This window comes from Canis lupus, chromosome 13 (genome assembly GCF_003254725.2).
Source record: "Canis lupus dingo isolate Sandy chromosome 13, ASM325472v2, whole genome shotgun sequence".
Taxonomy (NCBI): Eukaryota; Metazoa; Chordata; class Mammalia; order Carnivora; family Canidae; genus Canis; species Canis lupus.
Window position 1 is genome coordinate 38,515,941 of NC_064255.1, and position 139,260 is coordinate 38,655,200.

The 139,260-nt window shown below is 50.3% G+C and overlaps 6 protein-coding genes, 1 long non-coding RNA gene and 1 pseudogene across 23 annotated transcripts; 5 read left to right on the top strand and 3 right to left on the bottom strand.

Moving 5' to 3' along the window:
* Positions 1–8,465: 8,465 nt before the first annotated feature.
* On the bottom strand, positions 8,466–22,720 carry ZNF16 (zinc finger protein 16). The gene is made up of 3 exons (XM_025450677.3): positions 22,598–22,720; positions 19,823–20,027; positions 8,466–11,835 (listed from the first exon to the last, which is right to left on the bottom strand). The coding sequence occupies exons 2-3, from the start codon at positions 20,016–20,018 to the stop codon at positions 9,989–9,991; spliced, it is 2,043 nt and encodes a 680-aa protein (XP_025306462.1). The 5' UTR covers positions 20,019–20,027; positions 22,598–22,720; the 3' UTR covers positions 8,466–9,988.
* A 19,357-nt stretch (positions 22,721–42,077) lies between these two features.
* Positions 42,078–52,115, bottom strand: LOC112662156 (zinc finger protein 252). 6 transcript variants are annotated; one of them, XM_035713898.2, is made up of 7 exons: positions 51,985–52,112; positions 51,134–51,324; positions 50,208–50,279; positions 49,826–49,988; positions 49,324–49,450; positions 48,529–48,642; positions 42,078–46,136 (listed from the first exon to the last, which is right to left on the bottom strand). In XM_035713898.2, exons 2-7 carry the CDS (start codon positions 51,160–51,162, stop codon positions 43,792–43,794), a joined length of 2,850 nt encoding a protein of 949 aa, XP_035569791.2. In that variant the 5' UTR covers positions 51,163–51,324; positions 51,985–52,112; the 3' UTR covers positions 42,078–43,791. The 6 variants fall into 6 exon arrangements, with proteins under 6 accessions (XP_035569791.2, XP_048948804.1, XP_048948803.1 ...); XM_049092847.1 differs by lacking the exon at positions 50,208–50,279 and having other exon boundaries at positions 49,826–49,918; XM_049092846.1 differs by lacking the exon at positions 50,208–50,279.
* A 33-nt stretch (positions 52,116–52,148) lies between these two features.
* On the top strand, positions 52,149–62,998 carry LOC112662237 (uncharacterized). The gene is made up of 4 exons (XR_003138287.3): positions 52,149–52,258; positions 61,218–61,399; positions 61,674–61,806; positions 61,930–62,998. It is a non-coding gene; the product is annotated as an uncharacterized LOC112662237 (long non-coding RNA).
* A 6,560-nt stretch (positions 62,999–69,558) lies between these two features.
* Positions 69,559–77,299, top strand: C13H8orf33 (chromosome 13 C8orf33 homolog). Of its 2 annotated transcripts, none has more exons than XM_049092849.1 (5): positions 69,559–69,669; positions 69,755–70,063; positions 70,213–70,297; positions 70,381–70,527; positions 77,030–77,299. In XM_049092849.1, the coding sequence occupies exons 1-5, from the start codon at positions 69,664–69,666 to the stop codon at positions 77,065–77,067; spliced, it is 585 nt and encodes a 194-aa protein (XP_048948806.1). In that variant the 5' UTR covers positions 69,559–69,663; the 3' UTR covers positions 77,068–77,299. The 2 variants fall into 2 exon arrangements, with proteins under 2 accessions (XP_048948806.1, XP_048948805.1); XM_049092848.1 differs by lacking the exon at positions 77,030–77,299 and adding an exon at positions 70,994–71,607.
* Positions 77,300–86,268: 8,969 nt separating this feature from the next.
* On the top strand, positions 86,269–93,383 carry LOC112662158 (thyroid hormone receptor-associated protein 3-like; annotated as a pseudogene).
* A 2,100-nt stretch (positions 93,384–95,483) lies between these two features.
* LOC112662224 (USP6 N-terminal-like protein) lies at positions 95,484–107,753 on the bottom strand. Its single transcript, XM_049093073.1, has 14 exons — positions 107,656–107,753; positions 105,614–105,783; positions 105,384–105,430; positions 104,731–104,804; positions 104,348–104,417; positions 102,959–103,026; positions 101,772–101,811; positions 101,441–101,521; positions 100,286–100,395; positions 98,335–98,383; positions 97,461–97,578; positions 96,690–96,784; positions 95,807–96,483; positions 95,484–95,538 (listed from the first exon to the last, which is right to left on the bottom strand). Exons 1-11 carry the CDS (start codon positions 107,751–107,753, stop codon positions 97,492–97,494), a joined length of 894 nt encoding a protein of 297 aa, XP_048949030.1. The 3' UTR covers positions 95,484–95,538; positions 95,807–96,483; positions 96,690–96,784; positions 97,461–97,491.
* LOC112662225 (cuticle collagen 40-like) lies at positions 105,636–117,254 on the top strand. 7 transcript variants are annotated; one of them, XR_007401643.1, is made up of 7 exons: positions 105,804–107,800; positions 108,181–108,256; positions 108,520–108,660; positions 111,577–111,644; positions 112,956–113,036; positions 113,350–114,130; positions 116,048–116,719. XR_007401643.1 is itself a non-coding variant. In XM_049092850.1 (6 exons), the coding sequence occupies exons 4-6, from the start codon at positions 114,060–114,062 to the stop codon at positions 117,232–117,234; spliced, it is 540 nt and encodes a 179-aa protein (XP_048948807.1). In that variant the 5' UTR covers positions 105,636–108,256; positions 108,520–108,660; positions 111,577–111,644; positions 112,956–114,059; the 3' UTR covers positions 117,235–117,254. The 7 variants fall into 7 exon arrangements, 3 of the variants coding, with proteins under 3 accessions (XP_048948807.1, XP_025306608.1, XP_025306609.1); XR_004814083.2 differs by having other exon boundaries at positions 105,815–108,256; positions 113,350–113,447; positions 114,022–114,130; XM_049092850.1 differs by adding an exon at positions 116,815–117,254 and having other exon boundaries at positions 105,636–108,256; positions 112,956–114,130; positions 116,048–116,096.
* A 28-nt stretch (positions 117,255–117,282) lies between these two features.
* LOC112662210 (WAS/WASL-interacting protein family member 1-like) lies at positions 117,283–120,954 on the top strand. 5 transcript variants are annotated; one of them, XR_004814093.2, is made up of 5 exons: positions 117,283–117,480; positions 117,750–117,904; positions 118,197–118,790; positions 119,141–120,553; positions 120,723–120,954. XR_004814093.2 is itself a non-coding variant. In XM_035713918.2 (4 exons), the coding sequence occupies exons 1-4, from the start codon at positions 117,450–117,452 to the stop codon at positions 119,537–119,539; spliced, it is 1,179 nt and encodes a 392-aa protein (XP_035569811.2). In that variant the 5' UTR covers positions 117,283–117,449; the 3' UTR covers positions 119,540–120,945. The 5 variants fall into 5 exon arrangements, 2 of the variants coding, with proteins under 2 accessions (XP_035569811.2, XP_025306581.3); XR_004814092.2 differs by having other exon boundaries at positions 120,684–120,951; XR_004814090.2 differs by having other exon boundaries at positions 120,646–120,948.
* The last annotated feature ends 18,306 nt before the right edge of the window (positions 120,955–139,260 follow it).

Consider the following 139,260-nt stretch of genomic DNA (forward strand, 5'->3'; position numbering starts at 1 on the left):
ACTGACTGCACCACCCAGGTGCTCCAAGCGGCAGATATTTTTAAAACTATTTTTAGATTTTTATTTATTTGTTCATGAGAGACAGAGAGAGAGAGGCAGAGACACAGGCAGAGGGAGAAGCAGGCTCCATGCAGGGAGCCTGACGCAGGACTCTATCCTAGGACCTCAGGGTCATGCCCTGGGCCGAAGGCAGGTGCCAAACTGGTGAGCCACCAAGGGATCCCAGTTGCACATATTTTAATGTACAATTTGAGGAAATTTTTGAGATAAAAATATGCTTGTGAAACTATCATCATAGTCAAGATAGTGAACACATCTATCTACCTTAAATGCATCCCCTGCCTTTGCTGGTGATTGATTGATCTGCTTTCTGTCACCTTAGCTTACTTTGCATTTCCCTGCATTTCTATGAACAAGGAGCCTGATGCGGGGCTCGATTCCAGAACCCTGGGATCACAACCTGAGCTAGAGGCAGACGCTCAGCTGACTGAACTACCCAGGCACCCCTATTTTGAGTTTTAAAAAACTATTTTGATTTTTATCCTTATTGCTGCGTATATCAATAGTTTGGGTTTTTTTTTTTTTTTTTTTTTGACTGTTGGGTAGTATTCCATTGGAAGAATATACCACAACTTGTTTATCCATTTACCTGTTAGTGGACATTGGGTTGCCACTTTTTGGCTTTTGCAACTAAAACTACTACAAATGTTTATGTACAAGTATTATAGACCTAGGATTCTCTACCCTTGGGCTCATATCTAGAGTGGCTTGGTGGTATAGTAGATGTGTGTTTAACTTTTTAAGAAACTGCCAGCCTCTTTTCAAAGTATTTTTTACTACTTTGCATCTCTCAGCCAACCTGACAGCTCCAGTTGCTCCACATAATGCCCACGTTTGGTATAGTTGTTTTAAAAACTAGCCATGGATGTAGAGTGGTGTCTTATTGTGGTTTAATTTGCATTTTTTCTTTTTTTAAAAAATATATTGTGAGTTCTAGTTTGTTTGTTTGTTTGTTTGTTTATTTATTTATTTATTTATTTATTTATTTATTTATTTATTTATTATAGACAGAGAGAGGCAGAGACACAGGAGGAGGGAGAAGCAGGCTCCATGCTGGGAGCCCAACGTGGGACTTGATCCCAGGACTCCAGACTCCAGGATCATGCCCTGGGCCAAAGGCAGGCACTAAACCACTGAGCCCCCAGGGATCCCCATATTTTTTTAAAGATGTATTTATTTGAGAGAGAGTGTGTGCACAAGTGGAAGAGGGGCACAGGGAGAGAATATCCAAGCAGACCTCACTGAGCATGGAGCCCAAGGTGGAACTTGATCTCACGACCCATGAGATCAGGACCTGAGCTGAAACCAAGGGTCAGTCACTCAACCAACTGAGCCACCCACGTGCCCCGTAGTTTTTAATGCATAATGATATTGAGTGTTATTACTTATGCCTATTTACCATATATTCTTTGGTGAAGTGTCCATTCAAATCTTTTGCCCATTTTTTATTGGGTTGTTTTCTAATTGAGTTGTAGGACTTCTTTGTAGGATGGGCTACAGGAGTTTATCCGTTCCTCCATAGTCTTGATAACAGACTATCAGAGATGGCACCTTTTTCTTAGATCAAATTTCCATATAAGAGTCATCTTCTCAGCTGGTATTCTAACATGTGGAAAGGCTCAGAGCGGGATCCCTGGGTGGCGCAGCGGTTTAGCACCTGCCTTTGGCCCGGGGCGCGATCCTGGAGACCCGGGATCGAATCCCACGTCGGGCTTCCGGTGCATGGAGCCTGCTTCTCCCTCTGCCTGTGTCTCTGCCTCTCTCTCTCTCTCTCTGTCACTATCATAAATAAATAAAAAAAAATTAAAAAAAAAAAAGGCTCAGAGCCTAGTCCATGGGCACAAAAGACAGTGAGAATAAGCCACATTGGGTACCTGGGAGCCAGGCTGCCCTCATGCCGTCCTGTTACTTCCGGGGAAGCCTAGTAGCCACGGATGATTGTCGGGCTCTTGCCCGCCAAGCCCCAGGGGAATGGTCCAGCTAAGACTCTGCTGCTTTCACAGCTGTCTTGGCATGGGTTGCATTGTTCTCAGCCATCAGGTCTGTTCTGCCCTCAGACTCAGGAGTTCCCTCTGGAGCCATGGAGACTTTAGGATTGGGCTGGATCCTGGCCCTGCTCTGCACATACCATGCTTCAGAATTTCCCAGCTTCACCTTGTGTAGAGGGGTGCCTGTGGACGTTAGGGGAGACTCTTCCCTCTCATCAGTCTGACCCCAGATGTTTTAGGACCCGCTTGTAGAGCATAAACCGTGTGGGGTTACATGAGGGAGATCTCGCAGGACTCTTACCAAGCACGTGGATCTTCTGCACAGTTTGTACCAGGCCAGCTACCAGCTGTTAGGGCTGCTACTTTGTTGTTCTTAAAGGAATTGAGGTTGTCGGCTGAAGGCAGGAATCGTGTCTGGGAGTGGAAATAGAGCAAGGAGAATGTTCTCCCAGTCTCCAGTTCCAGCGGTATACGGAAGAGGGAGAAAGCTTCAGGGCGGGATCCCTGGGTGTCGCAGCGGTTTGGCACCTACCTGCCTTTGGCCCAGGGCGCGATCCTGGAGACCCAGGATCGGGTTCCACATCGGGCTCCCGGTGCATGGAGCCCGCTTCTCCCTGTGCCTGTGTCTCTGCCTCTCTCTCTCTCTGTGTGTGTGACTATCATAAATTAAAAAAAAAAAAAAAAAAAAAAAAGAAGAAAAAAAGGAAGGAAAGCTTCAGGGCACCTGTGTGATCAGGGGGCGACCAGGTTTTAGAACAGGAAGTTGAAGGGAACTTTCAGAGAAGTCACAACACAGAGGAATTTGTTGATGTCCATAAACCAAAGGACAGAGTGGAAGTGTGGTGCCAGAGTGTTTAGTGCTTCTATTTTTTTTTTTTTTTGAAAGCATGGAAAGGTTTATTACATAATGGAGGAATCTGGGAAGAGTAAGGAAAGCCTCTCAAACTGGTCTGAAATGGCTTGAGAAGAGAGTCATGAAAGGGGTATTGACTTAGGGTCTTTACTGTGATCGGCATGTTTGGTGGGTGGGAGGATTGCCAAGCGTAGGTGAAGTCTTAGGTGGTTTGACTCTTATGTTGGTGTCAAAGGAGAGAGCACCCAGCTTTTTTATCAGCTTGTCCAGATGTGGGCATGGAGAATAAGGGGGATGAGATTCCAGGGCTGTCAGCAAACATCAAAAAATGGAACCAGACCACTCATTATAATTCACCTGTGATATTTGATGACTGAAACACACCATATTTCATTTAATGGAATTAGTGCTTGTTTAAATAAGCTATACAGCCCTCTTGCAACCTGCAGCCTGAGGCTAACGAAGGAGATGAAAATCCCACTGAATCCTTCCAGACCCCAGGATTGTGTATTCTGAGAAGGGACAAGAGTGCCTTAGCTACTTCAGAGGGGATGAGGGTGTCCCGGTGAGAACCTGTACTGTGGTCGGAGTATGCGTAGAGTCATCTGTGACCTTGATATTTTGGGACATCTATCTGTGAGGCAAGAGATTCTGAGAGTTCTTTGCCCTTAAAGGAGGCAACTCTTAGGTGATGGCACGAGAGTTGGTAAAAATGTACAGATGTGGCCATTCATTAGCCAGGCCATCCAGTGCTAAGATAATTGTCTGAAATTTGGGGAGGCTTGGTGGCTCAGTGCCTGAGCATCTGCCTTTGGCTCAGGTCATGATCCCAGGGTCCAGTTCGAGTCCTGCATTGGGCGCCCCACAGTGCACCTGCTTTTCTCTCTCTCTCTCTGTCTCTCATGAACAAATAAATAAAATGTAAAAAAATTGTCTGAAATTTGGCTAACTATGCTGACATTTGGATCTGGTTCTTTAACAGGGGTGTGCTGGTTAAGAAGTGAGGGCCAGGGATCCCTGGGTGGCGCAGCGGTTTGGCGCCTGCCTTTGGCCCAGGGCGCGATCCTGGAGACCCGGGATCGAATCCCACATCGGGCTCCCGGTGCATGGAGCCTGCTTCTCCCTCTGCCTGTGTCTCTGCCTCTCTCTCTCTCTCTCTCTCTCTCTGTGACTATCATAAATAAACAAAAATTAAAAAAAAAAAAAAAAGAAGTGAGGGCCAGCAGCTCCCACTGAGCTCCATCATCTATCGTGGTTGGCAGTGTGCTGTTTGTATACTCTGTAAATTCCCACTGCTTTTCACTTAGCTCATCCCTAGAGGCTCCTCGGGTAGTCAAAGGGTCTGGGGAGGGCTGCCCTCCAACAGCCTGGCCCCTGGCAAAGGATGAGGTCAGGGGAGGCTGCCCCTTCTGAAGGTGGTTAGGGTCAGGGTTTAGGGGCTAGGGGTAGGGCTAGGGCTAGGGCTAGGGCTAGGCCAGGGCCTTTCACAAACTAAAGCATACTAGGCTGCTAGGTAGATGGTTAGAGGCTCAGAGCCTGTGAGAGCCTCCATTTCTCGAAGGGCCCAGTACATGGCCAGCAATTATATCTCTTGTAGCATATAGTAGAGGGCAAAGAAGATCGTTTCTTGGACCAGAAGCCTTTGGACAACTTATGGCCACCATGGATGGTCCAGATACTTTGGGAGGTGCGAGAGGAGTTTGCTGAAGCCCAGTGCTGAAGGAATCTTGTTGGGGGATACTAATGGGAATGTGGTATTGCAATCAGGACGGATTCTTGAGGATTTTCTTGGAGAGGGCCTCAAGCAGAGTGGGCCATTTTCCAAATAACAGCATAAATGAGGTTAGGTAAAATTTGTAAATGAGGAACATGCTGCCTCTAGAACCTCGAAAAGATCTAAAGGCGTTGTGGGTGCTGACAAGCTTACTGGCTGTTTTTCAAGCTTCAAGGATGGAGCAGCCCTTGGCTTAACAACCATTTTCAGCAACTTAATAGCAGAGGCAGGGGCTTGTACATTGGGGGACAATGGCCCAGTCCCTTTCATGAGCTCCTGTGTGTCCTGAATATATGTGACACACAAATTAATATCAAATGAGTCTCCTTGGAGGAGGATGTCATCAATAATGTCACATCTCTGTTCCCAGAGGAAGGTGGATGCAGTTAGATCCCGTCTGCCACTACTGTATGTGACAGTGAGGTTGCTGAGGCACCGTATGGGCATCCAAGAAAAGGAAAATCATGTTCCTTTAGAGGTGAAGGCACACTGTGGCTGAAAGGTTGAAATAGGCGCTGAATAGGACTTGTTACCCAAATCTGTAAGCACAAATGACTTGGCAGTTGCTGATTGGATGGAGCCCGTAATTTCAACAACACTGGGTGTGGGGGCCTCACCAGATGGACCATAGCATCATGACTGCGGTGATCCACCGTGAAGCACCGTTCATTCTTTCCAGGTGTAAGAACAGGCCAAATTGGGCTAATTGGAAAAGCGGTGGTTCTATAAATAGGTCTTATATAATGGGTTTCAACCCTTGAATGCCCTGTTTGAATTTATATAGGGCTATATTGACTATATTAACTGTGTGTGTGCGCGCGCATGGGAACCCATACTGCCAAACCAATTTATAAGTAACAAAGACTTAATTAAATTAAAAAAAATATTTTATTTATTCATGAGACACAGAGAGAGAGAGAGAGAGGCAGAATCACAGAGGGAGAAGCAGCAGGCACCATGCAAGGAGCTTGATGCGGTACTCGATCCCAGGACTCCAGGATCACGCCCTGGGCCGAAGGCAGCTGCCAAACTGCTGAGCCATCCAGGGATCCCCGACTTCATTAAATTTTAATTTATTACTCACTGGGTAAGAGTGTCCACAGAATATTTAAGAGCAGTGTGTATTATGATTATGAGGAATGTAGACAATAATTTTGTTAAGATGAGGTATATCTATCTGTCCTCTATTTTATATTTAGTAACTTTTATGCTTTTTTAGGGGTCCCTGTTTAAATTCAGTGGTGTATCCCCGGGTATAGCCATAAATCAACACCCTTTATTTATTTTTAAAAGATTTTATTTATTCATGAGAGATGGGGGCGGGGGGGAGGGAGAGAGGCAGAGACACAGGCAGAGGGAGAAGCAGGCTCCATGAAGGCCAACACGGGACTCGATCCTGGGACTCCAGAATCGCACCCTGGGCCAAAGGCAGGTGCTAGACCGCTGAGCCACCCAGGGATCCCCTCAGCTGGCCAAATTGTGGGCCTGTTTTAGTTTGTTGCTTCACCTTCTATGCAGGGTTTCTTTCCTTTCTGTGGGGGGAGGGGTCACTGGATGTACTTCGGGGTGGTCCTCTCTGCTGCATTCGCGTTCACGGATTTCTTCCAGGGAACCTCCGGTCAGCATCATCAGGGGCAAGTGCCTGGCAATAGTTGCTTTACAGGCTTAATTTGGGTTTGAATCAATCTCTTGGCTGTGCTGGGGGTGTTCTTCTCTAGAACCCGGAGGCTCTGGATCTTTGTTGTGATGCCAGCAGTATTCAGGGGTCCTAGTGGAGCATCTGCTCTCTGGAGTGTGAGCCTCACTTGGCATGCCACCCAATTCCTCCTTGCAAATGTGCTCCTTCTGAGTGGCCACCCGATGGCCACAGGTCTCTCCCCTGGGCTAGAGTCCGTTGCAGCCTTGTTCTCAAGTACGCATAGGCCTGGGATCAGACACAACTTAGGGCCCCTTTAAGGAGGGCTCCCGTCCCGTACTGCTGTCCCTGAACAACAATTAATTATCGAGTGATTTAGGTCAGCTACTCCCTAACAAAGGCTCTGTCGGACTCAAGAGTGCAGCGCGTGTAGCATGGCTCAGTATGGGCTGGCTTGCGCTGGCCAGGATGGGGCCCTGAGCACCATGGAGCCCTGGGGCACCACAGTCCAGCTGTCCTGCCCACAGTGCAGTGCCAAACACGATTCTTACCATTACCTGCAGGATGGATGGGCACCCCCCACCCACCCAAAATTCGGTTCAGCGGTCAAGACTGACAATGCCACACATACCACAAGGGCATGAGGTCAGCAGGGCAGGGATCCTAGCGCAGGTCCAAAGTGGCTTGAGGGGCAACAGAAGGGCACTGGCCTGGGCGTTTGCTGTGGGTGGGGGTGAGGCTGCAGCACACACCTCACTCCTCCTGTCCTGTAGGGTTTCAATGACTTCAAATCTGCTGGCCCCAAGGAGGGGGCACCCAGGCTTCTTAGTGCTTGTTCCCCAAGAAACACTTCCAAGGACATCATTAAAGTCAAAAGAAACTGTAGTTGACAACCTGCTTTCCACATGTTCTCTTTGGAAACATAATCCAAAATCAAAATTCCTCAGGCTGCAGACAGCAATCCCCTAAGTTTGGTCAGATCTGTCCAGACACTGGGTAGGGACAAAGGCCCGGTGAAGCTTGACACTCCTTTGTCTAGACTGTGGCTTTCCACAGCTATGCCTCAGCCCCAGGGGGTGGGGGTGGGAGTCTCCCAATGATGTGGAGGACAGGGGAAGGGGCAAAAGGAGGGATGAACACAGAGGACATGCTGCAAGCCTCTTCTCCTCATAGCAATGACCTTGTTAAAATGTGAGTCCTCAAAAGCCTCCAGCATCTCCCATTTCACCCAGTGTAAAAGCCAAGCTCCTTATCATGACCATAAGGCCTTTTGTGATATGGCCCATTACCTCCCACCCCATCTGCTTCTCCCTCTGCTCACTCAACTCCTGGCCATACTGACCTGTGATGATTCTTGAACACTTGAGGTCTGCTTCTGCTCGGGGCCTCTGAACCGGTGTGATGAGAAAAGCCTGTTTTTTTTTCTAGTTACTGCCCAGGCATTTTACTATAGGACAACCCTACACACACCCAGAGTGTGGACATTGAGATTAGAATTTTTTAGGGGCAGCCCGGGTGGCTCAGCAGTTTAGTGCCACCTTCAGCCCAGGGTGTGATCCTGGAGTCCTGGGATGGACTCCCGTGTCGGGCTCCCTGAGTGGAGCCTGCTCCTCCCTCTGTGTCTCTGCCTCTCTCTCTCTCTAATAAATAAATAAAATCCTAAAAAACAAAACAAAACTTGAGTTTAGTTAGTGATCTCTACCCTAAGCAACTCCTGAATAATAGGTGCTTGCTACCCTATTCCCTTCTCATTCATGACCTGGGATGGTGGACCACCGTTCCCCTGGGTCATTGGGCCCCTTGCTTCTGGGATCTGTGTGCAGTAATCTTGTGACTTTAATTCCTTTGTGTGAGTGTATTCAAACTGTGCCTTCAATCAAAAAGACCCCAGGGTTTTCACTTTCCCAAAACGGGAGCTTGGATGCTGAGGGAGCTATCTGGTGACCTATGTGGGTAGCTTGTACCTCCTCCTTCCACAGCTCTTAATGTGCACATTCCTAATTTACTACTCAGCTCTGCCTTCCTAACAAAACTGGCTATTCCTGGTGTCATCCCCCACTTCCCATCTTCACTGGTCAGTCTCTCATTTGCTTCAAGTTGTCAACTCAAAGGACATCTTGGGGAGGCCCCTGATAGCCTCATTTAAAAGACCCCTTCAAAACACCTGTACCTTATTTCTTGCTTTCTTTTGCTTAATAACAATCATAACCATTAGGCCATTTTCTCTACCCAATGGAATGTAAAATCCTCAGGACAGGCGTTTTTCTTTCTTGTTTCCTGCTGTGTCCCCAGCAAATGGCATGTAGTATGCATCAAACAAGTATTACTGGAGAAAAGGATGGACTCAGGCTGGACAAAGGGGAAAGTGAAGCCAGAGAGGGTTGCCTGACCATAAGAAAGAAAAGGGAGGTCTACATGGGGCAGAAAGAGGAACAAATGAGCTGGAGGGTTAGCACAGCAATGCTATCAGCAAAACTGCAAATGTGGCAGTTTCTCATCTAGGGTGTTTCCTTGGGAAGGTGGGGCTGAAGTGGGGTGAGCAGTGATGGCTACTCTGATGGCCTCTCAGAGAAGGGGAGGCAGCCCAGTGTAACCCCAGCCTGACCTGTGCACCCTTGAGCCAACTGTCCCATACTTCCCTTCAAACCTCTCCTTCCTCATTTGTAATTGATGGCCTTGCTCCTACTTCCTTGAAAGAACAGAAGCCAAGCCCTTACCATCCTGCACACCCGACTACATCAGCTTAATGCCTTTCCTCCTGGAAAAACACAGGAGGGGCCTCTCCGTCCACTTACCCTAGGACACCCCCCAGATGAGACCTGCTGGCTGGCATCTAGGGGCCTTTCTAGTGGCAGATGTGTTGTTTCTGGGCCAACCCCCACAGCTCATGGAGAAAGGCACACTCTGGGAAACTGAGGGGTCAGTCCCCACCTACTACGGATGCTCACAGGTGCTCTATAAATGGTGATGAACGGGCCTGGGAGGTTGTGAGAACAGGAGGGGTATGCAGAGGGCAGGGCTCTGTGGGGCCAAGAACCAGGACCGTAAGGTGCAAAGCCAGAGGATGGGAAATAGCTGCATGTGTAATTGTGCAGCAGCCCTGAGTGGGACCATAAGGCATGACCTTAGACTCAGGTACAAAGGACAGGGGGCAGGAATCCTGCACCTAGTGGGTACATGGGAGGGACAAGAAAGAGTGAGGAACTGGTGGTAATGAGTACACACCATTTCTGGGGAAGGATGACTGCAATCAGACCTGAAAAACTCTCGACCTGATTTTTATGTAAGCAGAGTATCAATTATAACCATAGACACCAGAATTCACTCTTTATGAATAATTGCCAAAGAAAAGAGTTACTGTGGTTATTTCGAACCAAATGTCAGTTTACTTTTTTGGTTCTGTTTAATTATAGTAATAAACTCTATTCATGAATACGCAGCATCTATCATCTTTCCCCTCCTAACAATTGTGGGAGTCTGGTAACAAAATGTATAAGCAAAACAAACAAGAACCACGGGGTCATAGGAGGCAGGAGTGATGGTAGGGGAAGGAGGGTCTGGGCTTTGTGGACAGTGGGATGTGAGGGGGAGAGGGTAGCAAGAATCTAGCTTCAAGTCTGGAAGGTGAATGAAGCCAGGACATGGCCAGAGGAGTCAGAATGGAGCTGTATTCCATTTCACTCCCTGGTGTGGATCAGCTGGTGCTTGACCAACTTTGACCGCTGGCTGAAGGCTTTCCCACATGCAGAGCAGTCATAGGGCTTCACACCGGTGTGGATCCTCTGGTGCTGGATGAGGACTGAACGCTGACTGAAGGCCTTCCCGCACTCACTGCACTTATACGGCCTTTCACCAGTGTGGATTATCTGATGTTGAATAAGGTGTGAACTCTGGCTGAAGCCCTTACCACATTCTACACACGTGTACGGCTTTTCTCCAGTGTGAACTTTCTGGTGGTGAATGAGGTTTGAGCTTCGGTTGAAGGCTTTACCACACTGGCTACATTCATGGGGTTTCAATCCATTATGGATTCTCTGATGCTGAATGAGAGTTGAACTCTGGCTGAAGGTTTTTCCACATTCAGTACATTCGTAGGGTTTCTCTCCGGTGTGAACTCGCTGGTGAAGGATAAGGTTGGAGCTCCGACCAAATGTTTTTCCACATTCGCGACACTCATATGGCTTGTCACCTGTGTGCACACCCTGATGCTGAATGAGGGCTGAGCTGTGGCTGAAGGCCTTCCCACAGATGCTACATTCATACGGCTTCTCTCCTGTGTGGATTATCTGGTGCTTTCTGAGCACTGAGCTGTAACTAAAGGCTTTTCCACACACATTACATACATGAGGCTTTTCTCCAGTGTGAATTCTCCGATGCTGAATGAGGCTTGAACTCTGACTGAAGGCCTTCCCGCAGTCACTGCACTTATAGGGTTTCTCTCCAGTGTGAACCCTATGATGCTTAATGAGGTTGGAGACCCGGCTGAATGGTTTGCCACACTCATTACACTCATAAGGTCTCTCCCCAGTGTGAACTCTCTGATGCTTCCTCAGATGTGAGCTCTGGCTGAATGCTTTCCCACACTCATTACACTGAAAAGGCTTCTCACCAGTGTGAGTCCTGTGGTGTTTAATGAGATTTGAGCTCCGCCTAAAGGCCTTCCCACATTCGTTGCACACATACGGCTTCTCTCCAGAATGAATTCTTTGATGTTGGATGAGGTTTGAGCTCCGCCTGAAGGCCTTCCCACATTCACTGCACTCATAGGGCTTCTCACTCATGTGAGACTTCTGGTGCTTCTTAAGGCTTGAGTTCTGGCTGAAGGCTTTTCCGCATTCACTGCACACATAAGGCTTCTCTCCGCTGTGATTAATCTGATGCCTAATGAGGTTTGAGTGCACACTGAAGGTTTTCCTGCATTCACTGCACTGATAGGGTTTTTCACTCACATGAGACCTCTGATGATTTTTAAGGAATGAGTTCTGGCTGAAGGATTTTCCACATTCATTGCATACAAAGGACTTCTGTCCAGTATGGATTATCTGATGCTGAATAAGATCAGGGTTTCCTCTGAAGGTTTTCCCACAATCATTACATATGAGTGGGCTTTCAGCTATGTGATGCTCCTCATGGCTACCTAAGTCCATACTGTGCTGGAAGCTGTGGCCACACATGTCATACAGATGTGGCCTCTCTTCTGTAGGAATTCCCTGAGATGCCGTTGGGTTTGGGCTCAGACTGAAGCTTCTTACAAAGTCATCACAGCCCAGCTCTTTCTCTAAGGGGCTCCTAAGGAGCACTGCCATTGGAGTGAAGCCCCCCTTCTGGTAGAGTGACTGCACTCGTCTCTTACTGTCAGGGGCTCCCCAATCCCTCTCTAGTACATCATCACAGAGTTCTCCAAGCTCAGGCACCTGGGAAAAATCACTGGTATAGTTTTCTGATATTTCTTCCTGGGATTCCAAATCCTCAGAAACTTCTTTCTTCTGAAGAAATTCCTTGCTCTTAGTCCTGGTGTCCCAATCTGAAACGACAAACAAAGTCACTTGGAAGGAAACAGGAAAATACAGATGACACATCTGGGAATGAGTGACCCACCAGGGGTGGTAGTCCCTAAACTCAAGAGGACCAGGGAGGGGCTGGGAGGGCTTCGAGGGGACGAGGCAGCAGAGCCCTAAACTACAAGACTGACACTTGGGATCCCTGGGTGGCACAGCGGTTTAGCGCCTGCCTTTGGCCCAGGGCGTGATCCTGGAGACCCAGGATCGAATCCCACGTCAGGCTCCCGGTGCATGGAGCCTGCTTCTCCCTCTGCCTATGTCTCTGCCTCTCTCTCTCACTGTGTGCCTATCATAAATAAATAAAAATTAAAAAACAAAACAAAACAAAAAAAAAAAAAACAAGACTGACGCTTGCTTCCCTGACCCATGTCTCAGGAAATCACCACTCGTCTCCCTACTGGTTCAAACCAAAATCCCAGGTGCTTCTCAGCTGCACCTCCCCTCTCCCACTGCAGGTCATCAGCAAGTCCTGCCAGCTCTCCCTGGAGTGCCTCAAGTCCAAGTGCTCGCCACTCTCCCTGTACAACATTATACGCTTCATGCTGTATTGTTAATCACTGCGCCCTTTGGTCTTTCCCACTGTGTTTCTTGCGCCAGTAGTTTTCTTAGCACCAACTAATGGCATTCAGGCCTTGCCTCAGGAGTCACCAGTATGGAGAGGTGGGCTCTCTGCCGGCAGGTGCAGAGGGGCCTGTTCCCTTCAGAGAAGCAACAGATTCTGTCCTGTTCAACAGAGGAGGCTTCAGAGACTGCCCTGCCCTACCTAGGCAGCCCTTACCCCGCCCCCCCAACCCTGCAATTCTGGCTGCTGCTAGCTGGACAATCTTTGCCCTGGTACAATGATGAAGCCACTGTGTCCATCTTTCTGAAGGCAGAAATGTGCACAAGGTTCGTCATCAGTCAGAAGGGCTGTCACCTCCCCCTCTCTCTTCACACCCGAAGGAACAAGGAAAACATCACTCCCCTGGATCTCACTTGAATGCAGATCTTAAGTCTCTGTCTCATTCAAATGGAGACACCCAGACCACTCTGCTGCAATCTTTCCCTGCCTGGATGCTGAGAAGCTTACCTGACCTTGTACCTACCCCTCCTGTCCAGAGACATCCTAGCGACATCAGAGTATTTCACCTTTCGCCCAGGCCCTTCCTGAGCTCACCTGCACCCCTGCTCTTGTTCCCTGAGCACGATGGATACACTTACCTTAAGATCTACCCCACTTGGAACTCTCCCCAGATGGTCCTCATGCTCCTTCTTCTTTTTTTTTTTTTTTTTTTTTTTTTTAAGATTTACTGATTTTGGGGTAGGGGACAAGGGAGGGGCAGGAGGAGAAAGAAACTTAAAGCGGACTCTGCGCTGAGCACAGAGATGTACACGAAACTTGATCTCAGGACCCTGAGATCATGACCTGAGCTGAAATCAAGAGTCGGACACTTAACCAACTGTGCCACCCAGACGCCCCTCCCTCCTTCACCTCTTCCTGGTTTCTGGCCAAACACACTTCACTGGAGAGACTTTCTCTGATCACCTCCCCTTCTTGCTGTCTCCTGTGCAGCCTGGCTGCTCCCTGACAGGGCTCCATGTCCTGAGAATGGCCACAGTCATTGGTGCAGAGTAAGTGGGTGGACATCCCTCCCCGTGATTCCTTGGACTCGCTGTCCTCTAACCTGTCCCTCAGTCCACGCTAACATTGCCTCTCCCTTCCTGGGAGTTCTAGGACCTAACAAAACAGCACTGCGTCCTTGCCTGTTCTGGATACTTCTGTTCCCTCTGGAGCCACCAGAATGATGTCAGTGCAGACCTGGCATGGCCTCACACTCAGCCTATCTGCCTGCCATGCCCACACATGTGGAAGCCCCTGCACACTTCTTGCCCTTTGAATGGAGTTTGTGTCAGACTCTCCTTGGAACTCAGCCATGTGCCTGGCACAACATATGGGGACTGTGCTTTACCCTCCTGCTGACTCTCAGGTAGGCCCATCATCACATGCTGCACATGGGCTGACCCTGTTCTTCTGTGAGCCTCAGAGCTCCCCAGGTCAGGAGCCCTGGCTCTGGGGTGTCTAGGAAATGTCCACATGATGCTGGGCTGTTAGGAGTAATGAGGGAAGAGTTCACTGAGGACTGCAGGGACAGACAGGAAGGCTGCTATGGGAAACAAGGGTATGGACAGGATGGCCCAAAGCACACTATGCCCCCCACTGCTCCCAGTGACTGACCCAGCGACCCTCTCACCCTCCTTTGGCTGCATATGGAGTAGGGACCAGAAGGCGATGCATGGGAGTTTCTATTTTTCTACACCCTGAAAACACTTGTTACATATTTAAGTATTACAACCACTTTAGTGGGTGTGAAGTGGTATTTTCATTGTGGTTTTGATTTGCTTTTCTCAAAAGACTACTGAAGCTAAGTAGTTTTTCATGTGATTGTTGGTCATTTGCCTATTTTCTTTTGAAAAGTGTTTCCTCAAGTCCTTTGCTATCTTAAAATTGGGTTGCCTTTTATTGTGGAGTTCTTTATATATCCTGGATACTAGACTGTTACCAGAAACACAATTTGCAAAGGTTTCCTTCCATTCAATAGGATGTCTTTTTACTTTCTTGATAAGGTCTCTTGATACTCAAAAGTTTTAATTGTGATAAAGTCCCACTTACCACCCATCTTTTTCTCTTATTGTTCATGCTTTCAGTGTCATATCTAAGAATCCATCGCCAAACCCAAGGTTATAAAAATTTACATCTAAGAGTTTTATGATTTCAGTTCTTTATTTAGGTTGTTGGGCCATTTTGAATTAATTTTTGGTGTGAAGTAGTGGCCCCAGTTTATTCTTTTGCACACGGATATCCACTTGTCCCAGCATCATCTGTTGAAGACTTATCTTTCTCACTGAACGGTCTTGAGATCCATGTTGCCAATCGATTTGTCACAGATGTCTGGGTTTATTTCTAGACTCTCAATTATCATCCAATGATCTGTATGTTTAGCTTTATGTCAGTACAAAACAAAAAATTTTTATTATTGACACTTTGTAGTAACTTTTGAAACTGGTATGAGTCCTCTTTGTTCTTCATTTTCAAGCTTGTTTTGACTGTTTAGTTGTAATTCTTTATGAATTTGAGGGCTAAGTTTTCAATTCCTGCAAAAAAAAGCTGTTGGAATTTTTTAAAAATGATTTTATTTATTTGTTCATGAGAGACACACAGAGCAAGGCAGAGACATAGGCAGAGGGAGAAGCAGGCTACATGCAGGGAGCCCGATGCAGGATTTGATCCCAGAACCTGGGATCACCACCTAAGCGAAAGGCAGATGCTCAACAACTGAGTCACTCAGGTGCCCCTGCTGCTGGAATTTTGATATGATTTGTATTGAATTTTTAGATTGCTCTGGATAGCACAGACATTTCTAACATTATTACGTCCAATCCATGGACTTGACATCTTTCCAATTGTTTAGGTACTTGCTAATTTCTTTTGTCATGGCTTTGTAATTCTCAGCAAACAAGCTTTCACTTCCTTGGTTAAATTTATTCATAGATACTTTTTTTCTTTTTTAAAGATTTTATTTACTTGAGAAAGGGAGGGAGAGAAAGAGATGAGGGAGGGGCAGAAGGAGAAGCAGACTCTTCACTGAGCAGGGAGCTTGATGTAGAGGTAGATCCCAGCACCCTGAGATCATGACCTAAGCTGAAGGCAGTTGCTTAATGGACTGAGCCACCCAGGTGCCACTATTTTTTTTCTTTTGATGCTATTTAAGTGAAGCTTCCTCAATTTCATTTTCAGATTAGTCATTGCCGGTACATAGAAACAACTGATTTTGTGTGTTGATTTGTACCCTGAAACTTGGCTGAAATTTATTAGTTCTTCTACTTTTTAATGGATTCTGATAGTCTACATATGGGATCATGTCCTTTTGAAACAGAGATAGTTTCTATCTTCCTTCTCCATCTGAACGTCTTTTCTTTTTCTTCGCTGATTGGTCTGGTTAGAACTTCCAGTACAATGTTGAATAGTAACGGTAAACAGGTATACCTTCCTGATCACTAGGATTTTCATCTTTCACTATTGTATATAATGCTAGCTGCGGGTTCTTCATGAATGCCCTTCATCATGTTAAGGAGGTTAGCTTATATTGAATTTTCTGAGTGGTTCTTTTTTTTTTTTTGAATTATCACAAAGGGTGTTTGATTTTGTCAAATACTTTTTCTGCATCAATTGAGATGATTATGGATGGTATTAATGAGATGATTATGGGTTTTTTCCTTCATTCTCTTAGTGTGACTGGTTTTGTTACGCTGAACCTTTGTGTTCTGGATTACATCCCACGTGTATTTTATTCTTTAGTCACTTTGGTAATTTTTGTTTTCAGGAATTTCATCTAAATTATTTGTCAATGCACAGCTGTTAACAGTCTTCTATTTATTTATTTGTTTATTTATTTATTTATTTATGACAGAGAGAGAGAGGCAGAGACACAGGCAGAGGGAGAAGCAGGCTCCATGCTGGGAGCCTGACGTGGGACTTGATCCCGGGACTCCAGGATTGTGCCCTGGGCCAAAGGCAGGCGCTAAACCACTAAGCCACCCAGGGATCCCCCAACAGTCTTCTCTTAAACTCCTGTTTACTTTTGTAAGATCAGTAATAATGTCCACTTCTGAGTTTTATTATTTATGTCTTCAAAGGTTTGTCGATTTTATATTTCCTAAAAAACAACTTTTGATTTTGATTCTCTAAAGTTCTACCTTCTATTTCATTTATCTCTCCTTTAATGTTTTTTTTTTAATTTTTTAAAATTTTTATTTATTTATCATAGTTACAGAGAGAGAGAGGCAGAGACACAGGCAGAGGGAGAAGCAGGCTCCATGCACCGGGAGCCCGATGTGGGATTCGATCCCGGGTCTCCGGGATCGCGCCCTGGGCCAAAGGCAGGTGCCAAACCGCTGCGCCACCCAGGGATCCCTCCTTTATTGTTTTTTATTCCCTTCCGTTTGCTTTGGGTTTAGTTTACTCTTTACGTAGTTCCTTAAGATGTAGTTAAGTTACTGATTTAAGATCTTTCTTTCTTTTTAATGTATCCATTTACTGCTATAGATTTCCCTTTCAGCACTGCCCTTACATACTGGAAGTTTTTGTTTGTTTTCATTTGTCTGCAGGTGTTTTCAAATTTCCCTTGTGATTTTTTCTTGACCCACAGGTTAACAGATTTTTATTTTTTTATTTTTAAATTTTTAAAAAGTTTTATTTATTTATTCATGATAGACAGAGAGAGAGATAGAGAGGCAGAGGGAGAAACAGGCTCCATGCCGGGAGCCCAATGTGGGACTCGATCCTGGGACTCCAGGATCGCGCCCCGGGCCAAAGGCAGGCACCAAACCACTGAGCTTTGTAATTTACCCAAAAGCATATTTTTAAATTTCTACACATTTGTGAATGTTTCACTTTTCAGGCTGTGGTTGGCTGAAGATAATATGTTACATGATTCCAACTGTTTTTATATTGAGATTTGTTTTGTGGCCTAACAGGTCTACGTTGGAGAATGTCCAGGTACACTTAAGAAGAATATGTACTCCTTTGGTGAAATTTATGTATATACATGTCTATTAGGTCTAATTGATTTATAGTATTGTTCAACTTCCCTACCTTTTTTTTTTTTTTTTTAAAGATTTTATTTATTCATGAGAGACACACAGAGAGAGGCAGAGACACAGAGACAGGGAGAAGAGGGCTCCCTGCAGACAGCCCGATTCAGTACTCGATCCTCAGATCCTGGGATCACACCCTGAGCTGACAACAGACACCCAACTGCTGAGCCACCCAGGTGTCCCTCCTTACAATGTTTTTGAACCCATGCTTTTCTGCCCTAAGTTTTGAGTTAGGCAAAACAGAAACAAGTGCTTTGCATCAACCCTTTATCCAATCCCCCACAGGTTAGGACAAACAAAATTATTTTTGAGTAAGGTCTTATCTGATCCCTTTGGAATGAGGGACCATGATCCCACACTGGTAACATAAGATGCTCATTTTAAGACTGCTACTGAGCCAGGGAGTGTTTGGGCACAAGCAAGTAAAAACACCACAAAGCTTTCCTACCATTTTTAAGTGGCCTTTTTTTCTTGATTTAGCATTCACCTGATTGCTGTAAACCTGTTTTCTAGATTTAGATTCCTGACAAAATTGGTGCTAGCAGTTTCTACTTTTTTTTTTTTTTTTTAAGATTTTATTTATTTATTCATGAGAGACACACAGAAAGAGAGGCAGAGACACAGGCACAGGGAGAAGCAGGCTCCACGCAGGGAGCCCAACGTGGGATTCGATCCTGGGTCTCCAGGGTCACATCCTGGGCCAAAGGTGGCGTTAAACCACTGTGCCACCCAGGCTGCCCCCTTTTTGTTTGTTTTTAATGTTTATGTGGAGGACTTGGTATTTTGAGCTACGTACTCCAACATTCTGTTCCACAGTGGCTTTTTAAACAGGAGTTACCATCAACCTAGGTGTTGTTTTTGTTTTTCTTTTTAATGGAAGAGGGCCTGGCCTCCCCCACCATTCTCTGCCCAGCATACCCTTAACCCTTTGGTTCACATTCTGCCTCTGTCTGGGGTGGTCATCAGCAGGCCTGCCTCTCAGGGCCACTTCTTGGGACCTCATCATGTCTCTCATCCCCTAATACTCTCCTGCTCCAACATACCCAGGACTGCCTTGTACCATCTCTGCTGTTGAAGGAGGACATCAAGAGGATGTGACCACTGGTTGACTCATGAGCTGGATCCAGGTGACCGGGTTCCTCATCCTTTCCCTGTCCTTGAACATACATTCTGCTTGCCTTCCCTGCTCCTAGAAGCTGCCCCAAGGACACAGCCTTGAGACAATGATGTGGTGCTGACACCATCTAGACAGTATATGTAACTAAATCCAGTTAAGGCCACTCTATCAACTTTTAAGATTTTGTAGGTGGGTGCTAGGGTTCATTCATATTGCAGCCTTCCAAGACAAGCCTCTTAAATAAGTTCCCTTGCTTATTAAACTGTCACCTACAGGGATACCTGGGTAGCTCAGTGGTTAAGTGTCTGCCTTTGGCTCCAGTCATGATCATGGGGTTCTGGGATTGAGTCCTGCAGCAGGCTCCCTGTGGGGAGCCTGCCTCCCCCTCTGCCTGTGTCTCTCATGAATAAATAAATAAAATCTAAAAAAAAAAAAAAAAAAAAAAAAAAAAAAAAAAAAAAAAAAAAAAAAAAAAAAAAAAAAAAAAAACCCTGTCACCTACCAACTTGGGTGTCCTGCCTTGTTCTTCAGACTCTCCTTTCCCTTTGTATACAAAGGCCAGTTTAAGTTATACCTGTAAAGTTCGCAAGGTTTGTGAACCTACACTGCCATTAGCCCAACCTTCCCTGGCCACAGAGTCTGACCAGGGTCTTCTGTCCAGATATCCTGATTATAAACCATAGGTCATGTAGTTAAGAGGGGCCTCCAGTAAAATAGCAGATCCCAGTGAGGGAGGCTTACACTGAGTGACCATCCTAATCACTGCTGATAGGGCCACAAAAAAGGCAAGCTAGTTGGGGGCCTCAGGAAAGGACAGTCTAGTAGAATTCCAAAGTGGAGGGGAGTGGTTAGGTAGTGTGAATATAGCCAGGAGGGAGCAGGATCACAGCCTGAGTTAGGGCAGTACCCTGAGTGCAGGGGACCACCATCAGCCTGGTGGCTGGGCTGGGCAGGCCTCAGCCAGTGACCCATTACATCACAGCTCTCTATGTCCAGTGGGGAAACCCAGTGTCCTGCCCAGGCACCAGGACAGCCTGGAGCCAGGCTCAATTCCTCTCTACTCTCTAGCCTAGGCCCTCAAGTCCATGGGGTAGCCCATCCCTCATAATGATATGGATGTCTCTTGGGGGTAAGCACAGGGTGATGCAGACAAAGTCCCTCCAGAATAAGGGCACCAGTGGGAAACTTGCTCCCAGTACCTGGCTGCTGATGGTGAGGGGGGGTGGTTCCTGGCTCAGTGTAGCCACAGCAGTGGGGATCACGGAGTGTAGATCCAGCATGGGTCACAGCAGGAGCATCACTCACACAGGCCTGGGCTGCAGGGATCCAAGGGGATGGTCCAGGAACTGAGGGCTCCATTTCTGCCTCTTCAGACCGAGCTCTGAGGCTAGGCATGGCTGGGACCTGGAGACCAGCAAGGATGCAGGTGAGTGTACCGAGGGGCTAGCTCCAGGGAGCCATACCTCCACCTGGCAGGGGTCTCTTCTACCCCTATAGTCTGAGACCTGACGTAGACCTGGTGCTGGGTCTCAGGGAAGAGGTAAAATGGTGATCTCAGGGCAAGGTGAGCAGTGTCCCATGGGTATCCTGGAACGGCCCAGGCCTGCCATGATAGGAGAACAGCCCCAGAGCCTACACCCACCACGCTGGGTCTACCTCTCATTCCTGACACAATGCCCTGAAGGTGGACCATCAGATCCATTCACAGTAGAGCCGCAACATGGTCATCAGGTGTCTGAGTCGTGCCCTCCTGGCAGTATCTATAGTAGGTATCCCTGTCTCTATCCCCGACCTGCCTTCCCACTTTAACAGTGGTTTCCTCCCAGGCTCCTCTTTATCTCTTCGTGCTGGTTCACCAGGGCTTACTTTTAAACCTACACCGATTTCCTTAGTTAAGGAAGGAATCAACAACCTTATCCTGTGACGATTCCCAAACTTGGGCTCATCTCCAGCTCTAAATCTTCCTTCTGAGGAGATACAATTCTCCCACTGATACGATGAGTGCCCCTATGGACCAAGAGTATTTCCCCCACCTCTCCCTGCCCTGTGTCTGCAAATGCACCATGCCCTGCTCAATGGCCCACCTGTATTGTGGCAATGTCCCTTGGCCCCTTATCACGCTGCACCACTGACAGGTGACGATCACCTCTTTGTCTTTCAAGGGTGGGGAAGACAAGTAGGAAAGGCTGGAAGAAGCCCACAGTGGACGGTGCCTGCCTCCTGGGTAGTGTGTAGAAGCCCTGACAGTTGGTTTTGGCTTTCTGTAATCCAAGTGCCTGAATTAAGCTCTGATTGCTGAAGCATGCACTGCAAGCAGGCATCCATGTCAAAGATGGAATAAATGCCAGCCACTGGACTCCCTAAAGAGCCAGGCCACCTCCCCTGATTGAGCCTCCTTTGTTGATTCTGATTACTGGCCATTTGGTCCACTTGTTATTTTTCTTTTTCTGTACTTGAAATTCCCACTCTTATTTTATTTTATTAAGTACTTTTATTTGAGAGAGAGAGAGAGAGAGAGGGGCGGAGTGTGAGTGCGCACCAGTGGGGTAAACGGCAGAGGGAGAGAGAAGCAGACTCCCTGTTGAGCAGGGAGCCTGAGTCAGGACTCAATCCCAGGACCCTGAGGTCATGACCCGAGCTGAAGTCAGACACTTAACCAAATAAGCCACCCAGGTGCCACTCTACTCTGTTCTAAATTCACCAATAAAGAGTGAGCCCATGAAACCCTAGGTCTCCACCCTTGACCCCAATAAAAGCAGAAGCCCAGGCCACTGCACCTGTCTTTCTCATTACCGGAAACCTCCCTTGTGGCCCCAGGTGTGCTAATTTGCAGGCCCTCTAAGTAATAAACCTTTCTTTTTTGAAAACTTCCTAACGGTTGTCACTGAAGAGCATTCTGAAATCACAGTAAGAACCACAAGGGATGGTCCACTCAAATCCTTGGTTTTTGACAGGCTGAGACCAGGATAAAACAGGAGGGAGCAAGGAAGCAGTACCCTGCGGCAGGCAGGCATTTAAACAAGGCCCAGGGAAGCGGGTTTAGGCAATGCCTGGTTAGAAATTTGGAGAACATGAGGTAAAGGTGTGGACCGACCTCAAAAGCAGGGTCGTGGGGTACAGACGAGGCCGTAGCTGCTTGACGGTGGCACAGGGGCCACGTTTCTGTATCAGGACAAACAAACCGGTGCTCCCTGGAATGGTGCGGACAATCGTCAAAGCAAGGAGAGCGCGGACTAAAGTGCCTGGCCGGTAGCAGCAGGACAGAGCAGGGGTTGCTTCCGCGGGCCGGGGGTCTTCACCACACAAATGAACATTTGCAATATTCACTCGCTTTATTTTAAAATTCTTGAAATCATCCTCACCGTCACTGAATGAGGGCACAGTCACGTGGCTCAAGATTCAAAGGCAAAGAAGGACTTCTGGAGAAACACTCCCAGCCAGCGGCTCAGCTCCCCTCCCCAGCGGCTGATGTGCCCTTCCCGAACGTTCTACACTCCTCTCACGTCTCGTTTTTCTCATTCAGTAAATGTGGGGCCACGTCCGGGACACAGACCGAACCTGCGGTAACCTGAACGCCTTGGACCTCCGTGTGCAGCTGCGAAGCCCTCCAACCCGGGCATACGGCACAGTCGGCGGCGGGGACCCCGCAGAGGGAGTTCCGGCGTGGCCCGTGTCATTACCGGAACCGTTGCCGACGCGGACGCAAGGTTCCCGCGCAAGCCCTGGGGCCTCGGGGACTGGGGCGGTCGGCCGGAAGGCGCGCGCCCCGCGGCCTCCGGGAGCCGGTTCCCCCGCCTGAGACTCCGCGCGCTGGGCGGGCCGAGGGGCGAGGCCGGCGCCGCTCCGCCCGCACGGGGACCCCGCCGGCCCGACCGCCCCGCGACGAGGGCCCGCTGCGCCCCACCCCGGCCGCCACATGCCGCCCCCGCCCCCTGCCCCCGCCGCCCTGCCCAGGCCCCGGGGCCGGCACCCACCGCGGGGCGTCCGTGTCACGGCTTCCCGTCCGCGGGTCCTACCCGCCCGTGGGTCGCTCCGGTCGCCGCGCGCCGCCGTAGGACTGCCGGCTCGGCCCAGAGGCGGGGCCGGAAATCCCTCCCCCGACTTCCGGGCGGCGGCGGCGCTCTAGGCGGCGGCGGCCCGGAGACTCGGTGGCCCCGCCGGCGGCCGGCGCGAGCGCGGGCTCCCGGGCTTCCCCGAGGTCGGAGTGGCGGCCCGCGCGGTGCTCGCCGCCAGTGTGGAGCCGGGGCGGGGCCCTGAGCCGCCCGGCGGGCGGGACACGCGGAGTCCCTAAGGAGACGCCACGCTCCGTGCGGCTGCCCGGGGCACACTGAGCCCGAGGACTGCAGGCGCCGGCAGGTGCATTCGGCGGGAAGAAGGTCAAAATTAGAAATCTGTAATGAAAAGTTCGCAAAAAATTCTTAAATATTGGAATTTACGAACATTGCCTACATAATCTTTTTTTTTTCTTTTTCCTACGTAATCTTTTAATAAAAAGTGATAGTAGCTGGAAAAGGACAGACTGCTTATCAAGCAATGAAAAGCAAAAGACTTCATTCTCGCGCCTATGGAAGCCAGTGTGAAGTGGAAAATATACGAAATTCAAAATTTACGGAATATTTTTCAGAGAAAAAAATATCCATAAAACAAAGGAAAATTCCGGCTTTTTAATGCTTGTGGGCCCTGTAGGGGCTCTCAGGGAAGCTACACTTTAACATTTATCAGAGTCCAAGCGCGGGCTCAGTCTCTCCTGGGAACACGTTCTACATCCGGGAGTAACGGGCCAGCGGGGAGAGACCAGGAAAGCCGCTGCTTGACCAGCCTTTTCAAATCCCAGAGATACGGGCGCATGAGCAGACCACCCGGTTTGTCTTAAACATCAGCTAGAAGGTATTCAAAGGCGACACCAAGAAGTCTAAGTTCCCTGGTCAGTTTTGTATAAAAGTGCCCAGTGCCAGCTGATTCAGGTCCCTCGCACTCTAGAGAGCTTGATTTCTGTTCTCACCTTCACTTAATAAACTATCACTTCCCCCTTTTGTGTCTTAAAAAAATGCATTCTTCCGCTCCCGGAGACAACTCTACAACCCTGTAACATTCGCTTCATTTATTAATAACCTAAAAGGGAGGAATCCAAACATAAAGAGAAGAGTAAAACAGAAACCTCCCTGGTTCCCTGAAGGTTAAGGTCATACAGTTCTACATCTACTAAAAGCTTAAAATAACCGCTGTAACTCTCTGAAAGGTCTTTTGTCTAATGCTTTGTAACTCATGTTAAAAAGAACGTATATAATCCTGTACCAAATGTTCCTCCTCCTCTCCCAGCACTCTCTGTTGTTGTTAAGTAGGCTCCGCACCCAATGTGGGGCAGAGCATTCTCTTCTTTTTTTTTTTTAATTTTTATTTATTTATGATAGTTACAGAGAGAGAGAGAGGCAGAGACACAGGCAGAGGGAGAAGCAGGCTCCATGCACCGGGAGCCCGACGTGGGACTCGATCCCGGGTCTCCAGGATCGCGCCCTGGGCCAAAGGCAGGCGCCAAACCGCTGCGCCACCCAGGGATCCCTCTTCTTTATAAATATTCTGTATTGGAGCAGCTATCCTAACCAGGGCTCAAAGAAAACTCTCTTTAAGAGATTCTAAAAGTTTGGTTAATATTGCATCAATAATATAAATATATCGCTCTAACTACTTTTTCATTGTTAAAGAAGACAAAAGGGTGTATCTTCAGATGTTAGAAAAAGGAAAATACATTTCTCTGCACCAGCAATAACCAACAAGATAATGTAAGAGAAAATGAAATATACTCCATGATAGCAGCACAAGCTATAAAATGCTGTGTAATTAATAAAGAGCGCTCAAAACCTCTGTGGAGAACACTTTGAAACTCTAGTAAAGGACAAAGAAGATAATCTTAGTAAATAGAAAGATATTTCTTGCTCTTGGATAGGGCAACTTAATATTTCAAAGATATAAATTTCCCTCCAATTTAACCTATAAATCTACTGCAACCTAGTCAAAGTTTTACTTGGTTAGGAGGAAACTCAAACTGTGTGTGGAAAAAGAAAAATCATAGAATAGCCAAATCAACCTAAGAAGGAAAGGGAAGGATGTGCTATTACTATTGACAGGAGAATTGACAGCAGGAGCGGGACAGCAGAGAGATCAGTGTCAGACTTTTGTGGAGGTAGAAAATTAATAGATGATAAATATGGCACGACAATCAATGGCAAAATAGTGGGTTCTTTAATAGAAGGTATTGGGAAAGTGAGCTCACTCAATGGAGAAAACCAGAACTAGATCTCTACTTAACACACAAAATGTAGTCTCTAAATGAGCTTAAGATCCGATACAGATAGAGATGAGGTTAGCAGGAAATAACACAGGAAATAGATTTGAGACGCTCTGCTGACTACCCATGAGAGAAAAGGCAAATTATATGTCAGTGAGACCCGGCTTCATGCTGCTGGCCTGGAGAAGTTAGAAGCCTGGATAACACATGCGTTAGCACTGGAGGTTCAAATATTTTTCTCTCATGTAAAATCCTCAGTTTGTATGACAGGTTCCTTAGGCAGCCATCAGGGGTCCAGGTGCCGCCTGCCCCCAGGGTGTTTTGCCGGCTGGCTCGAGGGAGAAGAGAACGGACACCAGGGATAATGACCTGCTTCTGCCATAGTCTTTGTATATGGTCACCTGCTGCCCCAGGATGCAGTCCCTGATCAGGAGGACAATCCAAAGTCAAAGTCCTGCGCAGTCCTGAATGCAGCTCAGTCGAGTCCCTCTGGACAAGGGGCAGCCTCTCCATCAGGTCCTATCAGTGAAGGACAGGTCGTGTGCCCACACCCCCCAACCTGGAGTGTGGAGAGGTGGAGAATGGGAGACACACAGCAGCATTCAAGCTCTGCTTAGCCGTGTCCATGCGGTTACTTAAATAAAATTGTGCAGCACTGGATGTCAAGTTTTCACACGCTTGTAAGCAAGCTTTGCAGTCATCTCTGTTCACGGTCTGCCGAATCCTCCCACGAGCATCTCAGCATGAATGCTGGAGACTGTCTCCCTGGCAGGGAAGGGAGCTCTGGGCCAGCACTCGGGCACTCGGACTCAGCTCTTGGATTTGCTCCCTGGGTCTCAGGCCTCATCAGGTCTGACTTGGCTCTGTGTGTGTGTGTGTTCGTGTGTGTGTGTGTGTGTGTGCACGTTGTTGTCAGTATCTGCATGGCCACCTGCAAAGGAATGTAAGAGGCTGCCCTAGCTGCAGGGGTCTAGGTTTGCAGAGGCTTCCTGATTGATAGGTGCCTCCCTGGGTCAGCTTCTTACATACACATTCAGCTCCATGTGCAAAGGCCCCATCTAGTCATGGGTTTAATCCTAAGGATTCTTTTCTATTTGTTGGCCTCTTGTTTGCTCACCATCCTTCTCTCTCTCTCTCTCTCTCCAGTTGAAGTTGACTACGTTGAGGCCACTTGCACTATCATATATACCTCAAGTATTTGTAGAATGACCTTCCACAAATGAGACACAGGCCCACTCTCTATGGGCTGGGTTGTCTTCATGTCTATTGGATCTGTACGGTCACTTGGGCTCTGTGCTTAGAAGGACTAGCACTTAGTTTAATGTTGGACTGACCCCTGTTGCATAGTTATGACTCTGAGTGTTTGAGAGGAATGTGGGGCACAGACTTGGCTGCCTCTTCAGAACTTTGCTTTCTCAAAGCTGAACGTGGGGTTCAGAAGAGGTTGGTATTTTCAGCCATGTGGCACCTTCTTACCGGACTCATAGGTCACAGGCCCCAGGCAGAGGGAAACCTCCTTGTCCAGCTGTCATCTCCTCTATCTGCCTTCCTCTAGCCTAAGTCTCTCTAGCTGGGCTTTTCTGAAAGTGGCAAGAAGGTAACCAATACTCGCCAACATTCTGAACTATTTTCATCCATTTCCTCTAGGGCTATAGTTTTAGTCACATTCAATATAGTTCTAATACACCACAAACAAGAATCATATCAAATACTTTTTCATACATAGCAAGCACATTTCTATAGAATATGATAGATCATTGGTCCCATGCTCCACCCAGCCTTCTTCAATGGGCCTCAAGTTCTTGTTGGGAGTTGGAGGTATAGGCTGGTGGTTAGGAAGTTACTATCTCATGGTCATTGGGAGTTTCTCAGTTCAGCAGCTGGCCATCTTGTGTAGTGTCAACACATTTATCTTGGTGGTTTTTTTGTGTGTGTGACAGTTCAGATTGACTGAAAAATTATGTTTTTCATTAACTTTTCCATAAAAATATTCTATTCTAGACTAATTCATAAAATAGTGGCATTTTTACTATAATACATAATAGGCAGACTTCTAATAAGTTTATTGAAATTAAATTATATAATAAATTTAGAAAGAAAAGAAAGGGGGAAAAACTGAAACTAAAAATGGACCAAGGGATCTCTGGGTGGCGCAGCGGTTTGGCGCCTGCCTTTGGCCCAGGGCGCGATCCTGGAGACCCTGGATCGAATCCCACATCGGGCTCCCGGTGCATGGAGCCTGCTTCTCCCTCTGCCTGTGTCTCTGCCTCTCTCTCTCTCTCTCTCTGTGACTATCATAAATAAATAAAAATTTTAAAAAATGGACCAAAATAAACTGTTGTAAATTGCATTTCATATGACAAACTACATACTGAAGCCTGGAAATTTCTGTTAATCATTGATTGCAACAACAAAAACAAAAAGCCATAAAACCAGATAAAAGCAAAAAATGAGGGACTGCTGGGTGGCTCAGCAGTTGAGCTCCTGTCTTCAGCCCAAGGCATGATCCTGGAGTCCCGGGATCGAGTTCCACATCAAGCTCCCTGTGTGGAGCCTGCTTCTCTCTCTGCCTGTGTCTCTGACTCTCTCTCTGTGTGTCTCATGAATAAGTAAATAAAATCGTTAAAAATAAATAAACAAAAAATAAAAGCAAAAATGAGGAAGAAATCAAGGAGAGTCCAGCTAAAACTTTTTATGGATTGAACGTTTGCCTCCTGCCCTCTAGATCCATTGTTGAAGCCTTAAATTCCAATGTCATAGTATTTGGAGGTGGGACCTTTGGGAGATGATTAGGGTTAGATGAGGTCATGAGGATGGGGCCTCTATAATGGGACTAGTGCCTTTATAAGAAGAGGAAGAAAGACTAGAGTGCACTCTCTTCCTTTCTCTCTCTCCCCCTCCTTCTCTCTCTCTCTTTCCCACTACCTCCCTCCTCCCTCTCTCTTCCTGCCACCCAAAAGGCAATGAAAAGTTGTCAGGCTGCAAGCTGGGAAGAAGGCCTTCACTGGGGAACCAAACTGGCCAGCACCTTAGCCTTGAACTTCCCAGCATCCAGAATTGTGAGAAATAAATTTTGTTTTTTTTAAGCCAACTAGGTATGGCAACCCAAGCTGACTAATAATGATTTTGGTACCAAACGGTGGGGTGATGAATACCAAATACCCAAAAATGTGGAATTGGCTTTGGAACTTGGCAGTGGGAAGAGTTTTGCTAGAAATGTGGATGTTGAAGGTGATTCTGGTGAGAACTCAGAAAGATACTGGGAGAAATGTAGAGAAAGCTTCCATCTTCTTGGAGAATACATAAATAATCATGAGTATAATGTCAGTAGAAATATGAATGGTAGAGGCCATTCTGATGAGGTCTCACATGGGAACAAGGAACATGTCATTGAAAACTGGAGGGAAAAAAATTAAAGAAAAGGAAACTGGAGGGAAGGTGATTCTGGTTATACAGTGGCAAAGACCTTGGATGAATTGTGTTCATGTTCTAGTCTTTTGTGGAAGGTAGACCTTGTGAGCAATTAAACTGGATATTTGAAAAAAAAATAAAAAAATAAACTGGATATTTGGCTGAGGAGATTTCTTTTTTTTTTAAATCATTCTTTAAATATTTTACTTATAATTGGAAGAAAGACAGTCTCTTCAATAAATGGTGCTGGGAAAATTGGACATCCACATGCAGAAGAATGAAACTAGACCACTCTCTTTCACCATACACAAAGATAAACTCAAAATGGATGAAAGATCTAAATGTGAGACAAGATTCCATCAAAATCCTAGAGGAGAACACAGGCAACACCCTTTTTGAACTTGGCCACAGTAACTTCTTGCAAGATACATCCATGAAGGCAAAAGAAACAAAAGCAAACATGAACTATTGGGACTTCATCAAGATGAGAAGCTTCTGCACAGCAAAGGATACAGTCAACAAAACTAAAAGACAACCTACAGAATGGGAGAAGATATTTGCAAATGACGTATCAGATAAAGGGCTAGTTTCCAAGATCTATAAAGAACTTCTTAAACTCAACACCAAAGAAACAAACAATCCAATCATGAAATGGGCAAAAGACATGAAGAGAAATCTCACAGAGGAAGACATAGACATGGCCAACACGCACATGAGAAAATGCTCTGCATCACTTGCCATCAGGGAAATACAAAGCAAAACCACAATGAGATACCACCTCACACCAGTGAGAATGGGGAAAATTAACAAGGCAGGAAACAACAAATGTTGGAGAGGATGCGGAGAAAAGGGAACCCTCTTACACTGTTGGTGGGGATGTGAACTGGTGCAGCCACTCTGGAAAACTGTGTGGAGGTTCCTCAAAGAGTTAAAAATAGACCTGCCCTACGACCCAGCAATTGCACTGTTGGGGATTTACCCCAAAGATTCAGATGCAATGAAACGCCGGGACACCTGCACCCCGATGTTTCTAGCAGCAATGTCCACAATAGCCAAAATGTGGAAGGAGCCTCGGTGTCCATCGAAAGATGAATGGATAAAGGAGATGTGGTTTATGTATACAATGGAATATTACTCAGCCATTAGAAACGACAAATACCCTCCATTTGCTTCGACGTGGATGGAACTGGAGGGTATTATGCTGAGTGAAGTAAGTCAATCAGAGAAGGACAAACGGCGTATGTTCTCATTCATTTGGGGAATATAAATAATAGTGAAAGGGAATATAAGGGAAGGGAGAAGAAATGTGTGGGAAATATCAGAAATGGAGACAGAACATAAAGACTCCTAACTCTGGGAAACGAACTAGGGGTGGTGGAAGGGGAGGAGGGCGGGGGGGGGGATGAATGGGTGACGGGCACTGAGGGGGGCACTTGACGGGATGAGTACCGGGTGTTATTCTGTATGTTGGTAAATTGAACACCAATAAAAAATTAATTTATTAAAAATATTTATTTATTTATTTATGATTTTACTTATTTATTCGTGAGAGACACACAGAGAGAGGCAGAGACATAGGCAGAGGGAGAAGCAGGCTCCATGCAGGAAGCCTGATGTGGGACTCAATCCCGGGACTCCAGGATCATGCCTTGAGCCAAAGGCAGGTGCTTAACTGCTGAGCCACTCAGGCATCCCTAAATATTTTATTTTATTTAAATTAAATTTGCCAACGTATAGTATAACACCCAGTGCTCATCCCATCAAGTTCCCTCCTTAGTAGCTGAGGAGATCTCTAAGCAAAGTGTTGAAAGAGTGGCTTGGTTCCTCCCGACTTCTTGTAAAATGCAAGAAGGGAGAGATGAATTGAAGGAGGCATTGTTAAGTAAAAAGGAACCAGAAGTTTTTAAGAAATTGGTAAATTCCCAGCATGCAAAAATGAGAAAATGTGTTCAGAAGAAAGTACTAGGAATGTGGCTGGATTACTATTTGATAAAGAGATTATGAGACATGAGCAAAAACATTGCCAATTTGCATTGACTGGGACAGAGACTGGACAAATGAAGGGAGGCTGTTAGACTTCTAAGATCCTACAGGACTGAACCACAGAGCCTCTTGACTACAAATGTGCACTATTTTGCAAGACAAGGGAAGAATGACTCTAAAGGAGATACAAAAATCATCAAGGCTGCCTTCTCACTTTCAAAGGGACACCCATTGCCTCCATTTCAGCAGGAGGCCTAACAGTGGCTGCCTGGAGCTTTGGGGAGCCTATACAGAGCTTTCTGGAGCATTCAGGATGCCAGCCCACTTGGCAGAGCCACAGAGGGGATCCTGCTGGATCTGGAAGGCAGAGTCCTGAACCCATAAGGATTATTCTTAAGCCTTAGATCTAATGATATTTTCCATGCAAGGACAAGAATTTTGGGGAGCCATGGGGGGAATGCTATGGATTGGATGTTTGGTCCTCCAAGTTCATATGTTGGAACTATGACCTCTCTGTGTGATAGTATTTGGAAGTGGGAACCTTGGAAGATAATTTGGTTACATGAGATCATGAAGTTGGAACTTGTATGTTAGGACTGGTATCCGAAGAGGAGGAGGAGGAGGAGGGGGAGGAGGAGGAGGAGGAGGAGGAAGAGGAAGAGGAAGAAGAAGAAGAAGAAGAAGAAGAAGAAGAAGAAGAAGAAGAAGAAGAAGGAGGAGGGGAGGAGGAGGAGGAGGAAGAAGAATAAGAAGAAGAAGAGAAGAAAGAAGAGAATAAGAGACGAATAGACGAGAATAAAAGTAGAAATAGTATAAGACGGTGGGTAGTCGGAGTAGGAGTATGCCTTGCTCTATCTCTCTCTCTCCCTCTTTTCTCTCTCTCTCTCCTCTCTGTCATGTGAAGACATGATGAGAAAGTAGCCATCTTCAAGTCAGGAAAAGGGCCCTCATCAAGAACTTGATCAGGGGATCCCTGGGTGGCGCAGCGGTTTGGCGCCTGCTTTTGGCTCCATGATCCTGGAGACCCGGGATCGAATCCCACATCGGGCTCCCGGTGCATGGAGCCTGCTTCTCCCTCTGCCTATGTCTCTACCTCTCTCTCTCTCTCTCTCTCTCTCTCTCTCTCTGTGTGTGACTATCATAAATAAATAAAAATTTAAAAAAATTAAGAAAAAAAAAAAAAAGAACTTGATCATGATGTCACCCTGATCCTGGACTTTCCAGCCTCTAGAACTGTGAGAAATAAGTATCTATTGTAAGTCACCCATCTATGGCATTTTGTTATAGCACTGAGCTAAGACACTAATCAACTTTGCTTCAAATCTGGGCCTCATAAATTTGCCACATTTCACTGTCTTTTTCACAGACTAGAATATTCCATATGGCATAAGAGTCACCACATCTGAGTTCACCAGTCCTGAATTTTCTACATAAATGATAAGTCAGCCTTCTCAAGTTGGGAGAAGCCAATGAAATGATGAATATGTATGGAAATGCACAACAAAATTGATATATCTTTAACTATATTGACTAAGAAAAATTAGAAATATAAACGGGGATGTTGGGATGCCTGGGTGGCTCAGTGGTTGAGCGTCTGCCTTTGGCTCAGGGTGTGATCTTGGGGTCCTGGGATCGAGTCCTGCATCAAGCTCCCTGCATGGAGCCTGCTTCTCCATCTGCCCACGTCTCTGCCTCTCTCTATGTGTCTCTCATGAATAAATCTTTTTTTTTTAAAGAAATGAGAATATTACTTCCAATGTGACAGAAATAAAAAGGAATATAAGAGAGTGCTGTGAATAATTGTATGTCATCAAACTGGATAACCTAGATTAAATGGAAAAATTCCTAGAAACACAAAACTTACTAAGACTGAATCCTGAAGAAATAGAAAATGTGAATAGTCATAAAATAGGAGATAGAAACAATAACAAAAAAAAAGAGAGAAAGAAAAATCCCTGGACCTTATGGCTTTACTGATGAATTATGCCAAACATTGAAAGAAGCATTGACAACAATTCTTCTTAAACCTTCCAATACATTGAAGAGGAGGAAGCACATCTTAATTCATTCCATGAGGCCAGCATAGCCAATCTGGAAGGACTACATATAGCATGATTCCAAGTATAGGACATTCTGAAAAAGGCAAAATTATGTAAACAGTAAAAAGATCAGTGGTTTTCAGGGGGTAGAAAAGGGAGCAAATAGGTGGAGCACAGGAGATTTTTAGGGTAAATACTCTCTATGATACCATAATGATGGATACATGTCATTAGACAGTTGTCCACATCTAAAGAATGTGCAGCAGCAAGGGTGAATTGAAATGTGAACTATGGCCTTTGAGTGAGTGTGATGTGTTCATGTAGGTCCATTAATTGTAACAAATGTTCCAGTCTGGTGGGGATGTTGGTACTGAGGGAGACTGATCTGTGGGAGTTTGGGGATATATGGGAACTCTCTGTACCTTCACCTCAACTTTTTTTGTGAATCTAAAACTGCTCTAAAAAATACAAACATCACTCAGGGAAGGGAAACCAAGGCCTAAACCACAAAAGAGATAGATTCCTGTCTTTGTCCCATTCCCACTTTTTTTTTTAAGTATGCTCCATGCCCAGCAGGGAGTCCAGCATAGGGCTTGAACTCACGACCCTGAGATCAAGACCTGTGTTCAAGAGTCAGATGCTTAACTGACTGAGCCACCCAGGCACCCTCCCATTTCCAGTTTTCTAAAGCAATTGCTGGAGCAGAGGATCATTCCCATCAGGGATTCTCTGATGAAATGGAAACATTTTCAACCTATGAAGATGGGTTGGTCAGAGCACAGGGTCAGGTGAAAATTAGGGCTTCTATCTAAAACTCACAGCCCATATTCTTAGAATGACAGAAGGGCCCAGGATAAAATCCCAAACACTGTGATTCTGAGCTGTGGATAGACTCCTTGAGAGAGTTCGGGATCCCTAGAGGACTTTGCCCTCTCGGTGTCTCCTGGGTCAAGCTTCTTCCTGGGTCAGGGCTGCCTGAAGGCTAGCAAGAAGCCTGAAAGAGTGGCTACAAATGAATCCATCTGTACCCAGGGAGCAGAATCCACAGACTGCAGCTCAGATATTGCCCTAGATCTGACATCTGGGCCCCTTTTCATTAGGGGACATGGAAATGTCAAATGAGGACCAATGCACTAAATGCTCCCTTATTTGGGTTGGACAGAAAAAGATCAGTAGAAAGTGTTTTCATCACCTTTAAAATGAGTAACATGGAAACAATAGAGATCTCAAGTAAGTTAATGTAGACAATCTTATGCTTGCTGCTTGATTAGAATGAGGACAGCAAGAAACAGGCTCCAAACTCTCTTTTTATCTTTTTATTTTTATTTATTTTTTTGGCTTTCAGCAGGAATAGAGAGGCAGGAAGAAATGAGTGGAGGCTTTTAAAGGTGAGACTCTCCTGGCCAACCCTGGGTTCCCACACGTTTGACCTTCATCTCCCTCTCCATCAGGCCCACGTCCCTCAAAATAGAGGATGCCAGTTCTTAGAGCCAATCCTTCTCAGAAATTAAAGCTCTCTGAGGAGCTCGTCAGGGGAATAGGGACCTGGCACACTGCCTGCTCTGCCCTGCCCTCCTTGAGAGTAACACAGTGTTGGAAGTGGGCAGGGATCTTACCCTCTAGGGACAGTGACACATAGTAGAATAATTCTTGGATGTTTCAGTGGCAAAATTTTGGGATCCTGGCTTTGGACAAGTTGTTAAGGTCCCTAATTTTTCAGGCCCCTCCTTTGAGAGGGCACTTGGCCCCATATGACCATTTGGGATATGTGCGTAGAAGCACCTGCCCCATGACCCAGCAGTCACAGACCAAGCCTTTTCTGCTGGGGCCATTGACCCTTTGAACTTGAACACTTAATTTCTGGGGGGCACTCAGGGTTGAATTTTGAAGTACCCTATGCCCAAGAAGACGTTGTGCTCCGGATCTCGCAAGGTCCTTTGCTCTTCCCTTCAACACTACAAATTGTGCTCCTATTTCCCAACTTTCAGACTTGAGAAAATCTCTCTGCCTGAGAGATCCTAAAGTGACATCGGACAGGCCTCTACCTCAGAAAAGTCATTTGTGCCCTCTTTTATTCCAGGATTCTTCTCCTTAGCTTCCTCATGGATTTCCAGGGCCTGTGCAGCATGTGGTTGACCTGGGAGGGAGAAGCACAGGGAAAAGAGGGTGACAGGAGCCATGAAGTGAGGGATAGAAGGACTATCAGAAATCAGGGATGTGGGGAACTGGCATACTGGCCAGCCCTGTCTGGGCTGTCTGCCCCCTTCTCTCTAGGATGCTCTTCTCACCTCTTGTCTCTTACAGACACCCGTACATGCTCTATTTTGAGGCTCAGAAGATGTGAAGATCTGCTGGGTGGGGTCACTGCACATTCCTCATGGCTCCATTCTGGAAATTCTGGGAGTTTGGCTTCCTCATAGTGCCAGCAGTGTCACCACAGCCTCTCTCAAGGGCACCCCGTTCTTGTGGGGCCTTCAGTGTTCCTAGTTGCAACATCATGCTCTCCTCAAGCAGTTCCTCCTTTTGAGGATTAGACTCCATCACCCCGATGTCCCCACTGTGCCTCCCAAACTTCACTGCAGGTACATGCACTTTACCTATGAGACCTCAGAGCCTGAGCTTCGTGATCTCATGCCTTCCTATGGACCTTCCTCAGCTCACTTCCCGCTTCACCCTTCCTCTAGACCTTACATAACCTTGCTTCTAAATTGGCCATAGCCCTTTCAGCTCAGGTTGTTCACAGAAGCCTGTCTGCATTTGCCACCCATATGTGATCACGCCCAGCGCAGCCTGGCTGCTACCCCTATCCCACCTCCCCATGGGGCTTTGTGTGCAGTTCCAATGGATATCCTAGGTATCAAATCCTGGGACACTTTAAGTCCTTATTATAAAGGATTTCTGTAGTATTTGCTGCAGTTATCACTCCAGCCTTTAAATTTCTCTTTGGCTTTAACGTTATCAGGATCCTTATTTTATTTTATTTTATTATTTTATTTTATTTTATTTTATTTTATTTTATTTTAATTTTATTTTATTTTATTTTTTTAGGATCCTAATTTTAGTCTGAATCCAATGATGAATCCACTCTCTCCTTGATGGACTCCATTTCCTCTATCAGCGCCCAGTGATGCTTTTGCCCAGGACCCCAGCCCCTACCTTTTCACCCCAAACTTCTGCCAATATAGAGACCTCAACATGGCCCAGAATACCATCATTTCCTTACCTTCTTTTGCATCTATCCCCGTACAAGAATAAACCAAATTTACCTTGGTTTATTTACTCAGACACTTAAATAAGAAATGAGGGGTCATGTTGATCTTCTTTCTTCCTTACTGTCTAAATCTGTCCTGTCACCTAGTCCTTCCAATTTTACCCATTAACATTTCTGGCATTTGTTCCTTCTCTTGCATGTGTATCTCAAATTCAGTCCCATATCACCTTTATCCTGGATAATTCCTATCCCTTTCAGTTTTAAGCAACTTTTTTCTAAACTTATTTTTATTTATTTATGATAGACATAGAGAGAGAGAGAGGCAGAGACACAGGCGGAGGAGAGGGAGAAGCAGGCTCCATGCCAGGAGCCCGACGCTAGACTCGATCCCGGGACTCCAGGATCGCACCCTGGGCCAAAGGCAGGAGCGAAACCGCTGAGCCACCCAGGGATCCCAGTTTTAAGCAACTTTATCTGGCATTACCCCTTCACCTTCCTTACCCATTTCTCTACCATAGGTTCCATTCCATATCACCTTCACCTGAACTGACATCTTTTTGTCCATTTCCCTTCCACCACTTAAATCCCATGTACTTTTATGTGGATCATTCCTATAACATTTTCTTTTCTCCACCACTAGGCCTTCTCCACTGCCTCTTATCTTGGCTGATTAAAACCACTCCACAAAATTAGTTATCTGTCCTGACATGATACAGCTTAAATACTCTCAAAGCTTTCAGCACCCTTTTGTTTATAGCCAATGCCCAATCCTGGTCCACAGAGTCCTTCATGTTTGGGCCACTTTTTGCTTCCTCAGCTCAGCCTCTGCTTGCCTAGGCCTCTGGCACTAGCACAAGAACTGCCCCTGTGCCTACACTCACTTGTGATCATGCCTGTGCTGGGTGCCAGAGGTCAGTGCTCCTGGCCCACTGAGACTTGGTCCTCCCTCCCTCTCTTACTCTTTACCTGGGGATGGAGAAGGGGGAGGTGACATTACTGCTCCAACAGCCACAGATGGTAATCACTTTGAAAATTAAGGGAATTGGAACTGTACATTCCTGTATGGGTGCTGAGGGAGGGCTGGATTCTCGGAATTTTTTTTTTGAGGAGTGGAAAGGAGGTTGTTTCTAGCTATGAGTTTGTCCACTTGAGTGGTGTTTGCTTCATTTTGGTGGTTTGTAGGGAGTTTGCGTGTATGTGTGTTCTTTTTCTTTAAGATTTATTTATTTATTCATTTGAGACACAGAGAAAGAGAGGCAGAGACATAGGCAGAGGGAGAGGCAGTCTACATGAAGGGAGCCCGATGTGGGACTCGATCCCAGGACCCTGGGATCATGCCCTGAACCAAAGACAGACTGTCTACCACTGAGCCCCCCCTCCCAGGCGTCCCAGCGTATGTGTGTTCTAATGAAGAAATTTGGAACAGACCACCAGGACCAGAGAAACTGTGTTGGGGGGAAATGGAGAGATATTGGTCAAAGGGCACAATATTATAGTTACAGGATGAGTAATTTCTGGGGATCTAATGTACACACGGTGATTATATACTTAATACTGCATGTTGTACTTGAAATTTGCTGAGAATAGATCTTAAGTGGTCTTATCACACAAAGAAAGGTGTGGAAAAACTGTGTGAGGTGATGGATGTGTTAATTAGCTTGATTGTGGTAATCATTTCATAATGTATAGATTTATTAAATCTTGAGATTCTATACCTTAAACATATACTGTTTTTGTTACTTTACCCAATACACGTGAAAAAAATTACAGAAACTGCTCTGAAAATGCAGGGAAGGTTTTTGGGTGCAATGTAGACCTTTGTCACTACTGGGGAATTGGACACCATCATGGATGTTTCAGTCTGACAGGGAATCAACATCCCCAGAAAGAGATTTCAGCATAGCTAGGGGACCTCTTAAAGCCCCTTTAGTTTTCGATTTCTGGAAAAACGGGATTGTGAATAATAGAGAGAGCTCTCCTGATCTCATTCCTCTCATTCTGCAGTTGGAATGATAACCCTAAAGCCCAGGCAGGTGAGAAGAGGAAGTGGGCTCAGAAGGAGTAAGTAGAATAATAGTAGGAGCACAGGAAGGGTGAGAATGGGAACCCTGCGAGGCTCTTTGCTGTTAGCTGGGTCTAGAGAGTTTGGCTCTCTAGTTTGGCTCAGAATAGATGCCCATAATGAGGATAAGCCAGCCTGGTTGGTGCGGAAATCAGGGCAGGTGGGCTCTGAGCAGCTTGCACACCCTCCTGCTATCTCCTCTTTCAGTTGCTGGCACCCAGGTGAGTTGTCAGTCCTTGGAGCCTGGTGCTGTGGCCAGTACAGCATTGGCCAGTGACCCTCAACCCGGAAACCTGCCCAAACCTCTTCCCAAGGTCATGGGGTGGATGTAAAGGGTGAGAAACAAGTGACTTGAGATGTTTCCATGATTAGCGAGTGTTTGAAACATTCAATGAACACTGTTCTACCTGGAATGCTTAGGATATAGAAGCAGATAAACATCAGTCCCCACCCTCAAGTAGGCCCTGTAGTTTTGAGGGTAAAACAGTTGTTTTCATACAGGGCACCCCAGCCTACAGAGCTTGGACCCAGGCCCTGCATCCACTTCCCAAATTCTTCTGAGATAGGAGCTTCTAGATATTTTCCTTTAACCACAGGATGGAAAGGTTACTCTACCTTTATTCCACAATGAGCTACATTATTCACTCTCTACTTTTCTTCAGAGGCATTCATCACCACCAGATAATTTCTGTGCTTATCACCTTTCTGTGCTAGAATGTATGCTCCACGAGGGCAGGGATCTTATTTTATTCAATTCTCTATCCCTAGCATCTAGAACCATACCCAGAATAGGCACTTACCAAATACATTTGTTGATTGAATCCACGAATCAACTATACTAGATCTCTTAAAAGAGAGATCTCTTTTTCTTTTTTAAGAAAGGAAAAGAGTGCTATTTGGGAAAGCAGGTTACAACGTTATATGGGTTATTACATACAAATCTCTCTGCAATTGGAGTTATACTATGCCCTCTTTTATAATGAAAAACAGGCCAGTGAGGTGGAACCAAGATTGAGACTCAAGCCATCCATCCCCAAAGGCAATGTGCTCTTTCTCCTGCTGTTGCTGCCGTGACCAGAGTGGCAGGGAAGAGAGCTGGCTCTGCTGTGTGCCCACTGTGCTCTAAGCAGCACACTGGCCACTCTGCACACTTGGCTCTACCTAACCCCAAATAGCCCCACGTGAATTGCTAGTTCTTTTCCCGTTTTGCATATAAGCAAACTCCCTCGGAGAGGTTAGTTTGCCCTGAGTAATTCAGCCTACAAGCTGGGCTCATCTCCAGGCCTCTTTAGTCCAAAGATTCCTATCTTCACAGCTGAGAATTCACATGAGGGTTCTCCCAAGTGCAGTATGTCTATGTATTCACTCTGGATCTGGGTATATACATGCGGTGGGTCCTGGGTCGCAGTGATCTTAATGTGAGATGATTCTGGGTTAAAAATCCATTTGACTTGGGGCACCTGAGTGACTCAGTGGTTGAGTGTCTGCCTTTGGCTCAGGTCGTGATCCCAGAGTCCTGGGATCGAGTCCTGCATTGGGCTCCCCACAGCGAGCCTGCTTCTCCCTCTGCCTCTCTCTGTGTGTCTCTCATAAACAAATAAATACAATCTTAAAAAAATCCATTTGACTTCATAAGCTCCTACTCTGGTAAACACAGCAATATCTTGAACTGTTGCCAATTCAGAGCCAGAACCTAGTAACCTCCACCCTAGGCTGATCAGCCTCAGACTACCAGGAACAAGCCTGTCCTCTACCAAGTTGGGGTCAGGGACCCATTGCCATGAGAGTGACAAACATGAGATCTGTGGGGGGTATCCCACTAAACAAAGGAAAACAGAGTTGTTACAGGACTTCGGGGAAGGGTGGATTTTAGGTGAAATCTATATGAAGCAGTGCTTGGATGTGTAGGCAGCAAAGCTGGGGTGTGAGTAGTAGGTCAACATCAGGTCTGGACTGTGAAGCGGACCCAGGTTCCTACTTCCTTGGAAACTGAAAAATTTAGATGTGAAATGCAGTGTCCCAAACTCCTTATTTGGTTCCAGTTGTAAATCAAGGCTTCTTCTCTGTGTCACAGTGACTTCTGTCAGAAAAGAGTCGGTATTTCATTCTAGATAATTTGTAGCACATTTGTTAGTCCGTGATATTGAAGAACAAAGTTTCTCACTGGTGGTAATCACACCAGTGAGAAAGGTGAAAATTAACAAGACAGGAAACCACAAATGTTGGAGAAGATGTGGAGAAAGGGGAGCCCTCTTGCACTGTTGGTGGGAATGTGAACTGGTGTGGCCACTCTGGAAAACCGTGTGGAGGTTCCTCAAAGAGTTAAAAATAGATCTGCCCTACGACCCAGCAATTGCACTACTGGGGATTTACCCCAAAGATAGAGATGCAGTGAAACGGCAGGACACCTGCACCCCGGTTTAAAGCAGCAATGTCCACAGCAGCCACACTGTGGAAGGAGCCTCGGTGTCCATCGAAAGATGATGGATAAAGAAGATGTGGTCTATGTATACGATGGGATATTACTCAGCCATTAGAAACGATGAATACCCATCATTTCCTTCAACGTGGATGGAACTGGAGGGTATTATGCTGAGTGAAATAAGTCAATCGGAGGACAAACCTTATATAGTCTCATTCATATGGAGAATATAAAAAAATAGTGAAAGGAAATAAAGGGGAAAGGAGAGAAAATGAGTGGGAAATATCAGTGAGGGAGGCAGAACATGAGAGACCCCAAACTCTGGGAAACAAACAAGGGGTAGTGGAAGGGGAGGTGGGTGGGGGGTTGGGGTGACCGGGTGACAGGCACTGAGAGGGACACTTGATGGGATGAGCACTGGGTGATATGCTATATGTTGGCAAATTGAACTCCAATAAAAATATATATACCAAAAAAAAAAAATCAGAGGTAAAATGTCATGACAGTTGCACATCTTTTTTGTGAAAGTATCGTCTCCTATTAACTTTGAAGCTGGTTTTATCTGTTTATGATTCCAAACCAGTGAATAGTTTAATAGATTTTCTTTCCCAGTCCGGGTGATTTTTTTACTTTCTCACCTCTGGTTAAGTGTGGGTATATCCTGTCTCTCAACGTGGTTACTCCATAATCAGCCACATTCCCTTTGGGGAAGGAAATAAGATGTAGTATAAAATGGGGGTGGGGAAGAGCCTCAAGGTCTTTCCTGAAGAGAATCTGGCCTTTTATCCCTTCATGAGGTTCAGGTCTTTTAATCAACTTTAATGTTTTTTCACTTATACTGATAGAGACTTTAGTAGGCCATCTACTTCAGTCTCAGGGACACCATCACCATTGTGCAGGGTAACTGTTCTGATTACTGCTCTGGCCATGGGCCTGTTAAGGTGACACACTTCCATGGCTTTGAAAGGATTGAGTTACTGTCTGGTATTCAACTATCCCCAGAGTTATGGAACCTATTTTCATGACAGCTCTCCTACTGCTATCCTTAGCCTATAGAAGTAGCATCTTTCACAGAAGTTGGAGCACCCTTGCCAATGCATTTCTCAAGCCTGGGTGACCCTTCTGGGCTGAGGGAAAGGTAGGCTGGGGCGAGTGAGCAGGGTATCAGTCAGCACTTCTGGTCACTGCAGAATGAATCTCTCTTCTGGAAAGCTTCCTTCCATCTACTGAAGAAGCTGAAATGTCCTTCTCAAGTATAACTGACTTAGGTGGTTTAGAAGCTGGGGGTGTCAAGTGGATGACTGCTCTGTGCTAACCAACAGTGTAGCAGAGACTCTGCACCATCAGGGGACAGTCTGGTTCCCAGCCAGTATTAGTCATCAACAAGCTAAAGAAGAAATTGGGTAACAGAGAAACATGACTAGAATCCAGAACATTAACAACTATGTAAATAAAAATTAATACAATTTAGGTGAGGTACTTAACTGAAAACTAAAACAAAGACTCATAGGAATTAGTCAGAAGGAAGTTTTAGCTGTTTTATGTAGAACATGCTGTTGGGCAATGATTGGGGAAGTTATAAGCCAGAGGCTCCTAACTTTGGATTGTTTTCTCATTTTCCTTCATTGATAAAGTACCTGAAAGCCTCATTTACCAAAACATGTTTAAGTAAAATGTACTATTTCCTATTTGGAATCAAGTCAGATGGGTCAGCCTTGGGGCTGCAAGCTCCCTGCTAGCACTCCTTCATTCTTGCGGTGCTGGGGTACAGCAGGACTCAGTAGGCATCAAGAGCCTGGGTGGTGGAGCCACACAGAGCCAGCACTGCTACCGAGCAGCTTCTCTGAGCCTCAGGCTCACCATGAAATGGGGTAAATAAAAGTACTTATTTCACTGAAATGATGTGGGGGTTTAATGAAAAAACCCACGCAAAGTATTAATCACAATGCCTGGTATATGCTACAGTAAAAATAAAAGTAAAGGCTTTATAGACTTAATCAGAAATTTTGTTCAGCATATAGCCCTTATTATCACAGTAAATTCATTCCAGTTTTTATTTTATTTTAAGTCAAAGCTATTCGTGGTGAAATGTGTTTAGGAGGATTACAATGGAGAGACAGATTTTCCAATCAGCTTTTCAACATTCTAAGATAAGCAAAGACCACTACCACTGCAATACAGACAACAGCCTGGAAAATAAGACCTGAAATGTAGGTCAAGTCAATGAAGGAGAAAAGATCAAATTCTAAGAAAGCTCCTTTAATAAACAGGAAAACTGGAATAACTTTATTAGTGAAAAGGACTCTATAAAGGAATAAAATAGCTAATTACTAAGTAATTCATTACTCTTAACCTTTCTTCTTTCTTACCCCGATTCTTATATACAAAGCATCATTCCATTGTAGCCTATCACAAATATTAACTGGCCAATCCCTTCTGAGATGTTGGTACATATGGCATCCAGCTTGTTCATCAGACTCTAAGCTCTCATTGCCAGATTTCAGCTTCTAGAACTGTCTCTCATAGACTGCTGTTGCTGAATTTCTCATATCTACAACCCATTTCAGCTCACTTTGATGCTAATCTTTCCTCCACAAAAAAAGTAGGAGAAAGTGCTAAAGAAGTTTCTGGAGAAGGAGGTTCTAAGGATACTGAAGTGAGCCACTCACAAGTGAATCAGGCAGAAACACTACAGGCAAGGGTAGCAATTCTGAAAACTGGGTCTAGGGAAAACAGTTTGAACATCAAGAACCAAAAGACACAGAGACACTGCTGACCAACATCACTCCAGAGGACAAAAGGCACCTTTAAAGCACGTAGAAAAGAGTGCATGGGTTGACAAACAACCTGCATAATTATCAACCTGCTCAAAGCCGCTTAATGACCCTGCCTCTCCTGGAGTCCTGTCCTCTGGTGTAGCAGACGGACATGCCAGTTTTCAGGGTCTGTTCAGTGCCAGGCTGCCCAGTAAAAGGGAACAACTGATGACCACTCACCTTTGCTTGCTGAAAAACGGATATGGAATACACCAACCTTGGTTTTAAGAACAAAATCTGTTAAGTCATATTCCATGCCACTGTGTGTCTACCTTATGCTTATTTTCCTCCCAATTCATAGGGTTTTGATTTTCCAAATTACCCTGTAGAAAAACTCATCTTACATGTGTCACTGGAGTTCTTAGCAGGATCTCAAAGTTTGAATCTACATAAAAACCTAAATTCATTCCTTAGCAAATTTTGCCAAGATTTCTCTGCTGTTTGGATTATCTGATGCTGAAAGGGATGACACTTCTGAAGCATCTCCTCACAATAAAACAAAAACATTTTGAAGAGGCCCAAACAAACCAACAATGAAATCCCAATCTGGCTCTATCATGAATCAAAGAGCAAGGATTCCAACTACTTTTCTTGAACCTGAAATAGACAATGAGGAAGGAAAAGCAGGTGGCCCCACAAAGTACCTCAGTGCACCTTAAAGTCTGGTGCTATGAAAACACAATCTTGAGTAAGTGTAATTAAATTGTGATCCTTTAAAATACTCAAGCATAGATCCACCCTCTGAATCTAAGGGATGGCATGTGACCTTGGAATTTTTGCCACATATTTTGGCATCTTGCTTTTAGTTAACAGTGCACTGGGAGACTGTTAAATCACTTAAGAGATAAATCTCCAAAATGAAAGCTGTAAAAGTGATGGCTTCCCATCAGTATACTGCTCCTGATGTAAAATAGTGAAGACTTTATTGAATAAAGATGTTATTCTCCATTGTGAACTTTATGGTGCTGAATGGAAGCTGACTGTGCAGTTAAGAGGTCCTCACGTTTAACACACTTATAGGCTTGCTCTCTGGTGTGAGTTTTCTCATGACTAGTAAGAGTTATTCTCTGGCTAAAAGTTTTCCCACATTCATTACACATATAAGGTCGCTCTCCACTGTGAACTCTCTGATGTCGAATAAGGTGAGAGCTTTGTCGGAAGGATTTTCCACATTCAGTGCATTTGTAAGGTTTCTCCCCTGTGTGAATTCTCTTGTGTTGGATAAGGGATAAACGTGCACTGAAGGCTTTCTCACATTCATTGCAAATATAGGGCTTCTCTCCAGTGTGAATCCTCTGATGCTGAATAAATTGTGAATGCTGACTGAAGGCCTTGCCACACTTCTCGCATTCATAAGGCTTCTCCCCTGTATGAATTCTGTGATGCTGAACAAGAGAGGAACGGACATTGAAGGCTTTCCCACAGTCACTGCACTCATAGGGATTCTCTCCAGTGTGAATCCTTCGATGGCGGACGAGGTGTGCACTCTGGCTGAAGGCTTTCCCACAGTCACCACACTCATAGGGTTTCTCTCCATTGTGTGTTCTCTCATGCTTAATTAGGGTGGATATCTGCCCAAAGGTTTTCCCACACTCATTACACTCATAGGGTTTCTCTCCAGTGTGGCTCCTCTGATGCTGAATGAGGTGCGAGCCCTGGCTAAAGGCCTTCCCACATTTGTGACACTCATAGGGCTTCTCACCATTATGGACCCTCTGATGTTGAACAAGGGAAGAGAGCACACTGAAGGCTTTATCACATTCATTACATTCATAGGGCTTCTCACCATTGTGTGTCCTTTGATGATGAATAAGATTAAAACTCTGGCTGAAGGCTTTTCCACACTCATTACACTCATAGGGTTTCTCTCCAGTGTGAATTCGTTGATGCTGAATCAGATGTCCCTTTTGACTGAACGTTTTCCCACACTCACTGCATCCATAAGGTTTTTCTCCAGTGTGAATTCTCTGATGCTGGATGAGGGACAAGCGAGCACTGAATGACTTTCCACACTCATTGCAGACATAGGGCTTCTCTCCAGTGTGAATTCTCTTGTGCTGAATGACTTGTGCACGCTGACTGAAGGATTTCCCACATTCATTACACCTATAGGGTTTCTCTCCAGTGTGAATCCTCTGATGAACAATAAGGGTTCGGTTCAGGCTAAAGGATTTCCCACATTCATTGCATTCATAGGGTTTTTCTCCTGTATGAGTTCTCTGATGCTGAATGAGAGATAACCGTGCACTGAAGGCTTTGCCGCACTCAGTACAGTCATAAGGTTTCTCTCCAGAATGAATTCTCTTATGCTGAAGGAGGTGCGAGTGCCTACCGAACGCCTTCCCACATTCCTTACACTCGTATGGTTTCTCTCCACTATGAATTCTCTGATGATGAAACAGGTTAGAACTATGACTAAAGGCTTTTCCACACTGACTACACTCATGAGGTTTCTGCCCACTATGAATTTGAAGATGTTGACTGTAAGATAAATGTGCACACTCACTGCACTCATAAGGCCTTTCTCCTGTGTGAGTGTTATGCTGCTGAATGAAGTAGGAATGGGCCTTGAAAGCTTTGCCACACTCAGCACAGGTATGGGACTCCCCTCCATGGTGAACTTCCTGATGTTGGCTGAGGACAGAGCAGTGGTGGGAAGTTCTTCCACATCCACCACTCTCACAGGGTATCTCTCCAGTGTGACTTCTCTGATGCTGAGACAGAGCTTTGCTTGGGCTGAAAAGTCTTCTACACTCAGTACATTCAAAGGATTTTTCTGGATTGTTAACCCTCTGATTCTCACTGAGAACTGAACTCTGCCTGGGTGCTTTCATGAACAGATCTGTCTGACAAGCTCTTTCTCCTAGATGCAAACACTGGAGATTAATGAGGTCCTGACTTTGTTGAAAGTCATTTACACATGGCACATTCTGGTGGAGACTACCCCCTGTAGATGCTCTATGAAATCTGACAGGGCTTGCATCTACAGTGTAGTCTACCTCCAGAGAACTGGATTTTTGGCCTTTTCCTGAAACAGGGGATTTCACATGTGTCAACGTCACTGGCCTGGAACTGTTCTTCTGGGAGAAGGATTTCTTAAGTTCTTCCTCTGCAGATTTTTTCCTGTAATTCTTTAACTTTCCCTTGGTTTTATTCATCTCTTCAAACTCAGATTCCTTGGAAACATTCCTTACATATTCTGACTTTGCTCTCCGGAACCCCATTGCTTTGGAAATTTCCTGTTTTGGAGTCAATCCTTTCTTTTCCATCAGAGACTGAAAACCTGAAAGAATGAAGAAAAATGAGTTACTAATATTTTACTATGGGAGAAAGAATTAGAGTATAAATAGGAACATTTATATGAAACAACTATCTCTTAGGAGGATACTGGACTTTTTTTCTTTTTAAAGATTTTATTCATGAGAGACACAGAGAGAGGCAGAGACATAGGCAGAGGGAGAAGCAGGGCCCCTCTGGGGAGCCTGATGCAGGACTCAATCCCAGGATCCTGGGATCACGACCCGAGCCAAAGGCAGATGCTCAACCACTGAGCCACCCAGGTATCCCTGGAACCTCTCTTTTGTAAACTGGTTATTATTAGAGCTGTAACAGGCTGTTATTTTCAGACTGTTTATCCAGACAAGGAGAGTGAGCTGAAAATGTTGATTAGATGGGGTCTAAAATTGGACTAAGTCATTTTAACAGACTTCAGTGAAGTACTCACAGAACTTTAAAGGTATTGACTTTACTACTTTTTTACTATTCTTGACAAGGGGACAAAGGCAATACAATTAGAGAAAGGATTTTTTTTTTTTTTTAAACAAATGGGACTGGAACTAGATATCCACTTGTAAAAAATTTTACTTGGTTCCGTAACTCACACCAGACACAAAAATTAACTCAATATGAATCACAGACCCAAATACCTAAAATTTTTAGTTATAAAATTTTCTTCTATAAGAAGAAAATCTTCTGGGTTAAGCAAAGTTTTCTTAGATATGACACCAAAAGCACAATCCATAAAAGAACAAACTGATAAACTTCATCAAAATTTAATAAAACTTCTAGTCTTCAAAGGACACTGGTAAAAGAACAAAAAGACAAGGCACACAGGGAGAGAAAATCTATGCAAAGCATATATCTGATAAAGGGACTGTATCTGGAACATTCCTACATTTAGAAGGCAACTCTTTAAAACTTAAGAATAAGAAAACAAAAACCCAGTTAAAAAACATGTGAAGACATGCACAGATGCTTCGCCATTGTAAATACACAGAAGGAAAAGAAGCACATGGAAAGATAGTCAAAATCTTTAACTATTAGGAAAATTAAAATTAAAAGTAAAATCACAACGAGATGCCACTATACAACTATCATAGTGGCTAAAATGAAAAAGACTCAACACACCAAGTGTTGATGAGGATGTGGAGAAAATGGAACTCCCATCCATTACTGGTGGGAATGTCAAATGGTGCAACCAGTTTGGAAAACATTCTGGCGGTTTCCTAAAAGTTAAATATACACCTGCCATGTAATCCGGCCATTCTATTACTAGGTATTTATCCAAGAGAAAAGGAATGTATGGTCATACAAAGATCTGTACACAAATGTTCATAGCAGCTTTATTTGTATTAACCCCAAACTAGAAACAACACAAATGTATGTTAAAAGAATTGATAAATTGTGGCATATCCATATAAATAGGATATTAATCAAAATAAATAAAGGAGTTATTGATATATAACAGATAAATATCAAAAGAATTATGTTGGGTCAAAAGATCTCAGACAAAAAAAGGGTACATGCTCTATGATTCCAATGATATGAAATTCTAGAAAATGTAATTCATATTGATAGCAAGCAGATCAGTAACTGGTTCATGACAGAGACGGGAAGGGGTGAGAGGATGGGATTACAAAGAGACAGCAGAGGATTTTGGGGGGTAATGGAATGTCTGCAATCTTGACTGTAGTGAACAGTTTCACACACATATAATGCAGAAATGTTACCAAATTGCACATCTTAAATATGTATAGCATATTATGTGCTTAAGATACCTTAATAAAGCTGTTTCTAAGAGGGGGGAAATTCAGATGGGGTATGGAGCCAGTATGCCAGAGATCCAACCCAGCTCTGTTCCTGGCCAGCTGTGATCTCAGGCCAGCAACCAAATCTCTCCATGCCTCAGAGTTCCTTGGGTACCGACTCTGCGAGGATATGGGAGGACTGTGTAAGTTCACTGTGTCAGCAAAGTGGACTCTGCTCCACTTACTGTGTACTATTTACATTATTTACATGCTCATATCCTTTGCTACACAGGAAGAAACCCTAGCTCATGTTTTTCCCCAAGGCCCTGAATCAGCCTGGGAACTCTGAGTGAGCAATAGCAGGAGTGAGTCTGGGTCGATGGCATGTCTCTGGATGGTCTTTCTAAGCAGCTAAGGAACAGCTGGCCAGCAAGGCCTGAGAAGGAGTGGATGATATACCTGAGCTCCTTTCTGGGATTGAAAGAGCATTTTGTAGGGTAAAGGAAACATAAACTCACTTATGGGTAAAAAATAGGGGTATTAACACAGAAAAAAGAGAAAAGAGGTAGACATGGAGAAGAGGGAAAGCAAAGCCCCAGCACCTGCCAGTAGGGGCAGGGGAGCATGGATGCATTCCTGGAGACTCACTTTCACTCTCATGACTCCGGATCCAGCTCTCCTCAATTTTCGCTGAGTATGGGGCCCATGGCTCTTCCCCCTTCTCTAGCCTGGAGATGACATCAGGTTTCGAACCTTGAAGTCCTGCTCCAGAGAAAGGAAGCAAGGCTGACAATTCATCCAAGTCCAGGGCAGGATGGCCCCATGGGTGGCACTTGTGTGTTGGTCATGACCTCCCCTGCCCCTATCTGTAAACCGAGGAGACAGATGCAGGCCTCTGCCCCAGCTGAAGAAAAGTTAAACCCAGCTCTTTGGGGGATAAGGATAAGGGACAGAGTTGGGGCCTGCACACATTATGCTAGAAGATTTCATAAGAGTGTCTTGGTGTTGATGTCCACAAGGACTAAAGGGAAGCAGCATATTCTGGTGTAAGGGAGGGCTCTGAAACCAAATGGATTCAAATCCCAGATCTGCCCCTGACCGCCTGTGTGAACTTAAGAAAGTGAGGATCTTTGTCATTTTTGGATTCAGTTATAAACCATTTAACCCAACATCAACCTTGAAGATACATTATGATTAACTGGGGATATGAATATACTTAGGGTTCAATGAATGCTATTCCTCTTCCATATTTCCTACAAGGAAATTGGGGGAGTCCATAGCACTGACTATCCTCTCCTCTGTGCAGACAAGGCCCACTTGAGTCCAGGGTCAGAAATGCTTTATATTTGGGCCCCGAGGGGAAGATGCCCCTGAGCTTTGAGCCTAACCCCAGTCCTATTCACTAGCAAGGAACCCAGAGCTGAACTTCAGAAAGGGCCTTACCCAGTGAGATCAGGTTCCTGTAGGTCTCCAGCATCACATCACTGTAGAGGCCCCTTTGAGCAGGGCCCAGACGGCCCCACTCCTCCCGGGAGAGTAGCACAGCCACGTCTTCAAAGGAAACCAAAACCTGGAATGACAATATTTTGTTGCATCTCCAGGGTCAGGCCCAGGGTGGTCCTGGGGTGGGGAGGACCCACTAGGCTCATCATGGGCAAAACCCCTTTGAACACATGTACCAGGCTACTGTCCTCACAAGAGTGGGCTCTTTGAGACCAGTACCATTTTGACTTGTCTTTGTCTGCCCAACTGCTGCCCTCTACTGCCCAGAGATTGGGAAGAGAGGGTGAAGCACATTTCAGGGACTTGAACTCAGGGACTGAGGACATTGGTGAAGAAAGGGAGCCATCTACCCTCTGGGACCAGCTTTTCAGAAAGAACCTTGAAGACATTCCAGCCAAGAAAGCAAAGGCTACCAAGAGATATCTCCATGAGGACCACTCACCTGGGACCCAGCAGGAAGGAGCTGCTTGACGGCCATCATTGGATCTCTTAGCTCATCCCAAGGAGGTGGGTGAAATGGCAGGTGGAGGGAAGACTGTAAAGGAATTTGACCAGCCTGCTTTTCACAGCAACACTGAGACTTCCATGCCTGGGTCTCAAGAGGTCTATAGTAGCAGAGAAGCAGAGACCAAGTTTGGGGATGCCAGAAAGCCCTGGGAAGGGCAGATGGACAAAGCACCCAGTGATCTCTGAGACTATATCCCCTTGTCCACCATGAGGCCTCCCCAGCAGCCTCCAGTACAAACAGCATCCTAAGTCCACCACATAATGGCTCCTGTGGGGAACCTGGCTGGGGTGGACAATAGGCTTCATCCCAGGCCCACCTCAGAAGTCCTGGAGAGTGGGCAAACAGCTCAGAACAACCAGGCTCCTCCTCTAAGGCAGGGTACAAGCAACTAGGGAGGTTGACAGACAAGATACCTGAGTCAGGTGATGATAGATGATAAAGGATAGAAAAATTACACAGCATGAGGGCAATAATTGGTGGTAGGAGATACTTTACACAAGATGGCCAGGGAAGGCACCTTTTATAAATCAACATCAAAGGAAACATTCAGATGGAGTGAGGGCAGGTACCACGTGGCATTAAAGGAGATACATCCCAGGAAGGGGAATGCATGGGTGTAAAGGCTGTGAGGTGGAAGCCCACTCTGTGTGTTCATGTAAGGGCAAGGAGGCCAGAAGGGCTGAAGTGCAGTAGGGGAGAGCAAGGGAGAGGAGAGTAGGGTGCCCCATAGGCTGTAGGACTTGGGCTTTTCTCTGAATGAGATTGGAAGCATCTGGAAGATCTAGGCAATGATATGACCTGCCATGTGGCCTCTACAGCTGCTGTTTTGAGAACAGACTGGGGGTGGAGGTGGGGGGGGGTAAGGATGTAAATAGGAAGAACTTTTAGAAGGCTCTAACAATAATCCACAGAGATGACAGTATCTTGCACTAGAATGGTGGGAGCAGGTGATAAGTGGTCAGATTCTAGATGCATTTCAAAGGTGTAGTTAATACGATTTGCTGATGAATGAGACCTGAAATGAGATACCAAGATTTCTGGCCTAAGCTATTAAAATATTGAAATTTCCATTCACTCAGAGGGATATGACTGCAGGAGTACATCTGAAGGGTAAAAATTAAAAGTTGTTTTTTGTACATGTCGTATTTAAGATGCCTGTCAGATTCACAAATGGAGAATCAGAGCTTTTGGATATACTGATCCAAAATTCAAGAGAAACGCTGAAGCTGGCTTGGTACGTACCCTGGGAAATGTCTGTATACAGGTGACATTTAGAAGCACCTACTGGGGGGAATCCCCGGGTGGCTCAGCGATTTAACACCTGCCTTGGGCCCAGAGCGTGATCCTGGGTCCCGGAATCAAGGCCCATGTCGGGCTCCCTGCAGGGAGCCTGCTTCTCCCTCTGCCTGTGGCTCTGCCTCTCTGGGTCTCTCCTGAATAAATAAATAAAATCTTAAAAAAAAAAAGAACCACCTATTGGGTTTTACCTTAGGCTGACAGGTGACTTGAGGGCCGTCCCTCCCAGGAAAGTCTTCCCCAACAGCCTGATACAAAGCCAGCTCCCCCGTCCACAGCGTCGCGCCCCAGGCATCGCACGGCGTGCCACGAGCGGACCTGCTCCGCCTTCGCTCCCAGACGACGCGGAAGCGCGGAACGCTGCTGCTGGAAGCTAACGGGGCGGACACCTCAACACACCACCGATTGGTGCAAACGTCTCAGATAAGTGATTTAAGACGACATTACCGCCACTCATCTAAGTGACCAACTTGACAAACGAAGACAGTGCATTGCACGGTATCTGCACGGCGTTGGCGAACATCCGACACGATCACCGCCCAGCCCTCGCTGAACGCTGCGCGGTGACCTGCCGCCCGGCCCTCCCCGGCGCCCCCCGCCGCCTCCATCCCCCGACTTCGCCCCGACCTCGCCCCTCCTGACGCCTTCCCCAACCAGCGGCCGCCCCGCCCCCCACGGCGGCTTTGCTCGGGGCTTTCCGCCGCCCCCCGCCTGCCTCTCGCCCCGCGCGCTCCGCACCCGGCGCCCCCCAGGGCCGCTCCGACGCCTCTGCGCCCACCGCCCGGGCTCCCACTCACTCGGCTCGGACTCGGGGCAGGTGCGCCTCGCGGACGCCGGACCCGGGAGCCCGAAGCGGCCGGGCCGGAAGTTGCCGCCCCGAACTTCCGCCGCGGCCTCCAGCTCGCCACCAATCGGATGCCCGGCTCCGGCGGCCGCTCTAGCCGCGCAGAGGACTCTGTGCTCCGGGTCCCGGGTCGGACTCGGGCCGGAAGTAGGCGGCTACGCGGGGTGGGCTCGCTGCCATGGGAAACTCCTGAAGAAAGGAGAAGGAGCGGAGAAGGAATAGAAAGGGTGAAACAAAATCTTTTATTTTTCTTATTTCTAACTAATCCAAAAGATTATTGTTTTTCAAAGTAACAACAGCAATAGTATGTCGGGTTGTTACAGCACATGGATGAACGACATGCGGTGTCGGGGGCCGGGGAGACGACCAGGGAGGGATGCTGGTTGTAAGCACCCGCGCTTCCTATGAAGCAGTGAGTTACTTGAAAGGGGCTCAGGCTAACTGTAAATATATATTGCAACCGCTAACATATTTTTCAAGGAAGTATAAATGATATGCTAAATAGAAATTGGAATTAAATAAGATGTCCAGTTAAACTAGAGAAGGAAGAAACAGGGAAAGACTTTTTCTTTTCTTTTCTTTTTCTCTTTCTTAAAGTAGGCTCCACGACCAATGTGGGGCTTGAACTCATCACCCTGAGATCCAGAGTCCCGTGCTCTCCAGACTGAGTCAGTCAGGCACCCTGGGAAATTTTTTTTTTTTAAAGGAACAAATGCAATGAATGAAAAACGGTTGCAAACATGCTGTATATTAACCTATACTCTTCTCAAGCTCTCATGGAACAGTCATAAAAATAAACCACATTCTGAGCCATAGAACACATCTTAGCAAACTTAAAAGGATAGAAATAATACAAAACATGGTCTCAAACCACAGTGAAATTAAGCTAGACATCAATAACAGAAAGATAGATAATCCCAAAATATTTGCAGATTAAACAATACACATGTAAAGGACAAATGGTTAAAAGAACATCTCAAGAAAAACTCTTAAATGTTTTAAACTAAATAGAGGTTAAAATCCAAGTTATCAAAATGTGTAGATATCAACAAACAGATTCCAAAGTTTGTAAGGAAAGGCAAAAGAGGGACGCCCGGGTGGCTCAGCTGTGCAGCGCCTGCCTTCCGCTCCGGCGTGACCCCGGGATCCTGGGATCAACTCCGCATCAGGTCCCTGCAGGGAGCCTGCTTCTCCCTCTGCCCGTGTCTCTGCCTCTCTCTCTCTGTGTCATCAATCAATCAATCAATCAATCAATCTTTTTTAAAAAAAGGAAAGGCAAAAAGACTCAATAGCTAACAGAATACTGAAGAACAACAAAATCTAAGCACTGATTCTACCCAACTTTAAAACTCTGTATAAAGCTACAGTAATCCAGGCAGTGTGGTGTTGATGAAACAGGAGACAAATAGATTAATGGAGCCGAATACAGAGCCCTGAAATAGACTCCCACAAAGAGAGCCGATTGATTTTTGATACAAGAGAACAGTTAATGGAGAAAGGATAGTTTTTTTTAAGTGACTTTATTTATTTTTAAGATTATATGTATTTTTTTTAGATTATATGTATTTATTTGAGAGAGGGAGGACACATGCTTGAGAGAGCATGAGCAGGGGGAGGGGCAGAGGGAGGAGCCAACTCCCCCCTGAGCAGGGAACCTTATGTGGGGCTCTATCCCAGGACCCCAGGATCATGACCTGAGCTGAAGGCCGATGCTTTGTCACCCAGGCACCCCTAAAGTTATTTAAAAACTGCTGTGCAGGGGATGCCTGGGTGGCTTAGTGGTTAAGCCCCGCTTTCAGCCCAGGGCCTGATCCTGGAGTCCCTAGATCGAGTCTGGTGGGGCTCCCTGCATGGAGCCTGCTTCTCTGTCAGCCTGTGTCTCTGCTTCTTTCTCTCTGTGTCTCTCATAAATAAATAAAATCTTTAGGGATCCCTGGGTGGCGCAGCGGTTTGGCGCCTGCCTTTGGCCCAGGGCGTGATCCTGGAGACCCGGGATCGAATCCCACGTGGGGCTCCCGGTGCATGGAGCCTGCTTCTCCCTCTGCCTGTGTCTCTGCCTCTCTCTCTCTCTCTGTGTGACTATCATAAATAAATAAAAATTAAAAAAAAAATAAAATCTTTAAAAAACCCCACAAACTGCTATGGAATTTTAAGTTCACAGCAAAATTAAGCAAAGAGTAGGGAGATTTCCTATGTACCCCTGCTCCCACATATAAACAGCCTTCCCTACTATCAAATTCCCACACTAGGGTTGAACATTTCATTTATTGATCGTTAATTATGTCCCTAACATGGGGCTTGAAGTCAACCCTGGGATCAAGAGTCCATGCTTCATTGATGGAGCTAGCCAGGGGCCCCTACAGTCAAACATTTGTACAATCTTTGAACATATATTGACACATCATTCTCACTCAAAAGTCCACAGTTTACATTAGGGTTCACTCTTGCTGTTGTAATTCTGTGGGCTTTGAAAACTGTATAATGATATGTATTTACCATTAGAATATTGTACAGAATAGTTTCACTGTCCTAAAAAATCTTCTGTGCTTCACCGATTTATCTTGTACCATCACTTAAAATGATAGTTTACCCCAAGTATATAAAAATCTAGGTGCAAAATTATTTTCTCTTAGCACTATGAATATATTATTCTATTGTTTTCTTATTTCCAGTGTTATTATTAACAGGTCTGATATTAATTATAATATTTTTCTTTTGTAAGTAATAATCTCTCTAAAAGATTTTGAGATATTTTTCTTTTTATATTCTTAAATTTCACTACAGTGTATCTAGTGCATGTGTTTTTTCTTTCTTTCATGTTTGACACTCAGAGCCATTTTGTCTGAGGTTGCTGATCCTTTATTCCAAGTCACATTAAAAATATTTATCTTCCATTTCTTTTTTCTTTTTTTTTTTATTTATGATAGTCACAGAGAGAGAGAGAGAGAGGCAGAGACACAGGCAGAGGGAGAAGCAGGCTCCATGCACCGGGAGCCCGATGTGGGATTCGATACCGGGTCTCCAGGATCGCGCCCTGGGCCAAAGGCAGGTGCCAAACCGCTGCGCCACCCAGAGTTCCCTATTTTTTCTTTTAAATATCAATTTTGATACTTCTATTTTCATCTTTCCTATCACTCAGGTTTTTTTTTCTTTTTTAAGGTAGGCTCCATGTCCAGTATGGAGCTGAACACAGGGCTCGAACTCATGACCTTGAGGTCAAGACCTGAGCTGAGATCAATAGTTGGAGACTTAACTGACTGAGCCACCCAGGAACCCCACAATTTTTAAAAAAAATTTTACCTGCCTTCATTCTTTCTGGTGTTTTATTTTCTTTTCTTTTTATAAAATATTTTATTTATTTATTCATGAGAGAGAGAGACAGGCAGAGGGAGAAGCAGGCTCCATGCAGGGAGCCCGACGTGGGACTCGATCCTGGGACTCCAGGATCACACCCCAGGCCGAAGGCAGGTGCTAAACCACTGAGCCACCCAGGGATCCCTCTTTCTGGTGTTTTCTAGAGAGTTCTTCAACTTTGATCTTCTGTCTCACTGATGTGTTTTCAATTACATTATTTCTACTACTTATCCCAGCTATAGTGTTCTTTATTTCAAATGTTAGTTTTCATATTCAGTAGTTCCACTTGGTTTATTATTAGTGCTTCTTTGTGTCAATAATATCATTTTATGTCTTTACAGATATTCACTTTATTTTAATTTTTTTTTATTTATTTATGATAGTCACAGAGAGAGAGAGAGAGAGAGGCAGAGACATAGGCAGAGGGAGAAGCAGGCTCCATGCACCGGGAGCCCGATGTGGGATTCGATCCTGGGTCTCCAGGATCACGCCCTGGGGCCAAAGGCAGGCGCCAAACCGCTGCGCCACCCAGGGATCCCTACAGATATTCACTTTATTTTAAATTCTAGTTCTGCTGTTCTATTAATTTTAATTCATCTAGTAGAGTTTGTACAGTTTGCTCCTATCTTTTATCATGATTGTGATTCAAAGATGTCTGAAACTTCTGCCTGTAAATTCATTTCCGGGTGACCAGTGCTCAGTCTCTAGATTACGTCACACCTAGTGACTTAAAAGAGGAAGAAGCATGTATCATAGTAGAGATACAGCTCACAATCTGCCTCCTTACTGACCCTCACCAGATGCTCATGCCTCTTGGGGGAACCTCCCTATATCTTCTCTTTTCATTAGTTATTTTTTTAAAAGATTTATTTATTTGAGAGAGAGGGAGAGAGAGAGGGAGAGAGTCCTCAAGCAGACTCCCCTGAGTGTGGAGCCTGATACAGGTCTCAATCCCCAGGACCCTGAGATCGTGATCTGAACCAAAATCAAGAGTCGGGTGCTCAACTGACTAAGCCACCAGATGCCCTGGCACTCGTCTTTTGAAAGAACTTATCTCCTGTAGTTGGAATCACCTGATTTTAGGGCTGTGGCCATCAAGAAGGTGATATAGAATATTCAGGGGTTAACTAGGTTCTGGTGACTCCTGATATAACTCCACTGGACTGCATGCTGCTAGGATTGTGTTTGTGTGTATAAGCCTGTTATGGGCTGAATTGTATCTCCCCCTCAACTCCAGAAGTCCTAGTCCCAGTACATCACAATATCACCTAATTTGGAAATCGGGCCATTGCAGATATAATTAGTTAAGATGAGGTCATACTGAAGTAGGATGGGTCTTAATCCAATTTGGCGTCCTTGTAAGAAGATGGCCATCTGAAGACAGACACAAGAAGATCATGGGAAGACCAAGGCAGAACAAGCCAAGTTATGCAAGTCAAGGAATGCCCAAGACTGCCAGGAAACAACCAGAAATTAGGAAGATGCAAGAAGGGATTTCCTTACAGATTTGAGAGGGAGCATAGCCCTACTAACATCTTGGACCTGTACTTTTACCCCCCAGAGTTGTGAAAGATAGATTCCTGTTGCTTTAAGCCACATGAGTTGTGATATTCTGCAATGGCAACCCCAGGGGGCCAATATACATCTTCACAGTGGTGAGGGCACAGGTAGCAATCTTCTCAAGGTAGTGAGGTGGGGAAGAAAAGGGCACAGTTCAAGAGCTTCCTTCCATCACCAGGGCCTGGGTCACTACTCCAGGGTTTCAGTTCTTCCCAAATTTTTCCTCTCCCAAGATAGTTCTTTAGTTCTTATAGCACTTACTTTTCTCCCCCAGTGCCATATACTTTTTGTTTACTTCTGTATGAAAGTAAGATCATGGACTCAGAATTTAGAATTATACTGTTTCTAACCAAAAATATGCAAGTAGAAAGTAAATAGGCTCCCACCAGTTGGATACTGGGAGGCCATCACACCTCAGTTTCTTAGTTTGTTAAAATGATGTTCCTTCTACACACAGTTACAGTCTAAGACAAAACACCTTCTCCAAGAATGCCTTATGGTCAGTAGTGTCTTGTGACATTTGTATGGAGAAAGGAATCACTCAAGCAAGAGGGGAGTGGGCTTCCTGACAGTAAGACAGGGAATAGGAAAGCTTGCATGACTTGTGGGGCTGGAGGTGGGGGGAAGCAGTCTTGTAGACATAAATTAGATCACTTCAAAAAGACTGAGATCTGATATTATATCTTTAAAAGGGGAAATTATGTTTTAAATATTTTATTTATTTATTTTTAGGAGGAGGGTCAGAGGAAAAGGAATGGAGAGTCTTCTTAAGCAGATTCCATGCTGAGGGTGGAGCCTGATGAAGGGTTTGATCTCACAACTCTGAGATCGTGACCTAAGCTAAAACCAAGAGGCAGATGCTTAGCCAACTGCACCACCTAGGTGCCCAGGAGAATAATTTTTTTCAGTAAAACATTTTATAAAAATGTATCATTTGTTGAGAATTTAACTTTCTCTTATAGACATGACATGTTCTACCAATTATGGGGGTAGTTCTTTTTTTTTAAGATTTTATTTATTTATTCATGAAAGAAGATATTCATGAAAGACACAGAGGGAGAGAGGCAGAAACACAGGCAGAGGGAGAAGCAGGCTCCATGCGGGGAGCCCAATGTATGACTCGATCCCAGACCCGGCATCACACCCTGAGCCGAAGGCAGACGCTCAACTGCTGAGCCACCAGGCGCCCCTGGTATATACAATTTTTCATAGTACTCTCCTATAATACTTTTTGTTTCTGTAGAATTGGTAGTAATGTCCCAATTTTCATTTCTTGATTTTAGTAATTTGAATTTTCTCTCCTATTTCCTTACCTAAAGGAACATACCTATTCATCTACCTAAAGGTTTGTCTACCCTGTTAATCTTCCAAAGAGATACATTTATTTATTTTATTTATTTTTTAAAGATTTTATTTATTTATTCATGAGAATACACAGAGAGGAGAGAGAGAGAGGCAGAGACACAGGCAGAGGGAGAAGCAGGCTCCATGCAGGGAGCCCGACGTGGGACTTGATCCCAGGTCCCCAGGATCACGCCCTGAGCTGCAGGCGGCGCTAAACCGCTGAACCACTGGGGCTGCCCAAGAAATACATTTAATTTCATTATTTTTCTCTATTGTTTTTCTACTCCCTATTTCTTTTTCTTTTTTTTTTTTTAATTTATGATAGTCACAGAGAGAGAGAGAGAGAGAGAGAGAGAGAGAGGCAGAGACACAGGCAGAGGGAGAAGCAGGCTCCATGTACCGGGAGCCCGACATGGGATTCGATCCCGGGTCTCCAGGATCGCACCCTGGGCCAAAGGCAGGTGCCAAACCGCTGCGCCACCCAGGGATCCCTCTACTCCCTATTTCATTTATCTGCTCTAATTTTATTATTTCTTTCCTCCAGAGAGTTTTGAGTTTAGTTTATTCTTCTTTGTTTTGTTCTTGGAGACTTTCTTGGTTCCAAATGTAAGCATTTATACCCATAAATCTCTCCCTTAACACTGTCTTCACTGTGTCCCGTAAGTGTTGGTATTCTTTTACTTTCATTCATTTCTATGTATTTGCCAGTGTCTCTTGTGATTTCTTCTTTTATCCACTGGTTGTTTAACAGTTTGTTGTGTAATTTCCACAAATTCGTTAATTTTCCAGTTTTACTTCTGTTACTGATTTCTAACTTCATCCTATTGAGGTCAGAGAAGATACTTTGAATATCTCTTAAAATCTATTGAGACTTACTTTGTGATCTAACAGAGTTTATCCTGGAAAAATGTCACATGTACACTTGTGAAGAACATGTAGTTTGGTTGGGCAAAGCATTCTATACATGTTTGTTAGATCTAGCTGGCATTTTTTTTTATTGTTGAATCCTTTACTTCCTCATTTATCTGCTGCATGTTCTATCCATTATTGAAAGTAGGGTATTAGGGACCCCTGGGGGGCTCAGTGGCTGAGCGTCTGCCTTTGGCTCAGGGCATGATCCCGGGGACGGGGACGGAGTCCCGCATTGAGCTCCCTGCAGGGAGCCTGCTTCTCCCTCTGCCTGTGTGTCGGCCTCTCTGTCTCTCATGAGTAAATAAATAAAATCTTAAAAAAAGAGAAAGGTATTGAAGTCTCCCAACTATTATTGTAGAATTGTCTATTTCTCTCTTTAATTCTATCAGCTTTTGCCTCATATATTTGATGAGTCTGTTGTTAGTTGCATAAATGTTTATAACTGTTATAACTTCTTTCTGTATTTAACTTTTTATTAATATGTTAATATATTAATAATGTCCTTTGACTCTTGTAAATTTTTTTTAAAAGATTTTATCTATTTATTCATGAGAGACACAGAGAGAGAGGCAGAGACACAGGCAGAAGGACATGCGGGGAGCCCAGGACCTTGGGATCATGCCCCGGGCCCAAGGCAGGTGCTAAACCGCTGAGCCACCCCGGCATCCCGACTCTTGTAAACTTTTGACTTACTGTCCATTTTGTCTGATATTAGTACAATCACCTGGTATCTTTTGATTCCTATTTGCATGGAGTATCTTTTTCCATCCTTTCACTTCACTCTTTTTGTATCTTTGGGTCTAAAGTGAACTCTTGTAGGCAGCACATAGTTCTATCATGTGTTTTTATCCATTCTGGCAATCTTTGTCTTTTCATTGGACAATGTAATCCATTCAGATTTCAGTAACTATTGATAAAGAGGGACTTTTGTCATTTTGCTATTTATTTTATATGCCTTATAGCTTTTTTGTCCATCATTTTCTGTATTACTGTCTTATGTGTTTATCTTTTGTAGTAAAATCCCTTTTTAACTTCTTACTACATATATTTTATAACTCTTTGTTGTTACCATAGGAATTACATTTAATATCTTTAAGTTAGGGGATCCCTGGGTGGCTCAGCAGTTTAGCGCCTGCCTTTGGCCCAGGGCATGGTCTTGGAGTCCCGGGATTGAGTCCCGTGTCGGGCTCCCGGCATGGAGCCTGCTTCTCCCTCTGCCTGTGCCTCTGCCTCTCTCTTTCTCTGTCATGAATAAATAAATAAATAATCTTAAAAAATTATAATATCTTTGAGTTATAATACTCTAATTTGAATTTATACCAGTTAAACCTCAATAAAAGAAAAGCTCTGCTCTTTACAGTCCTATCCCCACCCTTTTGGTTGTCAATATCACAGTTACATCTTTATACACTGTGTGCCTCAAAACATGAGTAACTATTTTAAATACATTGAATTCTTAAATTACAAAGAGAACAAAATTTGGAGTTGAAAAGCAAAGTTACAATAATAGTAGCTTTCAGACTAATAATATTTTGTTAAAAAATTAGTTTTTTTAATGTGGAAAACAAAAAAGTAGAGTTACAAACCATTGTTACAATACTAGCTTTTATAATTGCCCATGTGTTTACCTTTATTGAAATACTTATTTCTTCATATGACTTCAGGTTATTGTCTAGTGTCCCCTCACTTCGCCCTACAGGACTTCCTTCAGCCTTTCTTGCAGATTAGGTCTAATGGTAACAAACCCCCTCAAGCTTTTGTGTATCTGAGAATGTCTTAATTTTACTTCACTTTTGGACTGTTTGCCAGATATAGGGTTCTTCGATGACATTTTTTTTTTTCTTTTAGCACCTTGAATATATTGGCCCACTGCCTTCTGGTCTCCAAAGTTTCTGATGAGAAATCTGCTGGTATTCTTACTGAGGATCTCTTGTATTCAATGAGCCACTTCTCTTCTGCTCCTTTCAAGATTCTCTTCACTCAGCCAGGATTACTCTGATTATTATTTCTCAACAGATGCAGGAAGCATCACAGGCTACCTCCTGGGCTGCAGCCCTGACTGCCTCCCTGCCTGAGATGCATCCCTTGCTGGGGCGCTGAAATCTATATCTGCCCCATTCAATCCACCTGTTCCTACAATTACCAGGAGGATTCTAGAGAGGAGATGGAGGGAGTTGTCTAATGGAGTGAGTGGTTAGGTAAGATGATTGCCATAGGGCTTACATGACTGACCAAAATGGTCATTCGGGTAATGTCAGATTCAATCCTTGGAAACAATTGACCTTTCTTTTTGGTTTGTTGACTTTTACTTGTGGAGGAAACATTCATGGAAATCTGAAAACATGCAGTTGTTTCCTACTTCCCTTTCTCATTTCAGTCCTTAGCCCATATGCTGGGTAGTGGGAGGCCTGCTGGGCAGACCCCAAGGTCAGGCTTAGGTAGGTTCCCTGGCCCCACACTTTTTCTCCACAGCCTCTCCAGTGCACACACAATACCTGTTGGATGGAGGTGACCTTGTGGTCTGCATCTCACCCTGGAAGCCCATCCCATCCTGGCCACAGTGAGGGAGCCCCAACACAGACCTGGGCCGGCCCTACTTGCATCGGTGGGTCTGGGGACGTGGTTGTGACCCCAATTCCTGCAACAACCCCAGGCAGCTGGCAACCTACTCTGCCAGCGATGGGAACTTGGCTGCTGACTCTGTTCTGGGTCTGCTGTCCACTTCCAGGTTTCCTCTGAGTCTCCTATGTTCCTGTGTCTCTGGTTCTTTCATTGCCTCCACGAAATAAAGCGGCCATAGATCTTTATTCTCCACCATTCTTCAAAGGTAGCAGCCACAGATCCTGCCTGTCCTCTGCCCCCAACAAACATGGTAGGTTGTGTGTGTGTGTGTGGGGGGGCGGAGGTGTCCCTGTCTATCCTATGCCCCAAAAAACATGGCCCAAGGTACCTTCTGCCGGAAGTCTGGCGCAACAGTTGCTGGGTCAGCTTTCAAGTTTGTGGTTTTGGTGAGAGCCAAAAAAGTTGAACTAACACTAATAAAGATCATCACAGGTTTTAACCAAGTCACTGTGATCAGATAGACTGTTCCAGCCTCCTCAGATGCACATTGTGATCTCCAAATTACATCTACAGGCGACGAAACTCCACAATGTTGATTCCAACTGCTTTTAGTCTTTTTTTTATATATATATTTTAAATTTTTATTTATTTATGATAGTCACACAGAGAGAGAGAGAGAGAGAGAGGCAGAGACACAGGCAGAGGGAGAAGCAGGCTCCATACACCGGGAGCCTGACGTGGGATTTGATCCTGGGTCTCCAGAATTGCGCCCTGGGCCAAAGGCAGGCGCCAAACTGCTGCGCCACCCAGGGATCCCTAACTGCTTTTAGTCTTAAGGGCAGCCTTACTTGCAAGTTCTAGGGTCACTATATTGCCCCTCTGTGCTAACTGCATTTTTAGTGTCATGATCAGGAGCTACCAAGGATAACCTGAAACATTTAGCAATGTGCACAGTTACTATCGTGTTGTGTGACCAAAGTGTAAAAGTAAATGGATTACTCGATCTTCTTACCTTTGGGCAACTATGCCAGTTATGTGATGAATATGCTAACCGGATAGGAAGGACACACCAGAATGTCCCTGAGGCTCTGGGAAAAGCCCAGAGCCTCAGAGCTTTGGCTTCTGGCATGTGGACCAGGCTATTCACTGGTGACCCTTAGATGAACCTATCAACTGGCAAGTTAGTGAATTTTTTTTTAAATTAATTTTTATTTATTTATTTATGATAGTCACAGAGAGAGAGGCAGAGACACAGGCAGAGGGAGAAGCAGGCTCCATGCACCGGGAGCCCGACGTGGGACTCGATCCCGGGTCTCCAGGATTCGTCCTGGGCCAAAGGCAGGCGCCAAACCACTGCGCCACCCAGGGATCACCCAAGTTAGTGAATTTTAAGGGAGTGTTCAGATTAGTTTGGAAGGAGGTTGGTGTTGGTGAATATTATTGCCCAGGACCATGTGAGGACAGGAGAGATGAGAGGGACCAGGAGGCTGTGGGGTAGCAAAGGGAGGTGGAATGAGGGAAGTGCAGGTGCTCTCTCCTGGTGCTGCCTCATCCACCAGTTCTGATTTACCCTCCAAACAAGCAGACCTGTTTCCTCTTGCTCTGTGCTCCAGGCTGGGATGACCTTCAAGGGCTGTGTCTCTCTCCTTGATGGAGTGGTGCCTTCTAAATCCTGTTCAGTGGGGCTTCTACAGGCACATGACGTAGGAGACCTGCAGGAACCTACTCTTGCAGGGTAAAAACCGCCCTGCAAATCTTAACTGCATCTTAGCTTGATCCTCTCTAAGCATAACTGTGGGTTCTGAAGCTGAGTGATATTTGGGCTCAGGATCCATCAAGGCTTAAGACAAGAGGATGCCTTATCTCTCAGACAGTTTAGTACACTGGGAAGACCATGGGTTTGAAGTCAGACCTGGAGTCAGTTCTGTACTTAGAATCTTGTTCAAGATATTCAAATACTCTGAGCCTTGGTTTCTATTAAGCAGAGAATAATTCCTTTCTTACAGAGTTGTTTAAACAAATGAGAAAAGTATATTGAGTTCCTAATTGAATACCCAGTGTGTAGTAATGAATTAAAAAAAATTCAGTTTCTTCTTTTCCATTGTTAGGGAGAATTTGAAATAGGCTGTCTTTTTTTTGGGGTCCCTGATTTTATACTTTCTTCCTCTTTGAGCTCCTTTGATAACAAGCTTAAACACTCCAATTTCAGGACTCCTGCAAAGATCCAGCATGAAGCCCACACTCAGTGACACTTGATTTGTCAGCATCCCCATTGTTTTATCTGGATTCTTGGTTGTGAGGAAATACTGAAGTTGGGAAACTTGCAGAATCAAGGGAGGTGGTGTAGGAAGCAAGGATGCTTTGGAGGAACAGGGGGCAGCAGGCTCCACATAGCCAGAACTGTCCGCTCCGCTAAGTGAAATTTCTACCAGTGTTCCCTCTGCTTTTCTCTGATTCATGTACATAGGTCACATGTTCTCCCTGACTGGACTGTGGCAGGGAGAGGAAGCTTATGACTCAGCTTCCTAAGAAGACATCTTGATTTATCATCCCTCTAAGATTACACACAGCGGGCAGAGGCAGTTCCCCAAAAAGAAACTGGGTGCTATTAAGAAGGGGGCAGGTGGTGGAGAGCCAAAATACCCATGTGTGCCAACCACAAGACGATCCTTTATCCAAGCACTGTGCCAAGCTCTTTACGTTGTTTCAATTAATTCTGGCAACAAACCAATGAAGGCAGGTGCATCTATTCCCCCCTACTTTACAGGTGAAGAACTTGAGGATCAGAGAGATTAAGTACCTTCTTTAAAGTTTACACATTAAGTGTTAGAGCTGAGATTTGAATGCAGACATTCCTGCTGTTGCAGTAGTGCTTTTGACCACTACACTATACTCCTTTTCTGCTCTCCCATTGAGGAAAGGATACACAAATTTGTTATTTCTCTATACCCAAATATTAGCCTTAACCTATGGTGTGAACTTGTCCTCTGGACTTTTAAAATTATGGCTTCTCTAGAAGCCGCTGTCTCTAACATGTCTTTGTAAACCTAGTGACTGGCACTGGTGCAGATATGATCTGTGTGCCCAAGACACATCATATACTTTCCCATGAGCAGGAATCCTGTGTTCTGACCTGATCATTTCAGCTTGCTAGCAAAAACACTGACTGCAAATAAAAATCATGTCTAATTTGGGAGGTTTAAAAACCAATTAGAGGGATCCTTGGGTGGTGCAGCGGTTTATCGCCTGCCTTTGGCCCAGGGCGCGATCCTGGAGACCCGGGATCGAGTCCCACGTCGGGCTCCCGGTGCATGGAGCCTGCTTCTCCCTCTGCCTGTGTCTCTGCCTCTCTCTCTCTCTCTCTGTGTGACTATCATAAATAAATAAAAATTAAAAAAAAAAACCAATTAGAAATAAAGTCAGCAGAGGAATAGCAGATGAGTCAGGAAAGGGTGAATAGAACTGGATTAATCAGAGGTCATTCATGAGGAAAGTAAAAATATTGACAAACCTAAGACATTTATTCATTAAGAAGGCATGTTAAAATTTCAAGATTAACCGTAAAAGAATAGAAATACAGTATGTCATCTCCAAGCTTGAAGAGAAACACTGAGGGGGATCTCTGGGTGACTCGGCGGTTTAGAGCCTGCCTTCGGCCCAGGGTGTGATCCTGGAGACCTGGGATCGAGTTCCACGTTGGGCTCCCTGCAGGGACCCTGCTTCTCCTTCTGCCTGTGTCTCTGCCTCTCTCTCTCTCTCTCTCTCTGTGTCCTTGTGAATAATAAAATCTTTAAAAAAAGAGAGAGAGAGAGAGAGAGAAACACAAAGAGAAAGAAACCCTCATCAATTCGAAGTTAGGTGAGAAATGAATTTGCATGGATGTATTTCAGAGCTCTGCAGTGTGTTCCACTAGGCTTTTGTATATCTGGGATCCCTGGGTGGCACAGCGGTTTGGCGCCTGCTTTTGGCCCAGGGCGTGATCCTGGAGACCCGGGATCGAATCCCACGTCGGGCTCCCGGTGCATGGAGCCTGCGTCTCCCTCTGCCTGTGTCTCTGCCTCTCTCTCTGTGTGTGTGTGACTATCATAAATAAATAAATAATTTTTAAAAAAGGCTTTTTGTATATCTCTTTTTTAAAATTACTTTTTGTATATCTCTAATGCCACTCTGCTTAACTGCCAATCTTTACAATAAGTCTGATAATATAAAGGGATGCCCACTCTCACTACTGTTGTTTAACATAGTGCTGGAAGTCCTAGCCTCAGCAATCAGACAACAAAAAAGAAAGGGCATCCAACTTGGCAGAGAAGAAGTCAAAGTCTCACTCTGCAGGTGACATGACTTTCTATGTAGAAAACCCAAAAGACTCCACCAAAAAATTACAAGAACTGATATAAGAATTCAGCAAAGTCGCAGAATATAAAATCAATGCACAGAAGTCAGTCACATTTCTTTTTTTTTTTTTTTAAAGATTTTATTTATTCCTGAGAGAGAGAGAGAGGCAGACAGAGACACAGGCAGAAGGAGAAGCAGGCTCCATGCAGGAAGCCGGATGTGGGACTCAATCCTGGGACTCGAGGACTACACCTTGAGCCAAAGGCAGACGCTCAACCACTGAGCCACCCAGGCATCCCAGTCAGTCACATGTCTATACACTAACAATGAGGCAGAAGAAAGAGAAATCCAAGAATTGATCCCATTTACAATTGTACCCAAACCGATAAAATACCTAGGAATAAACCTAACCGAAGAGGTAAAGGATCTGTACTCTGAAAACTATAGAATACTCATGAAAGAAACTGAGGAAGACACAAAGGAATGGAAAAATATTTCATGCTCATGGATTAGAAGAACAAATATTGTTAAAATGCCTACATCCATGCAAATGTGGAAATGAACTTTAAACAGATCTCAATTCCTGCAGATCTCAATTCCACAAATGAGGTTAGAAAAGTTGATTATGCATATTTTAAAAAACAAAACTGAATTTATATTACGAAAGACACAAAAATCACTTCCAGACTAAAAGTTTGAATATGAAAGGGAAAGACATAAAATTTATAACAGAGGAGGTTATCTCTAGGATCCCAGGTTAACAAAAGGCTTGTAAGACGTAAAGAGGGAAAGTAAAATATTGATACATTTAATACTGTTAAAAATAAGAATTTCTAGGGCACCTGGCTGGCTCAGTGGTTGAGCATCTGCATCTGCCTTTGGCTCAGGTCGTGACCCCAGGGTCCTGGGATCGAGTCCTACATTGGGCTCCCTAGAGGGAGCCTGCTTCTCCCTCTGCCTGTGTCTCTGCCTCTTTCTCTGTGTCTCTCATGAATAAATAAATAAAATATTTAAAAAATAAAAATAAGAATTTCTTTTCATCAGGGCGCCTGAATGGCTCAGTCTGTTAAGCGCCTGCCTGTCTGCTTTCGGCTCAGGTCATGATCCCTGAGTCCTGGGGTACAGCCCAGTGTTGGGCTCCCTGCTCAACAGGGAGTCTCCTTCTTCCTCTGCTCCCCCTTCAGTCTTGCGCTCTCTCTCACTCTGTCAAATAAATAAAAAACAAAAACAGATGTTAAAAAAGAATTTCTTTTCATCAAAGTGTACTATAATGAAAGTGAAAAAACCCTATAACGCAGCTTTTCTGCTCAAGATATGGAGAAATACCTGAACAGAGGAGACAGACAAGAATATTCCTAGTGCATTGTTTATAATAGAAAAAGTGTAAGAAACTCAGGTGTTTATTCTTGGGTTTCCTTATACAGTGGAATATTTATTATCATCACGTCGTCACTGAAGACAGTGAAGTACAATGGTATGCTGCAACAGGGATAATCCTCATAAATTCATTGAGAAAAACAAACTTAAGAACACATATAGAATGATTTAATGTATGTAAAGTTCAAAACATGCAAAACTAGGCAGTATTGTTTAGAAATCCATACTTATGTTGTATACACATGCAGAAGTCCTGAAAGACATTGATAATGTTCTGTTTCTTCAACTGGATGATAGTTATGTGCATTTTTATGACTTTTACCTTCAAATATGTTTATATATACAATCTTCATTTTTTAAAAGATATTTATTTATTTATTTATTTATTTATTTATTTATTTATGAGAGACACAGAGACAGAGAGAGAGAGGCAGAGACACAGGCAGAGGGAGAAGCAGGCTCCATGCAGGGAGCCCGATGTGGGACTTGATACCGGGAACCCAGGATCATGCCCTGGGCCAAGGGCAGGCATTAAACTGCTGAGCCACCCAGGGATCCATACAATTTCATTATTGAGCACTCCATATTTGCAAATTCATCTGGTTGCTAAAATTTACTTGTAACCCTCGAAACCTATACTGATACTTTCAGAGTCACTCATGGACATGCACAGAATAATGACAATTCTGGGTCACTACACTTACATGTTCCCAGCTGAGGTTGAGCAGGCGACACTGCTCTCATACTGTAAGCCAGTGTCCTTTTCATAGTATATTCAATGCTACACTTTTTACATTCTTGTGCTTTTTGGTGATTTTTCCATTTAAAATGGCCCTCAATGGGCGGCCCGGGTGGTTCAGCGGTTTAGCGCCACCTTCAGCCCAGGGTGTGGACCCTGGGACCCCGGGATCAGGACCTGAGCCAAAGGCAGACGCTTAAGCACTGAGTCACCCAGGCGGCCCTGTCTAAAGGTTTTTGATATTCCTCCCTTCAAGAGGGGTCACAAGAGACCCTGACTTAGAATCACACGGCTACACTGTTGCTAGATTCCTGCTTCCTCGGGAACGGTACCAGATGTTTACTGTTTTCGATCAGCTCAGTTGTGTGACAACTTGTTACCCTGCAATAAATAATAGATCAACTATTTGTGATGACCAAACTGACACCCTCGAGACCTCCCAGCCCAGGCAGGCAACACGTCCCATCTGTTGCCTCAGGAAACGACACTTGGTACCCCGATTTCCCCGACCGGAATCCTCGGACAGCACTCCGGCTCCTGCCCTGCTGCAGGCTCTTTCCTCCCGAGGACGTCTACTGACGCCTGGAGCCCCAGGCTGGGAGGAGGCACCCGGTCTGTAGTACCGGAGGGTGGGGGGCCGCCCTGGGCAGAAGGCGGGGAGGGGCAAGCCAGACCGGGACGGGCTCCTGCTGCGTCCTCCCGCGGCAGTGCTCACGTCCAGGCCACCCGCAAGGGCGCAGGCTCTTCCCCCGCGTCTCGGGCATCCCTCCACGTTCCCAGCCTCACCTGCCGCCCGCCCGTCTGGCCTTCGTCCCAAGACAGCCGAGGGGTCTTTCAAACGCACATCCGAGTGAGACCCCAGCACTCTGCGGACCAGCGTGTGTCAAAGGCTTCCCCTCGCGCTGACAATCAAGCGGACCTCGGGCCTGTCCCCGGCGCCTGCACGGCCGGAGCTCGCCCAACGCCCTGACCTGCCCCGCGGCCCCTGCCCCGCCTCCTTCCCGCTACCCAACCTGTCCCGCCAGCCTGGCGCGGGCTGCTGCCCGGAGGTCTCCGCCGAGCGCTCGCCCTCGTTTCGGCCGCTATTCACGACGCTTCTCTGGGACGGCTTTTCCCCGCCCACCAGGCGAGCGGTCGGAGCGTTCCCTTGTGCAGGGCCTTGTCCTAGCATCCTGAGCGGTGCCTGCAACGCAGTAGGTGGCGCGAGAACACGGCCCCGGGGGCCCCTTCGGAGCCTGCGCTGGGTCCCAGCGGCCGCTGCGAGGCCTGAGCCTGCAGTCCCCGCCTCCGCCCGCCCATCTCCCAGCCCCGCCGCCGCCCCCCATAGCCCCGCCCCCCGCCCCGTCCCGTCCGTGCCCAGCGGAACTCGGCGCTGCAGCCGCGTTGCCGGAGGAGGTTGTTCGGCGGGAAGCTCGGGCGCTGCGCGGTCTTCCGCGGCGAGGGCGGCGCATGGCGGTGAGCGGTGCCCAGTGAGCGCGGGGGCGCCGGGGTCCCGCCGCGCGCGGCCCGCTTTGACCCTGGCGCTGCCCCTTTTCTCCAGGCCCGAGACGCAGCAGCGGCCGCAAGCCCAGGCGCCGCCCGCACGCCCCGCAGCCCCCGGGCCCCTGGGTCGCCGCCCGGCGCCGCGAGTCCTTCCGCCGTGAGGCCCCCCGCAGCCCGCCTCGGCTCCGGGCCCCCCGCCGGCCGTGACGCCGCCCCCGGGGGCCGCCCCGAGCAACGTGGGGGCGACGGAGCGGCCAAGAACCAGAAGAAGAAGAAAAACCGGAACGGGGCCCCCGTGGCGCGTGGCGGCGGGAAGGACCCAGAGGAGCCGGCCCCAGAGGAAGCGCCCCGGAGCGCGGAGGCTCAGGCACGCGCGGGCCTCGGTCGGGAAGGGCGGGCGCGCGGGGGGGCGAGGGCGTGGCGGCCGCCGCGGGGCTCGCGGGTGCCCGTGGGGTGGGGCCGCGGGCCCCGGCGCCCTGCCGCCGCCTCACGGCCGCTCTCCTCGCTGCGTCGCAGGAGGAGCAGCTGGCCCGGGAGCTGGCTTGGTGCGTGGAGCAGCTGGAGCTGGGCCTCAGGACGCGGAGACCGAGTCCGAAACAGAGTGAGGGGTCCTTCGGGGCGGGGGGGCCGCGGGGGCCGTCAGCGGGATGGAGGCGGTTACTAGGCCTCTCTTGCTGCGGGCAGGAGAGCAGGCCGCTGGGGCGATCCGGAGCCTGCGCAGCGACAGCACCCCCCTGCCGCGGAAGAGGCAGCTGATGCGCTCCTTGTTCGGGGACTACAGGGCTCGCATGGAGGCCGAGCGGCGCGACGCCCTGCGGGCGCTCAGGGCAGGTGAGGAAGCCGGTGGTCCCAGGCGGTGCGGAGAAAGGGCCTAGGGGGTGACAGGACCGGAGGAACCCAGAGTGACAGGGCTGGTGGGGGTGGGTCGGCTCAGAGGCCTGAGGGCGCTGGGAGAGGAAAGGCTGGGGCCCTGCGAGGGATGGGGAGGGGCGGTGAGAGGGATGGGGGAGGGGCGGTGAGAGAAGCTGGAGCACCCTCCTACTGACTATGCGCCAGGGGAGAGAGGTTGGGTCTCCTGACGCTGAGACCGTGACTGAGCCCACATGGAGTCGGAAGCTTAACTGAGCCACTCAGGGTGCCGGTCTTAGTGATTCTGGGTGGGGTTTGATGCCAACACCTACCCTCAGATTTTGAGGAATGAATCCGTTGATTTGCCCCAAGAGATTCGAGGTGAATGGCCAGGGTAATGTTAGCGGTTACTACTCTGTTACGACACTTTCTGTCGCCTCCCCCACAGCGGCCCGCGCGGCTCAGGTGCAGCCTGTAGGTGAGGCCACCAGAAAGAAGAGCGGAAGGGTCTGCAGGCCTCGCCAGGCAGGTGTAGCCAAGGCCACCCAGGATACCCCTGATGAAGAGTTCAGGTTCAATTTCTTTTAGCCTGACTTCCATGCTGGAACACTTCCCCTGCCTGGGTGGTGTGGGGGTTTGTCTTGTGTGGAGCCTCTCCGGGAATGCTCTGCTGGACAGACGTGAGGTTAGTCCGTTCGTGGCTGCCCAGTGGATCTGGTGCCATGGCTGTGGGACGGATGTGGAACCAGCCTATTGGGTACTGTCAGATAAGCACAAGACCGTTTGTAAGTTTTCAGATGAAATGTCCATCCCGCGACAAGAAGGATGTCTGTTTAGGAAACTTCTACAATAAACTGAAGTGAGTGTTCAGCATATTGTAGAAAGAATGTTGCACTTCATCTTTAGGCTGAGGTTAGGCAGCTGTTTGTAATAAGGACCGCGGAGGAAGCTATAGAACTGTACACTGGTGCTCACTTATAAAAGAACTTTGTGTCAAATGGTGTAGTGCTTTATATCATAATATCATGTTGCTCTAATAAAACTATTTTTTGTAAAAATGGATCAATGAATTCATGTGCTAACGTCTGTTAAATAAATACAGAAGAGGCAGGTGTCTGTCCTGGCTGGGTTCTAGGCTCACCAGGGTGCTTGGTCCTTTGTTTTACCTTCATTCCTGAGCATGTGTCCTCCCTAGGGAGCCAGTGTAGCTCCCAGAAGGCCAAGCTTTCTTCTTAGGAGCAGAGAGCTTCTTGTCCTAACAATCCTGGCCGAAGACCTGAGTTGACCCTCAGTAGATGACCTCTCCGGACCTTGGCTGCTGCAGGAGATACTCCCAGGACTTCCTTTGCTTGGAATCAGGTGGCCTTTTCCCCCTCTTCAATTGTGGTGCTGCCTTTGCTCGTGTCTCCCAAGCTTGCATCCCAGCCTGCCTGCTCAGCATTTCTACTTTGATGTTTCATGAGCATTTCAAACTTGACGTGTCCAAAACATTTGATTGGTCCCTAAATCTTCCTTTGTCTTCTGCTTTTGAGTTAATAGCTATACTGCTCACCTAGTTGATTAGGCCAAAGACCTGTGTTATCCTTTCTTGCTTTCCTCCCACACATGTGTTCTGATAGGAGGTCTGTCTGCAAACTAAATCTATGATATTTGGAGCTTTCTCTTTGCTGCTCGGCATACTAGTCCTGGCCCTGGCTCTTCCCCTGACTGCTGTGTGAGCCTCCAGGGGTTTGTATCCATACATCACTCTTGCCTCTTGTGTGTTCAATGCAGCCAGTGATTCTGCACGTATATTGAGTCCTGTTTCTCTGACCTAGTGACTTTATTGTACTTTAGATATGTGAAAGGTCCCATTTGGGGCCTGCACACTTTTAGGCTCCTGACCACTTCTCTGATGTGGCCCCCTTTTCTTGTTCCTACCTTGCTGACTTGTCTGTTCCTGAGATAATCAAATCAATCCTTCCTCAAGGGCTTCAATCCTGATATCACTAAAAGTCCACTTGTAGGAGATCTTGGACTCTGGAGAACATGGTACATGGAGACTGGGAAACAGGAATCATCTGAAGACAAGAGTCTCTGTACCATCAACCCTGCTTTCCTCTCAGGTTATTTTTCTATTCAGGATGCTCCTTCAGCCTATACCTAGCTTGTTCTTGGTGCTATTTCATACATGGCTTGCATGTTGGGAAAGCACAGCTAAGTCAGACCCCTTACCCTGGCCTCAGTTCACCCATCTATAAATGGGGTGGGTGTGGGTGGTGCTAGATGAGGTTAACTGGAGACCTTGACTTCCCTGCACTGCTCTCAGGCCTCAGTGGTCTGGTCTATGCAATAGGCCCTGTTGTGTGATGGTCTCAACACCAGCTCCATGGCTCCACAGCTCATGTTTGGTTCTTCCTAGTTTGGTTCTTTGAGCTACACCCACATGTCTGACACAAATACCACTGGACAATGATCATTTATTCTACAAAAAAGAAAAGAAAAGAGAAAAGAAAAGAAAAGAAAAGGAAAAGAAAAGAAAAGAAAGAAAGAAAAGAGAAAGAAGAGAAAGAAAGAAAGATCAGCACCTGCTCAGTTCTTGGTGGACTATATTCTTTCTGGTAGCACCATTCTTTTCACTATATTTGAAAAATTTCCTATTGCATCAAAAAAGAATAGAAGCAAAATCCAATGGCAAATCCTCCTAAGTTTAAAATATGTGTACCTTTACTTTCACTGGGACAATATTCATTAACTTATCATCCCCCAAGTGAATGTCTACTGTAAGTTTAAACAATATAAAGTCCTAATAAAAACTGAAACCTTCCCCTTATTTGAGTCGTGTTGTCTCCTGAAAAATGGAAGTGTATCACTCACCTGAGTGCCTGTACTGGGTACGCTGGCATCCCCTGAGGTTTTGGAAGCCCCTTTAATGCCCACATGCCACTGCACATGCCCCAGGTATCCTGTGGCTATCCAGAAGTCCCCAGCCTAATTTGCCTGCTTGCTGTACCACTCCTGTGGGACTCACCAAAAGCCCGGCTCCTGGGCCTGAAAAATCGCTCCAGTTCTGCCCTTGGAGTCCTGGGCTCAGTTGTCCCTCCGCCTCTGGTCATGTGGATGCCCTCAGGGGGAGCTTCAGAAACAGGTGACACTCAGCCCTCTCCCTGTTGTTTTCCTTAGAAAGGAATGTTAGTTTCTTGCAATTCTTGATAGTGAATTCCAGAGGAGTAGAAGACATAAAGCTGTAAACCAACCTTTAGGAATGCTGAGGGAAAAGTAGAAAGACTTGTTCAAGACTGGAGTGTGGGAAAGACTTTTGTAACAGGAAAATAGAGAAAATGAATTAAAGCTTGGTGACAGAGGGATCCCTGGGTGGCGCAGCGGTTTAGCGCCTGCCTTTGGCCCAGGACGCGATCCTGGAGACCCGGGATCGAATCCCACATCGGGCTCCCAGTGCATGGAGCCTGCTTCTCCCTCTGCCTGTGTCTCTGCCTCTCTCTCTCTCTCTCTCTCTCTCTCTCTCTCTCTCTCTCTCTCTGTGACTATCATAAATAAATAAAAATTAAAAAAAATAAAATAAAATAAAGCTTGGTGACAGAGAAGTGGTTTGAGAAATGGAATGTAAAAGGAGATCCACTGCACACCTGGTAGGGAAAGATTGGTAGAATTTTGGAACGGATTGAATATCTCGACTCAGAGTGTATGTGTTAGTGGAGCCAGGAGACCTTCCTAGCCAGATTAGGGTCGCTTGAATCAGAGAGCAGATGGAAATGCCAGAATTAGATGCCCCATGACACTGATCCACACTTCATTTTCCTCCCAGGTGACGTGAACCTGAAAGCCGTGACCACAGTGATAGTTTTGGGCAAAACAGTGGAAAGACCTATAGTACACACACTAAATGTGATTGCCAGTGGATGCAGGTGGCCAATGAAGAGTAAGGAGCAGAGGGAGCACAGGGTGAGGGAGATGAGGAGGATGTAGCTGAGGGATTGTTGTTGACCTCGACTCAGAGCTGCACAAAGCCCTCAAATATCACAGCTGTGAGAAGAAAGGAGAGAGTTGTGCTGGCCAGAGCTTTCCTCCAAAACCTATCTGATCACACCTTTGGGGGGTGGCAACCTCTCTTACTGTTTGCATAGTGATTGGACACTTCACACAGTGGTCTGTCTGCATCTATGAGAAAACAGAGGTGTAATGTCTCAGGTTCAGTAATTCTTAACACATTCCCACCAACAAAACAGTCACAGAACATTTGGACATATTTCTACACATAGCTATGGGGAAGGTCCTTCATGCATAGTTTTAAGTTTACATTGCCCATTCCCTGATAATTTTATGGACAAAAATATTTCTTCTATTTCTCTTCAGTGTACAGGGAGGTATTTATTTTGTTGTCTTTCATAGGGATACTATAATAGATTCTAAGACTTGCAAATTTCATTTCTCCTGGTTATGTCTTCAGTATGCCCTCTCATGTTAATTGTTCTTTGGAAAACCCCTCCTGACCGAATACTGATGATGTGTGAGAATTGTTGATTTTATTGGGTTCAGAAATGGTATTGTAGTTCTGTGGAAAATTGTACTGGTTGGTATTTTTAGAAGTGCATACTGAAATATTTACATGTGCAGTGTTGTTATGTCTGTAATTTACAATATTTTACAATACAAAAATGTGAAGCAAATATGGCTAATTATTGAGTCTAAATGATATGTACATGGCATTCATCACACCATTCTCTTCACTATATTTGAAAAATTTCCTATTACATCAAAAAAGAATAAAAGCAAAATCACCAGTTGCAAATCTTCCTAAGTTTAAAATATATTTACCTTTACTTTCACTGGGACAATATACATTAACTTATTATCCCCCAAGTGAATGTCTACTGTAAGTTTAAACAATATAAAGTCCTAATAAAAAACAAAACTGTTTTGTCAACTTTAGTTGCCATAAGATGGCAGTTTCCCCTCATTTATTACCGACAGCAGTGTGGTAGTGTCCTTGTCCCGTTGTCGTCTCTGAACGATGCTATTGATAGGGTTTTGGGGTGGCACTAATTTCCTGTACAGTTTGGAGGCCAGTTCTGTTGTGTGATCTGGATGATGTCTGGGAGGCTTACTAAGCCTCAAGCTTGTTTATCTAACCCTCTTGATGTTACTCTGGGCTTCCTATCACTTCTTTTTTTTTTTTCCTATCACTTCTTATACAAAAGAGACATTTGACTGTAATTTAAAGGATCCATGGCTGCTCTTAGGTGTCATGTAGCATATTTTTCAGTAGCTGGACAGCTCCTAGGTCTCTTCAGCCTGTTGAATCTTGCCATTTATGAGACATCAAAACCTTGCAGAACATTTTTGGTAGCCTCATTTGATTTGTTAAATCAACAAGGAAAATTTTGTTCAAGTGCGATGTTTTCAAGATGGAAAGTGACTGAGTAGGAATTAACCAGGCAAGGTGGATCGTGAGGGCATTCCAAGGCAAATGGATAATTTACTGATTACATAGTGGAATTATTAAGTTTTAGGAATTATTAGGTGAATTAATTAAATGTATGAATAAATGATGACTGAATAACGAAACCTTACCTGTAATTACATGGCTCTCCCCTGGGAGATGGGGAGGGATGTTGCTGCAGGTGTTTGGCTGTCTGGTTGGGCATTTCCCCACATGGACTAGAAGGGCTATCATTAAAGCAGAGATTCAGGGAGATTTTCCTGGGACCTAGTTTTTCCTGCATACAGACCCATAGGGAGTCTGAACAATAACAGGTGAGGTATTTTGTCATAGCTCTGAGGGATATCACAGTAGTTATAACATCTGATAGTTGGACAAGAGTTAAGGTTTTCCTCCAGACTAGAAATCTGTAGCTTTTTAAAGTACCTGCAAGAAGAACCCTCAGTTTATATATTGAGAGTAGTTAAATGAAATCAGAGCCCATGTTTGGGAAAATTAGTCAAGAAAAATAAAATCTTGGGGCACCTCAGTGGCTCAGTCAGTTAAGTGTCTGACTTAAGCTCAAGTCATTGATGTCAGAGTCTTGGGATTGAGCCTTGTGCCAGGCTTCATGCTCAGCAGGGAGTCTGCTTCTCCCTCTGCCCCTCCTCCCAGTTGTACACACACACACTCTCTCCAATAAATAAAATTTAAAAATCTTTAAAAGAGTAAAATAAAATCTCAGTGCTGAGCAAAAGGCAAATGTCACAATTAACACTTGAAATTTCATATTTAATTAATGAACCCTGTATTACCTTGCTAAATTCCCAAGGCTCATGCTACCATTGAAGAATGTTTCAGGTTTCAACGCTTATATTTAAGTAATTGATAAAAAGTCCTCATCTAATTATGACATGATCTGTAATATATGTATTTGAAAATAGCTTCTTTGAGACAGCTTCTTTGAGTGTTTCCATAGTTCAGAATGACATATTATGCTAGATATTTTCTGTTATTCTTCAAGAAAGCCTCCTCTCCAGCACTACTTTTTTTTTTTTTTTCCAGCACTACTTTTAATCTGGGTGTTCCCCAAGTGCAGGTGATGCTGAAGAAAGGTATCATTGTGTAATGGAAGGTAAAGTCAAATTGAAAAATAAAACAATTACAACGAGAAACAAAGCTGAAGTGTTTTTGATGCAAACTACATGCAAGAACACTTCAATCCCTAATCCTCAATTGTAAAAAGACAGGAATAATTATATTGTGCACACAAAATTCTATAAGGATCATTCATGATATGCAACAGTTGGAAAAATAAACTATGTATTTAAACTATGTTCACATCCATATATTTGGGTTTTTTAAAAAAGATTTTATTTAGTTATCCATGAGACACACACACACACACACACACACACACACACACACATACACAGAGATTGGCAGAGACGTAGGCAGAGAGAGAAGCAGGCTCTTCTTCTTCCAAAGAGAAGCTGGAAGCAGGACTCCAGGATCGCGCCCTGGGCAGAAGGCAGGTGCTCAACTGCTGAGCCACCCCACATCCATATATTTGTGATAAGGAATGGAAATACTAGTGGCAGGCTTGAGATCAGGATCAGGGTCTGGCTCAGAGTCAGTGTCATTGTCAGAGCCTGGGTCAGGTTCTGTTTCAGGTCAGGGTTTGGGTCAGGGTCTTGTTCACCCCCTGGGTCAGGGTCAGGGTCAGTGTCTAGGTCAGAGTTTGGTTTTAGCGTAAGCGGCCCTATTCCCTATCCTCTATCTCACCTCTAACTGGGCCTAGGATGGACAGGACTCACCATTGATCACATTTGTATTAGCGATTAAGTTGGAACATTGGGTTTTCGCTCTCAATGTTGGGCTGTAATAGAAGAAGAGTGCAGTATCTTCCTGGTCACTATTTGAAATTCAACTTAACCCCAGATGAGGGTTTTGGAAGGCCTCAAGATCATGCGCAGTCCTTCTACCCTCCCATCTGCCAGCTCCTCTCTGCCTAGGCAGCCCAAGTTTCCAGCAAAGACCTGACCCATGGGGGCATGCAGTAGATGTGTGTGACTTTATAAAGGACTGGGTGCAGTGGCCTACGGGTTACCAGAAAACCTACCATGGGCAGTCTATTCTTGTGGGCTGGTGCTGCTCTCCTAGCGACAGCTGGATCCTCCGTCCTAGTTGAGTGATCAGCACTAGACAGTCAGGTCTCAGAAAGGACAGTCCTTGGCCTCCAACCATCCAGGCAGGCATCTGTGGTCCTCCAGCTCAGGCCAGCCTGGGTCTTGACAACCCTTATGGCCAGTTACTAGGGGATTTAACAGGTCCATGAGCTGTGTAGACAGCCCTTTGGGATGTTTCTATTCCCAACACCTGTGTGGTTGAGACAAATACCTCCTTCCTTACAACCTCTTACCCTCCAAACATTGTGAATATATTCCTATTGTGAATAACCATACCACACACTGGCCCTGCAATCCTTTGGCCTCCCAGTTATAGTGTAACTTTTGACATGCATATTCATAAGGAATCAAGAATATAGGACCAACCATGTCTCCCAGCGGGTAGTTTCTTCCTGAGGCTGCATGGTCTTGGAGAGCCACGTGTACAACCCAGGAACTGTGGCCTCAAGAAAGCATGCCAAATGTGGATTCTGGGCTGTGGAATAATCCTCAAACCTCTCACTGATTTACTGAGCAATAAAATCATCTGTCTCCCAACCAAAGAGTTCCAGAGTATAGACCCTGTGTTCCACCCATCTTGAAGATAGGTGTATGATCCAAATCTAGGCAATCCCATGCTCCATCCTCTGGGTGCTCAGATGGTTTCAAGGATGAGAATGTGCCCCAAGCCCAAAGATGTTTAAATCTGTGACTTCTTGGAACTCAAGGGAAGGAGAAACGCTTCCCAGTAGACTAGACAATGAGGGGATGCCAGCCTGGAGTTGCTGGAGGCTCCAGATGCAGTGAGAGAGACCATGTCTGTGAATGGGGTCACCCCCAGAGCACTTAGGATGGAGGATTGGAGAGAGTCCAGGTCACATTGTGAGAGTGTGAGCCCCTGGTACTGTCAGGTCCAAACCCACCCTTTTTTTATTTTTTTTATTTTTTTTTACTTTTTTTTTCCACTCTTTTTAAAAAAAAAAAAAGATTTTATTTATTTATTCATGGGAGACACAGAGAGAGAGAGAGAGAGGCAGAGACACAGGCAGAGGGAGAAGCAGGCTCCATGCAGGGAGCCCGACATAGGACTTGATCCTTGGTCTCCAGGATCAGGCCCTGGGCTGAAGGCAGCACTAAACCGCTGAGCCACCAGGGCTGCCCCTCCAAACCCATTCTTAACTTACCTCTTGCAAGTAATAATTTATTTCTACCATTTAAAAATATTAATTTCTTTTACTTCAGTAAGTGTGTCCAGTCCCTTGCCATCCAAAAAGTGCCAGCCAACACATCAGGATCAATAGTCCCTGAGATTCCGTGTGCACAGTGTGTCCTCACTTGGCTGGGGGTGACAAGACAGTGAGTGAGGTCACCTCAGGGGAGCTCTAGAACAGCTCTCTCCCTGTTTCTTCTCTATTCCTGGGAGGAAAACCCCAGAACAATGGGAGGAGAACCAGCAGGAGGGAGAGGTCCCTGAATGGCCAACTGATCTTTTTTGTTTGTTTGTTTTCCCTCATTTTAGGATCCATCTTATTAATGTGTAAGTTTACTAAGAAATCACTCATTTCCTCTAGGCTTCCAGTCCGATGCAATAAGTTTCTCTTATTTGACCTTTAATTTCTACTCTCTAATTTTTCAAAGAATTGTCTCAATTGATGAACAAATATTGATAGGTTATTATTTACTAAGGCAATATTTTATTCAGGTCTCTCTGTTCTATGTTTTCCTGCTCCAGGATCCCATGCAGGGTACCACGTGACCTATGGTCATAATGTCTTTTTAGGCTCTTCTTGGCTGTGACAGTATATGACTCACCTCGTTTCAATGACCTCGGCAGTATTGAGGAGAACTGCTCAGGTATTTTGTAAAAAGTCCTGCATTGGGATTTACTTGGTGTTTTCCTCATAATTAAACTAGGATTATGGTTCTGAGGAAGCAGATCACAGAGGTAAAGTGCTCTGTCATCATTTTGTATCAAAGGAACATGCTCTGGAGGCCACTTGTCACTGTCTCTGTTAACGGTCACCTGGCTGAAGCAGTGTTGGTCAGGCTTCCCTACCATGAGGTTACTCTTTCCCATGTGTGTATGGTGTGTCTTCTTGAGCAGGAAAATACTATGTGGAGCGCACACTTTTAGGAGAGGGGAGTTAGCTCCACCCCCTTGATGGATGATGGCTAAGTGCACATATCTATTATTTGGACTATTTAGTAGGAGAGGTCTATTCAACCCATTTGTAAAAAAACCTTGTAATAGCGCAGCCCTGGTGGCTCAGAGGTTTAGCACCGCCTTCAGCCCAGGGCCTGATCCTGGAGACCCAGGATCAAGTCCTACATTGGGCTCCCTGCATGGAGTCTGCTTCTCCCTCTGCCTGTATTTCTGCCTCTCTCTCTCTCTCTGTCTCTCATGAACAAATAAAATCTTCAAAAAATTGTAAATAAAAAAAAAACCCTTGTAATATGTTGATGAAAATGCAACCAAGTAATTTAAAAGATCACAATGACTTCATGAAACAATTCATGAAATGGGCATCATCCCATCTAGCAAATAGAAAGGAGCTTCTTTGAATTGTAGGGAAGGAAATATTTTTAAAAGTAGAGAGGGTATTGAAAAAAGGAAATTATTAGCAAAGGATGCATTGTTTTAGGCAAGGTCATCATCCTAAGGGGAACAAAGAGGCCATTCAATACATTTTCCAGGTTGACTGGTTAAAGGTTACATGGGGTATGTGTGTGAAACTGCATTTAGATTAGGTATTAAATTTTGATTCACTGACCTGAGTCTCTTTATTTTTATTTTTTATTTTATTTTTAAATTTTAATTTAAATTCAATTTGCCAACATATAACACCCAGTGCTCATCCCATCAAGTATCCTCCCCTCAGTGCCCGTCACCCAGCTACCCCATCCTCCCACCCACCTCCCCTTCTGCAACACTTTGTTTCCCAGAGTTAGGAGTCTTTCATGGGTTGTCTCTCTAATTTTTCCCACTCAGTTCCCCTCCTTTCCCTTATAATCTCTTTCACTATTTCTTATATTCCACATATGAGTGAAACCATATGCTGACCTGGGGCTCTTAACACAGGTGACTCCATTTTTGTGCTTGTGGTTTTCTTTTTATCTTTTTTTTTTTTAATATTTTACTTATTTATTCATGAGAGACACACAGACAGAGACACAGGCAGAGGGAGAAGCAGGCTCCCTGCAGGGACCCCGATGTGGGGCTGGATCCTGGGACTCCAGGATCACACCCTGAGCCAAAGGCAGACACTCAGCTGCTGAGCCACCCAGGCGTCCCATTGTGGTTTCCTTTATAAATAATCATTTATGTTTACTAGCATGGACACTTGGGTAGTCATTTTAGGCTGTTGATCGTACTCCTGCACTGCTGTGTTTGGCTGCTGGTTCATTCCTGCTTTGGCTACTGAGAATGCTTTCCATTGATTCCTGTTTTCCTTTGACATAATTCCATCTTTGTGGATTTTTTTTCTTGGTTCTTCCTTACTTTCTGATACTTCAAGATAATCCTGGCTCCTACATTTACTGTCTTAGTCTGAGTGTCGGCAATTTTTCAAAGAGCCCTGGTTCCTTTTTTTTTTTTTTTAAGATTTTATTTATTTATTCATGAGAGACACAGAGAGATAGAGAGAAAGGCAGAGACACATGCAGAGGGAGAAGCAGGCGCCATGCAGGGAGCCCGATATGGGACTCGATCCCAGGTCTCTAGGACCCTAGGCTGAAGGCAGCGCTAAACCGCTGAGCCACCCGGGCTGCTCCCTGGTTCTTTATTAGAGAATGGTATTAAAGTCTTACATGAGGACTAAATGTGCTCAGCAGACAATGCAAGGAAATATGTGCACATATTCCAACCTGTGTAAACATACCTACTTATAAAGATTTCTATGTGGAACTGTCCATATCTATATTAAGTGAAAGATGAGTTTATAATGATATCTCCTACCTGGTCCATCATCACACAGATATTGTGATTTTTCTCCCTTTGCAGATCTGTAACTTCCTACTACAACAGTGAGAAGCCTGGCTCCCACCACCTGGCAATTATTTAATTCATTTTTTACAGATTACAGATGTGGCATTTTCAGAACTATTAGCTACCACCCTTGGGAAAGAATTGCAAGAAACAGGGCCCACTGTATACATACAGTACTTTTTTTCTTTAGTGCATAGATTCCATGCATTTCCAAAGTTACTTAGGTCATTGCCTTTTGTTAAACAATCTACAATGAGGGCTTTTTTTCCCCATCCTTGTGTTTCTAATACAGTTAGGTTATTTGTCACAGTCTGTATTCCACTGAAGGGGAGAAAGAAATTTTCCTCATTCTAAGGTTCTTCCAGTAGGACTAGGAATTACATTGACATGAGACAGATTAACAGGAGGAAAACAAAAACAAAGTTTAATTGTGTACACTTAGAGGTCCAATAATGAAATTGACACCTAAAGAAATACCAAAGCACCCAGTTTCTAAACTTTTTGGACAAAGAGAAAATAAACCTGTGACAAATTCATAGGACAAGAAAAATTAACCTTGGGAGCTTCAACTGGTAAGGAGTTCATTTAAAATTTTTTAAATTTTATTTAAATTCAGTTAATTAACATATAGTGTATTATTAGCTTCAGGGGTAGAGATCAGTGATTCATCAATTGTATGTAACACCCAGTGCTCAGTACATCACTTGCCCAAGTTTTTTTTTTTTTAAGATTTTATTTATTTATTCATGAGAGACACACAGAGAGAGAAAGAGACACAGGCAGAGGGAGAAGCAGGCTCCATGCAGGGAGCCCCATGTGGGACTCGATCCCGGGTCTCCAGGATCATGCCCTGGGCCGAAAGTGGTGCTCAGCTGCTGAGCCACATTGGGCTGCACATCACTTGCCCTCCTTAATGCCCATCACCCAGCTACGCCATTCTCCCAACTCCACTCCTCCAGCAGCCCTCAGTTTGTCTCCTGTAGTTAGAATCTCTTTTATGGTTTATCTCCCTCTCTGATTTTGTCTTGTTTTATTTTTCTCTCCCTTCTTCTATGTTTCTCTATTCTGTTTCTTAAATCCCACATATGAGTGAAATCATATGATAATTGCTTTCTCTGATTGACTTATTTCACTTAGCATAGTACACTCACATCATTGCTAATGGCAAGATTTCTTTTCCTTTTTTCATGGTTAAGTAATATTCCACTGTATATATACCACATCTTCTTTATCTATTCATCTATTGATGGACATCTGGGCCCTTTCCATAGTTTAGCTTCATACAAATGGCCAACAGACACATGAAAAATGCTCCGCGTCACTCAGCATCCGGGAAATAAAAATCAAAAGCATAATGAGATACCACCTCACACCAGTCAGAATGGCTAAAATTAACAAGTCGGGAAACAACAAATGGTGATGATGCAGAGAAAGGGGAACCGTCTTACGGTGCTGGTGGGAATGTAAGCTGGCACCACCACTCTGGAAAAACAGTATGGAGGTTCCTCAAAGAGTTAAAAATAGAGTTACCCTATGATGCAGCAATTGCATTATGACTTATTTACCCCAAAAATATAAATGTAGTGATCCAAAGGGGCACCTGGACCCCAATGTTTATAGCAGCAATGTATACAATAGTGGAACTATGGAAAGTAAGGAATTCTAAACAGATTCTGGGCTGAGGTAGTAAATTAGTAAAAAGTAATAACGATTGTTTATACAGCCTTCTAAGCTTTAAATTTCCCATCTCTGGTGATAAGGAAGTCTCTACCTCCTGACACAGGGAGATCTTCATATGGGGATTTATTTCCTGCTTCCAGAGGGACAGAGTCTCTCTTACATAGACTCTCTTTAATTTGATTTGATTTGATTTAATTTAATTCTTTTACAGCCAAGGAGAGAGGGAGGGAAGAGCTGAGGGAGGGAGAAAATCTTAAGCAGGTTCTATGCCCAGGGCAGAGCCTGATATGGGGCTTGATCTCACAACCCTGAGATCATGACCTGAGCTGAAATCAAGAGTCAGTCACTTAACTGACTGAGCTACACAGGCGCCCCACCTCTTTTTTTTTTTTCTTAAGTAAGTTTTATTTAAAATAATCAATACAGGGTTAAAAATAAATACACAAATAAAAAATAAAATAAAATAATCAATACGCCAAAGTGGCACATTCAGGGTGGCCTGCCCTTGGCCCATACACCATCCTGTGACATTCCCACATCCTAAATAACTTGAGTAGATTATGACTATCCTTTATGATGCAAAAATGTTAGGATTTTGATAAACAAATACTGACCAGTATCTATCATTAAAGTATCATGGCATACCTCAATCCCCCACTCCATGATCCTTATTATCTCTGTAGTTTTGCCTTTTCCAGAATGTCCTACAAACTGTTTAGCTTTTTCAGACTTTTCAGTCTGGATTCTTTGACTTAGCAAAATACATGTAAGATTCATCTATGTCTTTGTTGGATGATGGTTTATTTCTTTTTATTGGTAAATAGATTAATAGAAGAAAAACAAACAGAAGTTTAATATACATGGGAGATACCCAGAAAAATGGAGTAACTCTTCAAAGTGGCTGAGTCATCACCCTAAATGCCATCTTCATCTAAAGACAAAATGGGGGCTCCTGGGTGGTGCAGTTGATTGGGCCTCTGAATCTTGGTTTTGGCTCAGGTTCATGGGTCTCAGGGTCATGGGATTGAGCTCTGCATGAGATGCCAAGTGGAGAGCCTGATTCACACTCTCTCTTCCTCTGACTCTCCCCTTCCCTCCACACATGCACCCCCCCAAATAAATAAATAAATCTTAAAAAAAAAAAAAAGACGAAATGATTTTGGGTGGTGGGAAGGCCAGTAAGGGATGTTATCAGGTGAACACAGGAAATGAGGGTATGTTTGTTATACAGATTTAAGCCTGTGTCTTCTCTTTTTTTAAAAAAAACATTTTATTTATTTATTCACGAGAGACACACAGAGAGAGGCAGAGGCAGAAGGAGAAGCAGGCTCCATGCAGGGAGCCTGATGTGGGACTCAATCCCGGGTCTCCAGGATCATACCCTGAGCCAAAGATGGCACTAAACCGCTGAGCCATCTAGGCTGCCCCTGTGCCTTCTTTTGATAAAAGTTTCTTGAGATTGTTATTCCTCTGTTTCTGGTATGGAGAGAGAGAGAGGGAGACACACTTACAAATGGAGCTTTCATTTATAAGTGTCTCTCATCAAACAGCAACCTCTACCTGGTTTTTCAGAGATTCTCCTCTGTCTGCTGTTTCTTAAAATTAATCAGCCCCAATATAGGCATATTTGGAGGTAGTGTATTCTGCTTCCTTCACATGAATGCACCCCAGGTTGGTTATGAATTCATCTATTGAAGGAAATTTTGATTTCTTTGTGTTTTTAACCATTATGAATAGAGCTTCTGTGCATAGCTGCATGCTAGTTTTTGTTTGGAAATAATTTTCTCTTTTTTTTTTTTTAAATTTTTTTTTTATTTATTTATGATAGTCACACAGAGAGAGAGAGAGAGAGAGGCAGAGACATAGGCAGAGGGAGAAGCAGGCTCCATACACCGGGAGCCTGACGTGGGATTCGATCCCGGGTCTCCAGGATCGCGCCCTGGGCCAAAGGCAGGCGCTAAACCGCTGCGCCACCCAGGGATCCCTGGAAATAATTTTCAAAGCAATTGTCTAAATACTAGAATTACAATGGTTGGATCCTAAGATGGGACTTATTTAGCTTTGGAAAAAACTGCCTAACTACTTTCCATAGTGGCTGTTCATGCATTTCCCTCAGTGTGAAGGAGTGTTCCTGTCGTTCTTCATCTTCCAATAATTGGTATCCTCGTTTTTTGGATTTTAGCATTTAGATGTGCAGTACTATCTCACTGTTGTTTTAATTTGTAATTTCCTAATGATGATGTCAGACATATTTTTGTATGTGTACTTGGTATCTGTTTATCTTCTTTGTCCAGGCATCTGTCCAGATATTTACTGATTATCAATTAGGTTGTTTCCTTATTGTTGAGTTCTGAGAGTTTTTTGGGTATATTTTGCATACAAATTCTTTATCAGATATATATTTTGCAAATATTTTCCCAGTTTATGGGTTGCCTTTTAGTTTTCTGAGCAAGGTCTCTCACAGACCTTCTACTTTTACAGAGTAGACGCTTTAAGTTTAGGAAGTTCACATTATCATTTTTTTCCATTTTGTGGATTGGCTTTTAGTATTGTCTATTAAAACTCATCACCTGGGACTTGGCTGGGATAGAGCCCTGGGTGCTGCCCTACTCCTGGAGAAAAGATAGGCAAATAACCCAGGAGTAGATGGCGTGGAAACAGTGATCTAAAGAATTCTTGGGGTACACAAGGGGAGATTATTTACTCTTCTCAAAGCCGGTCCTGAGAGGCAGAGTTCAGGGAGACACTTTTCCAGGGACAAAGGAGTCAGCCAGTGCCAGTTCCCTTCCCCTTGCCATGTCCCTCAGCATAAACAGAGTCACCTGAGGAAAGCAGCTCAGCACCAACTCTGGCTGCCTAACCTGCTTACATTAAGTCCCACCCACCTGCACTCTGGGCATACTGCCCTTCCCAGTCAAGCTTGCCTCAGTCTCAGCACAGTGGGCACCTTCCCTGGAAGATCTATGGAAACCCCACACCATGTTTCCCCACTAGAGAGTTCTGCAGGGCTTCATTTCTAGTGGAAGTAGTATCAGGTCTCATTTAACAAGCAGACCAGAGCACGCCCAGTTAAAATTCTCCACATTCTGGCCAGGGACCAAATGTTTTGCACTGCAGGTAAGGGGAACCTCTGCAGACGACTGGCCTAAAGGATAGGGCAGCAGAGTATATGCATCACACAGCAGAGACACTCCCTGAAGCACCATGGACACTATATGACCTCTTCTTCATAAAGCCAGTACTCTCAGGAGAAGGAAACATAACAGGGTTTTCCAACACAGAGAAGACAGAGACTTAGGCAAAATATTGAGATGGAGGAATTTATCCCAAATGAGAGAACAAGATAAAATCATGGCCAGAGATCTAAATGAAACAGAAGTAACATGCCTGATGGAGAATTTAAAGCAACAATCTAAGGATGCTTACTAGGCTTGAGAAAAGACTGGAAGGCTTCAGGGAGGCCCTTACTGCAGCGAATAGAAGAGTTAAAAAAGGATCAATCAGAAATGAAAAATGCAATAACTGAAATTAGAAACAGACTGGATGCAATGACCACAAGGTTGGAAGAAGCAGAGGAATGAATAATGATATAGAAGATAAAATAATGGAAAATAATAAAGCTGAACAAAAGAGAGAAAGAATTACAGCAACATGAGAATAGACTTAGGAAACTCAGTGGCTCCATAAAATGTAACAACATTCATATTTTAGGAGTTCCGGAAGAAGAAGAAGAGAGAAAAGGGGGCAGAAAACTTATTTGAGGAAATAATAGCTGAAAACTTCCCTAATCTGGGGAAGGAAACAGATATCCAGATCCAGGAGGCACAGAGAACTCACATCAAAATCAACAAAAACAGGCCAACACCAAGACATGTTTCACTTAAATTTGCAAAATATAGTGATAAGGAAAACAAATTCTAAAAGCATGAAGACAAAAGAAGTCCCTAACTTATAAGGCAAGGCCCATTTAGGCTAGCTGCAGATCTCTTCATAGAAACTTTGCATGCCAGAAGAAAGTGGCATGATATATTCAAAGTGCTAAGTGGGAAAAATCTGCAGCCAAGGATACTCTATCCAGTAGACTCATTCAGAATAGGAGAGATAAAGAGTTTTCCAGTCAACAAAAATTAAGGAGTTTGTGACTACTAAACCAGCCCTGCAAAAGAATATTAAAGGGGACTCTTTGAGCGGAAAGAAAAGACCAAAAGTGACAAAGACAAGAAAGAAACAGAAAATCTCTAGAAACAATGATAAAACATGTAATAAAAAGGCAATAAATTATCTATCAATAAGTACTCAGAATGCAAATGAACTAAACATTCCAATTAAAAGACAGGGTGTCAGAATGAAAAAATAAAACACACCTATATGCTGCCTCCAGGAGACTCATTTTAGACCTAAAGACACCTGCAGATTGAAAGTGAGGGAATGAGAAAACATTTATGCAAATGGACATCGAAAGAAAGTCAGAACAGCAACAGTTATCTCAGACAAACTAGATTTTAAACTAAAGACGAAAAAGGGAAGTATATCATAATTAAGAGGTCTATCCAAGAAGAAGATTTAACAATTGTAAATATTTATGCACCCAAAATGGGGACACCCAGATATATAAAATAATAACAAACATAAAGGAACTCATTGATAATAATACAATAATAGGGGCCGGTTGTGCCGTTGCGAGGCTGCAGCTGTGATCGCTGCGGTGGGCCCAGAATTGTATCCTGACTTTGTAAATTGGAGAAGCCAGTGACCATGCCAGTGTTCTTTTGTGGTGGTATCTGGGATCCGGTGCAAGTTGAATCATTGTTCAAATAAGGTATAATTGAAAAGTGACGCTCTCTTCAGAGATGTCAAATACAAACAAATCCAAGTCTGGATCTCTAACTTCTTGCTCAAGATTTGCATCAAGGTCTTGTTCTTGTTCATTTTTGAAGTCTCGGTCCCGAAGTCGATCTGTCTCTTGTTCAAGGAAGCGCAGGCTGAGATCTAGGTCTCGTTCCAGATCATATTCTCCAGCTCATAACAGGGAGAGAAATCACCCAAGAGTATATCAGAATCGGGATTTCCGAGGTCACAACAGAGGCTACAGAAGGCCCTATTATTTCCGTGGGTGCAACAAAGGCTTTTATCCATGGTATAACCGAGGAGGCTATGGAAACTACCGCTCAAATGGCAGAACTACCGGCAAGCATACAGTCCTTGTGGGGCCGTTCCCGGATCCCCATCCCCAAAGAGAAGGTCCCCTTCACCAAGGTCCAGGAGCCATTCTAGAAACTCTGATAAGTCTTCCTCTGACAGGTCAAGGTGCTCCTCATCCTCTCATTCTTCCTCCAACTACAGCCGAGTGGAATCTTCTAAGCGCAAGTCTGCAAAGAAGAAAAAGTCCTCTTCCAAGGGTAGCTGGCCATCTCAGGCTGCCAGGGATAACCAAGGTGATGAGGCCAAGGAGCAGATGTTCTCTGGAGGCACCTCTCAAGATACAAAAGCATCTGACAGATCGAAACCATGGCCAGATGCCACCACTTACAGTGCTGGTTCTGCATCACGGGCCTCTGCAGTTTCTGAGTTGAGTCCCCTGGAGCAAAGCCCTGCTCTCAAAAGCCCACTCCAGTCTGTGGTGGTGAGGCGGTGCTCACCCTGACCTAGCCCTGTGCCAAAACCTAGCCCTCCACTTTCCAACACATCCCAGATGGGCTCAACTCTGCAGAGTGGTGCTGGGTACCAGGCTGGAACACACCAAAGTCCATTTGATCATAGCTCTGGGTCCTTGGGTGAGAGTCCACTGGCCACTGGCTCCACGTATGGCTTGTCTCAGAAGAAGGAGGCTACAAAGAGGTACCTAGAAGAATAGAACACAGAGAATGGAAAAGATAAGGTGAAGAAACAAATCAATACTGATAAAGAGAAAAATGAAAGAGAAAGGGAGCTTCTCTGACACAGGCTTGGGTGGTTCAAAAATGAAATCTGATCCATTTGCTCCCAAAACTGATACAGAGAAGTCTTTTCGGGGTAGCCAGTCTCTCAGAAGGTATAAGCTTCGAGATGACTTTGAGAAGATGGCCGACTTCATAAGGATGACATGGATGATCAAGATAAGGACAAAGCTAAGGGAAGGAAGGAATTGGAGTTTGATGATGAACCCAAATTTATGTCGAAAGTCATAGCAGGTGCAAACAAAAACCAGGAAGAGAAGTCAGGCAAATGGGAAGGCCTGGTGTATGCATGCACCTCTAGGGAAGGAAAAGCAGAGGAAAACAGAGCAGCTGGAGGAGGAATCTTTCTCTGAAAGATCAAAAAAGGAGGATCAGGGAGGGCCCAAGAGAACTGAAAGTGGGTACAGAGGATTCATGCCTGAAAAGAATTTCTGAGTGACCACTTACAAAGCAGTCCAGGAGAAAAGCTCGTCACCTCCCCCAAGAAAGACCTCTGAGAGCCGAGAGAAGTTAGGAGCCAAGGGAGACTTTTGCATGGGGAAGTCTTCATTTTCCATTACTCGAGAGGCCCAGGTCAATGTCCGGATGGACTCTTTTGATGAGGACCTTGCAAGACCAAGTGGCTTATTGGCTCAGGAACACAAGCTTTGTTGGGATCTAGTCCATAGCAACAAAAAGGAACAGGAATTGTGTTCCATTTTCCAGCACATACAGTCAGCTCAGTCTCAGCGGAGCCCCTCTGAACTGTTTGACCAGCATATAGTGACCATTGTTCACCACATAAAAGAGCATCACTTTGGGTCCTCAGGAATGACATTGCATGAGCGTTTTACTAAATACCCGAAGAGAGGAACTGAGCAGCAGGCAGCTAAAAACAAGAAAAGCCCAGAAGTACACAGGAGGATAGACATTTCTCCCAGTACGTGCAGCAAACATGGTTTGGCTCATGATGAAATGAAAAGTCCATGGAAACCTGGCTACAAGGCTGAGGGAAAATACCAAGATGATCCTCTTGACCTCTGCCTTGATATTGAACGTCATAAAAAATATAAGGAGAGAGATCTTAAACGAGGTAAATCAAGAGAATCAGTGGATTCCCGAGACTCAAGCCACTCAAGGGAAAGATTAGCTGAGAAAACAGGGAAAACTCATAAAGGATCAAAGAAGCAGAAGAAGCATCAGAGGGCACGAGGCCAGTCCAGGTCCTCCTCTTCCTCCCGGTCATCCCACTCCTACAAAGCAGAAGGGTACACTGAAGAAACAGAGGAGAGGGAAGAGAGCAGCACGGGCTTTGACAAGTCAAGACTAGGGACCAAGGACTTCGTGGGTCCAAATGAAAGAGGCGGCAGGGCTAACGGGACCTTTCAATTTCGAGCCCAGAGGGAGAGGCTGGGGCAGAGGCACCTACTCTGGTAACAACAACAACTACAACAGCAACAACGATTTTCAAAAGAGAAACCTGGAGGAGGAGTGGGACCCTGAGTAAACGCCCAAGAGCAAGAAGTATTATCTGCATGATGACCCTGAAGGTGAAGGCAGTGAGAAGTGGGTGAGTGGCGGTCGGAGCCGAGGAGCCTTCCGCCGCGGTTGAGGCCGGTTCATGTTCTGGAAATCCAGCCCCAGCCCCAAATGGGTCCATGACAAGTTTAGTGGGGAGGAAGGGGAGATTGAAGACGACGAGAGTGGGACAGAGAACCGAAAAGAGAAGGACAACTTACAGCCCACAACTGAGTAGGGGCCACACTGGTGGGAGCCCTTGCCCAGGGCACAGAGGGCACTGGGAAGATGGCTGGTGAACAGCAAGACGGAGGAGCCTCAAGACTGCAAACGTCCCACCCCTACCCCCAGCAGCCAGCCGCGCAGAATCCCACTCCAGCCGAAAGCTTCCCTGGCGCTGTGTCCCACTGGACAGAGGCAGCCGGCTGAGGAGACTGGGGTCAGGCCCAGCTCTTGAGCAGAACACATTGGGCTTTAGCTGTGTTTCTCATTTGTTGTTGGTGTGTGGGGTGGGGGCTGGGGTAGGGAGGGGAGAGCGATACTTGGATTTTTGTTTGTTCCCTATTAGACCCCAACAGTTTTGTTCTTACTTTGATTTGGAGCTAAGAGGACTAATTTGATTTTTGATCTCTTCTCCCTTATCCGGATTTTAAAAGCCCTTCTTCTTCCTTTTTTTTTTTTTTTTTTTTTAAGGCATGTGTAGTAATAATAGCAGAAAGATTTAATTTGGGCAACTTTGATTCTTTAAAGAGAAAACAAAGCATGTGAATAAACATTGAAGTGTTCACCTCAGTTTGGGACCAAACTGCTTGGATCTTTGTAAAAACCGGTTTTGTATGTCAAGGAGTTCAAGGCCTTTCTGACCACCTTGTGTTCCCCTTTTCTGCACAGCCATGTATCCCATGGCGTGCTGCTAACCACACCCCACGTGCCCCCCACCCCAATATTTTCTGAGTTCTTCTGGGCTGGGCATCCCATTCTCCACCCCCAGCTCCAGTATCCCAAACTTTATAGTCCTGCTGATCCTCTCAGCAACAGGGGTGGAAACTGGAAAGCAGTTTCTGGTCTGTTTTCTAAGAAACTTCTGAATTCTTTTTTTTTTTTTAAACTTCTGAATTCTATTATCTTTACAAATATAAGATGAGAAAACATTTTTTTCAATATTTTTATTAGTCTTTTTATAAAATGAAAACTCGTATGATCAATTAAGGAAGGTGGTTATGGTTGGGTGGGTTGTTTTCTCTTTCCTTTTTTTTAACCTTAAGCTTTAAGTTGAAACATTCTTGGATGTTTGGGGGGAAAATATCCTTTTAAAATGGGTCCTTGTGCTTGCCTTCTGGGGAGACTGTCCCGAGCAGGTGAATCATATAGCATTAATGCCTATGTTATATGTGGACTGCCCCTCCCCCAACCTTTGCCCCTTGGGTTGTTGTGCTTCTTTCCCCTTACTTTGCTACATTTCTATAGTTAAGTTGGTTTTACTTGAATGATTCATGTTTAGGGGGAAAAACAGAAAACACCCTTAAAAAATTTTCAACTCCTACAAATTAAAAAATAAAAAAAGATAATAATACAATAATAGTAGGGGACTTTAACACCCCACTTACAGCAATGGATGGATAATATAAGCAGAAACTCAATAAGGAAACAATGGTTTTGAATGACATGCTGGACCAGATAGACAACAGATATATTCAGAACATTTCATCCTAAAGCAGAATATAAAGCCTTTTCCAGTGCACATGGGACTTTCTCTAGAACAGATCACGTACTGGGTCACAGATCAGACCTTCACAACTACAAAAAAAACTGAGATCACACCATGTATATTTTCTGACCACAATGCAGTGAAACTTGAGGTCAGCCACAAGATTTGGAAAGACCACAAGTACATAGAAGTTAAACAACATGCTGCTAAACAATGAATGGTCAATCAGGAAATCAAAGAAGAAATAAAAACCATACATGGATGGGGATCCCTGGGTGGCTTAGCAGTTGGGCGCCTGCCTTTGGCCCAGGGCGTGATCCTGGAGTCTCGAGATCGAGTCCCACATCAGGCTCCTTGCATGGAGCTGCTCTGCTTCTCCTCTGCTTCTCCTTCTGCCCGTGTCTCTGCCTCTCTCTCTCTGTGTCTCTCATGAATAAATGAATAAAATCTTTGAAAAAAAAAAAAACATGGAAACAGACCAAAATGAAAACACAGTGGTCCAAAACCCTTGGGATGCAGCAAAAGTGTCCTAAGAGAAATATATAGCACAGACCTCCCAGGGCGCTTAACACAGACCCTGGTGACCTGAGGCTCCCCGGCTGTCACTCTGTCCCAGGCCCGTCCAGGCCACGGGCACAGGCTAAGTCACAGTAGAGTCTGTGGGGTCCTGACCCTGGCGTCTGGCCACCCCTGGAAGGCACGTGGGGACGTCAGCTGTGTGTGCCTGGCGGCGCCCCTGCAGGGGCTGGTCGGGGCCTGGGCGGTCCCCCTCCTCCTCTCTGGGTGTCTCCGCACCCCGTTCACAGAGCTCCGGGAGACACAGAAACAAGCCGGCCATGCATTTTCACACAACAACACTTTATTGAACTTGCAGCAGCAAACGGGCTCAGAGCCGAGGGTGTGCGCCTTCCCCTGGGAGACCTTCCTGTCCTTAGAGGAAAGTGGGAATCCCACAGGGGTACGGGTGCTGGAGTCCCCCACCTGGGAGCCTGTGTGGACTCCGGGTGGGGGCGCATGTCCTGAGGTTGGGGCGTTGAGAGGCGGTTCTGGGGACAGCAGGGCTGATGTAGACCTGCGGCCCATGGGCTCCTGCACTGGGTCCCCGCAAGGCAGCTGAACCCCAGCCTCGGGCCCCCTGGGGCCTGGTGACTGACTGCTAGAGCCCCAGCATGTGGAGGAGCCTGCCTCCTGGTGTGGGTGCGGGTGGGGCCCACGGGCCTGCCCCTGCTGCCCTGCCCTGGGGTGTCCTGGGATCCCCAGGGCTGCCCTAGGTCAGCGACCTGGATCTGTGGGGCATGCCCAGGGCCCAGGAGGCCACATCCGGCGGTGAGGGCTAGCTCAGCCCGGGGCCAGAACGCAGGCCTGGCCAGGGCCCTGGGGCGCTGGATCCCATTAGCGCTGGGCCTGGGGGTGGCTCGAGTCGCCCCTGCCCTCACAGAGCCTGGGGCCAGGCCAGCCCAGGTCCCTCTGGGTCAGGGGCTGGTGTCCTGTGCGGGGGGTGCCTCCCTCTGGGAGGGACAGCGAGACAAGGCAGGACACGGTGACGGCGGGCCAGAGCCTCCGGGCCCCCGCACTCACCGCCACGCTCTGACCCCGAGGCCCGCGAGCATCGAGCTGCTCCGTGGAGGACAGAGGGTCCTGGGCCTGTGCGGGGCCTCGGGGCAGCGGGCTCAGCGCCTCCCTGGCTCTGCCCTGGCTGTGCCTGTCACTGCCCAGCGAGGAGCACGAGCTGCAATGGCTGCGGGGCAGGAAGGGTGTCCTGGGTTCGACAGCATCGTCCCTCGGGGGCTGGGGGGACCCCGTCATGGGAGTCCAGGGGGTGCTCCAGGGCCTGGTCCGTCACGGGGCCTCTGGGGTGGCCCAGGCAGGTGCCGAAGGGAAGGGGACCCCATTTTTTGTCTTCAAGCCCACCATGTCTGGGGGCCACCTGCCTGCACCGTCTTGTTGCACTGGGAGGATGGGGAGGGAGTTCCATCGCTGGGGGGGAAGTTGGATGATGGCCTGGCCGGGAGGGGGTCCGGGCGGCTCAGGCTGGGTGGCTGGGCCCAGGGAGGCCGGCTCCTCCACCCTGGGCGGTGGCTCAGAGGCCGGAGAAGGGAGGAGAGGCCTGGGCGCCGGGGACACTCGCTCCATGCCCAGGGGCCTCGTGGGGAACTCCTCAGGTCCCGCTGGAAAGAGGCCGACGGGGTCAGCGTCTCCAGCAGGCTGTGTGTCCCCCACTGGGGGCCCCGGGGGTCCTCACGGCTCCCGCGTGGTCCCCGGCCTGACCCTGTGCTCAGCCCCCCACACTGGTGCCTGGGCCCTGCTGTGGGTGCCCACACACCCAGCCCTGGCCTGGGGTCCCTGAGGCTAGAGCAGAAGAGGAGAGCCCCAGAGATGAGGATGGGGGCCCCGGGGGCTCTGTCCCCTGTGGGTGGCCCCAGCAGGCCGAGTCAGGAGGGGCCAGGGCCCTGAGCCCACCTGGGGGCGGGGGGCAGGTCGTACCACATCCTCCGGAGCTGGGTCATGGAGGCCCGAAGGTGTCTGAGCACCACAGGGCTGGGCCAGAGAGTCCTGGAGGAACTCCCGGAGCCCTTCCAGGGGCAGCTTCAGGAGGCGCTCTGGGTGGTGGGCGAGAGTCAGACCCAGAGGGCCCCGCCCTGTGGCCCCTGGTGCCCCCAGGCCAGCGGCTGGGGTCCCGCTGTGCCCAGGAGCACCGTGGGCAGTGCGCTGGCCGGGATGGCCCCTGCCCACTGCTCCTCTCAGGGAGCCCCGCTGCACCCGCCTGCCCCACAATCCCCCCGCCCCAGGTCTGGGTGCTGCTCAGAGCACAGGGTCACCGCCCCTGCTACCCCCCCCACACCCCTGGGCTCCCAGGGGCTCACTTACTCCTGTGCACCTTGAGGTTGGTGTAGGCCATGGCCGTGAGCACCCTCTCCCCATCGAGTATATCCCACAGCTTCAGGGTGAGCGGGAAGGGGGTCTAGGGGACAGCGGGGTGGGAGGAGCGGCCAGAGCAGGGCCCCTGGGGGTCTCGGCTGGGGCTAGGCTAGGCCTCCCATCTGCCCCCCGGCTGCCCCCGATGAGGCCCCCCCTGCCCCCCCCCCCCCGTGCGTGCCCTCCTCCCAGGGAGATCAGGGCTCCTGGCCACTCTGGGTTCCAACCCGGCCAGCACCCCCCACAGCCCTGGGGGCACAGACTCTGCCCCCACTTGATGACACCACGCCTCTAGAGGACCCCAGGCTGGCCGCCCGATGGGCCTAGGGCCCGTCCACACCCCGGGCTGACCCGGCCTCCCATGGGGGAGCTGAGGCAGAGACGGCACGCCCCCCGGAACCTCCTCCAGGGACCCTCTGGGCTTCTCCAGGACTGGCTGGGCTGCGAGCCTCAGCCTCAGGGCCCCGGGGTTGGGCCTGGCTCGTCTGGAGGTGGGGCTGAGCTGGGCCCTCCCCTGGGGGCAGGGGGCAGGTCCGGGAGAGGGGGTTCCGGGGGGGCCTCACCCGGTCGAGGAAGAACTGCAGGAACCACTTTGGGGTATAGATGCCGGTGGACATCTGCTCCTCGTCCTGGCAGGAGGGCAGGAGGTGCTCAGGCCCCATGCCGCGGCCCCTGGAGCCGGGTGGACACACTCCTCACGGCCCCGCCCAGCCCCGAGGGCGCCCCCGGGCCCCAGGGCGAGGAACGTGACCCCAACTCTGGGCAGCTCAGAGGGCCGTGCCCCCCACCCCCTGCCCCAGGCCCTGGGGACGGAGCCTCAGGAGCTCCCACTCGCCATGTGCTTCCTCAGGTTGGGGAGAGCTCTTTGGAGGACGCGCTCATGATGAGCCTGGAACCTGAGGAGCTTCTGGAAGCCTGGGACGAAAAAGCCTGAGAAGGCCCCAGGCCCCCACGATCAGGGCCTCCTCCTGCACCAGGCGGGGTGGGGGGTGTCGGGGCAGGGGCCTCCTCCCACGCCCTGACCCCCGTGTGCCCACCGCCCTCGGAGCCCTGACTGGACCCGCTCTTCCAGAGTGCAGGGCTGCCTCCCAGGCCGGGGGTGCGGGGCCGGGGTCCCTCGTCCTCAAGAGACCCCGCGGGGCGGGGGCTGGGGGCTGAGGACCAGTCCTGGCTGACCCAGCACTCTCTTTCCTGCAGGGGCCGCCGCGGGGACAGGCAGGTCCCCAGCCCCGAGGGGCAGCGGGTGCAGGCCACAGGGAGGGTGATGGGCGTGCATGGCCCTCTGTGGGGCTTAGGAATGAGGCTGGGGGTCCCCGGGAGGGGGAGACGCTGCCCCCTGGGCCCCGTGTGGCCGTGGGCTGGCAGGGGGACCTGAGGGGCAAGCCGGCAGCCGGGCGGGAGGCTGGGGGAGCAGCGGGAGTGCGAGCCCGGCCTGCAGATGGTGGGGCAGGTGACCGTGGCTCCGGGACCCCGAGGCTTCTGGGGAAGGAGGGCCCTTGCACGTGGGGGGGCGGGCTGGGGGGTCCCCACCTAACTCCCGGTGCAGCAGCCTGCAGGGAGGTCCTCCTGAGCTCCCCTCCTGCCCGGCGGCCCGGCGGGCCCCTACCGTGCATGGCATGCCTGTCGTTGGTCATCAGCTAGGCCAGCGCCCAGAAGGCGTCCTCGGGCAGGAACATGAGGAGGATGGCCGCAATCTCGCTCATGCCCTGGCAATAGCCCACCTCCTGCAAGAGCCAGAGCCCCATGGAGGGCGTGCACCCCGAGGCCCCCTCTGAGGCTCCCTGCGGGTGTCAGGCTCCCCCGGCTCCCTCACAGCCTGGGCTCCCGGAGGGGGCTCCCAGAGGGCGGGGGGGCAGGTGAGGGCCACCCGGACCAGCTCGGGCGCCAGCACCCCGGGCCCCGCTACCGAGCCCTGCGGTCGCTGTGCCAGGGCCCCCGTCCTCAGACCAGCAGGAGGGGCCTCCGTGAGCTGTGCCAGGCTGCAGGGGACCCGCCAGGTCTGGAGACCCCCCGGAGGGCAGGTCGGAGGCCTGACTTTGGCCCCTGGGAGGTCCCACGAGGGGAGCTGGGCCAGGACACCCTGCGGGGCCGGGGAGCATGTGAGCTGGGGTCCTCGGGGACCCTTCTGGAATGCGCCGTGGAAGGGGAAGGCCTCCTGGGAGCCTCAGCCTCGTGCCCTTCAGGGGAGTGGGAGCCTTCCCCGCCCGGGTTCTCATCAGTAGTGCCGTCTGTCAGGGTCCAGACCCGAGCTCTAGGATGGCCGCGGTGCATGCGGGGGCCCCGGGCAGCCCCGGCCCTCGGGCACGCAGGCCCTGCCTCCCCTGGGAGGTCTGCACCGCCCCCCTGCCCGTCCCAGAGGAGAGAGACCCTCCCCAAAATCTCGGGGCCATGGAGCTGGGGCCCCTCTGTGAGTCTCGCTGGTCACCAGCACTCAGGACAAGGCCATCCGCGGGGCAGGAGGCAGGGGCAGGGACACTCACCGTGTCGTTCACCGAGTAGGCCGCCAGCATGTGGAACAGGGCTCCCTGCCTAGGAGGGGAGACAGCAGGGGGCTCTGCTCAGTCAGCCCCCGCCCAGCGAGGCCGCCGAGGTGCCGACACCCACCCCGCAGGCCGCACGGCCCGCAGGGCCCCTCCGCAGGGGCCGATCTTTGGGGTCAGGTCTGTGCACAGGGACAGGCGGCGACCTCACACGTGCAGCGTGCCGGGGGTTAAGTGCACCTTGGGGTGTCCAACGCCTCCAAGCAGCTTCCGCCGTGGGGTGTGCAGCTCTGGGCTCCCCCAGCGCCGCCAGTGTCTCCTCCAGCCCTGGAGCGGCGCCCCCTGCATGCCCGATGGGAGCCAGCACTCCCCCTGCCCTGGTCCCCACAGCCCCTGACACCTCTCCTCCTCCGCCCTGGCCTGGCCCATGTCCCGGGAATACCACCAGCCCCACGTGGCCCCTGCCCCAAGCCCATGCAGCCGGGGCGTCCGTGGCCCTGAGCGCACCCCCAGGCCTTCCCAGGTGTCCCTGGACTGGACTCTGTGGGGGGCACTCCGGGCCCCCCCATCCCAGAGCATCTCGGGGCTCCAGGTCTGAGCTGCCATGAGGAGAGCAGGGAATGTCGTGTAGGTGTGACCCGGATACAGGCTGCAAACCCCTGGGGTCACTATCAGAACCCGCTGGGGGGTATAGGGTGCAGCCCCCTCAGTGCTGCCAGGAGCCGCCCGATGCCCCCCGCACAGCAGCCTGAGTCTGCACCCCGGCTCCGCAGCCCCTGGGCCCGGGCTGCAGGAGGCCGGCTCCCCCTGGGCCGGGGGTCACAGATCAGCTTGACCCTGCGGCGCTCTGAGGGCCGCGGGGGCCCCGGGGGGCAGCAGGTTCCCTGCAGGGAGGAGCACCGAGCTCTCGTGGGGAGACGGTCTGAGCGGCTCCCCGGGAAGCCCAGCCACCCTTGCCTGGCGGCTCACCAGCCCTGCCCCTGGCACCCCTGCAGGTCACTCCTGGGGTCCCGGGCTCCCACACACCCCGCCCACTGCACACAGAGGTAGCTGCACCCTCTGCTCCACCCACCTGCACCCCCCTGTCGGGGCTCCCTGCCTTCCCCCCTCCCCACGGCCCCTGGGGACTCTACGGGACACCGGAGCTTCTGACGGGAGCAGGCCGTCCAGAGAACCCCAAGGGGAGGCTAAGCATGTCCCCCAGGGGGCAGCTGCACTGGGTCCTTGTGAGGGGGTGTCGGGACCGATAGTGTAGGGGTGGGGGTGTGGGGGTGTGGGGGATGCTATGGGGGGTGATGTAGGGGGATGGCGTGGGGGCGGTGGTTGAGGGGGATGGGGTGGGGAGCTGTGGACACAGGGCACCCTCTTCGCTAAGGTGCACATGGAGTTGTCGACAGATAAAGGCGACCCCAGTCTGGGGTTTGCTGTGACCCCTGCCCCTGGGGCCCCGTGTGCTCAGCGCAGGGCCTGCCTGGACCGGGGGCGGCATCTGGGGGTCGTCATACTATGTGTGCTCACCGACTGCAAATTGTCTAAAATAAAATGCCCAGAATTCAGAAGTACATAAAGCACCGAGGGTGGGTATCACCCTGACCTGTCCGACCCTCGTCGGGTCCATGTGTCCCGGTCCAGCTGCGGCCATGCACCCTGGCCCCCAGGTCCCCTTACTGCCCCCGTGCCCCCACCCCGGCCCCCTGCTCTTCACGGAGCCGTCCCTCACCCCCTTGGGGTTCAGCTCAGACGGTGACCCCTGGAGGCCCCGTCCTGGGGCCTCCCCATCCCCAAAACCCTGGGGGTGGGGGCACAGGGGTCATCCACAGCACCCTACCATGTGGCAGTGTGTTGTTTGCTGCTGTCACTCCCCCCGGCCTCAGAGACCCCCGTGTCCCCTGCACAGAAGCCCCCGTGGCCTCTCCCAGGCCCCCGAACCCCGCTGGCCCAGCAGCCTCACCCGACCCTGTAGCGGTCCCAGAACATGGTGTGACTGCGGAACGTCCGGTTGACATCCAAGTCGATCTGCATGATGTCCCGGGAGGAGACCAGGGCCGCCTCCTTCATTTCCTGCGGGGAGACCCCAGGAGGAGGAGCCGGCGTCAGGGACACAGACCCCGACCTGTCAGCAGGTGCCGTCCTGGACAGGGAGCCCTGGGGCCACCATGGGAGTGTGTCCTGCAGGAACCTCCTTCCTTTCCCTGGGAGGCTGGGGACGGCGGGAGTGCCCACCGTGCCCGTGGGGCCTGCATGAGGGCCTGTGGGCAGCTGTCATGGGTGGGGAGGGGACTGAGGGTCAGCCCGGGTGGGGAGGGGACTGAGGGTCAATCCTGGACAGGGAGGGGACATGGAGGATCAACCCGGGTGGGGAGGGGACATGGGGGGTCAGGCCTGGACAGGGAGGGGACATGGAGGATCAGCCCGGGTGGGGAGGGGACATGGGAGTTCAGCTCGGGTGGGGCGGGGACATGGGTGGTCAGCCTGGAGGGGAGGGGACAGGGGTCAGCCCTGGACAGGGGGGGACATGGAGGATCAGCCCGGGTGGGGAGGGGACATGGGGGGTCAGCTCTGGTGGGGAGGGGACTAAGGGTCAGCCTTGGACAGAGGGGGACATTGAGGATCATCCTGGGTGGGGAGGGGACATGGGGGGTCAGCCCTGGACAGGGAGGGGACTGAGGGTCCACGGGGAGTGGAAGGGCCCCACCTGGTATTTCCTGGCATTCCTGGCCTTAATCTGGTCAGCAATCGCAGGCACACCTCTCCCCGCACCTGGGGCGGGACCCCCTTGTAGACCCACCCCAGCTGCGGGGAGGAAGGCAGTGCTGGTGAGAGGGGCCCAGGGAGCGCGAGGCATCTAGAAGGTTCCGGCTTCGGCTCCAGGGTGTCTGCAGAGAGGCTGGGTCTCCCTGGAGCTGGGCCCCGTCCCCAACTAGGAGCAGGGACCGTGGCCCCGACCTGACGCTCCCCCACCGCCGTCCCGGGGCCTGAGGAGGATCGGGCTCCCAGCAGACTCTCCCCAGGCAGGGGGCTCCCCCGAGGACGGGGCAGGAGGACACTGAGGGCGGACCCCAGCTCTGTCAGGACAGAGAGCCCTCGGGGGCACCCAGCGCCCCACCTTCTCGCTGGGGAGGTAGTGGTCCCATCGCTTGAGCATTTTTATCCATTTGTCCACGCGCTGGGTCTCCTGGCGGAGTTTCTGGAAGAGGACAAGCGGGGGCCGCAGGTGAGGCTCCAGCCCGGGAGGTGGGCACTCGGGCCGCGTCCAGTCCCCCGCGGGACCCGGAGGAGCCAGGAAGACACAGGGCCCCCCGCGGACCGTGGCTCTGGGTCTGGGGTGCGTTCCCGGCAGCTGGGGAGATATCCGGGGATGTCCTGGGGGACGGGGTGCAGATAGCTGGCCCCAGCCCCCCACCACGTCCTGCCCGGGGCCCAGGATGGGCTCTCACCTTGGCCTCGCAGGGGCTGGGGCCGGACAGCTCCTTGTCCCTGGAAGGCAAGAGACGCAGAGCCCTGAGGCCCCAGCCCCACAGCCACCCTCCACACCCCGTCTGCACCCAGTGGCCTGGGGAGGGCAGGGCTCCTCCAGGGAGGGCAGGGGCTGCCAGCGGCTTGAGGGTGGGTGGGGGTGGCGTTCTGGGGGGTCTGAGATGGGTGTTTGCCGGGGGTGGGCTGGGCGGGAACCCCTCGGCGCCCCCACGGGGTGACCTGCCCCCCTCCTCGATGGACCAGCCAAGAGCTGTCCGCGTGGCCCAGGTGTCCTGTGACCGTCCCGCTGAGGTCCCCCCGCCTCCCAGGCCTGACTGCCCAGCGTCCAGCCGGCCTCGCCCTGCCCCCTGGCCATCCCCCTGCTGTCCCCTGACTCCCCTCTCTGCTGTCCCCTCTGCCTCTGGCCCATTTCACCTCCTGTCCTGTCGGAGCCCCAGAGCACGACCACCCCTGAGCCATCCCAGCAGCCACTAGGCCACAAGCAGGGCTGAGGGGGCCCCACCTGGGGTCTCCAGCCTCTGTCAGGTTCTCGTGGGGCTGTTGACCTATCAGCCTCGTCCCCTGCGACCTAGGCCACTGGGCTGTCCCCTCCCTCGTTCCCGCCCAGGGCAGCCCCCTCCTCCTCTACCCTCCTCCTGCCTGGCCGGGGCCCTCCCTCTGCGGACTCCCCCCTCCCTGCCCTGGCCTGGTCCCAGGCATCTACCTACAGCCCCGCAGAAGCCTTCAGGACTGTGGAGGCCCTGGCTGGGGGGTGTGGGTGAGAGCACCCCTGTGGACTCGCCCCAGACCAGGCCGTCCCCCAACAGACAGCACGCCCCGGCCCCAGAGCCCCTCACCCGTGGGAGCCCCTGCTGAAGGGACTGGACAGCCCCCCCGGATGCAGGAGGCAGACACCTGGGCCTGCCCGAAGCAGGCATGGGGGCCCCTCCTCTGAGTGTCCGGGGGCCTCCCCCGGGCCCAGCTCCCTTCCTGCCCACGCCCCGGGTCGGCCTCCGGGGTGTCTCAGCTGCAGCCTAGCGCAGACATGGCCCTCAGAGGGTTCCAGGGGACGAGGTCCCGACCTGGGGGGGGGGGGTCGGCCTCCAGAGAGGTGTTCCTGCAAACGCCAGCCCCCCTGAGATGGATGAGGGGTGTCCAGGGGACTCACTGCAGAAAGCCCTGGTGGTCGGTGACCTTGCACAGTGACAGGTCCTGTGGAGACCCTGCTTGGTGCGCCTGCAACAGAGGGGGCTCCGTGGTGGGGACCGATCAGAGCAGGGAAATGGGGACAGGAGGGAGCAGAAGGGATCCTCCCTCCCCTGAATCCTGAGGGAGCGCCGACCCTCTGAGATTGGCCGGGCACCAGAGGAAGAAGGGCCTGTCTGCCCGGTGGGCGCAGCCTGACAGCCTCACCTGCTTCTATCTATCAGTGATCATCCCCACCTGGGCCTCACCTGACCTGGTGACTGTGGTCCCCACCTGGGCCTCACCTGGATCCGGTGACTGTGGTCCCCCACTGGGCTTCACCCGGACCTGGTGACACTGATCCCCACCTGGGCCTCACCCGGACCTGGTGACTGTGGTCCCCACCTGGGCCTCACCCCGACCTGGTGACTGTGGTCCCCTCCTGGGCCTCAGCTGGACCTGGTGTCTCTGATCCCTACCTGGGTCTCACCTGACCTGGTGACTCTGATCCCTACCTGGCCCTCAACCGGACCCGGTGACGGTGGTCCCCACATGGGCCTCACCTGGAACCGGTGATGCTGGTCCCCACCTGGGCCTCACCCGGGCCTAGTGACTCTGGTCCTCACCTGGGCCTCACCTGAACCTGGTGACTCTGGTCCCCACCTTGGCCTCACCGGGACCTGGTGAATATGGTCCCCACCTGGACCTCACCTGGAACTGGTGACTGTGATCCCCACCGTGGCCTCACCTTGACCCGGTGACTAGTCCCCCACTGGGCTTCACCTGGATCTGGTGACTGTGGTTCCTACCTGGGCCTCACCTGACCTGGTGACTGTGGTCCCCACCTGGGCCTCACTTGACCTGGTGACTCTGATCCCTACCTGGCCCTCACCCGGACCTGGTGACTCTGGTCCCCAACTCGGCCTCACCCAGACCTGGTTACTCTAGTCCCACCAACTGGGCTTCACCTAGGTGACTCTGGTCTCCACCTGAGCCTCATGTGGATCTGCGACTGTGGTCCCCACCTTGGCCTCACCTGAACCTGGTGACTCTGCTCCCCACCTGGGCTCAGCTGGACCTGGTAGCTGTGGTCTTCATCTGGACCTGGTGACTCTGGTCCCCACCCGGGCCTCACCTGTACCTGGTGACTGGGCTCCTCAGATACCAATGACTAGGATCCAGGATGGACCCTTAGTTGCTACTGACACCGGGACCATCCCCAGGGTCTCACTTGTTCCTGGTGACTATGGTCGTTGTCTGGGCTGACCTGGCTCATCCTTGGCTCTGATCCCCTCTTGAGCCTCACCTGCTCTTGCAGGTATAGTCCCCCCTTCGTGGGTGTGTAGTGTCTATGGTCCCTTCTGGGCCTCACCTGATGGTACTGGGCCACAATATTGGCCCTTTGCAAGGCCAGCAGGGTCTCCGGGTCCTCCTGCATCGTGCTGCAATCCAAACACATCCAAGAATGACGGCGCGTGAGAACGTTCCGAGGACACATGCGTCCAGGTGCTCCCCGTGGGCAGGTGCCTCTCTGTCTGACTGGAGCTGGAGACAACCCCATAGCCCCGAGAGGCACAGGCTGGGCTGGAGCATCACACATGGGCCCTCGCTGCCTGTCTGTCCCTTGCCCACCTACAGTCCACCTTCCCAGCCACTGTCCCAGGACACGCCGTCCCGCTGGGGTCACAGAGCGCTCCCACCCCAGTATCAGGAGCACACGGGCGGGTGACCCAGGGGCTCCGGGGAACTGCCCACCTGACGCTCGGGGGTGACGTCTCCCAGTGGGCCGGTGCAGAGATGATGGTGGGTGGGCTGGCCAGCGAGTGTCCCTGCAGGCTTGGGGGAGGGGGGCGGGGATCGAAGGTTTCTCTTAGATTCCACAAGCACATGACCAAGGGGAGAAAGCGACGGACTGGACTTCATTAAAACCTGATGCCAGCAAGAGTGGGACCAAACTCCCCACCCTGAGGGCAGCGATGTGTGAATAGCCTGAGGGGGGCCTGGGGGAGCACGAGGGACTCCGCCTGCATTCCAGTGCGTGAAGAGCAAGCCTGCTCACGTGCCAGGGGGACCCAGCAGGCACAGGGCGGGATTGGGGGGTGTCAGTCACCCCTGTCAGGGTCCATGTGTCTAGGACAGGCTGGAAAGGTCATGGCTTGGGTGCCTGCACAGCACAGGGCTTACAGGGGAGCGGGGGTCCCGGGGGAGCTGCCTGAGGTCCAACTGCAGCCTCCTTCCCTGGACGGGCCTCTCACCCCGTGGGGCTGTGGAAGGGCTGTAGGAGCTGCTCACGGTCATCGCATGGGGGGTCGGGGTGTTGTGGACCCCAGCCCTGGAGGCCTGTGCCCCCACCCGGACCCACAGGCCCCACTGTGGCCCGCGGGGAGCAGGGATCAGCTGCCACTCACCTGTGACCTGTCGCTTTGTGAGCGCCTCCTCTTTATGCACTGGGGTACTGGGGAGAGTGGGAGGGTTGGGGTACTGGGGAGAGTGGGAGATTGGGGGTACTGGGGAGAGTGGGAGAGTGGGGGTACTGGGGAGAGTGGGAGGGTTGGGGTACTGGGGAGAGTGGGAGTACTGGAGTACTGGGGAGAGTGGGAGAACCGGGGTACTGGGGAGAGTGGGAGTGTTGGGGTACTGAGGAGATAGGAGTACTGGGCTACTGGGGAGAGCAGGAGAGTCGGGTCACGGCAAGCCAGATCCGGAGCACAAGTGTCTCCGAAGGTCTGCGGACGCAGAGTGGGCACCAGGCAGCGGTGGAACACGGGGGCACCACAATTCCGCCCAGAGTGGGGTCCCCCATCATGACTGTGGGCAGGCAGGGTCCAATCAGCACTTAGCCCTTCACCCTGAAGGCCTCTGTCTTTCAAGGATATGTAAATAAAATATTTTTATTTATTTATTTATTTTTTATTTATTTATGATAGTCACAGAGAGAGAGAGAGAGAGGCAGAGACACAGGTAGAGGGAGAAGCAGGCCCCATGCACCCGGAGCCCGACGTGGGATTCGATCCCGAGTCTCCAGGATCGAGCCCTGAGCCAAAGGCAGGTGCCAAACCACTGCGCCACCCAGGGATCCCAAATATTTTTAAAAAAGAAAAACAAGAGAAAGGACAAAAAGCATACGATCCTCTCAAGAGTTGCAGAAAAAGCATTTGACAAAATACAACATCAAAAGCATAGTGGGTTTTGAGGAAATGTCTATCAACATAATAAAGGCTGCTAGGAAGGCCCACAGCTGACATCATCTTCAAGGGTGAAAACCTGAGATCATCTCCCCTAAGAGCAGGAACAAGCCAAGGAGGTCCCCTCTCAGTGCTGGAAGTCCTAATGTAGTCAACAGACAGGAAACAGCAAAGGTTCCACACCTGGAAGGGGAATGTCACGCTGTCCCTATTTGCTGAAGATGAGGTACTAGAAACAGGAAACCCAAGAGCCCTCACCAAAACCTGTTAGAACTAATGATTGAATTCAGTAAATTCACGAGACACCAACTGAACCTACAGAGCTCAGTAGCCTTGCTGTGTCCCGACAATGAGCACTCAGGAAGGAAATGAAGGACGTGACTCCCTTCTCAGGAGCATCACAGAGAATAAATAATGAGACTGAACCAAAGGAGCACAAGACTTGTGCACTGAGCCATACCAGGCTCTGGGAGGCCGTCCTGGGCTCCTGGGGTGGGAGCCTCATCTTGTGAAAATGTCCGCAGTTCCTGAAGCCACCCTCAGTTTCAATGTCATTGCTATCAAAATCATGGTGGTAGATCCTAGAAATAGGAAAAAAAAAAAAAAAAAACCTAACATCCGTCAGCCCCCACAAATGACCCCGGACAGCAAATCAGTATTGGAAAAGCAGGACAGAGCGGGACGCAGCACTTTCCTATTTCAAACGATGTCACAGAGACACAGGATAAAGCAGTGTGGTTCTCGGGCCCCCGGCTGGCTCCGTCGGTTAAGCATCTGACTCCTGACCTCACCTCCAGTCCTGATCTCAGAGTCGTGAGTTCTAGCCCTCGGCTGGGCCATGGAAGAGGCATGGCGCCTACTTAGACCCACAGGGGGTGGTTCCAGCATAAGCTGAAGGAGCAGAACAGAGAGTCCAGAAGGAAATGTGCTCTGATACAACTGATTTTTTTAACTTAATTTAATTTAAACCCAATTAATTAACGTATAGTGTATTATACTTTCAGAGGTAGAATTCAGGGATTCACCAGTTGGAGAGAACAGCAGTGCTTGTGACATCACCTGCCCTCCTTCATGCCGGTCCCCTGTTATCCCCTCCCCTCTCCCCTCCCCTCCCCTCCCGCGACCCTCAGTTTGTTTCCTATGATCAAGAGTCTGTATTTCCTGCATCTGTTTTCATCTTATTTGTTTTTCCTTCCCTTCACAGATGTTCATCTGCTTTGCTTCTTTAATTCCACCTATGAATGACACCATACGGTCATTGTCTTTCCCGACTGACTTAGTTCACTTAACATGATCCCTCTTGTTCTATCCACGTCATTGCAAATGGCAAGATTTCCTTGATAGCTGAGTAACATTCTTCTCTCTATGACCATCATCTATCTCCCATCCTCTTTATCCATCATCTGCCCGAGGGCACCGAGGCTCCTCCCACAGTGTGGCTACTGTGGACCCGGCTGCTGTGGACATTGGGGGCACAGGTGTCCCAGCGTCTCACTGCATCTGTATCTTCGGAGTGAGCTCCAGGCCGTGCACCTGCCGGTCGCAGGGCAGCTCTATGGGTAACTTCCTGAGGAGCCTCCGCACTGTTTCCATGGCGGCTGCAACAGCCCGCGGTCCCGCCCACAGTGGAAGAGGGTTGAGTGAGTCTTGGCGGACGTGGTAAAAGCTTGGTCCACATTTCATTTCGCATCCTGTGGGTTCCAATTCATTGTCCTTAAGTATTTCTGGGGAAGCCGGGTGTTGTGCTCCATTTCAGCGCGACGTTTCCGAAGCTCATAGGTCTCAGCTGGAGCCCGGAAGGAGGCAGGTCCGGCCTTGGGCGCGGGGACGCCGCCTCCTGCAGGGCCTCCTTCAGCGCCTGAGCGTCCCGCAGGGGGTGCCCGAGCCCAGGCCCGGGTCAGGGGGCGCGCGTGCGCAGTAGGCCTCGTCCGCCTGCACTAACAGGAGCCCGTCTGCGCTCTGGAGGCCTGAGGAGGATGTGGGGCCGCGTCCACGCTGACAGGAGCCCCGGCCTCCTCAGTACCTGCGGTGAGACTTCAGGAAGATGTGGGGCCGCATCCTCGCTGACAGGAGCCCCGGCCTCCTCAGGACCCGCGGTGAGTTTTCGGGATGACGTGGGGCCGCGTCCGCGGGGACAGGACCCCCGGCCTCCTCAGGACCCGCGGGGAGTTTTCGGGATGACGTGGGGCCGCGTCCACGCTGACAGGAGCCCCGGCCTCCTCAGGACCCGCGGGTAGGCTTCAGTCCCATGTGGAGCCGCGTCCACGGTGACAGGAGCCTGGCCTCCTCAGAACCCGCGGGGAGGCTTCCGGAGGATGTGAGGCATAGTCCACAGTGACAGGACCCCCCTCGTCCTCAGGACCCGCTGTATATGACTCAGGAAGACATGGGGCCACGTCCACCATGACAGGAGTCCGGCTTCCTCAGGACCCGCTGGAGGATCCTGGAGGCGCTGTTCAGAGTCACATCCACCTCAGCAGGGGCTACTCAGAACGACAAGGTAAGTGAATGGGGAGAATTGAGATAGGATTAGGGTTTAGGGTGAGCAATAGGTGGTTAGAGTTAGGTTAGATGATAAGGATTAGTGATCATGGTTATGCGTACGAGTTACTAGTTAGGGTGAGGGATGGGGTAAGGGTCGAGTTAGGAGTTAAGGTACGGTATTAGGGATTAGGAAACTGAGTTAGGGACTGGATTAGGGTGATGTTACAGATAGGTTATAGGGATTAGGGTTAGGGGATAGGGGGAGGGAATAGGGTAAGAGTTAGAGTGGGGGATGGGGTTAGAGTTTAGGGTTAGGGGTTAAGGCAGGGTTAGGGATATGGGTTAGGGTTTGGGCTAGGGGTTTGGGCTAGATTTAGGGTACGGGTTAGGGATTAGGGTACGGGTTAGGTTTAGGGTTGGGTCAGGGTACGGGTTAGGGTTAGGGCTAGGGGTTAGGGTACGGGTTAGGGTTAGGGTACAGGTTAGGGTTAGGGGTTAGGGTACGGGTTAGGGTTAGGGTGAGGGTGAGGGTACGGGTTAGGGTTAGGGTTTGTGTTAGGATACGGGTTAGGGTTACGGTACGGGTTAGGGTTTAGGGGTTAGGGTTAGGGTACGGGTTAGGGTTAGCATGAGGGTACGGGTTAGGGTTAGGGTTTAGGGGTTAGGGTTAGGGTACGGGTTAGGGTTAGCGTGAGGGTACGGGTTAGGGTTAGGTACGGTTTAGGGTATTGGTTAGGGTACGGGTTAGGGTTTGTGTTAGGATACAGGTTAACCCTAACCCTAACCCTAACCACGTCCTCTGGAAGACTCCCCGCGGGTCGTGAGGAGGCCGGGCCATTGTCAGTGTGGACACGGCCCCACATGGTCCTGAAGCCTCCCCGCGTGTCCTGCGGAGCCGGGCCCCTGTCAGAGTGGATGCGACCCCCACATGGCTGTTTCCTGTCTGTTGACTACGGTAGACGCTTTCAGGTTGTCACCCTTGAGGATGACATCAGCTGCAGGCCTTCCTACACGGCCTTTCCTCTGTTGATAGACATTTCCTCAAAACCCACTGTGCTTTTTATGTTGTATTCTGTCAAATGCTTTTTCTGCAACTCTTGAGGGGATCATATGCGTTTTGTCCTTTCTCTTGTTTTTTGTGTTTTGTTTTTAAAGATGTTATTTATATATCCTTGAGAGACACAGACAGACAGACAGAGAGGCAGAGACACAGGCAGAGGGAGAAGAAGGCTCCATGTAGGGAACCCGATGTGGGACTCAATCCCGGGACTCCAGGATCACGCCCTGGGCTGAAGGCTCACGCTGAAGCGCTGAGCCACCCGGGCCGCCCCATGTCCTTTCTCTGGTTAATGGGATGGATCCTGCTGACTGATGGACAGAGGGGCCTCAGGGGGCAGGTGGGCAACATGGATGAGCAATAGGAAAAGCTACAAGCGTCTGGTTCTAAATAAAGAAATCCCAGAAATTTAGAAAGTACAGCCTGGCAATAGAGTCAGTACTGTTGGGACAACTTTGTACGGGGACAGACGGTGACGCCGCTTCTCGTGGGGAGAGCTGAGTGAGGCACAGAATTGTCAAGTCACTAGTTGTAGCCCTGAAACTACTGTCACATTGTGTGTCGACTGTACTTCAATAAATATCAAAAGGGGTTTCTGGTAGGACTCCCGGTGGGTCCGTGAAAGGCATTTACATGGTTGTTACACACACGAAGGCACCTCTGCAGAGGGAATCAAGATGCTCACGTGTCTTCATGTTAATTTTTAGAAGATTTAATTGAGAGAGGGTGCAGTTGGGGGGGGCGGAGGGAGAGGGGGAACCTGGAGTGGACTCCTCACCCACTGGAGCCCAAGCCCCACGCGAGGCTCCACGCCACAACCTAGAGATCCTGACTTGAGCCAAACTCAAGAGTCGACGTGGAACCGACGGAACCACCCAGGAGCCCCTTAAATGTTCCTAACTGCAACCCCATGCTGTGAACCCTGGGGGCAGGGGGGCATCTGTGACCCTCAGTCTGCTTTGAAGGGCGGGAGGCCTGCAGGGCCTGAGGATGGGAACTGAGGATGTGGGAGGGTGCCTGCATCCCCTTCCTGCCCGGCGTGGGGACAGGACCCTCCCCCGGGACCCTCGGCCTTCAGGGTGAAGGGCTAAGTGCTGATTGGACCCTGCCTGCTCACAGTGATGATGCAGGACCCCACTCTGGGCAGAACTGTGGTGCCCCCGGGTTCATCAGTCACCAGGTCCAGGTGAGGCACAGGTGGGGACCACAGTCACCAGGTCCAGGTGAGGCCCAGGTGAGGCCCAGTCACCAGGTCAGGTGAGGCCCAGGCGGGGCACCACAGACACCAGGTCCAGGTGAAAGCCAGGTGGAGACCAGAGTCACCAGGTCCAGGGGAGGTCCAGGTGAGGACTACAGTCACCAGGTCTGGGTGAGGCCCAAGTGGGGACCAGCGTCACCGGTTCCAGGTGAGGCCCATGTGGGGACCAGCATCACCGGGTCTGGCTGAGGGCCAAGTAGGCATCAGAGTCATCAGGTCAGGGGAGCCCAGGTAGGGATCAGTCACCAGGGCTGCGTGAGGCCCAGGTGGGGACCACAGTCACCAGGTCTGGGTGAGGCCCAGGTGAGGACCAGTCACCAGGTCAGGTGAGACCCAGGTGGGGACCAGCATCACCGGTTCCAGGTGAGGCCCAGGTGGGGACCACAGTCACCAGGTCAGGTGAGGCCCAGGTGGGGATGATCACTGATAGATAGAAGCAGGTGAGGCTGTCAGGCTGCGCCCACTGGGCAGACAGGCCCTTCTTCCTCTGGTGCCCGGCCAATCTCAGAGGGTCGGCGCTCCCTCAGGATTCAGGGGAGGGAGGATCCCTTCTGCTCCCTCCTGTCCCCATTTCCCTGCTCTAATCGGTCCCCACCACGGAGCCCCCTCTGTTGCAGGTGCACCAAGCAGGGTCTCCGCAGGACCTGTCACTGTGCAAGGTCACCGACCACCAGGGCTTTCTGCAGTGAGTCCCCTGGACACCCCTCATCCATCTCATGGGGGGTGGCGTTTGCAGGAACACCTCTCTGGAGGCTGACCCCCCCCCCAGGTCGGGACCTCATCCCCTGGAACCCTCTGAGGGCCATGTCTGTGCTGGGCTGCAGCTGAGACACCCCGGAGGCCGACCCGGGGCGTGGGCAGGAAGGGAGCTGGGCCCGGGGGAGGCCCCCGGACACTCAGAGGAGGGGCCCCCATGCCTGCTTCGGGCAGGCCCAGGTGTCTGCCTCCTGCATCCGGGGGGGCTGTCCAGTCCCTTCAGCAGGGGCTCCTGCGGGTGAGGGGCTCTGGGGCTAGGGCGTGCTGTCTGTTGGGGGACGGCCTGGTCTGGGGCGAGTCCACAGGGGTGCTCTCACCCACACCCCCAGCCAGGGCCCCCACAGTCCCGAAGGCTTCTGCGGGGCTGTAGGTAGATGCCTGGGACCAGGCCAGGGCAGGGAGGGGGGAGTCCGCAGAGGGAGGGCCCGGCCAGGCAGGAGGAGGGAAGAGGAGGAGGGGGCTGCCCTGGGCGGGAACGAGGCGGGGACAGCCCAGTGGCCGAGGTCGCAGGGGACGAGGCTGATGGGTCAACAGCCCCACGAGAACCTGACAGAGGCTGGAGACCCCAGGTGGGGCCCCCTCAGCCCTGCTCATGGCCCAGTGGCTGCTGGGATGGCTGAGGGGTGGTCGTGCTCTGGAGCTCCGACAGGACAGGAGGTGAAATGGGCCAGAGGCAGAGGGGACAGCAGAGAGGGGAGTCAGGGGACAGCAGGGGGATGGCCAGGGGGCAGGGCGAGGCCGGCTGGACGCTGGGCAGTCAGGCCCTGGGAGGCGGGGGGACCTCAGCGGGACGGTCACTGGGCACCCGGGCCACGCGGACAGCTCTTGGCTGGTCCATCGAGGAGGGGGGCAGGTCACCCCCTGGGGGCGCCGAGGGGTCCCCGCCCAGCCCACCCCCGGCAAACACCCTTCTCAGATCCCCCAGAACCAGCTGTCTGCACCCCATCCCCCAGGACATCCCCGTGCGTCTCCCCAGTCCCCTGTCCCAGCGCTGCACGGGCTGCCGGGCCCCGGGCAGGACGTGGTGGGGGGCTGGGGCCAGCTATCTGCACCCCGTCCCCCAGGACATCCCCGGATATCTCCCCAGCTGCCGGGAACGCACCCCAGACCCAGAGCCACGGTCCGCGGGGGGCCCTGTGTCTTCCTGGCTCCTCCGGGTCCCGCGGGGGACTGGACGCGGCCCGAGTGCCCACCTCCCGGGCTGGAGCCTCACCTGCGGCCCCCGCTTGTCCTCTTCCAGGAACTCTGCCAGGAGACCCGGCGCGTGGACAAATGGATAAAAATGCTCAAGCGATGGGACCACTACCTCCCCAGCGAGAAGGTGGGGCGCTGGGTGCCCCCGAGGGCTCTCTGTCCTGACAGAGCTGGGGTCCGCCCTCAGTGTCCTCCTGCCCCGTCCTCGGGGGAGCCCCCTGCCTGGGGAGAGTCTGCTGGGAGCCCGATCCTCCTCAGGCCCCGGGACGGCGGTGGGGGAGCGTCAGGTCGGGGCCACGGTCCCTGCTCCTAGTTGGGGACGGGGCCCAGCTCCAGGGAGACCCAGCCTCTCTGCAGACACCCTGGAGCCGAAGCCGGAACCTTCTAGATGCCTCGCGCTCCCTGGGCCCCTCTCACCAGCACTGCCTTCCTCCCCGCAGCTGGGGTGGGTCTACAAGGGGGTCCCGCCCCAGGTGCGGGGAGAGGTGTGCCTGCGATTGCTGACCAGATTAAGGCCAGGAATGCCAGGAAATACCAGGTGGGGCCCTTCCACTCCCCGTGGACCCTCAGTCCCCTCCCTGTCCAGGGCTGACCCCCCATGTCTCCTCCCCACCCGGGCTGATCCTCCATGTGCCCCCCTTTTTCAGGGCTGACCCCCTGTCCCCTCCCCTCCAGGCTGACCCCCCGTGTCCCCTCCCCACCTGGGCTGATCCTCCATGTCCGCTCGCTGCCCAAGGCTAACCCTCAGTCCCCTCCCTGCTCAGGGCTGAACCCCCCTGTCCCCTCCCCACCAGGGCTGACCCCCCATGTCCCCTCCCCACCTGGGTTGATCCTCCATGTCCCCTCCCTGTCCAGGGCTGACCCTCAGTCCCCTCCCCACCTGGGCTTACCCTCAGTCCCCTCCTCGCCCACGACAGCTGGGCACAGGCCCTCATGCAGGCCCCGCGAGCACGGTGGGCACTCCCGCTGTCCCCAGCCTCCCAGGGGAAGGAAGGAGGTTCCTGCAGGACACACTCCCATGGTGGCCCCAGGGCTCCCTGTCCAGGACGGCAGTTGCTGACAGGTCGGGGTCTGTGTCCCTGACGCCGGCTCCTCCCAGGGTCTCCCCGCAGGAAATGAAGGAGGCGGCCCTGGTCTCCTCCCCGACATCATGCAGATCGACCTGGACGTCAAACAGACGTTCCGCAGTCACACCATGTTCTGGGACCGCTACAGGGTCGGGTGAGGCTGCTGGGCCAGCGGAGGCCCAGGAGAGGCCCAGGAGAGGCCCAGGGGCTTCTGTGCAGGGGACACGGGGTCTCTGAGGCCGGGGGGGAACAACAGCAGCAAACAACACACCGCCACATGGTAGGGTGCTGGGGATGACCCCCATGCCCACACCCCCGGGGTCTCGGGGATGGGGAGGCCCCAGGACGGGGCCTCCAGGGGTCACAGTCTGAGCTGAACCCCAAGGGGGTGAGGGACGGCTCCGTGAAGAGCAGGGGGCCAGGGTGGGGGCATGGGGGGCAGTAAGGGGACCTGGGGGCCCGGGTGCATGACCACGGCTGGACTGGGCCACATGGACCCGACGAGGGTCGGACAGGTCAGGGTGATACCCACCCTCGGTGCTTTATGTACTTCTGAATTCAGGGCATTTTATTTTAGACAATTTGCAGTTGGTGAGCACACATAGTATGACGACCCCCATTTGCCGCCCCCGGTCCAGGCAGGCCCTGCGCTGAGCACACGGGGCCCCAGGGGCAGGGGTCACAGCAAACCCCAGACTGGGGTCACCTTTATCTGTCAACGACTCCATGTGCACCTTAGCGAAGGGGGTGCCCTGTGTCCGCAGCCCCCCACCCCATCCTCCTCAACCACCGCCCCCACGCCATCCCCCTACATCACCCCCCACACCATCCCCCACACCCCTAGACCCCCCACCCCTACACTATCGGTCCCGCTGCCACCCCACAAGGACCCGATGCAGCTGCCACCTGGGGGACATGCTTAGCCTCTCCGGCCACCTTGGGGTTCTCTGGATGGCCTGCTCCCGTCAGAAGCTCCGGTGTCCCGTAGAGTCCCCAGGGGCCGTGGGGAGGGGGGAAGGCAGGGAGCCCCCGACAGAGGGGTGCAGGTGGGTGGAGCAGAGGGTGCAGCTATCTTTGTGTGCAGTGGGCGGGGTGTGTGGGAGCCCGGGACCTCAGGGGTGACCCGCAGGGGCGCCAGGGGCGGGGCTGGTGAGCCGCCAGGCAAGGGTGGCTGGGCTTCCCGGGGAGCCGCTCAGACCGTCTCCCCACGAGAGCTCGGTGCTCCTCCCTGCAGGGAACCTGCTGCCCCCAGGGGACCCCGCGGCCCTCAGAGCGCGGCCGGGTCAGGCTGACCGGTGACCCCCGGCCCAGGGGGAGCCGGCCTCCTGCAGCCCGGGCCCGGGGGCCGCGGAGCCAGGGTGCAGACTCAGGCCGCCGTGCGGGGGGCATCGGGCGGCTCCTGCAGCGCTGAGGGGGCCGCACTCCGTACCCCCCCCCCGCGGGCTCAGATAGTGAACCCAGGGGTTCGCAGCCTGTATCCGGGTCACACCTGCACGACGTTCCCTGCACTCCTCACAGTGGCTCAGACCTGGAGCCCTGAGATGCTCTGGGATGGGCGGGCCCGGGGTGCCCCCACAGAGTCCAGTCCAGGGACACCTGGGAAGGCCTGGGGGTGCGCACAGGGCCACGGACACCCCGGCTGCGTGGGCTCGGGGCAGGGGCCACGTGGGGCTGGTGGTGTTCCCGGGATACGGGGCCAGGCCAGGGCAGAGGAGGAGAGGTGTCAGGGGCTGTGGGGACTGGGGCAGGGGGAGTGCTGGCTCCTAGCGGGTGTGCATGGGGGGCCGCTCCAGGGCTGGAGGGGGCGCTGGCGGCTCTGGGGGAGCCCAGAGCTGCACACCCCACGGTGGGATCCGCATGGAGGCGTCGGACACCCCAGGGTGCACATAACCCCCGGCGCACTGCACGTGTGAGGTCGCTGCCTGTCCCCGTGCACAGACCTGACCCCAGAGATCGGCCTCTGCGGAGGGGCCCTGCGGGCCGTGCGGCCTGCGGGGCGGGTGTCGGCACTTCGGCGGCCTCGCTGGGCGGGGGCTGACTGAGCAGAGCCCCCCGCTGTCCCCCCTCCTAGGCAGGGAGCCCTGTTCCACATTCTGGCGGCCTACTCGGTGAACGACACGGTGAGTGTCCCTGCCCCTGCCTCCTGCCCCGCGGATGGCCTTGTCCTGAGTGCTGGTGACCAGCGGGACTCACAGAGGGGCCCCAGCTCCATGGCCCCGAGATGCTGGGGAGGGTCTCTCTCCTCTGGGACGGGCAGGGGGGCGGTGCAGACCTCCCAGGGGAGGCAGGGCCTGCGTGCCCGAGGGCCGGGGCTGCCCGGGGCCCCCGCATGCACCGCGGCCGTCCTAGAGCTCGGGTCTGGACCCTGACAGACGGCACTACTGACGAGAACCCGGGCGGGGAAGGCTCCCACTCCCCTGAAGGGCACAAGGCCGAGGCGCCCAGGAGGCCTTCCCCTTCCACAGCGCATTCCAGAAGGGTCCCCGAGGACCCCAGCTCACACGCTCCCCAGCCCCGCAGGGTGTCCTGGCCCAGCTCCCCTCGTGGGACCTCCCAGGGGCCAAAGTCAGGCCTCCGACCTGTCCTCCGGGGGGTCTCCAGACCTGGCGGGTCCCCTGCAGCCTGGCACAGCTCACGGAGGCCCCTCCTGTTGGTCTGAGGACGGGAGCCCTGGCACGGCGGCCGCAGGGCTTGGTAGCGGGGCCCGGGGTGCTGGCACCCGAGCTGGTCCGGGTGGCCTTCACCTCCCCCGCCCCCCCCGCCCTCTGGGAGTCCCCTCTGGGAGCCCGGGCTGTGAGGGAGACGGGGGAGCCTGAGCACCTCCTGCCCTTCCGCCAGGACAAGGAGCAGATGTCCACCGGCATCTATACCCCAAAGTGGTTCCTGCAGTGCTTCCTCGGCCCCCCGGCACCCCTGATCCCGGACCTGCCCCCTGCCCCCGGGGAGGGCCCAGCTCAGCCCCACCCTCCGAGGAGCCAGGCCCGACCCTGGGGCCCTGAGGCTGAGGCTCGCAGCCCAGCCCGACCTGGAGAAGTCCAGAGGGTCCCTGGAGGAGGTTCCGGGGGGCGAGCCATCTCTGTCTCAGGTCCCCCGCGGGAGGCCAGGTCAGCCCGGGGTGTGGACGGGCCCTCGGCCCATTGGGCGGCCAGCCCGGGGTCCTCTCGAGGCGTGGTGTCGTCAAGTGGGGGCAGAGTCTGTGCCCCCAGGGGTGTGGGGGGTGCTGGCCGGGTTGGAACCCAGAGTGGCCAGGAGCCCTGATCTCCCTGGGAGGAGGGCACGCACGGGGGAGGGGGGGGCAGGGGGGGCCTCATCGGGGGCAGCCGGGGGGCAGATGGGAGGCCTAGCCTAGCCCCAGCCGAGACCCCCAGGGGCCCTGCTCTGGCCGCTCCTCCCACCCCGCTGTCCCCTAGACCCCCTTCCCGCTCACCCTGAAGCTGTGGGATATACTCGATGGGGAGAGGGTGCTCACGGCCATGGCCTACACCAACCTCAAGGTGCACAGGAGTAAGTGAGCCCCTGGGAGCCCAGGGATGTGTGGGGGGGTAGCAGGGGCGGTGACCCTGTGCTCTGAGCAGCACCCAGACCTGGGGCGGGGGGACTGTGGGGCAGGCGGGTGCAGCGGGGCTCCCTGAGAGGAGCAGTGGTCAGGGGCCACCCCGGCCAGCGCACTGCCCACGGCGCTCCTGGGCACAGCGGGACCCCAGCCGCTGGCCTGGGGGCACCGGGGGCCACAGGGCGGGGCCCTCTGGGTCTGACTCTCGCCCACCACCCAGAGCGCCTCCTGAAGCTGCCCCTGGAAGTGCTCCGGGAGTTCCTCCCTGACACTCTGGCGCAGCCCTGGGCCCTGGAGGACAAGGCGGTGCTCAGACACCTTCGGGCCTCCATGACCCAGCTCCGGAGGATGCGGTGCGACCTGCCCCCCACCCAGGTGGGCTCAGGGCCCTGGCCCCTCCCGACTCGGCCTGCTGGGGCCACCCACAGGGGACAGAGCCCCCGGGGCCCCCATCCTCATCTCTGGGGCTCTCCTCTTCTGCTCCAGCCTCAGGGACCCCAGGCCAGGGCTGGGCGTGCAGGCACCCACTGCAGGGCCCAGGCACCAGTGTGGGGGGCTGAGCACAGGGTCAGGCCGGGGACCACGCGGGAGCCGTGAGGACCCCCGGGGCCCCCAGTGGGGGACACACAGCCTGCTGGAGACGCTGACCCCGTCGGCCTCTTTCCAGCGGGACCTGAGGAGTTCCCCACGAGGCCCCTGGGCATGGAGCGAGTGTCCCCGGCGCCCAGGCCTCTCCTCCCTTCTCCGGCCTCTGAGCCACCGCCCAGGGTGGAGGAGCCGGCCTCCCTGGGCCCAGCCACCCAGCCTGAGCTGCCCAGACCCCCTCCCGGCCAGGCCATCGTCCAACTTCCCCCCAGCGATGGAACTCCCTCCCCATCCTCCCAGTGCAACAGACGGTGCAGGCAGGTGGCCCCCAGACATGGTGGGCTTGAAGACAAAAAATGGGGTCCCCTTCCCTTCGGCACCTGCCTGGGCCACCCGAGAGGCCCCGCGATGGACCAGGCCCTGGAGCACTCCCGGGACTCCCATGACGGGGTCCCCCCAGCCCCCAAGGGACGATGCTGTCAGACCCAGGACACCCTTCCTGCCCCGCAGCCATTGCAGCTCGTGCTCCTCGCTGGGCAGTGACAGGCACAGCCAGGGCAGAGCCAGGGTGGCGCTGAGCCCACTGTCCCGAGGCCCGGCACAGGCCCGGGACCCTCTGCCCTCCGCGTCCACAATGCAGCTCGATGCTCGCGGGCCTCTGGGGCAGAGCGTGGCGGTGAGTGCGGGGGCCCGGAGGCTCTGGCCCGCCGTCACCGTGTCCTGCCTTGTCTCGCTGTCCCTCCCAGAGGGAGGCACCCCCCCCGCACAGGACACCAGCCCCTGACCCAGAGGGACCTGGGCTGGCCTGGCCCTGGGCTCTGTGGGGGCAGGGGCAACTCGAGCCACCCCCAGTCCCAGGACTAATGGGATCCAGCGCCCCGGGGCCCTGGCCAGGCCTGCGTTCTGGCCCCGGGCTGAGCTAGCCCTCACCGCCGGATGTGGCCTCCTGGGCCCTGGGTGTGCCTCACAGATCCCTGCAGGGGCGCCGCCAGGCACACACAGCTGACGTCCCCACGTGCCTTCCAGGGGCGGCCAGACGCCAGGGTCAGGACCCCACAGACTCTACTGCGACTCAGCCTCTGCCCGCGGCCAGGACGGGCCTGGGACAGAGTGACAGCTGGGGAGCCTCAGGTTACCAGGGTCTGTGCTAAGCGCCCTGAGAGGTCTGTGCTCCCACTGTCCAGGGGGCCTGGGCTGCCCGGGCTCCGGGGCCCTTCATCCCCTCCCTGCCCCAGGCCTGTACACCTGGGGCACAGAGGGCCCGCGGGGCGGTCAGCGTGGCCCCAGAGGGGACGTCAGGACAGCAGGCCCTTGCAGCTCACACACCTGGGCCACCCTCACCAGGCGGGCTCAGCGTGCACACCTGGTGCTGCTGGATCTCTCGCACCAGAGTGTGGAGGGCACCCTGCATGCCCTAGAGGGTAGGGGCTGGGTGAGCGTGGGGCTCGGCCTGGGGGGCAGGCACTGTAGGGGACCGAGGGACCCCAGCCCCGGCCCCACCCCGACTCCCACACACAGGCAGCCCCAGGGCTCCCCCCATGGGCAGCCGTCTCCTCAGGAGCTTCCCCCAGGGCGGCCCCGAGGTCTGGCTCCCCCTAGAGAGGCATCGGGGAGAAGAGAATCAGCCGGCGCTCAGCGGGGACCTACTGCCACCCGCGGGAATGTGGCTGAGCCGGACCTTCCAGCTCAGCTGACCCTCCGGCACGAGGGAGCCCGGGTCGGCCAGGAGAACCCAGCTAGCCACCCAGCACCAGCACCAGAAATGATGGTGTTTCAACCATTTCGGCGTCAGGACGACGCGGCCCGAGGATCAGATCGCGGCACAGCGACACACACACACACACCCCTAACCCAACCAACGTCGGAATCCCCCAATTGTTGTCAGACAGCAGCCAGACGGTTACAGACACGACGCTGGGGTCCCCGGTAGGACACACGGAGGATGCTCCAGACCACGGCTGCAGAGGCGCTGGAGGCCCAGGGATGTGCCTGCGGGTGCCGACGGGGAGCGCAGGGCGGCGGGAAGCACCCTACAGAGGGGGGCCCCTCCTGGGAAAGGACGCCGGGTCCCCGCAAAGGCTCCGGATGCTGATATCTGTCCTCCTCTCCTTCAGCTTCTGGTTTTCTCCCTATTTTGTTCTTCCTGATTCTCCTTCGGCCTCCACCCTGCATCCGAGCCACTGACCACACAGGCTTCTTTACGATGTCGGGTCCCAAAAGGAGGCCGAGCTCTGGCTCCCGGGATCGGGAAGGATCATCGCCGAGGTTTATGCTGATCCCCCGAGCTCGTGCCTTCCCGGCTCTTCTCTCCTGCAGAACCAGGGGAGGCACGGGCCTTACTGAGAAGGAAGCCCACTCCCACTCGGGCGGAACCGTCCCTCGTGGAGGACGTCATCTGGGCCAAGGAGTGCAAGCGGGGCGATCAAGAACAGGTCCCAGGTTAGACATAGTCTGCTTTGAGGTTTGTCCTGAAGCGAGCACTCACCTTCGATGTCATGCTTTATTAGTTCATCCATTTATTATTTGTTAAGATTTTATTTTTATGTCCTCTCTACACCCAACATGGGAGTTCAAACTCACAGTCCTGAGATCAAGGTCCCCCGACCAGGCCGGCCAGGCACCCCAGGGCCATGTTTCTCATCTCTTTCTTGGCTCGCCTTTCTCTGCACCCAACTGGGACATCGAGTCCATGACAGAGGAGCTTAAGCTACCTGCGAACCTAGAACGTTTTCTCTGTATCCCCATCCTAGAACGACCTTCGCCATTGAATAGCAATTTAAATAAAACGGCAGTCAAATGACTCCTGGTAAAGGAAATGGCCAACTTGTCACATGTGTGGGCCCTGCCCCTTGGGCTCCCGGGGAGGCTCTGCTTTCTTTAACATCGATCAAGGTCCCAATGACTCCACCGCACCTCGACGCGGGGGCTCAGTTTCTGCCCTGACACAGGCAGCACATCGGTTTCAATTAATACCTATCAATCAATCAAAGGGAGCCTGGCTGCTCGGTGTAGTTCGTAAGAACACGCGACTGTTGTTCTTGGGGTGGAGAGTTCAAGCCCCATGTGGGTGTAGAGATGACAGAAAAATAAAATCTTAAAAAGAAAATCAGTCGGTCTGGGGGAGACACAGCCCCGGATCCCACAGGGGCAGGGAGCCAGCTGACGGGTCTACGAACAGTATTAGAAGCAGGAGAGCACAAAGTCAGAACTTTCAGAAGTCTGCTAGAGTGGGGGACACGCCGGCCTTGACGGTGCTCAGGAGGAGAAGTGGGGGGCGGCCCCTGGAGCGACAGGGTGGGCTCAGGATCCCCGGGGTCCCAAGGACGGTGGCGCCAACGGCTCCCAGGCCCAGGAGCAGGGACCCTGGCTGAGAGCCGCGTGACTAGGGCCAGCTGTCTGCCCTGTGTGGCCACAAACTGCAAACCCCTGTGCAGTCACGGGGCTGTGTCCCTGGGCTGGGCCAGCAAAGGCCAGAAGTGGGAGGAGACCCTCCCGGGCGGGAGGAGCATGGGTCTCCCCCAGGGCAGCCCCTAAAACTTGGAGGTTTGAAACTCAGTCACTTGTCCGAGATCAAAAAACAAACAGAAGCTGGGCCGCAGGCAGGGTGAACGCAGGGTCTGCAGAAGCGTCGGAGGCCCGGGGCCTGGGGGCTCCTCTGCGGAGGCCCCTGCAGACAGGGGGGGGGGGGGATGCTCAGCCCCAGGCCCAGGGGACCCGGCGCCCCCGCCCGCATCCCGCCCTCAGCGCCGAGGCTCGGGGGCAGCACAGCGCCGCCCGCGGGAGGCCAGACCCTGCCTCTGACCCATAGGTGCATCGCCCTCGAGGCAGGTGCATCGCTCCCGAAGCACCTCGAGGAAGGTGCATCTCCCCCCGAGGCAGGTGCGCACCTGACGTCAGCGCCGAGGCTCGGGGGCAGCACAGCGCCGCCCGCGGGAGGCCAGACCCTGCCTCTGACCCGCAGGTGCATCTCCCACGAGGCAGGTGCATCGCTCCCGAGGCAGGTGCATCGCAGGTGCATCTCCCCAGAGGCAGGTGCGCACCTGACGTCAGCGCCGCGGCCCCGCCCCCAGGCCCCGCCCCGCCCCCTCGCTGCCGCCAGGTGGACGGATCGCAGAGGCTGCAGAGCTCCAGCTCCGCGGGGAGAGCAGGGTCGAGCTTCCTCTGTACTTTGTGCTTGCTTTATTTTCATTTCTTTTCTTCGATTCTTTTTTATTAATTGCTTGATTTTAATTTTTATGTATATACGTTATATATGACTTATTTTTGTTTACTTTCATTGTACTCTGATTTTCTTTCTTATTTTGGAATTTAGATTCTTTTAACAAGCAGGCCAAAACACACACAGGATCTAGTGGGGTTTTTTTTGGGGGGGTGGCAGTTTCTGTTGTTGTTATTGTTGTTTTTCTTGTTTTTTTCTTTTTCTTCCTTCTTTTTGGATAAAATAATGAGATGGAGAAATTCCATCTCCAAAATAACCTCCTGGTACTCACAGCTAGGAAGTTCATCAAGACATATATATGAAAAAAAAAAAAGACATATATATGATGTCTGATTAGAGTTTAAAACAATGATTATAAAGATAGCAGCTGGGCTGGGGAAAGAGCACAGAAGAAAACTCGAGAATCCCTTACTGTAGAAATAAAAGAACTAAAATCTAGTCAGGCCAACGTTAAAAATGCTATAACTGAGATGCAGTCCCAAGTGGAAGCCTTAAAAACAAGAAAGGTTATGGACCACAGAGGCAGACGTAGGGAACTCAGCCACTTATTAAAACAATAACATCCATATCATAGGAGACTCAGAAGATGAAGAGAGAGAAAAAGGGGCAGAAGTTTTATTTGAACAAATTATGTAAAGTTCTCTAACCTGAGGAAGGACACAGACACTGAAAACGAGAGCACAGAGAACTCCCACTAAATTCAACAGAAGCCGACCATCGCCAAGGCACATCGTAGTCAAATTCACAAAATACACAGACAAGGAAAGAATCCTGAAAGCGGCAGATGAGGCGGGGTTTGTGGGGGGAGGGAGTCCTTAACCTACAAGGGAGGATGAATCGAGTTTGCAGCAGATCCGTCCACAGACTTGGCAGCCCAGAAAGGCGTAGAAGGAAATATTCAATATACTGAATGGGAATAGTATGCAGCCAAGAATTCTTTCTTCAGCAAGGCTGTCATTCAGGATGGAAGGAGAGATAAGGAGTTTCCCAGACAGGCAAAAAATAAAGGAGTTCATGACCCCTAAACCAGTCCGGCAAGGAATTTTAAGGGGGACTCTTGTAGTGGGGGAAAAAAGAGACCAAAACCAACAAAGACTAGAAAGGACCAGAGAACATCGCCAGAAACACCAACTCTACCGGTAACACAAAGGCATTAAAATCATCTGTTTCGATAATCACTCTGAATGCAGATGGAATGAATGTGCCAATCAAAATATATAGGATATCAGAGTGGATTAAAAAAACAAGATCTGGGATGCCTGGGTGACTCAGGGGTTGAGCCTCTGCCTGCGGCTCAGGGTGTGATCCTGGAGTCTGGGATCGAGTCCCACATCAGGCTCCTGGTGGGGAGCCTGCTTCTCTCTCTGCCTAGGTTTCTGCCTCTCTCTCTCTCTCTCTTTCATGAATAAATACAATCTTTAAAAAAAACAAACCAAGATCCATGTATATGCTGCCTACAGACGCTCACCTTAGACCTATAGACACCAGCAGATTGAAAGTCAGGGGATGGAAAATCATCTGTCACGCTAATGGACATCAAAAGAAAGCTGGAGGACCCATACTTATATCAGACAAACGAGATTTGAAACCAAACACTGGGGACACCTGGTGGCTCAGTGGTTGAGCATCTGCTTCAGCTCAGGGTGTGACTCTGGGGTCCCAGGATCGGGTCCCACATTGGCCTCCCCTTGGGGAGCCTGCTTCTCCCTCTGCCTATGTTTCTGCCTCTGCTTCTCTCTGTGTATCTCTCATGAATAAATAAATAAAATCGTTAAGTTAAAAAAAAGAAAGAACAAATACTGTAAGAAGAGATGAAGAAGGGCATTATTTCATAATTAAGAAGACTATCAATCTCTTTTTTAAAATTTTTTAAAAAGATTTTATTTATTTATTCAGGGAGAGAGAGAGAGAAGCAGAGACACAGGGAGGCAGAGGGAGAAGCAGGCATCATACAGAGAGCCTGACATGGGACTCGATCCAGGGTCTCCAGGATCATGCCCTGGGCTGCAGGCGGTGCTAAACCGCTGCGCCACCAGGGCTGCCCAACTCTCTATCAATCTCTATCTGATTATCACATCAAACAACTGTAAATATTTATGCCGCCAACATGGGAGTACCTAATGTAGAAACCAATTAACAACAAACATACAGAAACTCACTGATAATAATACAATGACAGGGGATTTTAACACCCACTTACGGCAATGGACAGATCATCTACGCAGAAAATCAACAGGGGAACAATGGCCTTGACACACTGGACCAGAGAGACTCAACAGATAGAGTCAGAACATTTCCTCTTAAAGCAGCAGAATACACATTCCTTTCAAGTGCACATGGGACACTCTTCAGAACTGATCACATCATGGGCCACAAATCAGCCCTCAACAGGTACAAGAAGATTGAGATCATACGATGTACATTTTCAGACCACAACACTATGAAACTCGAAGTCAACAGCAAGAAAAAATTTGGACAGACCAAAAATACGTGGAGATTACGAACATCCTACTAGAGAATGAATGGAGCAACCAGGAAATTAAAGAGGAAATTTTAAAAATATATAGAAACAAATAAAAATGAAAACATGTTTCTCCAAACCTCTGGGATGCAGCAAAGGCAGTCCTAAGAGGGAAGTACATAGCGATACAGGCCTATCTCAAGAAACAAGAAGTCTCCAATACACAACCTAACCCTACACCTAAAGGAGCTGGAAAAGGAACAGCAAACAAAGCCTAAAGCCTGCAGCAGAAGAGAAAAAATAAAGATGAGAGCAGAAATAAACAATACAGAAACAACAAAACAGTAGAATGGAATAATGAAACTAAGAGCTGGTTCTTCAAAATAATGAATAAAATTGATAAATCCCTAGCCAGTCTTATCAATAAGAGAAAGGACCCAAATACTTAAAATCACAAACAGAAGAAGAGAGATCACTACCAGTACCACAAAAATGAACAACTATAAGAGAATACTATGAAAAATGATATGCCAACAATCTAGGAGACCTGGAAGAAATGGACAAATCCCTAGAAATGTACAAACTAGTGAAACTGAAATAGGAAGAAATAGAAAATGTGAACAGACCCATAACTAGCAATGAAATTGAATCAGCAATCAAAACCCTCCCAACAGGGCACCTGGATGGCTCAGTGGTTGAGGGACTACCTTCGGCTCAGGGCATGAAACCAGGGTCCTGGGAGCCTGCTTCTTCCTCTGTCTCTGCCTCAGTATATGTGTCTCTCATGAATAAATAACTAAAATCCCCCCCCAAAAAAATACCTTTCCCAACAAATGGAAGGAGGTTCAGGACTGGATGGCTTCCCAGGGCAATTCCACCAGACATTTAAAGAATACCTATTCTCAAACTTTTCCAGAAAATAGAATCGGAAGGAAAACTTCCAAACTCATTCTATGAGGCCAGCATTACTTTGATCCCATTACCAGTCAAAGTCCCCACAAAAAAGAATTACAGACCAATATCCCTAATGAACATGGATGCAAAAATTCAGGTAAAATACTAGCAAATCAAATTCAGCAGTACATTAAAAGAATTATTCACCACGATCTAGTGGGATTTGTTCCTGGGTTGCAAGGGTGTTTCAATACGCACAAATCAATCAATGTCATACAGCACATTAATAAAAGAAAGAATAGGGGATCCCTGGGTGGCGCAGCTGTTTGGCGCCTGCCTTTGGCCCAGGACGCGATCCTGGAGACCCGGGATCGAATCCCACATCGGGCTCCCGGTGCATGGAGCCTGCTTCTCCCTCTGCCTGTGTCTCTGCCTCTCTCTCTCTCTCTGTGTGACTATCATAAATAAATAAAAATTTAAAAAAAATTTAAAAAATAAATAAATAAAAGAAAGAATAAGAACCATAGAATCTGTCAATAGATGCAGAAAAAGCATTCGACAGCATTCTTTCATGGAAAAAACCTCTCAGCAAGGTAGGGATAGAAGGAACATACCTCAGCATCATAAAAGCCATATGCCAAAAATCCACAGCCAATATCATGTTCAGTGGGGAAAAACTGAGAGTCTTTCCCCTATACTCAGAAAAGAGACACAGGATCCCTGGGTGGCGCAGCGGTTTGGCGCCTGCCTTTGGCCCAGGGCGTGATCCTGGAGACCCGGGATCGAATCCCACATCGGGCTCCCGGTGCATGGAGCCTGCTTCTCCCTCTGTCTGTGTCTCTGCCTCTCTCTCTCTCTCTCTGTGACTATCATAAAAAAAAAAAAAAAAAAGAGACAAAGATGTCCACTCTTAACCATTCCTATTTAACATAGTCCTGGAAGTCTTGGCCTCAGTAATCAGACAACAAAAAGAAATAAAATGGATCCAAATTGGCAAGGAAAAAGTCAAACTTTCACTATTTGCAGAGAACATGATACTCCATGTAGAAAACCCAAAAGAAAAATTGCTAGAAGTCAAACGTTAATTTGGAAAAGTTGCAGGATATAAAATCAATGTGCAGAAATCTGTTGCATTTCTATGCAACAATAATGAGGCAGCAGAAAGAGAAATTGAGGACTCAATCCCATTTATACGAGCACCAAAAACAATAAGATAGGTAGGATTCAGCCTAAGGGCAGCCCCGGTGGTGCAGCGGTTTGGCGCTGCCTGCAGCCGAGGGCATGATCCTGGAGACCCTGGATCGAGTCCCATGTCGGGCTCTCTGCATGGAGCCTGCTTCTCCCTCTGCCTGTGTCTCTGCCTCTCTCTTTCTCTGTCTCTATGAATAAATAAATAAAATCCTTAAAAAAAAAAAGGATTCAGCCTAACCAAAGAGGTGAATGCCCTATACTGTAAATCCTATAAAACACTGATGAAAGAAGATGACACAAACAAGATGACTCGAAGATGACACAAACAAAATAGAAAGGCACTTCATGCTTGTGGATTAAAACAAATATTTGTTAAGAAGGCCTTACTACTCAAAGTGATCTACACATTTAATGTGATCTCTATCAACATAGCAGTAGCATTTTTCACAGAGCTGGGACAAATGATCCTAAAATTTGTATGGAACCATGAAATATAGAAAATAGCCAAAGCAGTGTTGAAAAAGAAAACCAAAGCTGGGGTTTCAGACTTCAAGTTCTATCACAGATCTCTAGCGATCCAAGGAGTATGGTGCGGGCAAAAGAATGAAACAGGACCACTTTCTTACACCATATATATAAAAAAATAAATTCAAAACGTATTAAAGACCTAAATGTGAGACCTGAAACCATAAAAAGAAGAAAAGATAGACAGCAATGTCTTTGACATTGGCCATTGGATCTTTCTAGATACGCCTCTGAGGCGAGGGAAACAAAAGCAAAAATAAACTACTGGGACTAAATCAAGATGAAAAGGTTCCGCACAGTGGAGGAAACAACCAAAGTCCTGGTTCCTCCACTTTCTAGCACATATCCCGTGTTTCACAGAGTGACATTTTCTCGAGAGAATCCCACCCTAAGGAGACGCTCCGTGTCTGCGGTGCAGCCCGGCCGGGGAGCAGGTTCCCACGGGTCGCCTAAACCAGGTCCTTGCTTCAGACTGAGCTGGCGGCCCAGGGGCAGGTGGCCGGGCGCCTGTGACCCTACTCCCCTGGCGAGTCATCACCTAGCTCCAGGGCTAGCGAGGCTGGAGAGGACGCAGGGGGTGCCGACTGCCTGCCCAGCGCACAGGAGCAGCCTGGTAGCCCCGGCGCCGGTCCTCCCGCACCTGGGGGCCCCGGCTCCCGTCCTCCCTCACCTGGTGGCCCCGGCGCCCGTCCTCCCGCACCTGGGGGGCCCGGCGCCCGTCCTCCCGCGCCGCCCTACTGTACCTGCCGAGGATGGGGCTGGCGGCCCCCCTGCAAACCTCACGGCCCCATCCAATCGTGTCTCTCAATTAGATCTCCCTCTCCCGTTTGTAAAATTAGTCAGGCGGAGGCGGGTAGAAGAGGGGGAGCGTGCCTCCGATGCTTCCAGCCCGACCCCGCTTCGCAGCCGAGTCCCACCCAGGGAGGGGCGGGTGGGGGCGGGGGAGGCCCGTGTGCCAGGCGGCCTGCAGGTGGCAGCAGAGCCGCGCGGCAGCGGAGCGCCCGGAGAGGAGGGGAGGGGAGGGGAGGGGAGGGGGGAAGGAGAGGGGAGGGGAGGGGGGGAGGGGAGGGGAGGGGCTGGCGGGGAGGGCAAGGGATGGGTGTGGAGAGCTGGGGAGGGGCAGGGCGCGGCGGGAGGGGCAGGGGAGGGGAGGGCAGGAGCGGGGCTGGCGGGGTGAGGCAGGGAGAGGAGGGGAGGGGAGGGCAGGGGCGGGGTGGGGAGAGCTGGGGAGGGCAGGGGCGGGGCTGGCGGGCGGGGCTGCGCTGGCTTGCAGCTCCGGGAGGGGTGGAGGGTGGATTCTCCTTAAGGAGGGGAGAGGTGTGCGCACAGCGGCGGGGGTGGGGCGCAGGGGCCTCGGCCTCTGGGGGACAGGGGGTCTCTGGGGGCGGGCAGGAGCTCCGCTGAGCGGAGGGGTCTGGGCGGGCCGGGGGACACAGCCTTGGGCGCCGGCGCACGGTCCTGGGACAGATCCTCCCTCCCCGTGGCGGGGGATCCTGTGAGCCGGGGACCGAGCGGTGGGCTCCAGCTCTCACCCATCCCGGTTTTCCGCCACCTCCCTCCCCAACGACGTTTTTGGTTCTTTTTTTTAAATTTTATTTATTTGTTCATGAGAGAGAGAGAGGCAGAGACCCGGGGAGAGGGGGAAGCAGGCTCCCTGTGGGGAGCCCGACGCGGAACTCGAACCGGGACCTGGGGTCACGCCCAGGCGGAAGGCGGCGCTGACCGCTGAGCCGCCCGGGAATCCGCATCTGGTTCGGCCCGAGTGCCGCCCTGAGGACACCTTCCAGAGGACGACCCTTCAGACCCTGCAGCCCCTGCTTTGGCCTCTGGGACCCCCTGCAAGGCCGGCCTCCAGGCAGGTGCTGTGGGGGGGGCACCGTCCCCCGGGACTGGGGCAGCGGCCCTCCCCTCCACCTCGGGGCCTCCTACAGGCTCCTTTCCTAAACAGATTCCTACAATCGCGTTCCGAGTGCACAGGTCCTTTTACTTTTCAGATTTAAGGATATCGCTTTACTGAATTACTAATAGACAGGTCCCGTTAAGCAGTACTTAGCTGTCCAGCGTCATCCCATTACTCTGTTCAGCTCCAAATTAGCTACCTCTCTCCCCTATTTCATCCTCATGGGCATCCATCGATTGCAAAAAGGGCTCAAACCTCTCACTTCCATTTTTAGTTGATTCATTGGCATCCAAGTAATAGGATTTGTCTGGGGAACTCATTAGTAAAGAATCGTCCCCTTAAATTTATTTCTATAGTTCGGTTCTCCTAGTAAATAATAGAAATCTCTATATCATTCACACTGGCCGCAAAAGGCTATGAATTTCAGTTCTAATTTAAAATCTAAGTTACAAATTTAGATTTATCTGAATGAAGGAGATAAGTGAGAAATAAAATTGTTTTAACTGGAACTTTTCTCAGCTAGGAATCTCATGGTCACAAATATGTGTGTTAGCAAGAGGAAAATTATGCTTTAAATATATAAAATCTTAAGCTCATTTTTTTTTAATTTTTTTATTTATTTATGATAGTCACAGAGAGAGAGAGAGAGGCAGAGACATAGGCAGAGGGAGAAGCAGGCTCCATGCACCGGGAGCCTGATGTGGGATTCAATCCCGGGTCTCCAGGATCGCGCCCTGGGCCAAAGGCAGGCGCCAAACCGCTGTGCCACCCAGGGATCCCCTTAAGCTCATTTTTAGTGACAAGGTTGTCCGTTTATTTTCTTCTTTACTAGTGAAGCACATCTGACGTAGAGTAAAGCACTCCTAGCTTAGGTGTACAACTTGATGAGTTTTTACGTATGTGTGAACCCATGCAAACACCACCCAGGTCAAAATATAGAAAGTTTCCATCACCCCAGAAATGAGGCTCCCTCATGCCTCCTTCCAGGATTATTCCATAACTAATAACCTGACCTCTATCACCACAGATTAGTCTTACCTGTTCCTTTTCCTTTTTTTTTTTTTTTTTTTTTGAAAGAGAACACCAGGATCCCTGAGTGGCTCAGCATTTGGTGCCTGCCTTCGGCCCAGGGCGTGATCCTGGAGTCAGGATCGAGTCCCACATCGGGCTCCCTGCATGGAGCCTGGTTTCTCCCTCTGCCTGTGTCTCTGCTTCTCTCTCTCTCTCTCTCTCTCTCTGTCTCTCATGAATAAATAAAATAAGAAAGGAAAGAAAGAAAGAGAGAAAGGAAGGAAGGAAGGAAGGAAAAGGAAAGAAAGAAAGAAAAAGAAAGAAAGAGAAGAAAGAAAGAAAGAAGAAAGAAAGAAAGAAAGAAAGAAAAGAAAGACGAAAGAAAGAAAGAAAGAAAGAAAAGAAAAGAAAACAGAAAGAAAAAAAGAAAAGAAAAAAGAAAGAAAAGAAAAGAAAAGAAAAGAAAAGAAAAGAAAAGAAGAAAGAGAAAAGAAAAGAAAGAGCACCAGTGGTGGGGAGATGGAGAAGCAGCAAGCTCCCCGCTGAGCAGGGAGCCTGATGCAGGACTTGATCCTGGGGGCCCTGAGATCAGGACCTGAGCCCAAGTGCCAAAGGCAGACACTTCACCTACTGAGCCACCCAGGCGCCCCTGTTTTACCTGTTTTTGAAATATATGTAGGGGATCCCTGGGTGGCTCAGCGGGTTAGCGCCTGCCTTTGGCCTAGGGCGCGATCCTGGAGACCCAGGATCAAGTCCCACGTTGGGCTCCCGGCATGGAGCCTGCTTCTCCCTCCTCCTGTGTCTCTGCCTCTCTCTCTCTCTCTCTTTCTATGTCTATCATAAATAAATAAATAAATCTTTAAAAAATTTTTAAAAAAAAGAAATATATGTGATTTGGCATATTTGGAATTCTATGTACGTGCCCTTTTCTGGCTGGCTGCTTTCACACAACAGGCATATAAGGGTTATCCATGTTATTATTGCTGCAGCTTGAAATATTTTGTTCATTGTTTTCCCACTTAGGTCTACTGTAATGCCTTGTGGAGTCTCTTGGTTCTTTTTGGCTAGATTGATATTTAAAATCTTGACATTAATAGAATTTAGGCAGTCTTTAGAAGACAAAACACGTAGGAATCCTAAATCAGCAGTCTTAAAGCAAGTTTCCTCCTCATGATTGTTTTAGGGACCTTAAAACTGCGTTGTGTCATCAGCTCAGGGACACTCGTCACGTGGCAACACGAGGGAACATGCACAATCTGAAGTGTCAAAGTGACTACATACAGCCAACACATAGCACTTGCTATTCCTCAAAGGGCTTTACGTATATTACTGAATCCTTTTTTTTTTTTTTAAGATTTTATTTATTTATTTGGGGGAGGAGGAGGGAGGGGGACAAGCAGAGTCTACGCTGAGCACAGAGCCCAACGGGGGTGAATCCCAGGACCCTGAGTTCATGACCTGAGCCAAAACCAAGAGTCAGGGATCCCTGGGTGGCGCAGCGGTTTGGCGCCTGCCTTTGGCCCGGGGCACGATCCTGGAGACCCGGGATCGAATCCCACGTCGGGCTCCCAGTGCATGGAGCCTGCTTCTCCCTCTGCCTGTGTCTCTGCCTCTCTCTCTCTCTCTGTGACTATCATAAATAAATAAAAGTTAAAAAAAATTTAAAAAAAAAAAAAAAAAAAAAAAAAAAAAAAAAAAAAAAAACAAAACCAAGAGTCAGATGCTCGGCCCACTGCGCCCCCAGGCGCCCCCCATCCCCGCAACAAGCACACTCCACCGCATGTAGCGTAATACTTCCTGTGGTTGGAGACTTTCCTTCTAATGAGTCTGGTAGCATTTTTCTGAGTAATTCAGATCTTATCAGTTTGTTTCAAAGAACACAACTAAGTCTCTCAAGTGGGAGATCTAGTATGAAATATGTTGCTTTCATGAATAAATTACAGGACTCTGGTTCTAAACTGTAACAACTTGCTGCTCTTGGGACTTTCGAACACAGGACTGTAAGCCCCACTGTCCGGGTCTTCAGTGAGAGGAGATGGGGTCAGTGATGGGCACAATTTATCATAAAAGCTCATCCTGCTTTCCCCGCTCATCTGGGAAGCTGGAGGCAAGCTTGTGGAGCCTAACTGGTGGAGACTGGAGGCCCCATACTGGTAGCATCGGAGTTTAAGAAAGATGGTTTCCCCTAGATTCAGAAGCTCCCAGTCACGGGAGCTATAGGGAGGGTGGGGGATAATGGAAAAGGGTCAGGGGATGAGGGGGGGGGGGAACAGGTGAGGGGATGAGGGGAGGGTGGGGGGTGGGGGAACAGGTGATGGAGATGAGGGGAGGGTGGGGGTGGAGGAACAGGTGAGGGGATGAAGGAGGGCACGTGTGATGAGCACGAGGTAGAGCGTGTAAATGTCACTGTATCGTACACCTGACACTAACACAACACTGCACGTCAGCTATACTAGAATTAACATAAAGCAATAAAATAAGAAGTGACCTCGTCGAGCCCTCTTGTTTGGCAGAAGGAGGAGCTGAGGCCAGGCCAAGCGAACGCAAGTAGACGGTGCCGGGAGCAGGACCGGAGCTCAGGGCTGAGCTGGGTGCCAGCTGCACCGCCCCGCTAGCTGCTCTTCCTGGGGGCGGCCGGGGCCATCTGTCTTCCGTGGATCAGCTGTTTCCACGTAGCAGGGGGCAAGCAAAGCCTCCCGTCCTGGCAAAGCCTTGAGGTGCTGTGTGGGTTTCAGCCACATTCTATGGATCTCGAGTGTGTGTGACACTCACAGTGGCATCAGGGAAGAGCCTTGAACGCCTGCCCAGAGGTAGCGGAAGGGTGTTTGGGGACAAGGAAAGTGGGGGCTGGAGAGGCTCCAGGGGGCTGGCCTGTGGCCGGGGGTGAGGGGCTGGGGGCGAGGGCACCCCCCACATCCGGGTGGGCTGGAGAGGCCACCTCCCCTCAGGCCTTCTCCTGGCCCTGAGCTTGTCTCTGCCCTTGCACACGCTAAAACCACGTTCCCTGCAGGCGAGGAGCCAGCAGGGAACAGCAGCCCTTGAGGAAGGAAAGGCCGGCAGAGTGAGTGCAGCACTGACCGGCCGAAGACCAGGGTCCTCCCTGGGGCCCCTGAGGATCCTGGTGTCTGGCTGAGAAGACAGTACCAAGACTTGGGAACGGAGGCCTGTGCTCCCGTGGTAGCCCTACCACCAAGCTGCTGTGTGACTGGGCGAGTCACTCACCCTCTCTGAACCGCTTTCCTCATCTGTAAATTGGGGAGATGGCCACCATCCTCTCTGGGCTTGGAGGAGGGTCATGTCCAAGCTCAGCTCCTTGTCACTGCCTACAGCCTCTTAGCTCCTCACCTGCCAGGGAGCAGCTAGGGCCTGGGGCTCAGGATCCCAAGCCCCTAGACAGATAAAGGGATCCCGCAAGGCCCAGCCCGGCCTGGCAGGCCTACAGACACTCTTAACATGACGCCTGCCCGGAGCTAGTGGAGGCCAGTCCTTTCTTTGGAAGGTGCGGTTCCAGTGCCCCTGGCGGCCGAGCTCTGTATCCGAGGGGCCTGGAGGGCTTCCAGAAAGCGCAGTGCGCGGCCTGTACCCCAGAGCACCTACTCCCAATCTCTCTCTAGACCTGCCAGGACTGAGGCCCGTTCCCACAGGCAGAGGGAACAGGCTTATTCCAGAGGGTGTGAGGAGAGCTGGGAGAGCGAGTTGGCCAGGGCTGCTGGGCTTTGGGCTGCAGGCCCCGGTGGGGAGGCTCCGGGGGAGGAGGAGCAGGTGGGGGGGAGGTGGGGACGCATGGCCCCGGGGTCTGCACAGCCAACAGAGAGTGGGCAAGGGAGGACAGCCAGGCCCGGAGGAGGCGGCATGGTGCCCATGCAGGCACCAGTTAGAGTTAGGGGCAGACGGGGCTAGGCAGGGAAAGGTAAGGGGAACCCCCAGAGTCAGGCTCCTACCCATCCCAATAAAACAGAGATAAGACAGTGAAAACAGCAATAAGCCTAGCTCCCTAGCATCAAGATGTCAGGGAGTTGCCTCTCTAATGGCTACTAAGCAACCCCAGATGTAGAGGAGTATTAGGGAGCAGAGACTAACCAGAGAGCAGGGAACACCTTGTTTGTGCTCAGGATATTCACAAAGAAACTTGTGTTGTTGTAAACATAGACATAATATTTACAAATCCCCCCCTGATATTAACAGGAGATTTACCAAGTTCCCTGATTAGGTTCCTTAAAAAGACCATAAAAGCCCCAGTGGCAACCCTGTGGCCCCCCCCCTCCCTTTTGAGAGCTCTTGCTTCCAGGCTGTGCTCGTCCCCCCCCAGCCCAGAGATTCATTCTTCTCTTCCATGAGGCAAGAACCAGGCCCTCCTGGATCAGTGCCCGGAGGGCCTGGCCATCCCCTCTCCCACCGCCTTCAGGCTCAGTCCGGCTTCGAGATGGTCCTTCCAGAGTCCCGCGGCAGCGTTGGCCCGGACCGTCCACACTGCGGAGCTCTGGGCCGAGGGCGCCCTGCAGTCCTGCCCGGATCCTCACGCTGAGGTCCGGCCTTCGGTGGTCTACGCGCTGAAGGTACTGGGTGCCTCTCCCCAGGGGGAAACAAAATAAAAAACAAAACTGTACACCACGGAACACAACATTTATACACTCGCCAGACAAAAACTGTCTTCCTTCTAAATTTCCCAATCGCCAAAGTCTGAATGAAACCTGACAGCTGAACCCTGTCGTCCTTCTTGGCAGGGATGCTGGTTTTGCGGTCTCGGTGAGCCGGCCTCGGTTCTCCCACTTCCCGGGTCACACAGCCCTGCGGACCTTCGGGCCCCAAGCCCCCCAGGACCCCCTGCATGTGCCAGGGTGGGGAAGCCTGTGCGAGTGTCCGGCACTCCTCCTGGAGCATCTCGGATTCCTGCGCAGAGGGTGGGAGGGCTCGTCCTCCCAGAGGGGCTCCCCAGCCTGGCCACCAGCTGAGCGCAGCCCCCCCAGCCCCTCCCCAGCTGCGCTCTGTGGAGGGCAAGCCCTGGAGCTCAGGACGCATCAAATGGGCTTCCTGGCCCAGGGGGGTGTGGGCTGCTAAAGCCCGAGAGCCTTGTGGCAGTGGGGGCAGGAACCAGGTTCCTGGCACAAACCCCATCAGGGGCACTACAGAGCCTCCTGCCATGCTGATGCCGAGGATCTGACCAGTACACAGACATGCAGCCCGCGGCCTCCCCTCCAGGTCCTTCCTGGCCTCGAGTCACCCGGCCCTTCCAGGAAGCCCTTGGTGTTCACGTCACCTAGCTTCCTCTGCTCTGGGCGTGGGTCTTAGCAGCTGGCCCCATGGCGTGGCTCGGCCAGGGAAGCCGCTTGCCTGCCTGTCGACCCTCAGGCTCAGGACAGCAAGGCTGCTCACCCGCTGGGCCCGGATGTCTTCATGCGTAAAGTGAGCACTAAGGATGCCCCTGCCAATGGCCTAGGGGAGCATCTCCTGGTCCCTCACCAGAAGGCTTGGGGCCAGTCCTGCCCCAGACAGCAGGCAGGGAGGGCACAGGGCAGAGGGACAGGCAGGGGCATATGGGGCCCTGCTGGCACCCATCCCAGCGCCCAGAGGACCTGAGCCGGGAGCAATACCAGGACTAAATGAGTCATCCCAAGATTGAATTGTAGGCGCCCAATTTACATGACAAAGCTCCGGCTGGAAGGCCTGGGAAGAACTTTGGTTTAACCCAAGGATTGAACCTCACAGACACAGAGAGACAAGGATAAACGTGAGCGCCTAGTTCAAGTTCACAGCCCCTAGGAGAGGATCCAGGTCCCTGGGGGGGGGGGGGGGTTGCTGCAGGCGGCTCTTCCCGGACTCCCCCAGATGCAGGGGCCGGGGTGTGGGTTCAGATCCCCCAGGGGTGGGAGGGACGGGTGATGTGCCCTGGTCAGTTTTCAGTTGGGTGCATTAACTGTCCCGCCAAATCTGCCTGTAAGAAGTGATGGATAGTGGAAAGAGTGTCTGGTTGTCAGTGAAAGCACTGACCACCGACCCGCTGCACACCCAGAGCTCTGTGGGTGGGTGCCCTCCACGTGAAGGGAGCGTGACGACAGGTGCCCGTGCCTGCAGAGACGGCCAGGTGCAAAGGGAAAGCATTGCATCAAGTGAATCACGCAGCAACTGCCAACCAAATTGCGCTCTTCCCTTTCACATCTTGAATGTGGCTCCCGTGGTGAGTGGGTTTGTGTTCCAACCCAGGTGTGGGCCTGCCACCAGCTGCCCACAGGTCGGGATTCAATTCAGATTGCATCTCCAGCAAAACTGGCAGCGTGAAGAACAGGCCCAGGACACAGCCCCCGTGCCCCCCGCGGCATGAGGTCTGGGAGTCTGAGAACAGCCAGCCATGCCCATGCCCGCAGATGTGGGGCTGGGACGCCTATGGTCGTAGTCGGTGCTCTCCCCTGCAGTGCGGAAGGGGGGCTAATAGTCCCCTGGTCAAATGTCAAGTAGAAGTAATCTGTGCAAATGCCGAGGCTGCTCTGTGAGCCCGGGTGGGAGGATCATCGCTGCAGGCCTGTCCTGGAGGAGACAGGCAGACATTTCACCCACATTTCATCCAAAGCTCGGAGCCCAGCTGGCGCCCCGGGTCCCCCGGCCACCTGGTGGGCTTCCAGCCCCGCACCCCCCCCACCCAAGCCGTGTGCACAGGTCTGAGGGTTGCATCCCACGGCCTCACCTCCTGAGGCCTGCTTCCTCTCTGGATTTCGCCAGCTCGACTCCTCTACTTCCAGAAGAAAAGCCAGCAAAACAGCCCCCGAAGAAGGACAGTTTGCCTGTCAGCACAGCAATCAAGCTTTTGAAAACAGATTTTGGTGTTAAATTTCTTGAGCTGGAACCTAACCTCCCTCACTTACTCGGGTGGTGACCCCAGAAATCACTCAAGCTCTGGCTTCATTATCTTCATCTGTCAAATGAGGCCACCGTCCCACACTACTGAGTCGGGGAAGTGGCAGGCACAAACCACCTGCCCATTTCAGTTACGCCTCTTTTGTCTATAAATAGGTTTAGATAGAAGGAATGCATTGGCTGGCAAAACTGCACCATCTCGCAACCGGTCGGGCTTCAGGCAGAGTTTGATCAGGGCCCTGGTGCTGGCTCTTGGCGTAGCCTGGGCTCTGCTCGCACCTGAGTAATTTCCTCCCCCGCCCGGCTTCCCTCATCGTTATAAAATGACTAAAGTTGTTTGGGATCTCACAGCTACCCTCTGCAGCATCCAGACAAGAAAGCTTCCAGCCAAGTATCCACTTCCAAGTCAATCCCTGCCTCTGGGCAGTTACGTCCTGACCAGCTTAGGCCAAGGTGCCGGAGGGTCCTGGGATCCTGCCTTCTTCACACCCATGTCCCCAACGCCTGGAACAATGTTTGCCACAGGGAGTGCTCGGTCAGGGCCTGTCGCGTGAACGAGGACAGCGAGTGAGAGTATAGAGTCCAAGGAGGCAGTGCCGGTGGTTGAAATGGGTAATTGTTGTGTGAATCCATTGTCCAGCAAGTGGTCATTTCCCAGATACTCCCTGCAGTGAAACCCCAAGTCACAAACACTGGCGTACACCTTTGGCAGAGGGCGGCTCGCTTCTTGCAGGAGCACCAGGGAAGGCCCCGGAGCCCCGACCGGGTCGTCCTGAGCAGCGGAAGGCTGCCCACACTCCCCCTGCACAGCTCACCTCAGCAGGGAGCATGGAAATCAAAAGTCCCAATTCCATTTTTAACCACTGGCTTTAATAAAGAATATTAAATTTACCCTTACGCGGCTTTTGTTTAATGGAAATGGGGAGGAAATTGAGATTTGAAAGGCCAGGGCTCCTTTTTTTTTTTTCTTTTATTAGAGCCTGTGGGCCCTGCCACTGGGGGCTGTCCGCTGCCACTGGCAGAGACCCTGGCGGGGGAGGGAATGGAGTTTCGGGGGTCGGAGCCACAGTGCCGGGCCCCGAGGGTCACAGAGCAGGTGGCACGGTGGGGCCCACGTCGCAGAGAAGGAGCCAGCCAGGGCGCTCAGCCTTCGGACGCGGCTGCCGCAGCTCCTGCACCACCAGACGAGATGTGGGATGCCAGTCCAGCAGCAACCGGGCGGAGGGAGGTGGGGTCTCACGGGTGATCTAACACAGGCTCCTGGGGTCGGACCCCAAGATGCTGCTGCTAATTGCCTGGCTGGCCCACCAGCTCACCAAGTGCAAAGACGAACCCCTCACCTTGCTCACCCCGGCTGCTCCCCAGGGCCCACCTGCAGCCTGTAGCAGCTCCCAAACCCAGCCCGCCACCTTCCTAGCCAGCTGCCTGGACATCGGACCCCCCGGCCCCTCCTCCGCGTCCCCGTGGCCAGACTCTCAACCCTGATCCCGGCACCACGCATCTCATGACCCCGGTCCTGTCCCCCGTCTCTCCCACCCGAGTGGCCTTCCTGACCCTCCTTCCCACACACTGGTCACTTCCTGCTTTCACCTCCTCAAACACCTGCTGCTCCCTGCGGCCTACAGAAGAAAGTCTGTACCCATGACGTACAAGAGGCCCATCCCCTGGACCTCCACAGGACTGCGCAGAGCCCCACGCCTGCCTTCCCCCGCTCTCCTGCTCCTGACCCGGGTCCCGGGTGCTGAGGGGTCAGAGGTCAGGGGCAGGTGGCTCCCGCTTCTGCTGTTGCCCCTGGCAGGTGTCTCCACATCAGAGCGGCTCTCTGTGCCCTTGGCAGTGAGTGGCTTGCACTAGCACTGGCCGGGCACCCCCCTCCCCCACAGGATCTCAGGCTGAGCGGCAAGGACTTGGGCTTCTCTGTCCCCCTCACGGTCGGGAAGCTGTGGCTCAGAAGGGACAGCCATCCGCCCACACGCGAGAGCACTTTCTGTTCTGCGTCTCCCGACCCCAATATTGTCCCCCGGCTCCCTGGCAAGGCAGCCCCAGTGGTGAGCCCTCTGGAAACACATCTGTCCTGTCTGTGTGTAAAGAGCCCT

What these genes read in the sequence shown, in the direction of transcription:
- ZNF16 (XM_025450677.3), bottom strand. Translation starts at nt 20,018, where the DNA reads ATGCCTAGCCTCAGAGCTCGGTCTGAAGAGGCAGAAATGGAGCCCTCA. An exon ending in CCCTCACCATCAGCAGCCAG is followed by an intron (nt 11,836 to 19,822) that starts GTACTGGGAGCA and finishes TTGTCGTTTCAG; the next exon opens with ATTGGGACACCAGGACTAAG.
- LOC112662210 (XM_035713918.2), top strand. Translation starts at nt 117,450, where the DNA reads ATGGCCTACACCAACCTCAAGGTGCACAGGA. An exon ending in CAACCTCAAGGTGCACAGGA is followed by an intron (nt 117,481 to 117,749) that starts GTAAGTGAGCCC and finishes CCCACCACCCAG; the next exon opens with AGCGCCTCCTGAAGCTGCCC. An exon ending in GCGACCTGCCCCCCACCCAG is followed by an intron (nt 117,905 to 118,196) that starts GTGGGCTCAGGG and finishes GCCTCTTTCCAG; the next exon opens with CGGGACCTGAGGAGTTCCCC.
- LOC112662224 (XM_049093073.1), bottom strand. Translation starts at nt 107,753, where the DNA reads ATGGAAACAGTGCGGAGGCTCCTCAGGAAGTTACCCATAGAGCTGCCC. An exon ending in ACTCCGAAGATACAGATGCA is followed by an intron (nt 105,784 to 107,655) that starts GTGAGACGCTGG and finishes GCCTGCCCACAG; the next exon opens with TCATGATGGGGGACCCCACT. An exon ending in CACAAAGCGACAGGTCACAG is followed by an intron (nt 104,805 to 105,383) that starts GTGAGTGGCAGC and finishes CCAAGCCTGCAG; the next exon opens with GGACACTCGCTGGCCAGCCC.
- LOC112662225 (XM_025450823.3), top strand. Translation starts at nt 108,205, where the DNA reads ATGTGGGGCCGCATCCTCGCTGACAGGAGCCCCGGCCTCCTCAGGACC. An exon ending in GGGCTACTCAGAACGACAAG is followed by an intron (nt 108,661 to 111,576) that starts GTAAGTGAATGG and finishes CCTCTGTTGCAG; the next exon opens with GTGCACCAAGCAGGGTCTCC. An exon ending in ACTACCTCCCCAGCGAGAAG is followed by an intron (nt 113,037 to 113,349) that starts GTGGGGCGCTGG and finishes TCCTCCCCGCAG; the next exon opens with CTGGGGTGGGTCTACAAGGG.
- LOC112662156 (XM_035713895.2), bottom strand. Translation starts at nt 50,437, where the DNA reads ATGTTTCCTTTGATGTTGATTTATAAAAGGTGCCTTCCCTGGCCATCT. An exon ending in CAGGAACCTGATCTCACTGG is followed by an intron (nt 48,643 to 49,323) that starts GTAAGGCCCTTT and finishes TCTCTGGAGCAG; the next exon opens with GACTTCAAGGTTCGAAACCT. An exon ending in CCGGAGTCATGAGAGTGAAA is followed by an intron (nt 46,137 to 48,528) that starts GTGAGTCTCCAG and finishes TCATTCTTTCAG; the next exon opens with GTTTTCAGTCTCTGATGGAA.
- C13H8orf33 (XM_049092848.1), top strand. An exon ending in GAGACCGAGTCCGAAACAGA is followed by an intron (nt 70,298 to 70,380) that starts GTGAGGGGTCCT and finishes TGCTGCGGGCAG; the next exon opens with GAGAGCAGGCCGCTGGGGCG. An exon ending in CCTGCGGGCGCTCAGGGCAG is followed by an intron (nt 70,528 to 70,993) that starts GTGAGGAAGCCG and finishes CCTCCCCCACAG; the next exon opens with CGGCCCGCGCGGCTCAGGTG.